The sequence below is a fragment of the Gastrolobium bilobum genome, unplaced genomic scaffold (assembly GCF_033153095.1).
Source record: "Gastrolobium bilobum isolate Gb01-03AN ecotype WA unplaced genomic scaffold, APGP_CSIRO_Gbil_v1 utg1951, whole genome shotgun sequence".
NCBI classification, from domain to species: domain Eukaryota; kingdom Viridiplantae; phylum Streptophyta; class Magnoliopsida; order Fabales; family Fabaceae; genus Gastrolobium; species Gastrolobium bilobum.
In genome coordinates, this window is record NW_026898281.1 from 44,046 (window position 1) to 187,222 (window position 143,177).

Below are 143,177 nucleotides of genomic sequence, written 5' to 3' on the forward strand. Positions count from 1 at the left end.
TTATTATTTAATTATTAATTCACAATAAATAATAACCATTGATTGACAGAAATCAATGGTTAAGATATAGTTGTGAAATATTGTAAACGAGCATACAAAATAAATAAATAAATAAAATTGTAAACGAAAATAGATTGTAACTATAATCTTCCTCTTATATATTTTTGTTGACTGCTTGAAAAGTTTATATTCAATCACTACTATTTTGCTGCTAAGATATCCGTTGCATTTAATAGAATTTCCTAAGGACGAGAACCAATATAAATCAGAGATAAAAGGTAATTGCATTCTTTTAAGGGAAATATAAGGGCTTTTTGACCACTGTAGCCTTAATATAAAATACCCGGGTAGACAGGAGATACCGGATATAATTTGAAAATTTTACCTTATCTGGGTAGTCAAGGGGATACATGGATATTGTTTATAATCTGAAAAAATGCTTGAATTATTTACTCGGCTAGGGAGGGGGATACCCAGGTAAATGTCGCGAATAGGGTTTTTAAAAAATCCAGCAGCCCCCATTTGGAAAATCCACAAAGGAGTACCCGGGTAGAGACTTTTTTTGTTTGTTCTCCCTCTGGATTCTTTAGGTTTGAGACATCCAACCAAAGGTTCGAAAGAAAATCGGAATTTATTCATTCTTGTCTCATCTAAAATCAACCTTTGCTTTGTTGGTCAAATTTATTTCATAATTTGGATATATAGTATGCCATGTCTTTGTTTTTCTTTTAATTTTCTAGATATATTTCTGTTTTGTTGAAATCGTAGTATTGATACTTTATAGATTTGTACATGTAAAGTAACTCTTGTTTGGACTTTTGTTTTTGAAAAGAAAGGTGAATGCGCAGAACATAATCTCCTGTCGAACCTTCTAAATTGTTAGCATGCTTGCAAATGAGGTAATAGTTTCTAGTGGCATAAGTTGATTAATTTATGGTGTGTTCGATGCAGGTTTAATCAAAACTTGTGGAACTCCAACACAAAACTCTGATAAAATCCTCAAATGGGTAATGAGAGTCATCTTCTTGTTTTTATTTTGCTCTCTCACAATAAGATGCGAGTCATCGTGGGGTTGGTTTTCATCATCTAAAGAGACCCCTTCTAGTGATAGATCTTATGCCAATGAGGGTACTTTTAGAGGTTCTAGTGTTGAATTCTCCATTGAGGGCTTCAACAACCAAAGGGGAATGAAGTTAGTAGAGAATGCAAAACAGAAAATGGTTGGCTCAAACACATGTTTGGCAACTCGCTTATCAACATCTTTTTGCAGGGTGTTATGAGATATTGGCTGCTGATGACAAAAGGTCTAGACTAACTTGGCATCTAAGTGATTGCTTTCAGAGGGATTCTAGAAGGCTTTCCTTTCCCAATTGTGACCCCAAATCTTCAATGGCTACATGTCTTACAACCTTAGATGACCTTGCCCTTACTTACCTGGGTATATCCCCCTTACTTACCCGGGTAAATATTCAACATGTGTAAATAATGGTGTGAAAAAATAGAAAATATAAAAAAGAATAAAAGATAATTAGTGTCAAATATAGTAAAATATAAAATGTCAATTTTGAATTAAATAATACATTATTAATTATGAATCAAATAATATATTAGTTAATGTATTGATTGGCATTTGGCACTATCAACTTGTCAATTTATACTTACTTTTTTTTTTTTTTTTGTAAATATATACTTACTTTTTTAAGATAAAATCAACTCTTACAAAAAAAAGGATAAAGTCAACTCTATATTATCATATTTGATTATTCTAAAATTGTCAATACAAATATAAAAATTCAAAATTTGAATTTGAATTTAAATATAAAAAATTAATTCAATCTACAATTAAAGTAGAGATAGTAAATATAATTTAAAATTAAATTTTATTTGATTAAATTGGAGATGAAGTTGTCAGTTTTTAAAATATTTTATTTCTAATTTTATCTTTTATTGGATACATATTTTTCTAAATAGGATATTCAACTTAGGTCCATTAAACACTATGCCCAATAACTAAGGAAAAAGTTCTAATCGTAAGTCATCATTGACTCAAAATAGAAAGATTTTGAATATGAGGGTAAAAGGGATTTGATGGCAGAGATGCAAAGAGAAATAAAAGAGAGAGTGAGAGAGAGATTTGATTTTGATATAGTGTTTGATATTGTGATAAGATTAGAGAAAATATGAGAAAGAATTGGGAATTTGCTAAAGAGAGAAACTGGAGCTTAAATTTTTTGGGGAAAAGAGCGTAATTGATTGTGAAAAGTTAGAAAGGAGGGAACAAAAATAAAAAAATCCCAAAAATTTCTTATAAAAATCTCCCTAAATGCAATAATACTTCGATTATAAAGGATTGAAAAGAGAAAAATAATAATTTAAAAATAATTTGAATCGTATTACTATAAATGCTTTATCCATTTTAAATTGATATTAACCAAAAAAGGAAATAAATTATCCTAATAAAATAAAATAAATTAGCTTAAGATTCTGCCTGAAATAAAAAATCAATTTTTAAAATATTTATACAATAATTATCTTATCTTATAAAGATTTTCACTCAAGCTATCTCTTTCACAAGTTCATATCTTAGAGAAAGTGCGGATTTTTGACCCTTATAACCCTTTATTAATAATTAATTATCAAATTGACCTTCATTATAAATTATTTCAAAAATTTAACCCCCTCAAAAAACATAACACCAATCTGCCCCTGTTTGACCGTTGACCAGCAAGCCTACCCGGGTATTCAAAAAATACCCGGGTAGGGAAGGGTGTACCCGAGTATTGTTCTTGGTACCTGAAAAATTGTTTGAATTATTTACCCGGGTATGTAAGGGTGTACCCGGGTAAATCTCCAGTACACCCCACAGCTGGAAAATTGTTCTTGGCCCCTGTTTTTGCCCACCCCACTTTGGCACATTCTACTCTTCTTAGTCTTCCATCCACTTTGGTCGTCTCTTCACTTTCTTTGACCAGAAACAGCTGTACACCAACATTTCTCCTCTTGCAGCTTTGATTGGTCAAGCTTCTGAGCAGCAGAAGGAAAGATACGAGATAATGATTTACTATGACATGAACATGACACCGTAACTTCCGAAAGAAACTCAGTCACATAGGACAATGTTCCACCAGAAGCACATTACAGGTTAGCATGATATTACTACCAATGATGCAGTAGTAGCACCATCTCAACTGGCAATTCAAAAGCTTTATGTTTTTAGAAGGAAAACAATCTGCATCTAAATCCCTATTCTTAGTCTGGCCAAATTAAATCAGTGAACTTTTTATGACTATTGAGTCAAGTCAAATGTGGAGCAAGCATGTGAATTTATCTCTGCGAAGAAGAAAGTAGGAACAGCACCTATAGCCATATAAACAGCGCATATTTGAATGTGTTGGAGAATTACCCGGGTAGACCCTTACCTACCCGGGTAAATAATTCAAACAATTTTCCAGGTGCCAAGAACAATACTCGGGTACACCCCTCCCTACCCGGGTATTTCTTGAATACCCGGGTAAGGAGGGGTGTACCAGGATAGGCTTGCTGGTCAACAGTCAAACAGGGGCAGAATGGTGTTATGTTTTTTGAGGGGGTTAAATTTTTGAAATAATTTATAATGAAGGTCAACTTGATAATTAATTATTAATAAAGGGTTATAAGGGTCAAAAAGCCGAGAAAGTGCTTGTCAAGTTGTGGGAGTGATTTTATTAGAACAGTTTGATCGAAAAGTTAAACATCGGAGTAGATTATTGATAATGAGAGCAAGAAGGGCGAAGAATGTTCCTTGATTTGCATTTCTCACTCTTCCTTCACTGTATGATTAATTTTAAAAAATTAAAAGAATATAAGTAATATTATCACGTGTCACTCTTTAGAGAAAAATAAATTAAGAATTTTAATCACTCTCAAGAGAAAGTATTCTAATTTTATATTTAAAAACTTAACCAATCTCAAAAAAGTTATATGACATGAGGTAACAGTGGATATAGTTATGATAGTGAGTAATGCCCTTTATGAAGATGGAAAAAGAAGCTCTAGAAAATGAAAGGAGAAAGAGGTATCTGGATGAACCTTTACACTATGAATTTCTTAATATCAATGTCGACAGAGGCGGACCCACATAGGGGGCTAGGGTTGGCCCCCGCCCCCCTCTCAAAGTCTGAAAAAAAAATCTTATACACCCAGAAACCTTACTTATTATTACAGGAAAACCATCATCCCCTATCCAGAGAAACCTAAACCTCCTCCCCTTGAGAAGTAATAAGTCTTGGCTTCTACCAGTTTAAACACGTCTCTTCTTGCACCCCTATCACATTCTTAAAGAAATCTTTGTCTCTACAATTTTTGTATATAGTCTTGTTCACCTCCGGCACATTGTACATGTGCCTATCATATCCAAAGTCTTGCAAGCAAAAAAAATATAAGTTTTATTAGGTTCTTTCTAATAGACATTTTTAAATCCATATTATGATCATTCTAACCACAATTGGCATTATTTTTTCATAACAATAATATAAATTTTTGCCCCCTATGTATAAATTTCTGGGTCCGCCATTGAATTGTCGAGGTACTCAAATAAATATTTGCAACTTGTGATGAATGTCGATGAACCTCTAGATAAACTAAGATTATTATTAGACTAACGATAGATAAAGTTGTCTATTTTAAAATTATAATTATCCTCAAGTAGGGGTGTAAATAGATTAGGTAGCCTATCAATGGCATACAATCGTGACCTTTTCTTTAATTCTCAAAACTTCTTTCGCTCCATCCCCGCGTCTTGCTTTTAGTGCTATATCGGGAGTTACTCCACGCATTGCTTGACGTAAAACAGATAGTGAATTTGTTTATGTCTTTTGTTGAATCTTTTTCATAGCTCGACAAATAATTTGATAAGCCAGTGATTCTTTTTTCGTGTTTCAGAATATGGTTTGGATATTGATCGAATTCGTCTAATTCTTTTTTATTTGTCATTTAGTTTAGTTTTAATTTTGATTTATAATATTTTTGTTTTTAATAGGAGACTTGACCTATTATATAGAGCAAAAAAGAGCTGACTCAAGTTTTAAAAAAAGCCTTTTAGAAAACACTTTTAATCACAATTTCTCCCACATAAATCATGTAATGTTACTTTTTTTTAACATAAACAACCAATCTAGATAATTCAACAAAAAATCCATGTTTTATAATTTTATAAATAATAACATTTAAATACAAAATTAAGTTCGTAAATCTGTCCCCCAATTAGGGACAGATTATTTTCTGTCCCTAATAGGGAAAGATTATTTTTCGTCCCTGAATCTGTCTATATTAGGGACAAATTTTTTCTGTCTCTATTAGGGATGGAAAAATTACGTCCCTAATAGAGACGAATTACTTTCCATCCCTATTAGAGACAGATTTAGCGAAGAATTTTATAAATCATATTCTAATTTTATCCCAAGTTGGGACGAACAATATTTCGTCCCTATTAGAGACGGAATTAAGAAAATTGAACATATTTCGTCCCTAAGTCCGTCCCAAATAAGGACGGAATATTTTTCCATCTCAAAATCTGTCCCTACTATAGACATATTTTATTTCGTTGCTAATTCTGTTCCAAATAGGGACGAATTGTTTTTTCGTCTCTAAATTCGTTCCAATTAGGGACAAAGTACTTTTCGTCTCTAAAATCCGTCCCTAATTCATATTTTTTTAGTAGTGTTATCCCCCTTACTTACCCGGGTAAATATTCAACATGTGTAAGAACAGATTTATTTCGCGAAATATACCCGAGTAGAGAGGGAGATATCCGAGTATCTTAATGGTCAACGGTCAAACGGGAAAATTAGTGTTATGTTTGTTGAAAAGATTAAATTTTTGCAATAGTTTATAAGCAAGGTCAATTTAGTAATTAATTATTAATTAAGGGTTAGAGTGGTCAAAAAGCCGAAATATAAGTATTATGTTGTAGGAATGAGTTTTTGATCCTGTGACCATTTTTTAATTATGTACTTCCATAGTTAAAATATTAAAATTATTAATGTGAAAGAGAGAAAAAACAATTTAATATTTTAACTATGTATTTCGAGAGTATATAGTTAAAAATCGTTGCAGCTCTAAGTTTTAATATAACTTATATGTAGCAGAAATACAATCTCAACATCAACCTGTAAATGAATAAACGTTGGTGGACGCATGATAATACATATAATTCTTGGCATTCAAAACGAAACACGCTCCCTTGCATCTCATTGTAATTAGCAATTATGAATTTGAGAGAAGGTTGCACAAAAGCTAGGCGCACATTAAACATATATAGATGACACAGTTACATCGTTTGATGCAATATTGTTTAGTTTGAAGACGTGGAACATTGAACCGAATAGTGTAAGCAGCTAAATACCAATTAAGCAATTATAAGTTTTTATTTATTTATTTTTATATGAAAGCGAGAACAGAAACAGGAGAAAAATAAATTACCGCGAAAATAAAAACATTCATTTAATTAAATCAAGGGCATCCACAGACCATGATGGCTTATAATGGAAAACAAAGTAAACAACCTATATGATATGTGACTCCCCTAAAAATATGGGAAGCACATCCCAATTAAAGCCACACTCGTTTATTCAGAAGACCCAAAAAAGAAAATGCAAATAACGTCTAGAGTAAATATAAGCAAGCATATTAGGCAGCGGATGGAGCTGGCACAAACTTAACGCCACCAGCTTCCAAAAGCGCCCCCTTGAAACGTTCCACATTGACAGTGTTATTATAGTCAAGTGTCTCATCGTCATATATCTCCCACCACATGTCCACCAATTTCTTGATATCCTCTCTGTCCATGTTCTCCTCCTTCCCAGTGAACCTCCATGGCTTAGACCCCTAAATGAAACAATAACCATATATATATTTATCAACAATTCATCAAATCTCAAAATGAAACGTAAATTAAATTAATGAATTTCTTGAGAAGCATAATAATTAGAAATATATAGCACACTCACAAAAGCACAGTAGTGAGCCACTTGAATTTTTTCAAATTCAACATTCTCAGGATGACGCCACAACATGGCAAAGACAAGGTTGTAAACATTAGGTATGGGCTTGTATTTGTCCCTGAAGTACATATTCAGAAAGTCCTATGAAAACAAATTTACGGTTACCCTCTGTGGTTGAATAATTCGATTTATTTATTTATTTTTATTTTATAAAAAAAAACATGCATGAGCTTTCAAGTGGGTAAACCTGCTCAGCAAAGGAAGTAGGCTCAGTGACTTGAAGTGATCTCAGGAGATCATTGCACGTGTTCATATTTGGCTCGTAAATGAACATGCCAGCGTTGAAATATAGAGAAGGTTTGGGACCAAATTCAGAGGGCCATTGAACCTTATCAGGGCATTGTTGGCAGTAACCGATCTTATACTGAGGGGTGTGGCACCAAGACTTCTCGCAAAAACAATCCATCACCGCATAAAAATAATTATCAGGCAGATCAAACAGGTGATCAATATTTCCAAAAACCTGAATGTCAGCGTCTAGATATATCATCTTGCTGTACTCCACAAACTGCAAGAATGTTTAAATCACAATAAAGAAACCCATATCAGATTATGCCACACATATAAAACAGAACAATTCTTGTTTATTGCTAAAGTACAAACAAATTTATTCTTTCAAAGTAAAAGATAAAGTTTAAAACATGCAACAATAAAAAAAAAACAGAAACATATACCTCCCAAATACGTAGCTTGGAGTAATTAATGACATAATAGGCATGAGCAAACACTGTCTGATTCTCGGGAGGGTGCACCGGGGTAATCTCCCTCACGACGCAACCTTGGGAGTGAAGAATCTTACGGTGTTCTTCAGGAACATCAGGCAAGACCGCAACCACAAGATTATAGATGGACTTGACCTTCCTTAGTCCTTTAGCCAAACCAACAACACCCTTCACGTAGTCACCATCCCCTGCCAAAAAAGTGACAAAGGCACGGGCACGAGCACAGCCACTCTCACCAGCAGTAGCATTGGTAGCAAATTTGGTGGTATGAGTTGACATGATTTCACTGTGGAAAGGGAGGAAAAAAAAAAGAAATTAGGCTTAAGGGGATAAGTAGCTAAAGAGAGAGTGCTTCACTAAGCTAAGAAGAGATTTTGAATTGCAATGTGAGAAATGAGTTGGGGTGGAAGGTTGCTTTTATAGAACTTGAGAGGATGGTTTGACCTTTTATTTTGGATAAGGTTATATCTCTCTAATTTAATACACAAGATTGTCTTCAAATCACAACGTACCAAATTTCTTTAAATAATTCATTATTTAATTTGCTTCATTTATATTATTAATTTAATCCACCTTTCACCTTCTAATTTCATCCTGTTTAATACTGAAATTAGAATTTGCCTTATATATATTTGCCTTATATATATATATATATATATATATATATATATATATATATATATATATATATATATATATAGGGATAGGATATTGTGACACACAAATAATGTTACGCACAATGTTATGACCACATCTTAACCGTTGATTTCCGTCAATTAACGGTTATCATTTTTCAAATCAAACTCATTAATTAATTATTAATTCGCAATAATTGATAATCGTTGATTGGCGGAAATCAACGGTTAAGATGTGGTCGTAACATTGTGCGTAACATTATTTGTGTGTCACAATATCCTATCCCATATATATAAGCAAAATAATTTGTAATGTAACTGCATATAAGCATTAGTGCGGTCACCTAAAAATTAGGTCGTTTTGGTTGGGATAAATTATGCACTTTTATTGTAATCATCATTATTTTAATTTATTCCATTCCTTATATTATATCTTTTCTTTGTAATTATCATTATTACACCCAATTAGTCAATTCTTGTATATTCATAGCATTGCATGATATATATCAATCGTTTACTTAAATTATGCTCTTTTATTCTAATCATCATCATTTTAAGTAAACAAAGAGTTTTTGAATTTCAATGTGAGAAATTAATTGGGGTAGAAGTTGCTTATATAGAACTAGAAAGGGTTTGATCTTTCTAGAATTTGATCCGAGAGATTGTCTTGAAATAAAAAAGTATCCAATTTCATTAAATAATTTAATATTTTCTTAATTTATATTATTAATTTAGTCCACCTTTCACCTTAAAATATCGTCCGTTTAATACTGAAATTAGTCTTTGCCTTATAATAGTAATATATATATATATATAATTTTTAAAATAATATATATCTTATTTTCCCCTTCTTCAATTTTTTTAATAATTTTTAAAATTAAATTTAAAAAAATTTCTACTTTATAATATAATTTTTTATTAATATTTTATTTGATACCTCCATGTGCTATTTTTTAATGAAATAACACATCTCAATCACCTGCTTAAATTATGTCTTTTCATTTTAATCATCATCATTTTATGTTGTAATTATCGTTATTACACCGAATCAATTAAGTCTTGTAAATATCATCGTTTTATCTCAATCCGGATTGTATGACATATATTAATCGTTTACTTAAAATATTCTCTTTTATTTTGATCGTCATTGTTATTTTAATTTAGTTATTACATTCCTTATGATATATCTTTTTGTTGTAATTATTATTATTACACCCAATTAATCAAATCTTCTATATTCATAGGATTGCATTTATATATCAAGAAGTGTAGAGAAAATAGCAGTGAAATATTTTATTAATTTTTTTCCTTTTCAACCTTTATCTTTCTCTTTCTTCTTGAGATTCTGATCTAACGGTGTTTTAGAGTGGTAGGCAAAGGTAGGCAGAAAAAATGGTAGGTAGAATAACCTATCCCGAATAATATAAAGTTGTGCAACTTTTGTGCAGTATTGTACAACTTCATTAACTATTCTAGAAAGTTTTTTTTTTTGACAAATTAACATTAAATTGGAATTATTATTTTGCATTAAATAAGAAAATCATAACAAATAATTTTCATTTAGATGGGTATTTTTGAAAAAATTTACAAATTTAAAAATATTAAATTTATTATTAATTTGATAACTAATTTTTATAATAATTTAACAATAAAAGAATAATAGTATGTAAATAATTATTTTAATAATTTAATCAAATTGATGTGGAATTGAAAATTGATAAAATTTTATTGTATCAAATAACATTTAACATCATATATAATTTTGATTTGTCTGATACAATTTTTAAAAATTCAAAAACCTCAAATTGTTATATTATAATTTTTTTTATTTTCATGAATAAATTCAATCCCCTCTAGAGAATTTTTTAGCAAATAAAGAAATAAAAAAACTTCAACCGACAAATTATTATTACACCCAATTAATCAAATGTTCTATATTCATAGGATTGCATTTATATATCAAGAAGTGCAGAGCAAATAGCAGTGAAATATTTTATTAATTGTTTTCCTTTTCAACCTTTGAATAATATAAAGTTGTGCAACTTTTGTGCAGTATTGTACAAATTCATTAACTATTCTAGAAAGTTTTTTTTTTTGACAAATTAACATTAAATTGGAATTATTATTTTGCATTAAATAAGAAAATCATAACAAATAATTTTCATTTAGATGGGTATTTTTGAAAAAATTTACAAATTCAAAAATATTAAATTTATTATTAATTTGATAACTAATTTTTATAATAATTTAACAATAAAAGAATAATAGTATGTAAATAATTATTTTAATAATTTAATCAAATTGATGTGGAATTGAAAATTGATAAAATTTTATTGTATCAAATAACATTTAACATCATATATAATTTTGATTTGTCTGATACAATTTTTAAAAATTCAAAAACCTCAAATTGTTATATTATAATTTTTTTTATTTTCATGAATAAATTCAATCCCCTCTAGAGAATTTTTTAGCAAATAAAGAAATAAAAAAACTTCAACCGACAAATTATTATTACACCCAATTAATCAAATGTTCTATATTCATAGGATTGCATTTATATATCAAGAAGTGCAGAGCAAATAGCAGTGAAATATTTTATTAATTGTTTTCCTTTTCAACCTTTGAATAATATAAAGTTGTGCAACTTTGTGCAGAGAAAATAGCAGTGAAATATTTAATTAATTTCTTTCCTTTTCAACCTTTGAATAATATAAAGATGTGCTACTTATGTGCCGTATTGTACAACTTCATTAACTATTCTAGATTTGTTTTTTGAGAAATTAACATTAAATTAGAATTATTATTTTGCATTAAATAAGAAAATTATAAAAAATAATTTTCATTAAGATGGAGATTTTTGAAATTTTTTACAAATTCAAAAACATTAAATTTTTTATTAACTTCATAATTAATTTTGATAATATTTTAACAATAAAAGAATAATAGTATGTAAATAATTATTTTAATAATTTAATCAAATTGATGTGGAATTGAAAATTGATAAAAATTTATTGTATCAAATAACATTTAATATCATATATAATTTTGATTTGTCTGATACAATTTTTTAAAAAAATTTAAAATTCAAAAACCTCAAATTGTTATATTATAATTTAATTTTTTTAGTTTCATAAATAAATTCAATCCCTTCTAGAGATTTTTTTAGCAAATAAAGAAATAAAAAAATTCAATTGACAAATTATTATTACTAAACATAAATGCGGTGTTGAAATTACATGGATTTTGAAAATATTTCCACATAAATAAGAATCACTTATTATTAACTATTATTTAATTAAATTAAATTAATATTAATTTTTAATTTATATAACAAAATATTAACATCAATTTAATGATATTTATGTGAAAGGAGATAAAAAAATGAGGAAGGAATAGAATTTAAGATGAAATACAATATTTTGACAAGCGGCAAAAACCTAGTAAATCTCACTAGTAAGGTATGTGAGATTTTAAGTGGGATATATGGAGAATAAATTTTCATCCGTTATATTTGAATAAATAAATAATTTTTAAAAAATGTGAGGCAGTATTCATAGATGGTCAATAATAAATTAGACCAAATTAATAATAATTTGAATCCTATTCCTAATATATAGTATCGTACGTTTAACATTGCAATATCATCCAAAAATAATAGTTACCGGGATAAAAATAATAATAATTGCAGAAGCAAAATTATGGTCAATTAGAGAAGATTGAATAAGGCTTATACAGTATACAAGTTTATTACCCGTAACGCATGGAGAAAAAAAAATTCAGTTTGTTTGTTTTGTAAAAATTAAAGCAAACTTTAAATAAAATTTTATAAATATAATTTTCTAGGACATAATTATTAAAAAATAATTAAAAGATAAAATAGATAAGGCATTTGTAACTTAATATTGAATGGTATATATAATAGACTCTAAAAATGTTATATTAGTGACTTCAAAAATGTGCAATAATAAATCCATTGAAAAAAATTTCAGGGCATTTGTCTCTGTTTCTTAATCACTTCCCGCTATGCGGAAGATAAAGAATCAGCCCTTGAAAGAAAGTTCAGCCAACCGAAAAGAAAAGCAATATCAGAATGTTTCATAAAATAATTAGGATTAAGAGACTAACATGTAGTTTACAACAAATTAAAAAATAAACTTCGTGATACATAGTGGTGACAAAACGGGCCGACCTGCACTCAACCCGTAAAAATGAGGCTGGGCGGGTTGACCCGCCATTTGATGGTGGGTTAGAAATATCAACTCACCTAAAAAATAAAAATAAATTATATTTTGTTAATTTTATAATATTACTTATTTTCATTTCACACTTCCCTTAATTTTTTTCAATCTAAAGCCTAAATATAAGCTAATATTCAGTCAAATATTTTTGTCTCCATATATAGATAACCTTTGTCATAAATAAAGTTTTTCTTCTTTATTTTTTTAGGGGAGTACTAAGATAAAAAAAACATATTATGTCACAAAAGCTTAGTAACAAATAAAATACTACCTAATAGTAAAATAAAAAACTCGCGGGCCAACCCACCAACCCGTTTTGACCCACAACTAAGTGGGGCAAGTTGAGGAGGGTTGGTGGGTTGAGATGTATAACACAACCCGCCATTTTTGGCAGGTTGATTCGTCAGGTTCAAGTCATATTGTCACCTCTACTGATACATATAAATTATAAGAAATCGGTTGAAGTGTAAACAAATGAATAATAAAAAGTTTAATAAAAAACATAGAGAATGGACAATAAAAGAAGCCAATTTATTTATCTCGTAAAAGTTAACGCAAATTTTAAATAAATTTTATAATTTATTTTCTAGGACACAATTATTAAAGAAATAATTAAAAGATAAAATAGATAAGAGATTTGCAACTTAATATTAAATGGTGTCTACAATTAATAGACTCTAAGAATGTCACATTTGTGACTCCAAAAATCTGCAATAATAATCCCCTTGGAAGAAATTTTAGAGGCATCTGTTTCTATTTCTCAATCTCTCCCTGCTTTGCAGAAGATGAAGAATCAGCCATTGAAAGAAAGTTCAAGGAAAAAAAAGGAATATCATAAGGTTTCAAAAAATAATCAGGATTAAGAGGCTAACATGTAGTTTACAAAATATAATAAAATAAAAATTTCCTGACAAGTATAAATTAAAAGAAGTTGGTTGAAATGTAGACACATGAATAACATGTTTATAATAAACTTCCTGATACACGAAGAAAAAAAGAAATCGATTTGTTTGTCTCGTAAAAATTAACCTAAATTTATAAATAAATTTATAAATAAAATTTTATAGGATAGAATTATTAAAAAATAATTAAAAGATAAAATAAATAAGAGATTTGCAACTTAATATTGAATTTTTTCTATAGTAGACTCTAAGAATGTTACATTAGAGACTCCAAAAATTTGCAACAATAAATCTCTTGGAAGAGATTTCACGGGCATCTATCTCTGTTTCTCAATCACTCCCCGCTTTGCAAAAGATGAAAAATCAGCCATTGAAAGAAGGTTTAGAAAAAAAAAATATCAGAAAAATTCAGAAAATAATCAGGATTAAGAGGCATGTAGTTTATAGAAGATCTTAAAGTCATTGTATAACCGTGCCGGTAGCGTGAAACTCGTGCTAGAAGCTCTAGGATTGCGAAAACACATGCGCCAATTGTGCGGTGGTGGCGCTACCAGCGCAAAAGCCAAGAATCTAGTCTTATATCTGTAATATCCCAAGGGCTTGGAAGGGCAGAGAGTGATCGATAGTGCGAAAGGGTACGGACAATGAGTGACTCATGCCAAATCTTGCAGCCGGGGGTACAAGAATGATATTACAAATCATTGGCTACCAAATTCGCTACCAATCGTAGCAAACTTACACGTGGCAGTCAGTTTTTCCTATGAAAGTATGTCATATGTTAAGAAATTATTGGCTACCAAGTTCACTGCCAATAGTAGAGAACTTCTACACGTGACAATTTGGTAAATTTAGTTTTTCCCGTGGCAGTTTGGTATATAAATGCCAAAAAAATGGCAGTCTGGGCATTGTTCCTCAATTATCAGAACGAAGAAAAAGGTGGGCAAATCACCGACATAACAAAAATGCATCTGAATAGTGAGTACCAGTGGCGTTGACGAAGAGAATGAAGACCAAGCTTGTCCGTGATTTCTGCAGCATTCATGGCATTTGGGAGATCCTGTTTGTTGTCAAATACAAAGGAGCAATGCATCTCTCAACTCAAAGGAGCAAATACAAGACTAAAAATTAAAACAAAATATAAAGCTTCTAAATGCAACAGTTTTACCATCATTGCTCATAAGTTGGCAGTCAGGAAAGGCTATTACTGGAAGTAGAACAATAATAATCAATGGTTATAAAATAATATAGCTGATCATTAATTCTTCGCTCTAAGCAATTTCAGAAACAAACTACTTTTTCAGATGAGAAATTCCTTTTCAATCTTCTTTCAATCAGTTACGTTGTGACGTATTTTGGATTCATGAGACACACACAGAGTGAACACCTTATTTTGTCATCACCAAGTGTCTTCTATTTACCTCATTCAACATCCGATGGAGCTCATCTCTAGCCTCAACAACACGGTCACGATCATTGCTATCCACAACAAAGATAAGCCCATGTGTGTTCTGGAAGACACCTCTATAAAGGATATATATGTGATTGCACCATTCTAAAAATCATTGATGGAGAAATGTTAAATCAATTTAGCATGCAAGAATCAACATGGTTGGCAAAATAAGATTAATATCAACCCATAGACCTTACATATACTGGGTGTAAAAGCCAGAGAATCTAAAAGGAATTGCAAAGTAGATGATAATTACAACAAATTGTTTAGCTAGCTCGTGAATTTTAAAAATGGTCGCATGGATCGAGACTACTCAATACAGGACTGTCGATAAGCAATGGCAACTCCAAAGAGCAACACAAAAATCTTATGAAGGAATCTTCATGAATACATTTATATATATGTCCATAGGCATTCTTCGTTTAACATGTAAATGTAAGCCACAACAGGATAGTGTTCCCTCACCTTGTCATAGGCAAGAAAGCAACCACAGGAGGGTAGATAGTCTTGACTGATAGCTCCCAAAAGTGTAGAGCTATCTTGTATGTTTTCATGTCAAATTCCCCTTATTTTGCTGTTATTTTCACCATTCATATCCACTTTTGTAGTCAGGAGCACTTTTTGCACATTTTGGGCGGAGCAACTTGCTGTAGCGGAATGACTGGGAGCAACTCATTTTAGCGGAACGACTTGAAGCAACCTAGAGCAAAACTACCAAATTTCATTAATTTCGGGCTTAACTTGTTGTTTTGCATTTCAAGTGACCCAAGTCCACTCCAGAAAGGCCCAATATAAATTTGATACAAATGAAAACAGCAAAGAAGAACATGAGGGAAAATGATGAAACCCATATCAGAGAAGAAGAAGAGACCAGAAGATGAATAACATGCAATGCTTTCTTAGAATGAATACCCTCTCGATTACACAGTACACAAGGTATATATACAAGGGTAGTTAACCGACTAACTAACTTGACTAATACAAATGTTGACACATCATCTAAGTAATGACACATCATCTAACTTCATTATCTCTCTGATTACACCCTCCCGCAAGCTGGACGATGGATGTCCAAAAGACCAAGCTTGGAGACAAGTAATTGAAAGGGCCCTGGATGAAGTGGCTTTGTAAAAAGGTCAGCTAGTTGATCCTTTGTGGAAACAGGAAGCAACTTAAGAAGACCAGCTTGTAGCTTCTCTCTGATAATGTGACAATCAAGCTCAATGTGTTTGGATCTTTCATGGAAGGCTGGATTGTTAGCCAGATATATGGCAGACTTGTTATCACAATAAAGTGTAGCAGGAACTGATGTGTCGACTTGGAGATTAGTAAGAAGAAATGATAGCCATTGTATTTCACAAGTTATAGAGGCCAAAGCTCTATACTCAGCTTCAGTGGATGACCTGGAGATGGTATTTTGCTTCTTGGCACGCCAGGGAATAAGAGCAGGTCCAAGAAATAAACATTGGCCAGTAATGGATCTTCTAGTGTCAAGACAAGACCCCCAATCAGCATCTGCAAATCCAGATAAATTAAGATTATTGACTCTTGGAAAGAACAGTCCCTGAGCAGGTGAAGATTTGAGATATCGCAGCACTCTTGTGGCTGCCTGAAAATGGAGTGTCATAGGATTTGCAACAAATTGAGAGAGTTGTTGAACAGACAAGGTGATATCCGGGCGAGTTGTTGTAAGATAAAGCAATCGACCAATGAGACGCCTATAGGATGCAGGATCAGAATAAGCTTCTCCTTGCACACGTTGAAGTTTCAAAGAGGGGTCCATTGGTGTACGGACAGCCTTAGAAGCTAAAAGACCAGCATCTTGTAATAGTTCTAAAGTGTATTTCCTTTGATTAAGAACCAATCCTTCAGGGGAAGTGCTGACCTCAAGTCCCAAGAAGAATTTCAAAGTACCCAAGTCTTTTATCCTGAATTCAGTATCAAGAGAGTGTTTAACATTGACAATCTCTTGAGAGTTGTTGCCAGTAATGACTATGTCATCAACATAGACTAGGATTGCTGTAAAAGATTATCCATTGTGTCTTGTAAACAATGAATAATCGGCATGAGATTGCTTATAACCAAGAGAACCAAGAAAAGAGGACAATCTGGCATACCATTGCCGACTAGCCTGTTTCAAGCCATATATGGATTTGTGAAGTTTACAAATCTTTCCAGAAGCAACAGCAGGTGAACCTGGAGGTGGTAACATATAGACATCTTCATGTAACTCTCCATGAAGGAAAGCATTATTTACGTCTAATTGTATAAGATTCCAACCTCGAGCTGCAGCAATGGAAAGAAGCACTCTCACTGTAGTCATCTTTGCTACTGGTGAAAAAGTATCAAAGAAATCGATTTCTTCCATTTGATTGTATCCTTTAGCAACCAACCTTGCCTTGTATCTTTCTATTGATCCATCAGCTTTGAGTTTTATTTTGTATACCCATTTACATCCAATGGGTTTAATACCAACAGGAACATCCACTAAAGACCAAGTGTGATTAAAATCCAAAGCATTGAGTTCCTTTTCCATAGCATCAATCCAACACTGATGTTGTGCAGCCTGTTTATAATTTGTAGGTTCTACTAGAGAACTTAAGGTAAGGCAATAATGTTTATAATGAGAGGAGCAGTTATCAAAAGTATACACCTTGGAAAGAGGATGCATGACAGATGACTTACCTGGAAAAGAAGATTCAGCTTTGGCAGTAGAGAGACTCCAATGATAATCATCCAAATATTTAGGTGGTTGTGTATGTCTAGAAGATCTTCTAGGATAATGAGGAAGGTCTGATGGAAGTTGGATGTCACTGTTTTCTGTTTGGTTTGGTGATGCTGAAGCAGTATCGGATGTAGGAATAGGTGTCTGATTGAGGTTTGGTGTGATGGTTTGTATTGGTTCAGGTGTGGGAATAGAAGGTGGATGTGATGTGGGATTCTGTTTTTGGTTATCAAAGTCATAATTGACAATTATATCATGTGATGGATAGGGTCTAACATAATTGGTGTCTGGTAATGAAGAATGAAGGAGAGAAAAACAGTCTTCAAAAAATTGTACATGTCTAGAAACAAATATAGACCCTGCAATAAGGTCATACAGAATGTATCCTTCCATCCCAGGTTTATGACCAAGAAAGATGCATTTTCTTGCCCTTTTTGAAAATTTTGATCTATGAGACATAAGTGTAGAAGCATAAGAAAGACAGCCAAACACTCTTAGATCATTTAAATCAAGTGTTGTTCCAAAAAGTTTTTCAAATGGTGAGAGAAATTGAAGTAAAGGAGTGGGAATTCGATTGATTATGTGGACAGAATGAGATATAGCATAGGACCATAATTTGGGATGAATGTTTGCCTGAAAAGCAAGAGATCTAACAACATTTAGGATATGCTTGTGTTTTCTTTCTACAATCCCATTCTGTTGGGGTGTTTCCACACAAGATTTTTGATGAAGAATTCCCTTTTTATGGAAGAAAGAAGGCATGTTGAACTCAGGACCATTGTCAGTCCGAAGGATTTTTAGAAAAGCTTGAAATTGGTTTTCCATATAAGAAATGAAACCTGCCAAATGATGAGCAATCTCTGATTTATGTTTCATGAGTATAACCCAAGTATATCGTGTGTAATCATCAACAAGAGTAAGAAAATATTGATGACCATGTACTGATTTTATAGCATAGGGACCCCAAATATCAGCATGTAACAACTCAAGAAATTTGCTAGATTTAGATATGCTAATTGGAAAGGGCAATTTGTGTTGCTTAGAAAACTGACAAACATCACATGGAACAACATGCTTATTTGGAATGAAACTATATTGAGAAGACAAAGTTTTTAAAACTGTATGAGAAATATGCCCAAGCCTATAATGCCAAAGTACCTTGTCATTAGATTTGTCATTTTGCAATGAGTGCAATATTTCCCTCTGCCTCTGCCATTGGTATTGCCTCTGTTATCAATTGGTTTTCCTCTTCCCATGTTAGGAATATTCTTGAATGCAGAAGCATGAGTGAAAACATGAGATGTGTCTGTTACATCATTATGAACTATGGAACTCAACTTCCTTTCTTGTTGGATGATAATGGAAAAAGCTTTGTTAACAGTAGGAAGAGGATCATTAAGCATGACCTGTGAACTGATATGTTCATATTGACTGTTTAATCCCTTGAGAAATCTAATGACTCTATCTCTATCTCTGATTTTTCGCATGCTAGTGTAACCACCACAAGAACATTGTACCTGACACATGCATTTTGGTAGAGGAATCAGGTTGTCAACTTCATCCCAAAGAATCTTCAACTCAGTGTAATATGCAGCCACTGTTCTATCTCCTTGCTCTAATTTGCAAATATCATCTTGCAAATCTGAGATACGAAACACATCAGCCTGAGAAAAACGATCCTTAAGATCATTCCAAGCATCTTCAGCATAATCAATCCATAAAATCAATTGTGCAATAGATTTATCAACTGATCTCTGGATCCAGCCTATAACAGTGTGGTTGCATCTTTCCCAATCTGAGAAAGTTTCATCAGATCTTGAAGGAATTCGCATAGATCCATCTATAAAGCACAATTTATTCTTGGAACCGAGATCCATTCGCATAGCTCGTGACCAGGAGTGATAGTTCGATCCATGCAAAGATGGTGAAACAAGTATGGTGGATGGATTTTCACTAGGATGAAGGTAGAGAGGATTTCTTGGATTATTGAAAAAATCAGAAAATTGAATATGATCCTTTTTTGGATTGTTTACCTCATTGAGGTTCTGGTTTGGATCTTGGTTATTGAGGTTTTGGTTTGGGTTTTGGTTATTGAGGTTTTGGTTTGGGTTTTGGTTTTCTGTTTGGTTTAAATTCTCCATGGTTAGATGCGATGCAGCCATGGGAGAAGAACTTGAATCAAAAGTAGCGGAAGATGATGGATACCAGAGCTTCAAGCTCTGATACCATGAAAACAGCAAAGAAGAACATGAGGGAAAATGATGAAACCCATATCAGAGAAGAAGAAGAGACCAGAAGATGAATAACATGCAATGCTTTCTTAGAATGAATACCCTCTCGATTACACAGTACACAAAGGTATATATACAAGGGTAGTTAACCGACTAACTAACTTGACTAATACAAATGTTGACACATCATCTAAGTAATGACACATCATCTAACTTCATTATCTCTCTGATTACAACAAATCTAGAGGGAAAAAGAAGAGAAAATGACGGGGAAAAAAGACAAAGAGCATACAAAAGCTGAAAAAGTAGAAGGAGAGAGAAAAAGCATTGTAGCATTGTTGTCCTTTGTCTGAAAAAGCAACAATACAGCCAAAAAAGCAACGGACAAACATAAAATGAGAACAAAATATGGGAGACAAGTATGGATGGCCTCTTGCACGATTTTTACAGCTCCTTAATAGCACACACTTTAGCAAAATGGAGAAGAAAAAGAAAAATAACCCATATAACCAAAGCTGAGCTGGCAGAAGCGACGTCCCCATCAGGAGCAGAACGTGATCCTAATCGTTGGATCAAATCAATGACCAAGACAACACCTTTGAAGAACTTGTGGCTTATAAATACGAGAGAAGACACAATTGTAGGGGTCTTTGGGTAGTTTCACCGTCTTCTTCTTTGTGCTGCTCCAGACCATTTCGTTTTTAGTTTAATTTTCTGTTTTATGTTGTTCTTTGTTTTTCTATTGTATTGCTCCTTAGTATAACTGAGTCTTTTTAGTAGGCAAGGGTGAAGTAGATGCATCTCTCTTTGTCTTAGGTTGAACTTATTATATAAATCTATTTTCTGTAATGGAATGTGTGATGCTTCTGCACTAATGCTCCTGGTAGTGTAAAACATCCATGCTAGTGAAAATCATTGACAAAACGAGGAATCTCTAGAACGAGGAGCATCTATTGTGTGTAGAGTTATTCCGTAGCAACTTCTTCATGTTGCCTTAGGAATAAGAGGCAAGCACAATCTTCCTTGGGTCTTAATACAATAGAACTCCTAAGGTTGTTTAGGGCATAGGGATATACAATAACCACATTAGATAGTAAAACTTGGTGTTAGAGGAATCTGTGTCCAAGGCAATGAAGAATACCCGAAGCAAAAAATACATTTTTAGGAGTAGATGGAGTTTTAGGAATGACCAAGGGGCGAAAATACCAACCTTAGCCTACGATTTTTTTTATCTTGAGCCAAATTGTTTTTGTGTGTCTATTTTATTTGTTACCATCAAGGAAGCACGGACACTCCAAAAAACAGAGAGTGCCGTGTCTGACACACACCGACACGCCGACACGCTCAGACATGTTCCGACACGGTGTCCGACACGCGGTCAACATTCCCGACATGTTGACCATTTCGACACGCGAATTTGATTGTGTTTGACACGTTCCGACATGCTCAAATGACATTTTCGTAAAAAAGTATTTTTGAAAAAAAAAATATTTTAAAAAAAATAAAATATATTAATAAATCTTTCACCTGATCATATCAATTTATTTATTTTTTGCCTTTTTTCCCCCTTAAGTAGATAAGAGATCATCTCAGCATCATTGTTGTCAATTTCTATTACGTTCTTGCTGTATCTCCTTCTCTCTGATCTCTCTCTAATCTGGTATGATCTCTCTATCTGATATTATCTCTCTCTCTCTCATCCCAGTTCCTGATTTTTTTATTAAAGCTTCCACCTTTATAACTAAGGTTAGCAAAAACGAGTCAACCCGTCCTAAATGAGTCGGGTTGGGCTGGCTTAAATGAGCTGCCAACTTGATTCAACCCGACCTGATCCAACCCTAACTCAAACGAGCCAGCTCGCGGGTCAAACAGCCAGCTCGCAGGTTGGCTTTTTTTTTTAAATTAATAATTCGAACGGGTCACTTTCTTTCTCGTTCTTTTTTTCCAACCCTAAATTAGCTAATCTCTGGCTCTGCCCCCTTTTCCCAACCGAACGGTTGAACCCTGCGACTGCCCTTTGCCTGCGACCATCACCATCCTCGGACAACCGAACGGAAGAACTGTGCGACCATCACCATCACTAGTTCACGGTAAGGTCTTGTCACTTTGTTTTCTAAATTATTTTCGAAACTATCTGGATGCTTTCCGACTTCCGTTATTTTCAAGTTGGAGGTATTCGATCATAAAGCTCGTGAAAGAGCTGGACTTATAACATCTACTCTTGGTTCACCAATTCCTGTACAATTGTGGCTTGATACTGCTATTTAGGTAAAAAATTATAGTGTCTTTACATCTTCAAAATCCATCTTTCAAATCCGTTTTTTTCCTATGTTGCAAACTATAATAGCCCTAACCTAATTAATTAGTAAATTAAATATGATTGAATAATTAAACATGTATTAGTGAGTAAAAATTAAGTATAGGGCTTAATTAAGTGAATTGGGGTCACTTTTCGGGTAAAAAGTGTACTCTGTGAAAATTAAGGGGTATAAATGAGTGTAGGCAAAAGTACCCAAAATATAAAAATATAAGTGAAAATATTCCTAGAAAAATATTCCAGACTTTAGGGTAAAGTTTGGTGTTTAATGGAGTTAAATAGATAGACGAGCTAATACCCGCTCAAAGCAACTTAACTTAACTTAAGTGGCTATAGAATAAAAAGAAAAGACCCAATTCCCTCCCATTCCCGTCGACTAGCAGAGAAGAAAAGAAAGAAAGGAAGAGAGGGAGAAGAGGGAAGAAGAAGGGGGAAACCCTAGAGTGAGCAAACCTTAGCCAAATTCATCCATTCCAAAGCCTAAATCACTCCAAATCTTCCCCTCTTCCATAATCATACCTCCAAAAATCCGACCCTTAGGAGAAGTGAGGGATTTGTTGGCTTCTACCTCCTTGGAAGCTTGAGGAACCATCACTCCTTGATTGTGCAACCATTGGTGGTAAGATTCTACTCCTTGAACCTTATTTTCTTGGAGATTGCATGATTGGGGAAGATGATGAATAGTGCTTAGGGTTTTAATGAAAAGTTGAGTAAATTGCTATGTTCTTGTAGAATTGAGGCTTAGTGTAGGTTGTGGAAAATGCTAGGAAAGATAATGAATAGGTGAAAATGAGCTTAGATAGTTGTATGACTATACTTTGAAAATTGCAAGAATATGATACTTGATTGTGGGTTTTCTTGCAATTATGATCAATGGTTTGGTTGAATAATAATTATGTCCATGTGATGTCTAGGATTGAGGCATTTGGACCAACCGTGAGTGATCAACCATTGGAGCAAGCTATGGAGCTTGATTAGCTCCTTGGAATAGGTAAGTTCATATCTCGTTGTAGTATGAATTGGATAGCTTGGTTGATGATTATGTGATAATCTTGAATGCAATATGTTGATTTCATTACATGTTGTGTAGGTGGTTGTTTATAAAAGTGAGAATTGTAATTGGTGAAGAACAGAGGTTGAACGGAAGCTTTAAGGTAAGCCTTCGGACCTTTAGTGTAATTCTCTTTATTGTTCCACCAATCCCGGAATGGGTAGTGGTTGTGATAGTGTATATAAATGCAATGAAATAGTTTAATGCCTTGTTATACATATGTGTATGCTTTGGTATGGCATAGGATGGTGTTTCCCTATGTTGGTATGTTGCATGACGATGCGTAAATCATACTTGGTAGTTTAGCTGGCTAGTATGACTATTTGCATCTGAGTATCCTTAGGACAGCTTGAGAGCTCGAGGGATTTCTCCTGGAGATGTTGTTTACACACTGCATGGATATGTATTTATTGCATTATTATTGTTATTGCTATTACACTGTGATTGAACTATGGGGTGGAGAGATGCTCCAAGGACCCCTGGTTTACTATGATATATTCGTATATCTCACCCCGTATTATGGGGACCCCCTTTCAGGTAAAGATGCTGCAGGAGCCTCTGGTGGCAAGTGGCCTTATTTGGATTAGTAGTGATACATGACGATGCTGTCTTTTGAGATTATACATGTTATTTTGTAGTTCACATGTATAGGATTGTTCAAGAAGGAGTAAAAGTTGCAAATGATGCCTTGTCTCAGATTAGAGAGAGTGTTCAATATATAAAAGGCTCAGAATCAAGAATGATCAAATTTAAGGAGTGCATTGAACAAGTTGGTGGTGCGAAAACTGTAACTGCATTGATAGCAGATGTACCCACTAGATGGAATTCCACTTATGAAATGCTTAATCGTGCTCTCAAATTCAGGCGTGAGTTGGAAATTCTCCAATTGAGTGATAGAAATTACAAGTATTATCCTTTAGAAGAAGAGTGGAATAGGTTGGAAATTCTTTGTCGGTTCTTACAACCATTTTGTGATATCACTAATTTGATGTCTGGCACTTCTTATCTTACTTCTAACTTGTACTTTCTACAAGTTTGGAAAATTCAGCGTGTTCTCATTCATATGAGTAATGATGAAGATGTGGTTGTAAGCAACATGGCTAATAAGATGATGGATAAGTTTCAAAAATATTGGGAAGAGTATAGTGATGTGCTTTCAGTAAGAGCTGTTCTTGATCCTCGGATTAAGTTTACTACATTATCTTTTTGTCATAAAAAGATTGATGCTTACACACATGATGACAAGATGGAAAATATAAAGGCAAACGTGTATAAGCTCTTTGAGAATTATGTAAACATTAATTCATCAACTACCATTGATCAAAGTCAAGATAACACTCACTCTTAAAGTCAAGGGTCAATGGAAACGAGAGGATGGAATGATGAGATCTTTGATGTAAGTTCATGTTTAGCAAAAAGCTTCAATTATGTTATATCATATTTATTTTCACGCCTTTATTTATATGCATGTGCTTACTTACTTCAATTATTATGTTTTTGCACTTCTCAAATATGATAGGAATTGTTCTTGCATAATCAACAACTTGCAATAAATGCTGGAAAATCTGAACTTGATGTTTATTTAGAGGAGCCTATATTGGTTATTGACAACTGGAATAGTTTTGATGCATTGCAATGGTGGAAGGATAATAGTTGTCTGTTTTCTGAATCTATCATTAATGGCTCGTGACTTGTTAAGCATTCCTATTACCACTGTGGCATCTGAATCTGCTTTTAGCATTGGATCACGTGTGCTTAACAAATATAGAAATAAGTTGTTGTCAAAGAATGTTGAAGCTTTGGTATGTACCCGCAATTGGTTGGCTGGTTTTGATGCCAATGGTAATTTATTTATTTTCAATGCAATTAAAATTTCATTTTCATTTGTCATTGTAACCTTAATTGACTATTTACATTTTATGGTTTGTGTTTTGTAGATGATGATGATGATGATGAAGATGGTATTTCCCATATATTAACTTCTTCACGGGGATCTAATGGTCATGAAACTTTGTAGATGATCTAATGATGATGGTGTACTTTTGGATGTTTAGATTTTGATATTGTTCTGTATTGGCCATGGGAACTCATAGGACAATTTTTATTTTGTAATGTGTTTGTCTACTACTATGTTGGGATTTCTTAATTTATTGGTTATGTTTTATTAGTTACTGTATTTACACCATTATCCATTAGACAATCAATAGTTTTGGCAGTGTTGATAATTTTATGCAGTGTTGGAGAACAAATAAGACTAGTTCCACAAAAATCAATTTTTGAGCCAACCCACTGGCATCATTTCGAGCCAACCCACTGGCATCATTTCGAGCCAACCCGTGAGCTTTTTTTGTGAGCCAACCCGCGAGTTTTTTTCCGAGCCAACCCACGAGCTGATTATCGAGCCAACCCTAACCCAACTCGGGTTGGGCTGGGTTGGGTTTTCTGGCTCGTTTATTTTTTCGAGCCAACCCTAACCCGACCCGATTTTACGGGTCGAGCGGGGTTGGCCGTTTTGCCAACCCTATTTATAACGTGTTGATGGGTATTATTAATTTAGTTTCATTTTTTTGTTAAATTATTGAATATTAAATTAAATATACGCTATATAAATTAAAAATATTATTTAATATTAAAACGTGTCCCAACGTGTCAAAATCCATATATTTTTAGGATTGACGTGTCGGAGTGTCGTGTCACGTGTCGCGTCGGTGCTACATAGGTTACCATTCCTCATTCGACTATTTGATCTTTACTTTCTGCTTTGCTCCCAACTAACTCGTGCATCTCATTTGTAATTAATTTTTATTTTAAAAAGCTTGTTTTACAATTTATCCCTAAGGACGATAATATGGGGCTCATGAAAACTAGGGGTGTTCGCGGTCTGGATTGGATCGATTTTCAGTTTTTTGAAAATCCTAAAATTTGTTTTATGATTATTGTGCAAATAACATATTTTGTATATATTGACTTTGTAAATTTATTTATTTTGAAATACAAAAGCATCAGTAAATAATAATATGGTTTTTTTTTAGCGATAAGATATGAAGCCCTACACAGATGAAATTTTGTTGATAAGATGTGATTAAGTTTTTTCTAGGGTGTAGTTGATGGGTTAACATGTCTTGGGTTTAAAAAATTTTGGGCTATGATTGGGGAAAAACCCAAATAGGTAGAGAAAAATTAATATATTGGATCGGTTTGGATTGGATCGGTTTTCATCAACCCATCCGAAAATCGATCCAATCCAATTAAAATTTGCGGATTTTTTTTCGATTTTCAGTTTATTCGGTTATCGATTTTTCGGTTCGGTCACCGCAGTTTGAATCGGTTGATGAACACCCCTAATGAAAACCCCATATTGCTTGACATGTGTGCTGTTGCGAACTCGACAAGTGCACTTATCGTAAAAATAATAGTGTTTATACAGTATATTCAAAGATGGCCCAGATATTTGTTGGACGATATATTAATATTGTTTTGGGAAAAAAAGTGATATTATATATCTGTTGGCTGCTTGAAAAGTTTATATTCAATCACTACTATTTTGCTGCTAAGATATCCATTGCATTTAATATAATTTCCTAACGACGTGCACCAGTATAAATAAGAGATAAAAGATAACTACATTTTTTTTAAGAGTTTTATTAATTTTATGTTAAAAAAGATAAGTTGTCTCATGTTATAGAGATAAATTTGTGAGCTCCACCACTTAAAAAAAGAAAAAGAAAAGAAAAAGATGACACAATTGTCGAAAGGTGTGTAGGAAAAAAAACTTATTTATAGCATGAGAATAATTTATCCCTTCTTTTAATGCATATAACATTTGGAATTCAAAAAGAAACAAGCGGCCTTTCATCTCATTGTAATTAGCAATTATGAAATTGAGAGAAGTTTGCACAAAAGCTAGGCGCACATTAAACATATATATATGAGATGACACAGTTACATATCGTTCGATGCAATGTTGTTTAGTTTAAAGAGGTAGAACATTTCCTTACAAAAAAAAAAAAGACGTAGAACATTGGACCCAATAGTGTAAGCAACTAAATGCCAATTAAGGAATGATGTTAGAAATACCAAATCAGCAATTATAAGTTTATTATCATTATTTTATTTATATCAAAGCGAGAACAGAAATAAGGCAGAAAGATATCAATTAACAGGAGAAAAATTACCGCGAAAATAAAAACATTCATTTTATTAAATCAAAAGGTATCCACGGCCGGCCCATGATGGCTTATAATGGAAAACAAAGTAAACAGACTCTTTAAAAGTAAACAACGACAACCTATATATGATATGTGACTCCCCTATATACGGGAAGCACATCCAAATTAAAGCCATACTCGTTTATTTAGAAGATCCAAAAACAAAAAAGTAAATGATGAATATTCTCGGTCCAACTTAATTACTGTACTTTAGCTTCCGAACGCTGCCCGTTGACGGTGTTGTTATGGTACAATCTCCCATCCTCGTATATCTCCCACCACTTCTTCGTTAGTTTCCTGATATCTTCTCTCTAGTCATGTTATCTTTCTTTTCGGTATAACTTCTATGGCATAGACTCCTAAATGAAACAATAACTCGTTGAGAGTACAAGTAGTCTGCACCGTTGGATTTGTGTTTGTTGGAGAGTACCTAGGCTGGCTGCAACGGTTGGCTTTTGTGTGCCGTTGGATTTGGGTTAGAATCACGAGGCAGGCTGGTAGCAATTGTTACTGACGTTGACGAAGAGAATGAAGACCAAATAATGAATTTAACAGAAACCGCACCGATCGATCAATTCCGATTTGAATCCTCTCCTTTATACGGTGTTTTTCCCATAAAGTAATTAAAACCAAAGAATTTTGTAACTGAACCAAATTAACGTGGGATTTATAGATGGGTGTAAAGATGGGAATTGTCTTTTTGTTTGAGGAGAAATTCATGAATATTTGCAATTGACTGCAAATTTTCTATGATAAATGTTATCAAAAAAAAAAAAACAGACTCGGCAGAAAAACGTCTATGCTTGTTTGAGCTTTAAAGTTCATAAACTAAGCTTCCAAGTTGTACCTTCCATCTCGACTTATATTAAGCCCAATACCCCTTCGGTGTTAGCCGTCTTTTCCAGTAAGTTTTGGCTCAAATTTAAATGTTACGAACATGGATTGGATGAAGGTGACATGAATATGATCAAATCATCGACTCGAGAGGACATAAACTCAACTAAACGGCTCGACGTAACTTTAACATTTTTTTTCCAAAAACTCTCACCATGGATAATAGATCAAGGAATTGAAATTATCTTAACTCAACAAAGTGTTCTTTTCAAGGATTATACAGTGAAAGGGACATAAATGTGGTGAATGTTTCCTATATGTAGAATAAATAGTATGTCAATATAATAAGGATATTTCATTCATAGATACTTTAGAGAAGATATTAGATTCAAGATTAACATATCCACTCATTAGACTAAATATCTCTGTCATATAGTAAAATTCGAGTCCGTATCTTGACTGTATGTGTAGCAGGTACGAAAAAAAAAATTATCATATTATATTTGGGATATTCATAAGCGGCTAAGTCCCATGGAGAGGGTATATGTTTGTTGGTTGGGGCTTGGAGAATTTATTAGTAAATCATAACTGTTTAGGTAGAAAGGCTTGCTACCAGGATAGAATAGGTCTGAGCTAAAAGACACAGGCAATTTTTACTTTTATTTTTTTTTACACAGAGAGACAATTTTTTTATATATAATTTATATGTACAGAAATGCAGTCTATACATCAACCTATAGAAGTAGATGAGCTTAGGGTAACATGATAATGTATATGATGATTCGGGGCTCAACCAGACACGCGTCCCGATGCTCATGGTAATTAGCGATTACGTTGTTTAGATTGAAGATGTATAACATTGGATTTGGACCGAATAGTGTAAGCAACTAACGGTGTTGACTTTTACCAAAATAAAAATAAAATAAAAGTAACGTGTTGATACGATTAATCGGCGTGCAAAAACTCCAATACTAACCGGTCATGCACAGCCAGGGCGCAATTATAGCCTTTTTCTTCTAATGTAAATCAAAACGAGAGCGGAAATAACGATGAAAGATATTATAGTAATGAACAGAGGGAAAAAAATACAGCTAAAATAAAAATTTCCATTTAATCCATTTAACACTATTAGGGATGATATCCACAGCCCATAACGGGTTATCAAGGAAAACAAAGTAAACCGGACTCTCACAAAAAAAAAAAAAAAAAAGGTCCTCTAAATCCTAATAATCAAAAGCTATGTGATATGTGACTCCCTACACGGGAAGGTCATCCAAATTACAGCCATACTCGTTTCTTTAGAAGACCCAAAAAGGAAAGTGTAAATAACGACAATGTACTTGTCTAACTTAATTGCTGTATATAAGCAAAGCATAATTAGGCAGCGGATGGAGCGGGCACAAACTTAACGCCACCAGCTTCCAAAAGCGCCCCCTTGAAATGTTCCACATTGACAGTGTTATTATAGTCAAGTGTCTCATCGTCATATATCTCCCACCACATGTCCACCAATTTCTTGATATCCTCTCTGTCCATGTTCTCCTCCTTCCCAGTGAACCTCCATGGCTTAGACCCCTAAATGAAACAAACAACCATTTATCAACATTAATTCAAATCTCAAAAAGAAACAGAAATTAAGTTAAATGAATGTATAGAGAAGCATAGTAAGAAATAGCACACTCACAAAAGCACAATAGTGAGCCACTTGAACTTTTTCAAATTCAACATTCTCAGGGTGACGCCACAACATGGCCAGCACAAGGTTGTACACATTAGGTATGGGCTTGTACTTGTCCCTGAAGTACATATTCAGAAAGTCCTGCAACACATGAAAACAAATTTAAGCTTACCCTTTGAGGTTCAACACTTCAATTTATTTATTTTTATTTCATAAAACAAAAGGCATGTTTTCGATCGATTGAACAAACCTGCTCAGCAAAGGAAGTAGGCTCAGTGACTTGAACTTTTTTCAGGAGATCATTGCACGTGTCCAGACTAGGCTCATAGACAAACATGCCAGCGTTGAAATATAGAGAAGGCTTGGGACCAAATTCAGAGGGCCATTGAACCTTATCAGGGCACTGTTGGCAGTACCCAATCTTAAACTGAGGGGTGTGACTCCAAGACTTCTCACAAAAACAATCCATCACCGCATAAAAATAATTATCAGGCAGATCAAACAGATGATCAATATTTCCGAAAACCTGAATGTCACCATCTAGATATACCATCTTGCTGTACTCCACAAACTGCAACAATTAATGTTTAAATCACAACAAAGAAACACATCAGAATCTGCCATACAGTTAAAACAGAACACTACTTTGTTTACAATTGCTAAAGCACAAAAAAGAATAAAAAATTCGGTTAAAGCAAAAGATACGAATACAACATGTAACACATGCAACAACAAAAAAACAAGAACATGTACCTCCCAAATACGTAATTTGGAGTAATTAATAACATAATAGGCATGTGCAAACACGGTCTGGTTCTCCGGCGGGTAAACCGGCACGATGTCTTTGACAATACAACCTTGTGAGTGAAGAATCTGACGGTGTTCTTCAGGAACATCGGGCAAGACCGCAACCACAAGAGGATACATGGACTTGACCTTCCTCAGTCCTTTAGCCAAACCCACAACACCCTTGACGTAGTCACCGTTCCCTGCCAAGAAAGTGACAAAGGCACGGTCACTCCTGCTAGCAGTCTTGGATTGTTCAGTGGTGGCATTTGCAGCAGCTGGGGTGATAATAGGAGCCATGATCTCAGTGAGCTAGGAAAAGGGGAAAGAAAAAAGAAATGTTTAAGGAAACAAGTAAGAAATGAGAGTGTTTTTCAAAGCAAAGAAGTGATTTGGTATTGCAGTGTGTGAAATGATCGAGGGTAGAGGGTGTCTTATATAGAACTTGAGCCTATCAGAGGGTATGCTTGTTAACCTTTAAATTTAATTCAAGATAGCATCTTCGGATACGGTCGGTGCCAGATAATCTCACATTAAATAATTTACTTAATGTATATTATCGTTTTGGTCCACCTTTGTTGGAAATTTTCATCCTATTCAATCTGGTGGTTTAACCTCTTTCAAAACTGTCATAATTTGACTATAAAAGTTAGCATTTCAACAAATAATATAAGGATAATGTTATCAGTAATGGTACGGACTTCTCATCATAACTACCCCTTTTGTTTTGTGTTGATTTGTTTTTTCTTTTCTTTCTCCTCGTTAGTATTTAACTTTATAGCAAATTCAATTTGTCGTGTGAATGTAAAAAAAATATTATAACAGTACCAATAATATGATGAAAAATATTAGCTTGATGCTATTATTTATCAACAAATTATTCTTAACAAATGGTATAATATTCTTAATAGAGAAATAATAATTAACAAGTAAAACTTACAAATGATCAAAACTTAAAACTCAAATCGTGAAATACGTTTTATACACGCTTTTCAGTACTAACTCGAATCTTTTTATTTTTTGGTAGTTTAAAAGGGCAGGAGCCCCAAACTGAAATTGTCGAATCTTTAGCTAATGTTAAAATATGTAGTTATAATATGATTTAACTACAAGAAAAACTACTCTTATAATACATGTGATAATTTTCTCTCTTACACACTTTTCGATAATTGTGTCACCTTTTTCTTTTTTTTTATTTTTATTTTTCAGATGGTGGAACCCACAAATTTATCTCTATGATATAAGATAACTTATCTCCTTTAACATTAGATTAATCAAACCCATTTTTAACTACATTAGGAATTTGCGAATTGTTTAAGCAAGTATTAAAATATTAATTTTGTGGTTAACTGCCACCGCCCCAGCAGGAAGATTTATCATCACCGACTGGCCCTACTACCCCTAGCTAATTACGGATCAATTTTTCCGTTATGAACCAATTTTCCACGAAAGTTACCTGAGTGAGAGGCACGTCGACAGAATACTGGACACGTGGCTTTACATATAATCGCTATTACTTTTAACGTAAATAGCAATGTCGTACGTGAAGTGGGTCCATTATTATGTGGGTCCGACCCTTCTGAGTCGCCACGTCAACATTTATTCCACGTGGCTTCTAAATCACTACACTTTAGTTTTCTTTTTAATAATTTAATCATAATTAAAATATACTTTTTTTTGGTGGGGTCCATAAAATCCATTGCGTGTCTAACACCCAGCATCTCCGTATATGGTGGAACATGTGTCGGCATGATTTGAAGAGAGGCCTTGGTATCGCCACGTGGCGATTAGTGTACCTTCGTTGGACCAACGGTGGCTCGGCGCATGGACGTTTTTTCCGGTATGGTTAGTTGGTCCAAAAGCAAGACCAGCTCAAATTTAATGAAGGTCGTCATCGTGCACTTAACTGGAGCAGTTTGGGATAATGAAAGTGAAATATAACATTACTCTACTCTTTGGAGGATAATGTTGGTGAGACTTCCGACTTAACCGACCATGAAAAATATGAATGTGTAGATGGTATGGTTTATGTGCCAAAATTGAATATATATATTTTTGCCTTAAAGAGTGAGATTGCAAGGTTAAGTTGGACCAACAGAATAGGTAAAATTGACCCTCATAAAGACAGCTTCAATTAAAAGAAATTGACAGGCTGCACAGGGAATCAGGCATGACATATTCCTTTGGGAATATTCCATTGTCTTTAATCTTTTGAATTAATGTCCTCCTATTTTATTACTATTTCTTATTCATTTGCTTCTACTAAAAGAAATTGACGGTATGAAATATTCCTTTGAGAATATTCCATTGTCTTTAAACGGTCAGTATTTCTTATTCATTTGAACGGGATGTATTCCATGACAAATAAAGCACTGAATAATATATTCGGATAACTTAATTGAGGGAATTTTCTTCTTTTATTCCATTGTCTTTAATCTTTTTAATTAATGTCCTCCTATTTTCACTACTATTCCATATTCACGTGAACAGGATATATTCCATGACAAATAAAGCAGTCAATAATATATTCTTATAACTTCGAGGGAATTTTTTTTCTTTTATTTCCTATGATATAGGAGTGATTGAGGGAAATTAAAGCTAGATTTTCTTTTTTATTTATTTATAATATGATAACTTTGTTTGGATCAAAATCTGTAATATAATGACTAAAATAAATTTTACAAGATAAAAGATAGGATATTCTTACTATCAAATAATATTATTATCAGTATCACTATCATATCTTAACTGTTGATTTTTGTCAATCAATGATTATTATTTTTACAAATTAAATTAATTAATTAATTATTAATTCATAATAAATGATAGCCGTTGATTGACGGAAATCAATAATTTAAGATATGATAATAACATTATTTGATAGTAATAATATCTTATCCCAAAGAAAAGGGGAAACGCAATAAATCTGTAAGATACTCAACTAAAAGTTGAAACATGAAATAAATGAATGGGAAAATTGTGTATCATTTTAAAGATGTAGAGTTATGTCATTTTAAGTGAGAGAAAGAGATAGACAAAGAAAGAGAGAATGAACAAAAAATATAAAGATATGAGTCTCGTCTCATTGTGAGAGTGAAATAATACATAATATCTTAAATTTTGTTTCACACCATCGATGCAGTTAAGATTACATAAGTAATAAAACTCCACCTACTAAAATTTTAACACGTGTATCAAATATTTGAACACGAGAACACGGATTAAATTGAATCAACTAGTTTGGATCTATTAATTTATGGAAAGAGTGTTTATCCTTTTAAATGACACAACTTATATCCTTTCACTCTCATAAAGAAGTGGGACCCACACCTTTATTTTTTTTTGTCAATTCTCTCTCATTCTTTATCTATCTCTTTTTCTCTCTTAAAATGACACAAATTTACATCCTTTTAAATGACACACAATTTTCCCTTAATTTATTACATCTTAATCAGTTTAATTAACCCTTTTTTTTTGTAATAAATTAACCCGTTTATTTATATTAATTAGTTGATTCGAAGGATTTGATAAAATTGGACCAGTTTTAATTGATAAACGGTTAATGCATGGAGAAATGTTAGTAACGGGGAAAAATCTTACGGGTATGATTTTGAATGACGTTTTATTTTGTACAATTAACATTTGAGGAAGGTTATACTTACAACTTTTTTTTTACAACCTCTTACAACCATATATCATAACCGTTGATTTCCGCCAATCAACGGTCATTTATTATGAATTAATAATTGATTAATGATTTTAATTTGCGAAAATCATAACCGTTGATTGGCGAAAACCAACGGTTATGATATATGGTTGTAAGAGAGTGTGAAAAAAAAAAAGTTGTAACTATAACATCTCCCTTAACATTTTTCAAAATATTTATTGCATTGCCAATTATTCGTGTGGCTTATAGGAAATGTATTTGGACAGGATCGAGTTTAGATAAATTAGTTGAAATAAATGCAAAGGTGGAGATAAAATATATTCGCACGTCAGAATATATTTATTTTATGAATCTCAATTAATTTGCCAAAGAAAGAAAAAATTAGTTTTTTATAGTATAATTTTTTTTTTAGAATTTTATAAAATATGATTTTAAATGGACAAGTTTAGACATGAAAAATAGATAAATTGAATAGGTTCTGTTCGCGAGACTATAAATGGATAGGAAATTCGTTTGATAAATCAGTTTATTTTATTTTTCTGAAATAAACCGGTTTAATTTTTATGTTGGGAAACAGAAAAAAGAATAAAAAAAATTCTATTTTTTTTTGTTCTCGGAAACAAAATGAGAAACACTTTGTCATTCTCAATCACTCTTCATTTCTACCATCATCACCACCGCCACCATTATCGCGCCGCCATCGTACCACCAGTGCCGTCACCATCACCACCACTATCACCATGATGTCACTGTCACCATCACCATCGCCTCCATCCATCTATACCACCATGCCACCATCACCACCTACATCACCACCTCTATCATCATCGTCACCACCATGCCTTCACCATCACATGCCACCGCTGCAGTTACTGTCATCACCACAACTACCATGCCACCACTATCACGCCACCAGCATTGTCGGAGCCACTGCCGTTACCACCTCCATCATTGCCACCACCATTTCCACCACCACTGCCGCGGCTACTGCCGTCACCACCAACACCAACATCGCAGCTAATGTCGTCACCACCACCACGTCATCACCGTGGCAACCACCACCACCATATAAAAGGAAAAGTGATAATCCAAATTTTTTTATGTTTAATAGAAATTATTTTCAAACACAATTCTCATTTTCAGATTAAAATAGAATATGTTATCAAACACATCTTTTTCTCAGACACTGTTCCAAGGCATAAAAATATAAAAGAATTATTTTTTTAGAATAGTTGTCATGCACATCCTAAGAAATCAAATTCATTTTCCTAATCAAACTTATATATATCATAAATATTAAAATCATTAAATCAGTTATTTAATAAATATTTAGAAAAAATAGAATAAAAATGTAATAGAACACATTTAAACATATATATGAATAAAATGAATTATTTTATTCAGAAAACAGAAAATTACACACACAAAACATAAAAGCTATATAGTAAGATTATTTGTATAGTAGCTCACCAAAAAAAAAGATTATTTGTATAGTAAGATTTTCACATTATTTTTTAAAAGATCCTGTATATAACTATTCTACAATTTCAAAGCCTACATCGATCTAATGTGTACATGCCATGAAATGTGGTCACACACCAAACAGAAAAGTGCATCATGATATAAAAATGCATGCAGATATCATTATCATCATTTCATGTTCTTACCGTTGCCATATCATCATCACCGGTGTGTACAGCGGGGACGCTGTATTCCCAGTGGGGGAGGATGTAATGTCCCACATCGGTTGGAGAGGGGAACGAAGCATGCCTTATATAAGGGTGTTGATACCTTTTCTTGTAGGAGGCCTTTTGGGGTAACCCGAAACGTAAAACCGTGAGCTCGACGGTGCTTGTGCGCGGGGCAAAGCGGACAATATCCTGCTACAGGGTTTGGGGCTGTTACATTTTGGTATCAGAGCAGGGCCTCTCTTCCAGTACGGTGTGGTTCGAGGACGAACCAGGCGGAAGCTGGTGGGCATGTAACATCCCAAGAGCTGGCAAAGGCAGGGAGTGATCGCCGGTGCGAAAGGGCACGGACAATGAGCGACTTATGCCAAATCTTGCAGCTTGGGGGTTCATGAATGAATCGAATCAACACCCGAAAGAGAAGGATTCCAGAGACTGTGCTGGTATGGGACGGTACAGTTAGGAATGGCTTATAAGAATTAATTGGTACTACCTATACTAACAAGATGCATCTACTTTTTGGTAGCCCGGATCGGAAGAACTCCACAGTTAAGCGTGCTTGACTTGGAGCAATTCTGGGATGGGTGACCTCCTGGGAAGTTTTCCCGGGAAGTGTGCGAGTGAGGACAAAGCATACTGAAAAGTCTCGTGTTAGTGTGTGGGGACAAAAAAAATTGAATCACTTGATCATTAAATTAAGGGTTCGTTTTTCTGCAGTTATCTGCAGTAAACCCAATACGACGTTGTTTTGGGACAAAAATCATGTTATTTTTGTAATTTTAATTTATTTCATGTTATTATAGTCTTTATAATTATAATTTTTTGATATTTTAATCTCAAAATGACATCATTTTAAAAGTAAATGCATATAACTTATCTGCATTAACCGTAGAAATATTTTTCTCTTAAATTAATAATTTATTGACGGTTAGCAACAATTAATTAATTAATTTCCGAAGGGATAATTAAGCACAGGGGCATGACGTATTATTTGTTTCCCTTTTGTTTTGCTTTTTATTTGCCAATTTTTGAATGAGAAAAAAGAAGAAGCAAAACTATTGATTTATTTGAATTTTGAAATTTATTTCTTATAGTTGATACATTTACGTAGATTCCGAGTGTGTGTAAGAAATATTTGAAATATTTAGAAACAATTTTTATATGTTCTTTCAAGGCTCTATGGTAAAGGATTTTTCTAGTCAATGGAGATAAATTATTTTCAGTGAGCTCAAAATGATGTCATTTTGGAACGAAAATCAAAATATTTTTATAATTATAATATATTGCAGAGTTATATTAGTCTTTATCATTATATTTTTTTAATCTTATAACCCAAAACGACATCTCACTGGAGATAAGTGACTGAAGAAATATTTTTCTTTTAATATTTCTACAGTGAATACAAACAAATTATATATATTTACTACCAAAATAATATTGTTTTAGATAGAAAGATTAAAAAATTACGATTTATCACCATATCATTCGATGATAACGTAAAAAGAATTTGAATACGTTATATAAAAAATTCACACACAATCAATCAACAATTTTTACAGTTCGCGCATTGAACTTGTTCTTAGAGAAATCTACTACGCGTGCAAGTTTGAACCCATTTTCCATCAGAAAGAATTAAATTGAAGGCAAAACCATTATTTATTTAAAAAAGAATCACTGCATGAAAAACTGAGGAACATTACACAACTTTATCTGATGACATTATAGCATAGCAGAACAGCTCTTTTAATTTATATGGGAAATACTGATAACTGAAAGAAGAATAATCATGCACTAACAGTAAGAAGACTCTTGCCAAGAATTATGTCATCTGTTGAAAAATCGGCCTCTTTCCGGAAAGTCCCTCTGCCAAAGTCCAGGTTATACGAGTCCGCAAGACCTTCTACAAGGCCAAATTCAGGTTCCCACCCAAGCACGCTCTTTGCCTTCTCAATTGATGCAAAGAAATGCTACACAATAAAGAATATGGCATATCAATATTATTCACCATAAAGAATATATGCGGTGAAAGAGGTGTCCCAAAGAAAATCAACCGTATTCTATACTAAAAACATAAAAATAAAAAATCAACGGTATTTCATTATATCGTTAGGCTATATATTGATGTCATTTTTTTAATTTTTTTTTTTAAATAAAGAAGCATAGTTACAACCACTTGCACCCGCCCCTTTTCTTATAGAATCATATATTTGTGTGGTCGTTTCACCTGGTCACGAAATGGAAATGACTTCTTTTTCCCAAAATCAAAATCTTTAGGATTGTAGTGAATGATCTCTGGCTCCGGGAACCCACCAGCCTGAAAAATGACAAAACAAACGAATACTAGGATAGTAAAATACTTGGCTCAAAGTCAATATACATGACATTATCGAACAATTTTTCCATTTTTCTCTGTTTGGAGCCTTAAATATTATATGAGATGAATTGCTTACCTTAGCACATGCTCTTGCTAATCCATCAAACGTAACATACTTATCTCCTGAGATATTGAACACTTGCTTGCTGGCCTTATCATTACCAAGAACCTGAATAAAAGCTCTTGCCAAATCCTGTCATAATTGAACCATACTTTAGCCAAAATCACAAAATGCCATGAGTTTACATATTGTCATATTAATTTCATTCATAGGAGAGCATTTATTATTCTTCAAAATCATCTTAGAAGGCAAGCATTTAAAATTTCTTTCTGATAAAGAAGCATCAGCGAGAAGAAAGGTAGCTTAAATAAAATATTTATGCTTCCAAGTCTTCAAATTACAAAAAATGGAACATAGTAGGCATGATACATAACTCTGGAAGCAAAATGAATATGATCAGCTAAAGAACAGTAAAAATGCAAGTTTCATACCTTAACATGACCAAGTTGTGTCATCTGTATTCCTGAGCTGGGAATAGGAATTGGGCGACCAGCTTTCAATCTGTGGAAGAACCACTCTTCAACAGGGTTGTAGTTCAAGGGTCCGTAGATGTAGACTGGCCTTACAGAAGTCCAATTAACACCCTTTGATTGCAGCAAGCTCTCTGTCTCAAGCTTTCCCTTGTGCCTGCTCTTAGGATCAACTGCATCAGTCTATCACCAGGAACCAGAGAGTTAAAAGATAAATGAAATTAATTATATTGGAGAGTGAGAAAAGTTTTAAAAAGAGCATCTGTATGTGTATAAAATAAGTTTGAACAGTGAATCTTTCGGTGCAAGTAACTAAAGGCTTAAATAAGACTCTCCTATCATAATATAATGTGTAATGAGTAATGACTTTTGTTGTTTTTTTTTGGGGGGTGGGGGGTGGGGTTTGCAGTGTAAAGTAGGTCATGCTATTACGACATAATTTGATATCCTATAATCAACTAAGATCTTGCCACAAAAGAACTAGAAAGAAAAATCTTTTGCAAACACTACATTAGTAATTTGTGAAAAAAATTAAAAAAATGGCATAACTCCTACGTAAAACATAATGATATGAAATGATTACAGGCCCCAACAACTGCATCATCACAATAGATATCTGAAATCAGGGGAAGAAAGGTGTAATAAAACGTAAACTGACCTCAGCGTGAGGTAATAAATCAGATTTGAGATAGACACCAGCAGAAGAGCAGTAAATGAACCTGACATTTGGAACCCGCATTTGATTATAAAAAATTGGAATTTGGAGGCATACTACAAAATATTACCATAGAGACTTTTTCTTTATATGTAATTAGAATTTTATAATTTATGCATTTGTCAAAACTATGAAGTATCACATTTGAACTTATAGAAGTCTTGGCTTTTCAAATGAAAGAATTCAATATAGTCTTTTTATTAAATCATCAATTGTTATACAGATTCTGACTAATCTTATCCTTGTTACTATAAACTTTTATTCCTCTTTGACTTATTTTGTTAAAAAAAAAGAAGTCATTTTTATATTGATATTAATCTATATGACTGAAGTCTGAGCCATCTAATTAGTAGCAAGTTCCAATTTCTATATGTCAAAGGAAATGAAGGGCATGACAGAAGAGTTGATAGTTTTATCTAGATTTCAAACATAATCTTGATGAGGCAAGAATTGGAGAACTTTATGTATTATCCCTGTCCCAATTGATTTTCTACATTGAATGTTAAGTATAATGAATATGACAATTGTGTGAAATTTTTTGTTTTTTTGAAGTGTCATCAAACTCATTCTTAAATATAATTAACTAGATAACTCATTGATGAATAGATCAATGACAATTTGCATTTATAGTCTGATTAAACTTCTAGAATACATCAAATACTACTAAAGCTTACTGTTCCAGGTTAGGCAGAGCATCCAGTATGGGCTCAACTTCATTTGCCTCTCGTCCTGAAACATATGCCAAAATCATGATTTGATTCTGAAGAGAGAGATATCATGAAAAATCATGATTTGAACCAGAAGCGAAAGATATATTATGAAATGGTATTAAGTAAGGAAAACAATAAGCACAGAAGGTGTGAACTAGTAGGAATCTGCACACCATTTATGTCATAAACAACATCAAACCCTTGTGCTGAGAGACTGGACTTTACGAATTCAAAGTCCATCCTGTCTCCTTTCAAATGCAATATCTGGGAAACAAAAAATATTACAAAGAATAAAAGCTCCAGGGATGAGAGTAACAAGGATGAAAAGTATCTCATCATGCCTTACTGGCAGGTTAGTCCAATGTTTACATTTAGAATTACAATACCTTGGAAGAAAAATCAGCATAATCACTGTCTGATTCAGCTGGCAATTGTTGAGTGACGGGTGCTTTTCCTCTTGTGAATAAAGTCACCTGCCAAAATTCATAAGGTTTTTTTTTATTTAAGGCTTCCAAAATGTCCAGTTAACTCAGAATGAATTAAGTCATACCTGGTGACCCTCTTTGACAAGGAGCCTAGCCAAAAATACACCAATAAACCTAGTGCCTCCCATTATGAGGATTTTCTTGGTGCTTGATGCTGATACATAAAAAGATCCTTTTGGCTGCCATGATTTTCTTTTCAACTGTAACCAAAATAAGCATGTTGGGAGTTAGGGACGAATACCTGCTTTATTTGTCACTGCGATACATAAATTCTTGAACTTCTTAACCCCAAGTTTGTAGGAAGTATACAATTCATTCAACTCAACAGGACAAATACAAGAATTGTTGAAGTGACATTATTTAGTATTAGTAATACAGAATACAATGTTGTTCAAGACCTGCTCCTTAATCCACACATGTTAAGGGGGTTAACTCTACAGACATCCACATAGGATTGAAATAGAAATTAAGTGAGAGACAGTTACTCCAAGAAATCATAGTCCTGATAAGTGAAAGACAGTTATTCCACATAGAAGAAAGAGTGAAGTGAAGGACCTGAATTTGAGTTTGAAGTCTGGTTCCACTAAAATCAGAAAGAGAGGAAGCTAAGGGAGAGAAAGATAACTGGTTCTGTTGGAGTGCCACCAGCCTTGCCATGCTTCTTTGTGAGGAGTGAGTCCACACAGTCTTGGTGTGTAGTTCAGTAAGTATGGGGCTAAAATTTGAAGTGTTTCCATCACCCAACTAACTGCCACCTCTTCTTTGGTTGGGATAAGACAACTATCCACCTCCACCTCACTTGATTTCCATTCATAGCCTCTCATTTCCCTCCCCTTTTAACATTCATTTTTTTAATCTTAAAAAATCCATCTTATACTACTGCTCACCTCATATGTGTGTGCCTAAGATAGACTTGTGCTGCAAAAAAAAAACTCCTGCTTCAGATGCCAAAACTAACATCTGATTTGTGAAACTATAAGCCAGAACCTGTAATAAAAAAATGTATTTGGTTTGATTGTTAAATTAATATAAGTATTGAAAAATAATAATTAAAAAAAAACATAAATCCTTAAATCTCATTATATTAAACTAAAAAAATTTGTCCATATTACAAAAGGAGACAAAGATCACTAACCCTTATTCCTTCATTATCCTAATTTTATTACACTTAAAATAATTCTCAACATAAATGATATTATAATAAATTTTTATTATTTTATTTTATAAATATTACAAATTTTTTAATTCTATGCATTGATCGTAAATCAACTAATAACACACAAAAAATTATCCTCTAACTCAACCAGTGTATTATCCCTTGTTATGCATAACACGCAAACTAAAATAACGAACAAGTCACACAAACACAATACAATGGACCAATCATCACAAATTAGAGCAATAGCATCACGTATTAGGCTTCAGGAGTTGAGAAGTGAAAAACAAAAGAAACAGTTATGGAGCTTCGACTGTCAAAATGGGCCAGGCCTGATTATAATTACCCCAAAATGAATAAAAATCGGGCTAGGCATTCATAGCCCAATAATTTGATAGCCGTAGCCCCAACTGTCAGGGAAGAAGAGAAAGATGCAAGATGCAAGATGTGTTCGTTATGGCTCCCTTCCCTCTCTTTCTGTATAGTAACTAGTTTGTTGCTATTATGCTAACAGTATTTCCCAAGATCTCACAGTCACAGCTATATGGGTCTCGGCCAGGTATGTGAACTATCTATCAGTTTTGTAGGTTCTCTGCATTCTATTCTTCCATTGTGATAAATGTACATACGTGCCTGCAACTATTTTTCATCCGTCATTTGGATAATTATTAGATCTGGTTTCCTTGTTTCAATTTCTTATTTATGAGATTAATTTTATTTTTTCATTGATGTTGAAGAAAAAATAAAATTAAAGCGAACCCGAGCCTAATGAAATTATGTGGGAGACAGACATGTTTCTGTGAATTCCATCTAGTATGCGCATAGCTGCACCTAAATTAACATATGATTTAGATTTTTGTTCACTGAAAATGTGATGGAACAGCTAAGAAAACGGATTTCTTATATTATTTTTTTTCCACATATTTTTGTCTCCGAATAAAATTCAAGTTCTATATCAGGCCTTTAATTTTGTTTTAGATAATTAATTCATCAAATTCTACTCTATGTGCAGCCTGTAGGTGAAAACTACGCCAATCCAAACACTTGCTTCTTTCATGTTCTCTTCAAGGTTCAGTTTATTTCATTGCACTGTTCGGATATCTTTCTAATTCTATGTACGCCATATCTTTTTCCTTGTTAAAAGTAATATTTCTGTGTCTGGCAGGCTGCAGCTTTGGCATTTTACGTTCTCTCCGCCCTCTTTATTGATAACTTTGTCATCATTTTTGTGGTGACTGTCCTTCTTGCTGCTCTTGACTTTTGGGTAGTCAAGAATGTGAGTGGGAGAATTTTAGTTGGTTTGAGGTGGTGGAATGAAATAAATGATCTGGATGAGAGTGTTTGGAAATTTGAATGTCTTGATCAAGAGGTTGGAGTTGCATGTTTTGATCAATTTCAACTTGCTTCTTGTGATCTTATTTTTGAAATAATATCTCTATCGTGTATGCTGAGTTGCATAAGATTGCACTCCAAATGCTATAAAGATACTTGCATCTTACATATGTTGTTTGTTTTTCCTCCAGTCATTGGCCCGGTTGAACAAGAAAGATTCATGGCTTTTCTGGTGGACGCTCTACCTTACAGTAAGAAAATGATTGGTTAAAGCATGTGATGACATTCCAGTTTTTTCTTGTCCTTTGGTAATATGTGGTAATTTGAATACGGGGGATAGTACATTGAATATTCTGTCCAGATCAGGCTTATTTAGTTGGTTTATGTGTTGCTTTGATGTAAATACTAAATAGGGATTAGTGTTCAACATAGATTAAATTTTGGATCTGGATAGCAAATAGTTCTTTGTGAATTAGCAATTAGCATGTTGTGTTTTGCATCTGCTTACAGTTTAGGTGTATGAGTAGCTCCCCCCAACCCCATAAAAAAAAAAGCATAATTATGTTCTCTGCTAAATTGTGTGTGTGTATTCTTCTCTAGGCAATTGCATGGATTCTGCTGACAATATTCTCGCTCATAAGGCTTCAAGCTGATTACCTCCTTGTTGTAGGAATTTGTTTGACCCTCAGTATTGCAAATATTGTTGGTTTTACCAAATGCCAAAAAGGTATGCTAGTTTTGTGGTGTTCTTCTAAGTTCTGACTTGTGTATCTTCTAATGTTGTAAAGGATATTGGTTTAAGGTGGGGCCAATTGCTGGAAATAATGAGATACTGAAAATTTTAATTACAAGTGAAGACTTGCTCACTGTAGTCTGTCATCATTGTCCCAACATAAATTAATTCATTATATTATTAGCATACAAGTAATATGTCATCTTGAAGAGTTGAAGTCATGGCAACTTATCAAATAACACCTGTTTCTCTTATGGGGATACTAAGTAACTCGTGTCAGAGTTCATTGCTGAAATGTGAAATGGAAATTTTATAATTTTTCTTTTCAGTTTCTGGGTAGTGCGCTGGGCGCTATTAGGCCTCAACATGACTTTATTTAATCACTCAGTCATAAATGGTTGGATCATGATATGTAATTCAAAGGTAATGTGGTCATGTGGATGCCACTATAACTAACTAGGAAAAATTATTATGGCATGACTATGCAAATGGTTTATGGGGAGTGGTTTATTTATGTGCTAGTGGTTTGTGAAATGGAATAACACTTGTAATAATTCTTCACATTTTTTTGTTTTTGTGGGAATGGGAACTTTGGGTTTTGTTGTTAATTTTATGTGTTGCATTTGCATCAATATTTTCTGAATTGCATCCCATGAATACATATTTCATTTCAAATGCTGTGGATATGCATGAAACATACATGTCTTAGGAGTTCCTCTGCGCCTAGTTTCACCTCACATCTAGAGACTGATAGTTCTATGTCAGCTCTGTCTGTGTCTCCCTCCCTGCCCCATCAGGAAGGTTTCCTTTGCGTTCTACATAAATGTTCTGTCTCATCTGGCAGTGCTTTACATGTTATTCAATGGAAAAACTTGCAATGGATAACACAGCTTAGTTGTATTTCAGATGCTAAGAAGCAGATTCAACAATTTGCCACTTGGACAATTGCCTCGCGGTTCTCTTCTACCTTACAGTCAGCATTCAGTGTTGTCTGAGTTGTTCACTATCAAACATGTAAATGAAATCAGGACTGTGAATGATTGAAAGTAATGACGTGGTGGCGATTTGTACATGACGATTCTTTTAGCCAGCGTCCGGTTGATTTCTGACTTCCTATTGAACTTGGCAACTGGCATAGAGTTACGAGAGAGCAAACGCAAAATTTTGTACCTTTTGATTTAACGGCTTTAGTAAGACTATGATTGCCAAATTACATAGTAAAACTCGTTTTCAAGTGTAAATCATGTTTTTTCTTTCTTATTCTTATTTGCATTGGAGGTTTAAGAATTTACATTATTATTCTGTAACAACTCCACATATGCATACTGTTCTATTCATCTCATATTGATTCGTGGAAATTTGGGGGCGATGTGAATGATGGCGTTGTATCATAATAATTAACCCATTGACCATGCAAAACCAAAATCAAACGCTTGTGATAGAATCGTTTGACCAGAAGAGAAGACAATCCTGGGATTCCTCTTGCTGCCCTGAGGTCTAGGGGACGTTATAAACATTGCTTATGTTTGTTTTTCTCCATTCAACCCTTTTCAAAATAATGGCTCGTGTGCAGAAAACCGCATATATTTTGAAATTGACCGATACAATTTTTTTTTTTTTTTCTTTTAACATCACCGATACAATTTATTGAATCAACTAAAATGTGTAAGTTAAAAAGCATATTGACCCACCTGTGCATATTAAAAAGCTTACTAGTGCATATTAATTCTCTTGTATGTGTATGTCTGGAAAACTGTCCAACAAAAAATTAATACACACTGAATAGTATATTTAGGAAGCAGAGTCAAATTAGAGAATTTTAAAGCATATAAATATTCTGCACATGACTCATAATTAAAGGAGATTTCTTTTTTTCCGAAGAAAAATGTATGATATTTTTCTATTGTGCTTAGAATTTTAGAACAGGCAGTTGAAATTTGGTCTGTTGTAAATACATTTCCGGAGATTGGATTGTGAAGATCAATCACATTTCAAGTCGCAACCCAACCCAAACATTAGGTATAAAGAGACTTTAATTGCTTGGCAATTTCCGGAGGTTGACTGGATGAAAATTAATACGGATGGTGCTGCTAAAGAGAACCCAGGTCTCGCAGCATGTGGAGGGCTGATCAGAGATTGCTCTGATCAATGGTTAAAGGGATTTTCTTGTCGTGTTGTTTATTGTAATGCTATTGTGGCTGAGCTATGGGAGATATTAAAGAGCATCTAGATGGCTTGGGAAGGAGGATGGAGTAGAGTGATTATTAAAAGGGACTGAAAGACTACGGTCACATGGCTCACCACTGGTAGTGAGCCAGCCTGTGAGTCTCATATTGTGACTTGTATACGGACTTGGATGAATAGAGATTGGATTGTGAAGATCAATCACATTTATAGAGAAGAAAATTTCTGTGCAGATTGGTTATCAAATTTCCCCCTAGTTAATCAAGATGAAGAAGACTTAAGTGACTTTTCGTTCCCCCTTATGGTATTTATTTGCTGTATTTAGCTGATTTTTTTTTTTTTTGATAACAGTATTTAGCTGATTTAGGTAGTGTTAATAGGCCACATTTTATTTCTTCTATTTATTTATTTTTTGTAATATTTATTTCTTCTATTTAGCCTGTGTGGGAGTTTGTCTCAGTCAGGATACCAAAAAAAAAATATTTCTTTTTAATTTTTAACTCTCGTGGGCCTTTTTTTTTTCTTTTTTTTTTTTGTGTTGGAAAGTTCAAAAGTTTCTTTTTTTTCTCTCCCTTCTTTTTATATGAGTTCACATGGATCCTACACATTTTTTTACATGTATTTTGGTGAGCATAACTTTAAAAATTTTAAATCCTTCATATAATCAAGTCATTTGAAAGGTTTTTAATTCTTGATAAATAAATCAACGGTGATAAGAGATGAAAGAAAAAAATATTAAAATACAAGACGTGAAAAAAAAGCTTAAAATTTGTCCATCAACGATTAAGAACCCTTCACATAATCTAATAATGTGAAATCATATTTGAGAGGATCAATTTCCTTTTAAACTATATAAATTTCTCATTTTATTACATTTTATCTATCTAATTATCTTTTGAAAAATAATAGAATAATAAAAGATAAAATTATCTCCAGTAACTTTACGTTATTTTGATATTTGAGAAAAAAAATATAAAAATAAAAAAATTATTTCTCTCTTATAATATTTATAATATTAATTTTTCTAAAATACTTATTTTTATTATTATTTCAAATTTCAGAATGACTTCCCTTTGAGTTAGACAAGATAACTTGGGCTTTTTGACCCTTTTGCCCCTTATTAATTAATTAATAATCATTTTGCTCCTTATTAAAAATTATCTACCAATCTACCCTTCTTTATCGATTAATTTGAATATTTAATCGATTAAATGGTCAAAACTGACAAAAATCATTGACTTGAAGATTTAATCGATTAAATCTTCAAATATAATCGATTAAATCTTCAAAAAACAAATCTCCCAAATTAGTGTTTTCAGACACCTTTGGTTCCTCTGATTCAGATACACCAACAGAAAGTTTGTCCCCGGTCTCATCCATTAGTTGTGTCCATACCAGTAGCTTTCCACTTGCTGAGCCCAAAACATCATTTGAGGAAGATGGATCTTCGCCACCAGATGCTCTATATTCTTGTTCAACTCATGATGAGTAACCATTCGTAGTACATCTTAAATCCTAATCCATTTCATTTTCTTGATTACAATATCATCATAAAAATAGTTTTAAGAAAATGATATATGATTTTGTATTCTAATTTTTGTTACCTAAATGTCTAGAAACTCGAACTTTTCCACAAAGGTGTTTCTACCAAAGACGATGCAGCGGAAGAATCATCTGGTCGTACTCTCAAATTGTTTGGAACAACTCTGTTGAAGATTTAATCATCATTAGGATTTAAGATGTACTACGAATGGTTGCTCATCATGAGTTGAACCAGAATATAGAGCATCTGGTGGTGGAGATCTATCTTCCTCAAATGATGTTTTGGGCTCAGCAAGTGGAAAGCTACTAGTATGGACACTACTGATGGATGAGACCGGGGACAAATTTTCTGTTGGTGTATCTGAATCAGAGGAACCAAGGGTGTCTGAAAACACTGATTTGGGAGATTTGTTTTTTTGAAGATTTAATCGATTAAATTGAAAATTTAATCGATTAAATCTTCAAGTCAATGATTTTTGTCAGTTTTGACCATTTAATCGATTAACTCTTCAACTTAATCGTATAAAGAGGAGCAGATTGGTAGATAGTTTTCAATAAGGGGCAAAATAATTATTAATTAATTAATGAGAGACAAAATGGTCAAAAAGCCAGAGAACTTGCTAAACCCTTTTCAAAAACAAATAAATATATAATGCAAAAAATATTTGTCCTTTTAAAGGATATAATTTTGTGTCATTTTAGATTCTAAACGTTGATCTTCATCAATTAACAATTATTAATTAATTAATAATTCATAATAAATTATAATCATTGATTGACGAAAATTAATTATTAAAATCTAAAATTACACAAAATTATATACTTTAAAAATACAAATATTTTTTCCTTAATTTTAGTAATGAAATGGTTATGTTTGGTCCTTGATGTCTCAAAGAAACACAAAGTGTAGAAACTAGCGTACCTTGTATTGTATCTACCGTTGTGAAATGATGGACACTCCTTCGTGACAAACATGCCCAATTCTATTCAATTATTCTTATTATTATAATCTGCCTGGGTTTTTCATCTCCCTTGTTTCTGAGCTTCGATTTAGAGAGAGAGAGAGAGAGAAATGTTGCAGTGCATATTTCTTCTGTCCGATTCCGGGTAAGATTCACGCATACTCTTATCTTTGATTGTTGAAACGAAAATCATGCCAATTTACTTAACTTGCTGGAGCCATCAACTCACGATTCAATTTCCGATTTCGAATTTTCATTTGAATTTAATGAATGGTTATCGATCTTGAACTCTGAAATTTTGATTCCCTAGAGAGGTAATGCTAGAGAAACAGCTCACTGGGCACCGCGTAGATCGCTCCATTTGTGCCTGGTTCTGGGACCACGCCATTTCTCAACCTGATTCCATCAAGGTATTCTCTTCCATCATATTCTTCTCTAACCTTAATATTTTTCACATTTGTCTTCAAATCTTGAATTCATTTTTGTCTAGCTTAGCTCCTGCTTATAGGGCTTATTTTAGTTTGTTCTCTTCTATGTGTATAGCAACAACCAGTGATTGCTTCTCCTACACATTATCTATTCCAAGTTTTTCGTGAGGGAATCACTTTTTTGGCCTGCTCTCAAGTTGAAATGCCACCATTGATGGCCATTGAGGTATATTTCCAGTTATACATGCGATTTGCAACTCATATTGTGATGGCACACCAACGCTACTGTGTTAGTTCTTTTAACCATCTGATTTTTAGTTCCTTTCTAGGGTAGCCGATGTCCTCAATGATTATCTTGGGGGATTGAATGAAGACTTGATAAAGGACAACTTTATCATCGTGTATGAGGTATTTCTCTGAACTACTTTCCCATCTGCAATCATAACTTCCAAGGGATAGTGGTAGACTTTTATCATGAAATGAGATGTTATTAGGCTTTGTTATTTTTTCCCCCATTGATTTGTTGTTTAGATGCAAAAATAATCAGTTTGTTTGTTATTGTAGCTGCTGGATGAGATGATAGACAATGGCTTCCCTCTAACCACAGAACCTAATATCCTGCAAGAGATGATAGCTCCACCAAATATTGTTAGCAAAGTCTTGAGCGTTGTGACTGGCAGCAGCTCCAATGTGAGTGACACGCTTCCAGGTGCTACAGCATCTATTGTTCCCTGGAGAACAGCAGATCCAAAGTATGCCAGCAATGAAGTTTATGTAGATCTTGTTGAAGAAATGGATGCGACAATAAACAGGTCTTTATGCTCATTCTCGTCTTTCACTTCTTTACTAGGGCAATTCATTTATTTATTTTTTTAATTATGGTCTTATTGATTACTTATTTTGGCAAGCTTGGAAAGTTAGAATATAAAAAATTTGAATCTAAGACTACACGCAAAAGAAAGAAATTATGTGTTACACTTGTTTGCCTTTTCCGGATGAAGAAAGGATTACTATAATTCATTAAGATTGAAAAGCTGTTTGTAGTTTGTACATAGGTTACTGTATAACTTAGTAGTGTGCGCTTCATTTTCATCCCTAATCTGGATTGGCACTAATTCAATCTTCTTTTACTGGATTAAAGGTACTTGTTTCACTCCTTAACTTGCAAACAGAATATTCCTTGAAATAGTTCAATGATTAATCAATTGGGGATGTAGCTCTGTGAAGCTTGAAGTTTATAATACACACTCTACGTTTCCAATTAAGCATCTTAGGCAAAGCTGTAGCTAGATGAAATCATTTGTACATGGGCCATTTTGCGTTTAATAAATGGTTAGATTTCCGGCCGAGATATAACAATCAAAGGGTAGTGGACAACTCAAATTGACATGGATTTTATATTTAATACCTTTTTCTTTTTGTTAATTAATACAACTGTATTTTGAACTAAGAAAAGAGTTGAATTTCTTTTTCCATTTTCCCTCCTAAGCCTTTTGCAAGCTTAATGAACAGGATATCACTGATTCTTGAAAGTTTGAACTTGTGGAACTTGATATGGCTGGACTTTATTGAAGATCATCTGGAGACTCCTCCTTAGTAGTTATTTTTTGCTCACTACTGAAAAATTCTGTTGATGCAGGGACGGAGTTCTGGTGAAATGTGAGATCTATGGTGAGGTTCAAGTAAATTCCCATATCACAGGCCTTCCTGATTTGACTCTTTTATTTGCAAATCCTTCAATCCTAGATGACGTGAGGTTCCATCCCTGTGTTAGATTTCGGCCTTGGGAATCCCATCAAATTCTTTCATTTGTGCCTCCTGATGGACAATTTAAACTTATGAGTTACAGGTATGGGGTCCAGCTTTATGTATTGTTGATGTCTAAATTAGGATTTGAAACCTTCATTCGAGAAGTCAGTTTGGATAAAAATATATAACTGTGATGTTGAATTTCATTCCACGGTATTCCCAATTTTCTTTCTCTAAAAAATTCTGGCATTTCACTTTTTCAGAGTTAGAAAATTGAAGAACACCCCAATATATGTAAAGCCACAGTTGACTTCAGATGGTGGGACATGCCGTGTTAGTATATTGGTTGGCATAAGAAATGATCCTGGAAAGACAGTTGATTCAGTTACTGTTCAGTTTCAGCTTCCTTCTTGCATCTTATCAGCTGATCTGAATTCAAATCATGGAACAGTAAACATCCTTTCTAACAAGGTACCTAATAAGCCGCACTATATCTGCTTATTTTTTTTATCTATTTTAGAAACCAGGAGTTAAAATGGTCAGATATGAACTATTTTTGCAATGTAATTTGAAGCTTTCATTGCATCTTGTTCTATCAGACATGCACTTGGTCCATTGGTCGGATCCCAAAGGATAAAGCCCCTTCAATGTCTGGGACATTGGTGCTTGAGACTGGATTGGAGCGCCTTCATGTCTTTCCCACATTTCAAGTGGGTTTTAGGATTATGGGAGTCGCCCTCTCTGGTCTGCTAATAGATAAACTGGATCTGAAGACCGTACCCTACCGTTTCTACAAAGGTTTTCGAGCTCTTACTCGGGCAGGTGAATTTGAAGTCAGGTCATAATTTTGTATTTAACATCAAGTCTGAGACTTGTCATGACTCTGGACATGAAATTTTGTTGCATGTACATGGCTGGTTTCGTTTGTAAAGTAACTAGGTAGTGTTTTCTTCTGGTTTCAAAGTATTATATTTTTTTCGGTATTAGGTTTCAAAGCATTTTTAGTAGTGAATCATATCCCGGTTATCTGAATTATCGTGGTTTTATGAATCATGCCACTTGTGTTTAATTTTTTTTTCTTTTAAAGATTGGCATTAGTGAGAATGAATTGTGTTTAATGATTTTTAGATGGATGAAGGATCTTATGTACTTTATTTTATCCAACAATCAACTTTGAATGCAGTCTGAATTTTACTTATGGATTTCACTTCTTTTTTTACTTATCCATTACATGAGATAATTAAATTTTCTACACACACAAAAGATGGATGAGTTCCACTTCTTCTTTTTCTCTCTCCTCTTATCTGTGGGTTCCACTTGCAATCTTAATTCTACAACATAAGATAACTATTTTCTTACAACATAAAAAAATTATTTCTCTTTACTTATTAAACACTATCAGTTGAGTATCTGTCACAAAATGGAATTTATATTACAAAGAACATTCAATTGTTTCTGGTGGTAAAAATCAGATGAATAATGATTAAACACACAATGTCAATATTTGGTACACTTGATTAGGAATTTTTTAATATAATCCAAGACTATTGTGGTCCTTTCATTAAATGAATGACATATGAAGAAATATTCTTTTTTCTTCTTTCTTCTCTTCTCAATCTCTTCCATCTCTCTCTTTTCTCCCAGAATCCAAAATGCTCCAAGAACACTAAATATAATCTCACTCGATTAAGGGAAAAAATAGATAATCTAATGAAAAATTAAACTTCTAACATTATCATCATATCTCAATCTTATAAATCAGGCTGATGTCAATTAAACTTTAAGGTATATGCCAGTAGTTATATATTTATTTTTCTTTTACTTAAGTATATTTTGGTTTTTCTAGTTTCAATTTAGGGATTTATTTTTCTTATTTTGTGTAAGATAAGAGCAATTTTCCTACACTCAAAAAGAAAAAAGAGGAGAGATAATAGGAAAAAGAAAAAAAATTAAAATAAGTTCCACGTAAGATTTGTTTGTGGAGAAGAATTGTTGAATCCCCTTCAATTTATACTATTCATAGATTTTATAGTGATGTAATAATTAAGTGTCTTCCAGTATAATACTGGTGTAACAATTCTTATTTTAGATTTGGCTCGACTTCTATGATATAAAACGTGTCACAATAGCTCATAAGAACTGTTCAGTGTCATGTCAAACATTAATTCAACCAGCAGACTTGCATAAATACGAAAAACAAGACAACAATTTTACAATTAAAATCAGAAGGCCAAAATTTTAATTTAAAAAAGGGACAAAAATGAAATTAATCCAAAACAGGTCATAAAAATAAAGAAGAAATAAAGAAAAAAAGATTAAATTACAAGACCACAGAACATCTTCATATATCCAACGTTCTAGTTCTAACCGGCAATCTTGTCCACACGAAACGAATCCATGACTCGACGAAGATCATTTTCCTCCTCTGCAAACACATTTTCTGGCGCCTGCAATCTCAACTCATACAGTTGGTTGTTTTCAACCCCCAGAACAGATAGGTACCTCCTATCCCATTCCAGACGCACCACCCGGTCTTGTGGCATAACAGCAAGCTCATTGTTACTAGCATATGACTTTATGTTTACCTAGCAACATAGAAAACACATTCCATTAATCAATTGATGTAATTTCGCAACAAGGAATGAGAAGGTACAACTGTTCCTGAACAAAGGAACTCCGACGAAAGATGATGATGATGCTTGAGAATGATTTCGTTAGCATTTTTATTTTCTGTTATTCGCTTTCCATTGTATCAATTTATGCTAATCTAACCAAATAGTTCCATCTGACAATACATGTTAGACTCATCAATGCTAAAGATGTTTCGAATGTGATTGTTAACCAACCTCAACTTGATAGTATAACTTGCCATCATCAGCAACTCTTGAAGATGTGGAAAGAATATTTGATTCACGTCGAACGCCAAGTCTTGTAGACATAAACTCAGTCAGATACTGCTTGAGCACTTTCTTTCCAGCTTCTTGGGGAGGACCCAAGTCTTCAACACTCTTGTATTTGGAAGATGAAGGTGAAGAAACTTCAACAGATAGATTTTCATCAAGAACATAAGGGTCCCTGAAGAATATGTCAGCCCCAGCACCTCGAACTTGAATCCAATTCCCTGGGTACTTGAATGAATAACCATCAAATGTGTCCACATATTCGCGGAACACAGGAGACTGCAGAGCCAATGCTAAACCAACCTCTGAGAGAATGTAACTTGATAAGATCAAGGACATTGCTTTCCTCCTTGGAACTGCAAAAGCTTTAGTCTGATTATATATTAGCGGAGATAGAATCAAAGGCCATTTGCAGATGGCCCATGTCAAAATAGTAGAAAATAAAAGGTTAATACAGAGTGGACTAAGATTCTATGGAACATATAGACCACTCCCATTAAACCCCTTGATGGCAATTCTATGGAACAATATAAGCACACAAAATTATTACTCGCAGTTACTTATCTTATGCCACTTCTGGGTTATACTCATTACTCCCTCTTCCATTTGCAGAAAATATCAGACTCAAGAAACTTTGCTTCTCTTTCTATTGCAAGCGGTACTAAACACAAATCGGTTTGAATGTCACGTAATACAATCCTGTGCTCACGGAAAAGTGCAACAAATGCTTACCCTTGTAGGAGAAAGCTTAAAAAAAATATCCGAATTCCCAAGGTTTTATATTTTTATTTTTGTGTGTGCGTTGCACATTCAAATTCCACACCATATCATTATGAGAAGCTGCAATGAATTATGCTCACACTATATAATACAATACAAGCCATCGTCTATTAAGATAAGAAGGAAAAAAAACACAAAGAGCATAATAATCTTAAAAGTGTGAAATTTGATTACCGATTGGGATGTGGGAGAAACGGAGCAGCGAGCGGAGTAACTGCGATTGGGAAACTGAAACGGCGTCATATTGGCAATGGGTCGGGGCAGAAAACCCATTATTACAATTGCGTTAGCCATTTCCAAAAGATCACTCACACTTTCACATTCACACCAAATGGATAGAATAGATAGAGGCAGGCACAAGCACCACAGCACCAACCCCACACACCACTGTAAGCTCCTATTATTCTATGTCAAATTCTCTCTCTCTCTCTCTCTCCTCTTATTATTTATATTTTAAAGACGTATAATTCGATAATTTACTATAGAAAATAAGTTTGATCAATTTAATCTTGAATACATAATAAATAATTATTGTGTAAATATTATACAAATTAATATGAAATTGATAAAATAATAAATAAGTTTGAAAACATATGATTAATATTTTTGTTTATTTTGAAAAATATGTTTTGCGGTGATTTTAAGACATTAAAATGGAATATAAAATAATATTGGATTGATGTACAAATTTATGAATAATAATAAGATGTGTATAACACAAATTTTCAATTAAAAAAAATATTATGTATTTTTTACCATATAGTATATTATTTTTTTTCACATAAAATATTATTTTTCTTTAAATAAATTTATTCAAATTTTCTGTTATCTACTGGAATTAAAAAGGCATTCACTTTTCCCACAGATAACTCAAGCAAAGACACAAAAAAATTGAAAAATAGCTCATCTCATCTCAAGTAGTAACCGTTTTTGTTCATTTACGAAGCAGTTTTATATATGAGTAATATGACTATATGAGTAGTAGAATAAGCTCAAGGATTAATACTTAAGAGTCTCATTGGCGAACTTTTTTTAAAGTTAAAAAATAATTTAAAATTATAGTATCTTCATTTCCAACTAAAAGTATCTAATTAAAATAAGTTTTAAAGGAATTAAGTTAAAATAAATAAATAAATAAAGTTAAAATTATTTGGTGTTTGAATGCTTACCCGAACATTACTGAAATTCCCAAATATAGCAAAATGCAAAACTTTTCTGTGATTACGGAATAAAGTTACAAAGTACTGCAAACTACAAACTTCATCGTTCAGGTTACAAATAGAGAGTAACCTAATTTTTTGTTGGCAATTAACATATCCACACATGGATAATTTACCTTAGAAATCTAAAATAAATTGTTGGCCAAAAGGGGTAAAAAAAAAGCAATCTGACCAGGGGGTTTCTGTGGTGAAAAATCAGAATCTTGGTTCCAAAGGTAGCAGTTTCTGTTCCTATACATATACATCATACATAATAAAAGGCCATTGACTTTCTATTCTACCCACTTGACTTTTGGCCATTCTTGTTTTTTGAGACACCCTGTACCCAAAAAAAAATAAAAATTGAGACACCCTTTCTTGAACCTCTCAGATTCTCATTACCATTACATTGATAGAACTTTCAAAATCTATATCAACCACTTGCACATATTTCGTTTATGTCATTGATGTTCTTTTGCTATGATCGCTATCAGCCTTATTAGCATTTGCACCATGAAACCATCCTCTAGGATTCTCATTAGTTGCAAAAATTCATCGTTTCTTGCAAGACGTCACCATACTCTTACGATGCCTATGTCTATCTCTAACCCTTTTGGTCACAACAGCATGCATTTCCCTTTTCGCATGTTAGAGTTTGGACGCATAATGAATGGTACCCAGAAAGTTTTTGGTTTACCTTCCTCTTCGAGTTTCGTCCATTCAAGGTCCCTTCGTTTAAGAGGAACAAGAACAACGGGTGATGTCTCTGCCGTTCCTGGAGTTGCCTTCGACTTCAAGGCTCGAGACTTCTCAGGCTCCATTGAGACACGTGTCAATGAGAACAATGGTGAGAAGGTATACGTGAAGGGTGGCGTGCATGTGAAGCCATTCGTGGTGGAAAGAATTGATAACGATGAGAAGAATGTTGGAGAAGAGGAAGAGTCCCGGTTAGAAGTTGGTGAGAAAGATGTGAACACAGAGAATTCATGTGGTTCGAAGAATGTATCTGAGCCCTTGAACAATGGTGAAGAGACAGAGGTGGAAAAGGAGGCATGGAAGTTATTGCAGGATGCGCTTGTGACATATTGTGACACCCCTGTGGGAACTGTTGCAGCAAATGATTCAGGTGACGAGCAACCCTTGAATTATGATCAGGTTTTTATTCGTGATTTTATCCCTTCGGCTCTTGCTTTCTTGCTCAGGGGAGAAAAAGAGATTGTTAAGAACTTTCTCCTTCACACCTTGCAACTCCAGGTAATTTACTACTCTTTAGGGTCTTTTTTTATTTTTTATTTTGGGGGGTGCATTGTAAGAAGTTGTTTTTTTGCTTCTTAATCGTCATGGATTTATATCATAAAATCTCTTGACTCGTGTTAAACCATAATTAAATGTGACCGTTTGACTATTATACTATCACTTGTTTGTCATCATGCCATGTATATGAGGATAATGTGTCACTTTTCTCTTTATTGATGCTTAATATTTTTCATCCATCTCCCTATTCAATTGCAACAGAGTTGGGAGAAAACAGTGGACTGCTATAGCCCAGGGCAGGGTTTAATGCCTGCTAGTTTCAAAGTTAAAACTACGCAAATTAATGAAGAAAAGAAAGAAGAAGTTCTAGATCCTGATTTTGGGGAATCAGCTATTGGTCGTGTTGCTCCTGTAGATTCAGGTTAGTATTCTGCTGTTCTTTATAATGTGCATGTAAAATAATAGTATATTTGAAGATTGCTTGTGCGCTGTAAACATTAGTCATTCCCAGAATGTTGTTATAATTTGAGTAACGTTACAAAATGAGTTGTTTCTATGTTTTCCGTGATAGGATTGTGGTGGATCATCCTGCTGCGGGCTTATGGGAAGCTCACTGGTGACTACACCTTACAAGAAAGGTTGGATTTTCAAACAGGCTTACGAATGATCCTTAACCTGTGTTTAACGGATGGCTTCGATATGTTTCCTTCTCTGTTAGTAACTGATGGATCTTGCATGATAGACAGGAGGATGGGTATTCATGGTCACCCCCTTGAGATTCAAGTGAGTCTAATATAACTAAGCTATGTTTGCATCCTTGTGTTTTGTATTAGGTGATATATGGATTTGGAAATTATGCTATTCTTGTGAACTTGTTTTAAACTCTGATATGAAACGAAACTCTGGATTCAGAATTCTAACCTCTATTGCTTCACTTAAAATCTAACCTTTTGGTTGACCTTATACGCGGTATGTTTTACTTTGCAGGCGTTATTTTACTCAGCTCTTCGCTCTGCCCGTGAGATGGTTGTAGTAGATGATGGATCCAAGAATCTGGTTGGAGAAATTAATAACAGACTCAGTGCACTGTCATTCCACATTAGAGAAAATTATTGGTTGGATATGAAAAAGATGAATGAGATATACAGGTATAAAACAGAAGAGTACTCCTTGGAAGCCACAAATAAGTTCAACATCTATCCAGAACAAATTCCAATGTGGCTAATGGATTGGATTCCAGAGGAAGGTGGATTTCTGATGGGGAATCTTCAGCCAGCTCACATGGATTTCAGGTTTTTCATGCTTGGAAATCTTTGGTCTGTTGTTTCGTCTTTGGGTACCCCAAGACAGAATAAGGCTATTTTGAATCTGATAGAAGCAAAATGGGATGATCTCGTGGGGAACATGCCTCTTAAGATATGTTATCCTGCCTTGGAGAATGATGAATGGCGCATAATTACTGGCAGCGACCCAAAGAATACGTAAAAATTCTTTCTGTGGTTTTTCTTTCGGTTGTTTGCATGTCTCTGAGTTCTTTTTTATTTATTTATTTAGATTTGTATTCATAATTTTGCTTCTATGGTGTACATCATAACTGAGACTCCACGCTTAAATTGTGCAGCCCTTGGTCATATCACAATGGTGGATCTTGGCCAACCCTTCTGTGGCAGGTAAATTTATCCTGATGGAAATATTGTTGATCTTATTGTGAAAGACTCATCTTCACAGCTAAACTTTGCTTTAATATCTGATGTGTTTGCTCATGCATGATCTTTAGTTCACGTTGGCATGCATCAAAATGGGAAGAAATGAACTAGCTCAGAAAGCAGTTGCTTTGGCTGAGAAAAGGCTACCAGTTGATTCTTGGCCTGAATATTATGACACCCGAACGGGAAGATTTATTGGAAAACAAGCTAGGCGTTATCAAACATGGACATTAGCTGGGTTCCTTGCTTCTAAGATCCTTTTGAAGAATCCTGAAAAAGCATCCTTGTTGTGCTGGGATGAGGATTTTGAGATTCTTGAGACATGTGTTTGTGTCCTTAGTAAGAGTGGCAGGGCAAAATGCTCCCGTGATGCCGCAAAGTCTCATGTTCTCGTCTGATGAGGCTTCTACTGTACATTCAAAAGTTTAGGGTATTGTATGAGTTTGATAGGATACAGTAAAAATTACAATGGAAAAACAGTATCTTCCACATTTCTGTGCCTATGACAAATAAGGCTTTCTTTTTTAGGGGAAAGGGGGATTCTTACTCATTAGTTTGTAAATTTGCAAATATGTACATAATGATTTTTCTCATTATAGAATTCTCCTCTGGAGCATTTTTTTATGAGTTTCTTTGCAGGCCCACCTAAATTATTTTACCCCATCCTTCTTTGTAGATGTTGAGATCTTTGCTTCTTGTTAATTCTTACAGCCAACAGCTGAAATCGATCTTTCAAAATAAATATATCATACCATCAAACCTTTTAGCAGCTAATTATGTTTTGAAGAAATAATGTATATCCCAACCACCAAAACACAGATAAACAAGCATAGAATAGAAGAGGTAAAGGATGAAAATTTTGGAAACATGCCGAGTAACCAAAGGAAAGGTATCTTCCTTCTCTTTCAAGAAAGCAAGTTATGTTAATGAAATTAATAAAATGAATCACCACTTATTCTCTGCGTTATTCAGCTGAAGATATTACCTTAATACCTTAACTTAGGAAAGTGATATGGATAGTGGATGCTGTGTTAAAAATATGTATAGAAGACATATTTGGCTGAATTTTCAAACTTCACAGAAGCCCTCTTCTTCTCTTGTAGTCACTGATAGTTAATGTAAGGGCATGCCTACTCCCGTCATTCTCAGGAACCCGGCACCCAACTGTTGCTTCTATTTTTTGTTTCCTTGCCAGAAACCCATTTTTAAGTCCTTGTGTTCCTCCAAAATTCTTGAGTTCAGCAAGTGAAATTGGCAATTCAAAATCATGCAGCATATTTGATTCTGTTCCACGATCCACGGGAGCAAAGGTATCAATCAACTTCCCAGCAACAGCAGCAGCTTGCAATGCAGCTTCTGTTGCTTTAACCCCTACCTTTATAGTGACAGGTTCTTGTCCTTCCCTTCTACTAACTTCACCCGCAGTTACATCCTTTTCTCCTTTATCTTCTTCATTCTCCTGAGCTTCTTTACTATCTTTATTGTAGTAATTCCTCGACCTTGTCCACCTCCTTGAAAAGGGATCATACCCCTCCTCTCCAGCTTTTGCTTTCAACTGTTTATGCTCAGATAAGTTTTTGAAGTTCTCAAACCTGTTCTTTCTGTTCATCTCAGCAAGCCTTATAGCCTTGGCATCATTCTCCTGAGCTTGACGGGATGCTTCCAATTCTGTCAGCTTTGTGTATATCCTATCCATCTCTGCCTCATCATTCTTACTTTTTGCTATTTCCAACTGTCTCTTTAAACGATCTTTCTCTACTGCAATGTTCAGTGGCCTAGATGTTGCAGATTTTTTCTCCTCTAGCATCTGCTTCACAGTGGCTGCTGAGTAAATATATGTGTTGGTTCTTCTTATTGCCTCCTTCTTTTCCAACACATTCAGCTTACTAGGCATCTGGCTGCAAGTTCTCTCAACTTCTCTAACCCACTGTTTGAACTCTTTCTCCAGTGGTGCAGAATCTGAAACTACAGCCACTTGAAACCTGGCAGCAGAGTTTTCACTTCCCCATACACAAACCAGATACTTATAAGTGACTCTATTCTCTACCTTGTAATGTCTATCAGGGTCACTTCCATCAACTCTTTGGACCATGCAGAGCCTGTAGACAGGTCCACTGTCTGACCTTCCTATGCCAATTCTTACAAAACAACCAACAATTAACTCCTCAAAAAATGGTTCATTCAACCATTTCACTAGCTTTGACCTCCTAATGGTAATTTCCTTTATATCCTGAAATGTTGGCATCTCTGATTCATGCATGTTCTTATCATCATCACTGTCAGCCAATCCCTCAGAGGATTCTCTTTCACTGTCAGACCTCATATGACTCTCACTCTGACTAGAGCTACTTGGACTTGCTGTTGCTCCAGATTTTTGCTTCAATCCCTTGCTACTTGAGCCTGTTCCTGATGCATTTCCCAACTTACCATGACTGTCTGGGATCTGCTGCTTCATCCTTTTTGCACGCAATTCACTTAGAACATCTCCTTTAGCAGCTGTCCTCTCAGCATGTCTTGCTGATGTACGAACCTTGGCAGATGAAGGAAGAGGTGATTGACTAGTCTTTGAAATTGCATTGTTGTTGTCCCTCTTCATTCTCAATTGCTCTTTGAATTCCTTTTCACCTTTCTTTGCTGCTCTATCAGATAAAATCATCTCTCTTTCAAGTTCAGTCATCTTTGCAAGCCTCTCCTTGTCATCTTCATTCTTGTAAAGATCACTGCCAACATCAGATTCCTCACTGCTTCCACCTTCCCTAACACGACCTCCATCTTCCAATTCACCTCCTCCTCCTCCTCCTCCTCCCTGGCTTCCATGCTCATTACTAATACCAACTCTTTTGCTGAGGTCCAACCTCTTCTTCAATGGAACATTGGATGCACATCTTGTTGGCCTCTTGCTTGCACCACCAGAAACCTCATCAGAGTTTTCTCCTCTGGAATTACTTCCCCCATCAGAAAATGCAGCACCCTCACGTTTCATTTTTGAGTTCCGAAGCTTGTGCCTCTTTCTCACTGGAGAACTTGTTCTTCCAGCTGCCTCAAGAAGCATGTTTTCCAAGTCTGCCATCCTCTCTTCTGTGTTGGTGTGCAGTTCAAGTTATATTAATACTCCAACTGAGTAAGATGCAAACAGCCAATCAGTTTTTGGTTTGAACAATTATTGAAACGTGGCATCTTTTTGTTTGTTGATAATAATATATGCCACAAAGTTTGAGAGAATCTCATTGACGTGCTTCTCTCCTTAATTGGTAAGCAAAGGCAATAACAATTTTAGCTACATTAGCGTCTACATAAACAGAAGATTTTATTAGAAGATCACATGCATGAATTAACAGCATCATTAGTGTCTGCATAAATATAAACTTGCGGTTTATGACATCTTTAACGGTCACAAGATGCACACATGCAACTCAGTCAAAAAAAAAAAAAATGAAAATAAATAAATAAAGGAACCTGAGCCAGGGACAATGTGTAAGGGAACACCAAGATCAGGAAGGCAACAGTCACCAAATTCAGCACTAAAAATAAAAATTGTTCTTGGTTGTAGAAACTATAAAATTCAGCAAGAGTTTGAGATGTTCTCCTTAGATCAGTGGATGTCTTTGTGTTCTCGACTGAGATAGGATATTCATGTAATTAAAACTCATGTAAATTAGAACTCCCTATTTACAGAAACTAACTCCTATAAAAACGTATAAATTGCGCAGATGATGTTTGACTGGTTCAATCAGAACAATGTAGGTTATATACTGCTGTTATTATCATATAATATATAATCATAGCCATTGGCGGACCTAGTCATGCGCAATTGTCCGCACTTGCCGACATAAACTTTTTTTTTTTTTTTTTTTAAGTTTTTGATGGTTGATTCTGGTGACCGAAGTCCGCAAGTCACGAATGTGATGTGTGAGGGGTTGGTTCTGTGGTGGCTGATTCTGGTGCTCGAGGTGATGGCTTAGATGCAAAGCATGAGACTATGGTGTGCCAGTGTGTTTCGTGCATGATGTCCCTCGCTTCAAATCAAGGTAAGCAAGAAGCACCCCTTGCGTCAACCAGAAGTCTCGCCATTTATTTTCAAAACGAATTTCAATGATATTCTAAGGTTATGGATGTGGTGGTGGCCTTCTCTTTATTATAATAGGTTAGTTGATTTTTCATTACTATCCTTTTATATTAAGTTTGAAGTTTTTTTTTTGTTTATATTGTTTTATTTCTTAATGCATTTAAAATTAAAATAAAAAATAACAAATCGGGGGTTCTGCCCCGAACCCCATTGTTAGACATAAATAAATTTTTCTCCGCCAGTTATCATAGCATATTGATTTAACTGGTTCTAAAGAGTCTATCTACATATTTTCCCGTCTGGATAGATTTTATTTTATCATATATAATGCTGCATTTGCGAACTTAAAACAGTTTTGTACTGTGGCCGATATAACTTCATGGTGGAATTAATATTCATAGAAGGCTAAAAAGAACTTGCCATTATCCAGTTCTCTCATTGATAAACATAACGGATTAATATAAGAATTTTATTTGGGTAATACTACAGAGTGCGGGAGCTAGAGCCTTCATTGAATAATTGCAGTTGATTACATCCTTCCAATTTTGAATGTTGTTCTTCAACTCATCAATAATAGAAGTGTACTCTAACACCCTGTTCTAGAACCGGTTTGTTAACATCGCATTATGATATTAAGCGCAGTTACAATCACGTTAGTTCAATTATAAATTCGGATAAATTTTTCTTTTTGACCAAAGCCGAATTTAAAATAACCATATTACGTTGCGGAACAAAATAAATTAAGCTTAACATCATATTATCATTCGGTTCGAGTTCACTACAAAACTTTCTTCACCTTTTCTTAAATTGGAACTCCTTTACTTACTATATAGTTCTCATCTCACACTAGGTTATAAATCTCTTTGTTAGCTACGCGTGGGTTCAAACCGCGTCTAATTTGGAGCTCCGTAGCTCAAGTTATGCCAATTTTACTAAATCGTGTGTATGCTGAGAGCGCTTAAACGTCCTCCACGACCCAGTTTTTCGCACGACAGGGAGCTTAAGCGCCCAAAGGCAGATGAAGATGGGATTTTTAGGCTACCAATGACGCTTAAGCGCGCTCCAGGGCGCTAAAGCGCCCACCGACAGAGGGTTTTTGGCCTTCACAGGTGCATCAGGGCGCTTAAGCCCCCTGAGCGAGCTTAAGCCTCCATTTTCAGGCTTAAGCCCCCTCCACAGTACAATTTGACCTCATTTGGTATTTCATCCGTAACTTTAGTTATACTACTCCTATTTGCACAATCTTGGTCTCATTGGAAAGTTAAGAAGAAGATCTACAACTTCCATTAAGACACAAGGGTCCAAATCTATCATATAGGATATGAGAATGGACAACAAAACATGATATCTTTACTTTTACTTGGATTTTCCAACTACAAGTCTTCTTTCACCTAATTGACATCATATAATCCTTTTAATAAATTATTCTTAAATCCTTCAAGGTACTCCTACACTAAAGGAAACATGCATACCCTTTCATCATATATATATATATATATCCAATAATTACAACATTACATCATTGCAACATGTCTTAATTACAAAATCATGTGACTTAGCTACAAAACACTATGATCAAATCTTTAGTTCCCATCAACAAAAGAGATACCAAAGAAGATAAGCATAGGCTAAGTCCATCAAAATAGAAGATGACATACATATAGCAATTGGCTTTCAAATGTAAATCCTATACATGGTACTACTACATGTCATGTATAATCCAAAAGAATGCAACATCTTCATGCATCTACTAATCCAAATATGGCCACTTGCCACCGGAGGCTCCTGCAACATCTTTACCTGAAAGGCGGTCCCCACCACACGGGGTGAGATATACGAATATCACAGTAAACCAAGGGTCCTTGGAGCATCTCTCCACCTCATAGTTCAATCACAGTGTAATAGCAATAACAATAAATAATGCAATAAACACATATCCATGCAGTGTGTAACAAACATCTCCAGGAGAAATCCCTCGAGCTCTCAAGCTATCCTAAGGATACTCAGATGCAAATAGTCCTATTGGCCAGCTAAACTACCAAGTATGAATTACGCATCGTCATGCAACATACCAACATAGGGAAACACCATCCTATGCCACACCAAATGCATACACATACGTATAACAAAGCATTAAACTACCTTATTGCATTTACAGACACTATCAACAACCACTACCCCTTTCGGGCTTGGTGGAACAAATAAGGGATCAACACCCAAGGTCTGAAGGCTTACCTCAAAGCTTCAGTTCAACCTTTGTTCACCAACAAGTTTTGCCACCAATTACAATAATCAACTTCACACACAACCACCTACACAATGTGTAATGCAATCAAAACATTGGATTCAAGAGTATCTTATAATCATCAACCAAACTATCCAATTCATGCCACAACAAAAGCATGGACTTACCTATTCCAATGAGCTAATCAAGCTCCATAGCTCCCTCCAATGGTTGGTCACTCAAGGGTGGTCCAATTGCCTCAATCCTAGCCATCACATGAAACACAATCAATATCCCACCAAACCAACCCGTTGTTTACCAATGCAAGCAAATTCACAATCAAGTATATAATCTTGCAATTTTCAAAGCATAATCATATGACCATCTAAACTCATTTTCACCGATTAAATATCATTCCTAGCATTTTTCACAACATACACCAAGCTTCATTGCTCTTAGAATATAGCCAATCTACTCACGTTATCATAAAACCCTAACAACACTATTCACCATAACCTAAACTCATGAAAATCTTAAGGAATCATGTGAAAGAGAGTGAAAACGTATCACAGATGATCACACAACAATAGGATGGGTGTTCCTCAAGCTCCCATGGAGGTAAAAGCTACCAAACTCCTCCACTTTTCATATGGGTTGAAATTTTGGAGAGTGAAATCTCTCTCCACAAAGCCTCCCACTCAAAACTAAGCTTGGATTATGAAAGAGGAGAAGATTTAGAGTGATTTAGGCTTCGGAATCAAGAAAAACGATTGAGAATCAAGGAAATTATGATTTTTCTCCTATGGCTTCCAAACCCTCACTCTTTTCTTTCCCTGTCTCGACGGGAATGGGGGAAAAAATGAGTTGGTTCCTTGTCTTGTAGTCACTTAACACATGTTAAGTGAAATCAAGCGCGTATTATCTTATCTATCTATTCAACTTCATTCACCACCAAACTCTACCCAAAGGTCTGGAATATTTTTCTGGAAATAATTTCACTTTCATTTTTATATTTTGGATAATTTTACCTATACCCCTTAATTTTCACTGAGTACATTTTTTATCTCAAAAGTGACCCCAATTCACTTAATTAAGTCCTACACTTAATTTTACTCATGATGCACGCTTAATTATTTAATCACATAATTTATTAATTAATTAGGCTAGGACTATTATATGTACTATAATTATCTAATAGAGAGCTCAAGTACAGTATTACTCATTTCTTGGAATTACAGTTGGTTTTGACAACTTAAGGTATATATACTTCACGAAATGGAATTTCACCACACCCAGATCCAGTTAAGGCTACATCAGGCCATGGCAACACTATGCAGGGAGGACCATTCTTGTTCATAGCAAAAGGAATTTTTTTTCTTTTCTATCTGTCTCTCCTTTTTTCAGAAACTACTATTGGTTTGTTATCATGTGTGATGTTTTTATTACATTAATCGAATATTCTCATAATATATAATATATGGATATTTTAAAATAAAATCTACGGTTTCCCATGGAAAAAAATTCACCTTTATAATATCATATTGGAATGATAATTATCAACCTATAAGTCAATTAATAAAAATTATCAGGGTGGATTTACATGTTTGGCAACTTGTGTTTATGGTCTAGAATTTTTGTCGCTACCAAATTTAATATGCCTCAACGACTTTTAGCTTTAGGTCTGCGTCCTCGTCTTTGTTTGGAGAAATTTATAGGTAGGTATTGTCTGCTATTTATGTTAGCTGCATTAAAAATGTACCTATTTCTACGGAATGCCTTTACATGTAAATTGTCTTTCCTTTGAAACTAACGATGGATGCTGAGATAATGGTTTCAAATACAAAAGGGGTGACTATTTTTCGGTTATTCGTTAATGCTGTTATTGGTAGACTTTGTAGATTAAATGTTTGATTTTAACATTTTTGTCTTTTTCATAGATATGGTTGATAAAATCAATGAGTGCTAGCATTTTGGTCGGAATTAAATAAGTATAGCACGAAGGAAAGTATCCGTCAAATTCACTAAACCATGTAGCATTGTGCATTCAAAATATTTCTTGTTTTGAAGATCTTGACTTTGCAATGCTATGGTTGAAACTTTTTCCTGGCATGGAAGTTGTGAACGCTGGAGGGAGCTATAAATCGATTTATTAATAATAATAAACACACACACACACACACAGAGAGAGTTTTGTCAAAGGGTTCCTTTAACATGTCAAAGGTTCCTTTAAGTGCTAACTCTTAATCTTGAGGTCACCACTCTAAAAGCTAGTTCAAAGGGTGAGAGTGCCCAAGACCTTATAAACTCTACATTAGTTGCACATACAACGGGACTATATATCTCAACACGCCTCCTCACACGAGAGCTCATTGGGGTTGAAGAGTGGACAATGCAACAGGCTCAGCCTACCTGTGCTAAGAAACGCCACAAGAGAAAGTGAGAGACGACGAGACTCTAATACCATCTTGAGAATGAGAGAAAGGAGAGAGAACGAAATGGAAAACATATGATGAGAACGAAATTTCACTCCCGATCATGAGAATAGTGGTAGTAAAATTTGTTAGAGCACTTGCTAGTCCATTTGAATCAAACTTGAACTCATCTTGCCAGATGATGCTTTGATTTAAATCATTATATTGGACATATGCTAGGGGAGCCGAAAGAGGTTGCCCTTGTGATAAAAAAAAATTGGGTTTGTGAATGCCTTTTAAATTAGTATACCCACTACAATTAAATGATGCTGTTAGGAAATCCTATGAGGTTTCCAGTACATGCTTTCTGAATCGTGTTCGTTTGGCAGCCTTTCCTTTACCCGCAATGTCCGGCTTGTTTTATCTCCCTACATTACAAACTTTCATAATTCTGGAATGTTGTTCATGTTCTTTATGTGACTTCTACTTGTTACGCTTTCTTTTGGCCAAAAACGGAACTTTACATCACCATATTCTTTTCATGTCCAGTGAATACAGTTCGAGTGGTAATGTATATACTAACAAAATTTATCTATGGTTTGGGTAGATGACAATTGATAGGTTAATTTTATATAAAGATTATAGGTTGAAAATACTAATTGTTTAAATTGATAGAATTCTGGAATCTTGAGTGTTAATTTTTTTTTCAATTAAAAGACAATGTTTCACCTCAACACCAAATGTTGTACCAATTCGAAATTCCGTTTACTTTCACTCGCATAAAAGATTAGGGGAAATTTTCCATTAGACAAGCTGAAACGCAAGCGATGGAAGAAAAAGAGGAGAGAGAGAAACAACAATCAATCTATTGCTCGCACCTGCGTTCATGTTCTTTCATGTTATTATTTTGAATTGGTCGGAAAACTTAATGCATATATAAAAGGCTGTGGATCCTCTAATGTCAAAAAAAAATAATATGAAATGGTCACGTGAGAGGATCACAATCATACAAAAATAAATCAACGGTTATGATTTTATAACTACTTATTTTAATATATTTTTTCTCTTCTCCTTTATTATCATTGATTTACCTTTGTATGGTTATAATTTCTCACATGACATGATCATGTGATTTTTCACATTAGAGGATCGAGATCGGTTAAACTTTGAAGTACCTTGTTTTTTTTTTTGGTAGACAAAGTTAGGCCTTGTTTGAATACTATTCTTAAAAAGAATTTTTTGGTTTTTAAAATAAAAAAATAAAACTTTTGATAAGATCTATTTTATAAAAATAATTTTATAAATTATAACTATTTTTTTAAGGGAAAAACTATTCTTATAGTACGTGTGATAACTGTGCCACTTTTTTTTTTTAGATAGTGAAGCCCACAAATTTATCTTCTATGACATGAGATTAGTAAAACCTTTTTTTAAATCAAATTTAGAGAACAATTATATTATTTTTCATGTTTTGATTTTTATTTTTTAAAATAAAAAAAGAAAAATAATTATCTCATAACATGAGATAATTATCTCATGCAACAGAGACAAAATAGTGAGATCCATTGTTTGTAAAAAAACAAAAATAAATAAATAATGTGGACCCCGCTATCTTATCTCATGAGATAATTAACTATGAGATTTTTAATAGATCCCTAAGGTGGTGTTTGGTTGGGAGCTTTTCAGCGGATATTTATCTTTCTCAAGTATGGCTTTTAAAAACACCATGTTTGTTTCAACGTTTTTCACCAAAAACCCATCTATCCAATTTGTCTAGATTTATGAGAAACATAGATATATCCGCACCGTTTAGAAACCCAATTTGAAGGTGAGATTTTTCGGAAAACCGGTTATCTGGCTTTTAATGCACTGTTGATTTCATAAAGTTACCTAATTTTCCCAATAAAGTTTTTCCCCACCAAACAACTTTTTTTTACATTTTTTTACCTATCTCACTTTATCTATATTTCCAATCGTTTCTCTATCTATCTCATTTCTCTATTATTCTAAAAAAAATTCTAAACCAAACGCCCCCTAAAAGAAATCCCCGAAACAAAACACGTATTTCCATAATTATTCTAAAAAAAAATCAAAACAGAATCAATCAGACGCTTAACTTCCTTTACATTTGCACGCGTGAAATTAACGCTAAATATTTACTTGTTAAATAAATACGGATTTAAATTCAACATCAATCTTCCGTAAACTGCGAACAGCCCATGGATCTCAGAAATCTAAATTGCCCTTCTATCCAAAGATGCGTTGAAAAAAAAAAAAGGAATAATGGATATTGTAAATTCATTTCTTTTTAATTCGGAAACATAAGTAACATTCAATACTAATTAAATGTAGCACTGAATCTGATTAAGAGTAACATTAACTTATAAATCACCATTAAGTACTAACCGCCACCGCCACGGCCACCGCTTCTTGGTAATTGAGAGACACAGACAGAATCAGATCTCTTTGACTTGCACAGCACCAGCTGCATCATTGATTTGCTTATTGTCCTTGAAGTCGATGGGTTTCTCTTCAATTTCAAAAGCAGAAACTGGGAATGTCCTAAAAAGGCCTGAAGGGGTTTTGAAAGTGATCTTGCCAGTGGGTGGATTATCCACAAAGATATCACAGAGTGTGATCCAAAGCAAAAGCTCCTTGGTCTTCACACCAGTGAGCTTCTTGATCTTGCCATGTTCAACATATGCAGTGACTTCAGGGGCATAAGAGACCAGCTTCCCAATCTTTTCAAACTTGTGGGTTGAACTCTTCTTCTGCTTAAGCCACACAAACCCAGCTTCCCTGTCATAACCACACTCTTCTATGTCTTTCAAAGGTAAAAGACCATTGGGTAGAGCTATTTCCTTGAGCAGTTCCTTTGACTTCACTTGGCAGAGTTCATCTCCATGGTACACCTCTGCTCTGGCTTTGACATCCTCTGTGATTAGAGACATCTTCTTTTCTGAGATCTGCTTTTGCTTTTTCTTTTTCTTTTTCTTGATTTGTTGTGAGATTTCAAGAGAGATAGGTGGGGTTCATATATAGTTCTCAATTTATCAAATTGACCTTCTTTGTCCCATAAACTTCAACAAATGCCACTGAGGTTTGCTAATATAATAAGTCACTCAATTCTTCTCTTAATTGATTTATTGTAATTAATTACTTGCAGTAAAAAAAAAAAATATTAAATAATTTTCGAGATTTCAGTGCATTAAATGTTTTTATTTTAATAATTATCTAATAAATATTCTTTCAATTCCCTAAAAAGTTAATAAAAAGTTCCGGAACTAAATAAATAATTTTATTATTTCATATAATATTTTGTTTTGCATAATTAATACTATTTTAAACTTATTTTAGGAAAAAATTTAACACTATTATAAATCCATAATAAATTAAATTATATCATAATACTAAAGCTCATTTGGTGATTAGGATAGAGACGATGTGATAAAATACACTATCATATTCCATTCTTATCCATAGTTTTGTGAACCAGCAGAATGTGTATATTCCGATGACTCTTATCTTTGTAATAAGATAAGTTATCGTAATGGTAACTTGGATTAAGAATTAATATGATAAGATAAAACCCTTTCATCAAAAATATAGTTATTTTTTATTATCCTTTAAATTTTGCCAATACATGTGAAAGTCAGCTCTTGCCACCGATCAATTGACGTCGGTTATTAAATACCCATTACTATCATTACCATTGTCGTTGTTACTTTTTTTTAATAACTTAAAATATAAATTAATATATAAATAAGTTAAAAAAAGTAATTTAAAAAATCTTTAAATATTACAAAAAAATTTGTTATAAAATGATATGTTTATCTATTTATTTCATTTCATAATATTATAATCTTCGTTTCAAATACTAAGATAAAATTATCTTATTATTTATCTAGTACACATCAAACATGTGATAAGATATAATCTTACCAATATTATATATATCATTTCCTATTCTTATTCACGAAAAAGTGGTTAAATTTTGTTGGTTTATGAATACACTATTAAATTAAAGAACAATTATAATTCTTCTTAATTACTCAATAAAGAAGTATTAGATAATTTTAATACTTTACGGTATTAAATATTGTTCCTTAATGATTAAGTGAATTTCAAGCATATCTTAATAAGATTTGGTATTTCGGTAAATTAAATCATGGTCACTAGCCCATTGCGGTTCATAAACATATTGCTAAATTAAAGAGAAAGTCTAAATCTTCTTAACTAATTAACCTAATTATAGTTCTTTTATTTATTTCAATTAAATGATTCATAAATATATTTAATACTTCAGTTTTTATTTATTACTTTTATTTTAAGTATTTGAAAAAATAAATCATGATCAGTAACTCACACTAGCTTACAAATAGATCATTGAGTTAGAGAAAAAACTCAAACATACTCAATGTGTAAGAAATATTGAATAAATTTTAATAAATATGGATGAACTATAAGGATATTGGACCGTTAATGAATAAGAAAAAAAATTGAATAACTCTGAGTCGTTGCAGCAGCCCTCCTCCAGAAGAGATTGATTAAAAAGATTATGCAATACCTAATAAATATAGATGAAGTATAAGGGTATTGGACCGTTAATATGTTTCCTTCAATGTTCTCTCTCTTTTTTTATATTTTTAAATACAAGAATAATTTTTGCTTGAAAAACTGTTATTGCTATTTTGAAACATCTTTTTTCACAAACTGAAATATCTATCATTAGAAAATCTTAACAATTACTGATTTTGAATTAACAATTAATTAATATTACATGACTCTTTCTCTATTTTTTCAGAATTTTTTTCTCTCACTTTCTTATCATAATTATAGATCTAGTCAGATTAATAACTCGAGTGTAAGATTTTTATTCTTACACTAATATTAATATAAAATGATGTCCTTATTTAATTTATCTCTTATAAATTCCGAACCTGTTTATTTGTTCTATTTATTTTTAAGTAGTTTTGTTTAATACATACTTTGAATTTCCTCGAATATCCTCATTCACCTTGATTGAATTAATGATTGGTACAGTTGAAAAATTAATGGCATAATAAAGGGGAAGCGTTGAGTTGGAGACAGGTAGCAATGAGAATGCTCTACAAGAAAATGTAGTTGGGAGGGAGGGACAGGGTTACCAATTAAGTAATAAATAGGGGCTATCCATCCATACGCAACCTCACTCTGTCACACTCCCCACCTACATCACTGTACATCATCATCTTTACCTAACTTTGTTTTTTCTTTTTTCTTTTTTCTTTTTGTTGGTACCGATAACTGAATTAAGTTTTTTTAGTTTGGTTTCCTATGTTATATGGATTTAATTTTCATTCATTTGCAGTCTAATTTTTTTCTTTATTAAATAATCTTGATTGTGTCAATTAAAATATATTTTTTAATTATATATCGACATACCCATTTGAGGATTATATAAATAGAAAATCAGTTATAAAAATATCCGCTTCAAAAGTTACCATTTTAGACAATGAGTTTTGTTTTGTTTTGTTTTATTCGTTGTTTTAAGAAATCAAAAAGATATAAATTTTGAGAAAATATCTGTCATTTTAAATGATACAACTTGTGTCATTTCACTCTCACAAAAAAGTGGTATCCAAGTTTTTTTTTTTCACTCTCTCTCCCCCATGATCCATCTCTTTCTCTTACTTCAAAGTTCGAATGACACAACTTTATATCCTATAAAATGGGACACACTTTTTTCATAAACTTTTATATAATTTTTTTTTATTATTTTTTAATATATTTTCATTGAATATCTACAAAAATAAGTAAATATTTTCATTGAATAAAATTAGCTGAAAATGATAAAATTTCGAGTATTTCACTATGTGGTAATTAAAAAAATAATTATACTTTGTATTAAATTTATTTAATAATTTTCTTAATTTTATATAAAATTTTAAACAATATATATTTTGATACTAATTCTGTTAACTAATACCTTAAAACAGTGATGTAGGAGTATTTAATACTACCATTAGCTGATTTTTATTACCAGAAATAAATAACAAGTATTTTTGTGATTTTTTTTTATTTTTTTTTTGTAATACAAAGAGGAAATAAGACTAGACTAAAACTAAATGAGGAAAAGCTACTCCCCTAAAATCTTGAAGAGATTATTCGTTATAAATAAGACTAGACTAAAACTAAACACATTTTTCCTTGTAGTTAGAAGATCTATCGCCAACTAATTACAAGGAGATTATTCGTGTTGTGATGCAGACGATATCAGTTTATGAAGGGACTTTACACACAAAGAGGTCGCTCATAGATCTATGCTCAAAGAGGTATGCTCTACGTGTTTGTGAGACGACGATAATTCGATAAACATATAGATATACTAGGTCCTTAAATTGCTTTCGCGTAAATCCAATAATTCCTATAGAATATTTTATAATAAATTTCAAACTTTAAAGGAATTCTTTTGAAATAATTATTTAAAAAATATTTACTATAAATTTAATTTAAATATTTTTTAGATCTTAATCTATTAAAATTCAAAGATAAATATATATTATTTATTTTATAAATAAATTTATGGAGAATGATCAATATATCATAGTTTTAAAGGATGATAAAAATAATATGATTTGAAAATTAATAACTAAAGTGATATAATTTGATTACTTTTGATTATAGAATCAATCATGTAAGTGACACGCGTTATATTTATATGCTTACATATTTAAAAGTAATTAAATTATATTACATTGATAAAAAAATTACAATATATTATTGTAGTAATTATTTTTAAACTATACTATAATAGTCAATTAGTCAGAAATTTGATTAAAAAAAAAAATAGTCAGAAATTTAAGAATCCTTTTCTTTATTAGAAATAAATGGAGGAGCAGGAATAAGCATGCTCACGGTTTGAATTCATCTAACAACAACCTCCTACCTTATTTATATATTGGGTCCTATATTATATTCCTTGCTTTACCGTTTTCTCATTTTTATACTTTGCCTGAAAATTATGCAGCACTATTTTTATCCATGAAGTGTACATGCCCGAATCGCGCGGAACTCAAGGGAAGCCGCACGAGTCCCTTTCATGGTTAAGGGATAAATTGCGATGAATGTACGTGTCTTTTTTTTTTAATCACCATCTCCAAACACTCATTAGTCAAAAAAAATTCTAATATCACTTGTTAATAGTGGGTTTGAACTCATGTCTATAGACAATGAGTTTTTTGATTTTTTATTTGAGAAAAATATTTGTCATTTTAAAGAATATAGAATTGTGTCATTTTAAATAAGAAAAAAACATAAAACAAAATGTTTGTCTTTTTAAAAAAGAGTAAATGATTTCTCCCGTCAACGGAGATATGTTATCTCTGGTGAGCCCAAAATGACGTCGTTTGGAGACAAGGTATTTTTGGAATTTTAATATATTATAAGATTATATTAGTCTTTTCATTATAAATTTTTAATCTTATAACTCAAAACGACCTCGTTTTGAGCTCACTGGAGAAATAATTTTTCCTTAAAAGAATATAGATTGTGTCATTTTAAGTGAAAAAAATATAAATTAATATTTCTTTATTTAAAATTTAAATTAAAAAATATCCATTTTCTATCTCCATAATTTTTATTGCTTGTGTTTTTTTTTTCATTTAAAATGACACAACTCTATATTATTTGAAAGGACAAACACTATATACTTTTTATTTATATAGTTATTATGGGATTTCAATATTTTGCGCTTAAATTTTAACACTTTATATGTCTTTTTTCTAATTTTAGCGTTCTCTAATAGTAAAATTGGTTATGGAATAAGTTTTAAATTTATAAAATTATTATTATTTATTAAGAAAAATATATAGAATTATCCTCAATTTCATGCTTTTTGCAAATATATATACGTCGACTTTAATTTTGTTTCAATTATTTTTATAGTAAGTCTTTCTGTTAATTCAATAATGATGAGTAAATATTGACTGTTAATCGCCATTAAAAATTAATCATTGATTAATACTTAAAAAAAGAAATATAATATTTTTAAATTGTGGTGTATTTCAACTTTCATGAATAAGTGTTGTCCGTGGGCTTTTTGACTTTTTTTATCCTTCATTAATTAATTAATAATAATTTTGTCTCTTATTCAAAATTATCTATCAATATGTCCTTCTTTAATCGATTAACTTGAAGATTTAATCGATTAAATAGTTAAAATTGGCAAAAATAGTTGACTTGAATATTTAATCGATTAAATCTTCAAGTTAATCGATTAAATCTCCCAACAGGCAACAAAGGTCAAATCTCCTCCATAAACAAAAGCAGATTCCATGCATATGAAGCAAATCAACAAGCATAGATAACCAAACAAACAAAGAAACCAACAAAAGAAAAATGATTCTTGGAAATTGAGAATTTTTATTTTTATTTATTTTTTAAATATGAAATACTTTCAATTCTTTAAGAGAATTTGAGTTCCAGTGTATTGGTTGATGGTTAAAATCTATTTGTAGTAGTTACGGTGTTTTTTTGTCTTTTTGCATAGATAAGCAAATGCAAACACTCATAATGGTTTGATTTAGCAATAGCACGAAAAGAAAAACGATTCTTGGAAACAGGATTGATTTACATGAACAGGCCTTGCTCCATTTCTACCTCTCACATGAAAACATTGCTTATTACATGAAAAACGGCGCGAAGTGATCCTATTGTCAACCTCGGAATGATGACAGCGATCAAGGCAAACAACGAACCCTTCCCATCTAATTATTCATCAGTAACTCCTTTAGTAAAGAATATATGTTTCCCTTTTTATTAAGAGTCCAGTTAATGTATTGTTCGCGTTGTTATGTTTTCCTTTTTTTATTAAGAGCCCAATTAATGTACTGTCCAAGTTGTGACTGATATGAGCCACGAGGAATGAATGAACGAGGCAAGTTTTATGTGAAATCTCTCTCTCTCACCTTCTTTCTTCTCTCTCTACTCTATCTCTCTCTCAATTCAGATTCCCCTAGGTTACACTGGTGCTTTCATTGATCTTTAATGGCAAAAAATACACGTCTACGTGAGGTTGCGCAACAGATCCATGAACTACTCCAATCCCGCCAAGCAGTGCAAGACCAAATCTCCAACCTGGAACTCGCTCAGGATCGTCGTTTCTCCACCATGGAGTTGTCACACAACCAAAGGATGGACGTTCAGGGCCAACGTATGGATACTCCTAACTAACAGTTGCAGGAGATCCTTACTATCCTACATTCTTCACCGTCCTTTACAGATCCACACGCAGAAGTATTAGGCTCTGGCCCCTCTCACTCATCCTCTAACCACACATATGAGCCTCACCGTCAACGACAAATGAAGTTAGATTTTCCTCGATTTGCTAGTGGTGAACCCACTGATTGGTTATTTGCGGTGGAACGCTACTTCCGTTTCTACAACGTCCCTAACCATGAACGCCTTCTGGTGGTTTCGTTCAACCTGGATCCACCTGCGTCATCGTGGTTTCAGTCGCTAGACCAGGATGGATTAGTCCCTGATTGGAACTCCTTCATCACGACCTTACATCGTCGCTTTGGTCCAACAGAATTTGAGGACCCTTCTGTCGCCATTGCTAAGCTCCAACAAACAGGTAGTGTCACTGAGTATTATACCGCTTTTGAGCAATTATCCAGGAAGATTACTGGATTATCTGTCACTGTTAGGAAGGGACTCTTCTTAGCAGGCTTAAAATCTACAATTCGCTGCTCAGTCCTTGTCCACAGACCTAATGATATTCATGATGCTCTGGCTTATGCCAAAGTCTACGAGGAAAAGCTCTCCAACGAGAAATCGTTCAAACCGTGGGTCCAACGCACCACACCACTTAACCACCAAAATTCCCAACCGACTCCACCTTCCACCTCCTTGACGCCTGCTAAACCACCTATCCACATGTCCTCCTTACCTACCCGCCATCTATCACTAGCTGAATGGCAAGCTAGGCGTGAGAAAAATCTCTGTTATAACTGTGACGAAAAATTTACTGCTGGACATCGGTGTAAAGGGAGAGCCTCCCTTCTTTATATGGATGGTTCTGAGGATGATGATGGAACTATACCACCAGATGAGGACCCCCCTCCTGAACAGGACTCAGTTCCCGAAATAAGCTTAAATGCTTTATTTGGCCATCGAACCTCTAATTCTTTCAGACTTCCGGGAACAATTTCTGGTACCGTTGTTCAAATTTTAATTGATGGAGGTAGTACTCACAACTTCATCACACCACGCATGGCCTCTTACCTCTACCTTGTTATGCATGCCATTTCTCCTTTTAATGTGCATACGGGTAACAGTCATACACTTACATGTTCAGCATCTTGCTCAGCCATTGTTTTAAATATGCAGTTACATTCTTTTGTAGTTGACCTGTTTGTTTTAGACCTTAAGGGTGCAATGTTGTTTTGGGCGTCCAGTGGTTGGCTACACTTAGGCCCATTATTACTGAATATGCTGCGTTAACCATGGCTTTCACACACTCTGGCAATCAAATTTTATTGCAGGGGAACCAGCATATTGGACCCACTTCTATTACTTCTGCCCAGTTACACAAGCTGATCACCCATGATTCTATATCGTCCTGCATTATGTGCTTCTCATCCACACCTACCCTATCCCTTCCAACTTCCACTAACTCCACCCAGACAGTTCCCTCATCTCCCTTATCCACCATCTTACACGAATTCTCTGACGTTTTTGCTATCCCTACCACTTTACCACCAGATCGCAGTCTCAACCACCACATTTCCCTTGTTCCTGCTACTAAACCCATACAGGTCAAACCATACCACTACCCACACTACCAGAAAAACGAAATTGAAAAACTGATTTCTGAAATGCTCACAGCGGGGTTAATCCGCCACAGCCAGCCTGAGTATAGTTCTCCTGTTATCCTAGTGAAGAAAAAGGACGGTACATGGCGATTTTGTGTTGACTACCGTGCCTTAGATGCCATTACTATTAAGGAAAAAATTCTTATACCTACCATTGATGAATTAATCGATGAGCTACATGGGGCAACTATCTTCTCCAGACTTGATCTCAGGTCCAGATTTCACCAGATACGCATGCATTCTCCTGACATCCATAAAACAGCTTTTCGCACGCATCATGGTCACAATGAGTTCTTAGTGATGTCTTTTGGTTTGAGCAATGCGCCCTCCACCTTCCAGGCTACTATGAATCGGATTTTTGCGACTTATTTGCGCAAGTTCGTTGTGGTGTTCTTTGATGATATCCTAATCTACAGCCCATCAGCTTCTGCCCATTGGGATCACTTGACAACAGTTCTAGCAACCTTCAGGGCCCATTCCTTATATGCTAAACTCTCTAAGTTCTTGTTTGCTCAGCCCTCTATCCACTTTTTGGGCCATATCATTTCAGGCTCCGGAGTCCAACCAGACCCCAGCAAACTTCAGGCGATTTTAGATTGGCCCACCCCTTCCACGGTTACTCAGCTACGTGCTTTTTTGGGCTTATCAGGCTACTATCGAAAGTTCATCAAACATTACGCCTCTATTGTTGCTCCTCTAACTGATCTACTTTCTAAATTTGGCTTTCATTGGAATCTCAGGGCTGCTCAGGCTTTTAGTGCCTTAAAAGCACTATTGACATCTGCCCCCATCTTAGGCTTCCCAAATTTTACCAAGCCTTTTGCTGTCGAGACAGACACCTCTAGTGTGGGCATAGGGGCAATTTTACTTCAAAATGATAAGCCTATTGCTTTTTATAGCCACAAGCTAGCCCCCATGATGCAGGGCAAGTCAACGTATGTTCGTGAAATGTTTGCAATTACTGCGGCTGTTTCTAAATGGGATCAATATTTGTTAGGTTCGCCCTTTGTGATTCGCACAGACCACAAGAGCCTTAACAATTTGATGAAACAGGTTATTCAGACCCCGGAGCAACAACAATTCCTCTCTAAACTGTTGGGGTACAACTACACGATTGTCTATAAATTTGGCAAGACTAACATTGTTGCCGACGGATTGTCTAGACAGTCTGAGGGAGTTGGTGACCCTCTGGTTCCTCAGTTTGCCGCCATTATTGGTCCCACCTTGAATTTTACTACACTGTTACAGCCCGAATTACTTACAGATCCCTATACTACCAAAATTATACAAGATATCCAAACAGATCCTAGTCTATGGCCTGATTGGCATTACAGAAACAATTTGTTATTCCACCGCCAGCGCATTTTTTTGCCCTCTGCATCCACTTTGATTCCTTATCTCCTTCACGAGGTCCATGACGCCAAACAAGGTGGCCACTCTGGGGTGAATGCCACTGTCCATCGCCTTAACCGCAACTTTACCTGGAAAGGAATGCACAAAACTATCAAGGATTACATATCCCAGTGTGAACTATGTCAGAAACTCAAACCACCTACCCATGCCCCTTTTGGACTTCTCCAACCCTTACCTACCCTGGATTCCCTATGGACAGATATCACCATGGACTTCATCACTCACTTACCTGTGTCAGCTGGCTATAGCTCTATCTTGGTAGTTATTGACCGCTTTTCGAAGGCAGATCACTTCATTCCCCTGCCTGCCCATTTCTCTGCTACCAAGGTTGCCTCAGTCTTCTGGGACTTTGTTGGTAAGTTGCATGGCCTGCCACAATCGGTAGTTTCAGATAGAGATCCCATCTTCCTCAGTGATTTCTGGAAGAACCTCTTCAAGCTGCAGGGCACAACGTTAAAATTTAGCTCTTCGTACCATCCACAGACGGACGGACAAACCGAACGAGTCAACCGATGCTTAGAGTCTTACCTCAGAGCCTTCGCCAATGCACAGCCCAAAACTTGGTCTACTTTCCTCAGTTAGGCCGAGTACCACTATAACACAAGCTTTCACCATTCGACTGGCTTGTCCCCTTACGAGCTCATGTATGGTAGACCACCACCGGATCTCGTGGCCTATTGTCTGGGATCTTCAACAAACGAAGTCGTGGACTCCACCCTAGCCTCTCGACAAGCCATTTTGCACACGTTAAAGGAAAATCTCAACAGACTATGAATACACAAGTCGACAAGAAAAGAAAAGCATGGAACTTTATCGTCGGGGACCTCGTTTTGCTCCGTCTGCAACCTTATCGTCAGGTTTCTGTCCAACGTCGCTCGTCCCAAAAGCTGAGCCTTCGTTATTACGGTCCTTTTGAGGTCTTGAGCAAGATCGAAGAAGTTTCATATCGCCTCAAGCTCCCACCTTCGGCAAAGATCCATTATGTCTTTCATGTCTCCATGCTCCGCCCCTTCAAGACGGGCCATCGTTACCAGATCCACAACCTTCCGGACACGCCGACGGCTTCTCCTCTGGTTCTGACACCATGTGGGATCATAGCAACTCGGTCCATTTGGCGTAGGGGAACCCTGGTCCCATAAGTCCTTGTCCAATGGCTTGGACTACCTCCGGAGGACTCCACCTGGGAGGACCAGTCGGACTTGCTTCATGGAAATCCTCGTTGGGCACATGATGTTCAAGCACTCAGCCACGATCGCCAGACTTATGCTCGTGGCCATGTTACTTCAGCGGATAAGGGAACACAACTGATTTCTGTGACTAGGGGGCTAACTGAGGAAGAAGAAAGACTTTTACCTGAAGCTGTCCAACGAACCAGTCTTAGGGGCTCTAACCAGCCACTTACCTCAATTAATGTCTGCCAGACCACTCCCACTTCCCCAATACATCCAACGACCAATAACTCCTTGCTTATTCCAACACCTTCTCATCCGTTCGATCCTGTCGCCCATCAATTATTAAGGCCAACCATTTTTCCAGGTGTTTCTCACGGATTGGACCACATAGAAAACTCTCACCCCAGCCTCGAGGACGAGTTTGCTCTTGAAGATGAGGGACTTGTTACGAGCCCAAACGTTGCAACAAGCATTAGGCTAAGAGACAGGAAGACCTTGCTGCAGCCCAAGAAGCTTTCCGGTTACCTAGTGGGCTAGTGGAACCATAAGCCCAATAACTCTTTCGTAAAGAATATATGTTTCCCTTTTTATTAAGAGTCCAGTTAATGTACTATCCATGTTGTTATGTTTTCCTTTTTTTATTAAGAGCCCAATTAATGTACTGTCCAAGTTGTGACTGATATGAGCCACGAGGAATGAATGAACGAGGCAAGTTTTATGTGAAATCTCTCTCTCTCTCACCTTCTTTCTTCTCTCTCTACTCTATCTCTCTCTCAATTCAAATTCCCCTAGGTTACATTTGAATTTTGAATTTAATGTAATAGGAGTTGATTGTGATAATAGGAGCTGATTGCGTTTTGTATTTAATAGGACGCAATCAGCTTCTATTAAATACAAATCGCAACCAGCTCCTATTACATTAAATTCAAAATTCAAATAACTTCCAATATCGTGTTTGTCTCATTCAATCAATGCTTTTAAACTCATTTTGGATATTTAATCGATTAAATATAAGTTTTAATCGATTAAATCAATTAAGAGGGATATTTAATCGATTAAGAGGGATATTTAATTGATTAAATCTTAAAGTCAACCATTTTTGTCAATTTTGACCATTTAATCGATTAAAGGTGGGCAGATTGGTAGATAATTTTAGATAAGAGACAAAATAGTTATTAATTAATTAATGAACGATAAAAGGATCAAAAAGCCTTTTTCCGTGTGTTTGTCTTTATTATTCACAATCTTCTTGTGCTATATCTAAGGCTTGTTGGAATTTTATTTTCAATTTTTAGAACAAAAAATAAAAATACGTATTTGATAAGGGGGTGGTTATATATTTACCACCATGTTGGATTTAAAATTATGAGAAAAATTATACTCACTATCTTTTTTCTTACTATCTCTTATTATTAAATCTTAACCGTTAATTTTCATCAACGGTTATAATTTATTGAAATTTAATAATTAATTAATAAGTATGTTCCAATAAATTTTAACCGTTAGATTGACGGAAATCAACGGTTAAGATTTGATAGTAAAAAATAATAAGAAAAAAAGATAGTAAGTATAAGCTCCCTCTAAAACTCTTACTACTTATTAAGTTATTGTAAAATCAACTGTTAAAAAAGATATATAATTAACTAACTCTGATTTCTTATGGCATGTTTTGTAAGAATAAATTTAAAAATCATAACTATTTTTTAAAATCAAATTTAAAAAACATATTTAAGTTATTTTTATTTTATGTTTTGAGTTTTAACTTTCAAAATAAAAAAAGTACAGAAAACAACTATTTTATTGACTCTTCTATAAAACAGCTTTAAAAACAAAAAAGTACAATATAATCAAACAGATAATAAATCATAAAAAAGCGAAGCAGCAGAAATTCTCATACTATTTTAAACAGAACGTCTCAGCAAATTTGGAAAAAGATAAAATTATTAGGTAAAATGAAATAAAACAAATTCCATTATATTTCGATTTATTTCACCCAATTTTAAAGAATTCAAACAATCACAATTACTATCATTTTACTCTTATTTCATTTTACCATATTTCATCCTTTTCAGTAAGTTCAAATGTAAATATAAGGAAAATGACAGAGCACAGATTCCCCACTTTTATTTCCCACCAAAATTCTGAAAGTGCTGTCCAACTTGTATTTAATATGCTGGAATGGAAGTGCATATTAAGGGTTCTTTATCCGAGTCGTCGCTCTTAAAACTAGGACGTTGCTATGCACCTTAAAATTCTTGAATCCGTTTTGTTGGTCAATGTCCGTCAAATAAAGACTTGCACACCGTATATTTTCCCTTTTTCCTCTATTAACTGTACACCGTATCAATTATACATTTAATATTTTATACAGCGTCCTCCGAAAAAACGGGTATACCTCACTTCTCTTAAAAGAAATTTCGTTGTACATTTACGCTTAAAAATGTTAATGTGACCCTACACAAGTCCAAAAATAAATCTAGGGTGTGACACTTGGCGTGTTGCCTTTCTGACTTGACTAGTAAATCATTATAAGCCACTTAGGCCCATCAAAACTTTTCATGAAGCTCTGATTGATTGTTCACACCAGTTCGCATCAGAGTGCAACCATCATTACTCCGTGACAGGTAAGTAATTAAATACTCAGATTGATTGCATGATCTAGAGTGCAGTTCCAATTAGACACATTGGGCAAGACATTCAAATACAAGCACTCTTTTAAAACCCGGTTCCATTTCGGGGAATAAATATTTGGTACTATACTTAGATTCAGTGCATCTCATCAATGAGAGCATTACATATCAGAGGAGAAAAAAAAAAATTTGACAGAAAAAATAGAATTTTAGCTAACATGTAATATTTTCATTGGTGAGATTTACTGAAATTTACTACAGCAGTAGTACCAAAGATTTATTCCATTTCGGGATCGACTCTCCCGGTTACTGATTCTTTTTTCCTGAGGATTCAGGTTAGTAGTTAGACTCTACTTGCACGTTGACCCCTCTAATCCCCGAAATCTCTCAGTTAAACCCTTGACTCCCACTCCCGGGTCAGAGGAGTCCAATGGTTCACTGCTTTTTTTATTTTTTTAAATTATACACAAAATGACGTTACTTGATGTGTAAAACAAAAAAAAAAATCTCGTTGTCCCCTAGATTTAGAACTAAATCTGAAATCCGAATCCTTCGTCTTCTTCTCTTTCGATCTTCTTTCCCTAACTCAGACTCAGTCTTCCTGTTCCAGAGATCTCCTCCACCGTGCTGGTTCTTCTTTCTCCACAGTTAATTTGTCGTGTCGTCGCCTTTCCTCCGCTATTATCTATTAGGTAATGGATCTCCTTTCACATACTATTGTAGGTGCATGAGAATAACAAGAAGGGCCTGATTTTGATGATATAACTTTTCATTAACTCCATTAGAATATGTGTTTTATATTTTGAAAATTCGATTAGCTTGTGAATATTGATTTGTAGTTGTAATTGGTTGAATTATGTTAAATATATTGTGAATTTATAATAATTGGTGGTTTGATTTTTTTGAATTTTTCATATAGAATATATATTTATAATTTTTTAATATATAAAATCGGGTCAGCAAAGTGACTCTATGATCCCCCAATTAAACCTGTGACTCCGGATCTCGGACGAATCAATGGCCGGGCCGGATTTTTAAATACTGAATACAAGTCTTTTATTTTCTCTTTTTAGTGTAGAGAAATAATTAAATCTAGCTGAGAAGTACATCACATGACTGTGTTTTTGTTTGAACAGTTTTAATATCACAATATTTGGGCCGTTGGGAAGATATTATTTCTGGCCCGTATGTATTTGGTTCCATATAGGTGTCCCAAAATGGAGGCCCGCCCACCATTGTTTTAGGCCTTTGTCTTGTACAATCACAACTTGGAAAACTCGACTTCAACGTTCAATTCAAAAGATTTTGAGTAATGATATATAATCAGAATAAATTTAACAAAATTTCAACAGGAATTAGTCAAACATTTAAGGATGATTTTTAGAGAAATTGAAGTAGGTGAAAACATTTATTTATCTAAAAGTGAATAAAAATGCTAACTTACTGTACCAATAATTATGGCAAAAAATAAAAAAATTCTAGTATATAGTGTTTTTCAAAGATTTAATGTTTTAAAATTCAACTTTCTCAATTTAAATCATTATTGGATTATAATTTTCAATTTAATGTCTAGTGCTATCACCGAAAAGAAAAAGTCCAGTGTGAAAGACATATAAAGTTCTAAAAATTAAAAATTTAAGAAACTGAGCAAGTAAGGATAAGAGTATGTGTTCGATCCTCTATGGTACCGTCTTTAGGAGGGATTTAAAATTTTAATCCCGGAATCCATATCGAATCGAACTGGTCACGAAGCGTTAAATCGATTGAAATGTCTTAAAAAAAAATAAAAATTTATACCTATATTTAGTGCATGTTTGCTTGATTTCTATGGAAAATATCTGTATCAATAAAATTTTAGTTATATATCATTTTAAATTAAAAAAAAAACTTAATGTAAGAACATATATATAAACTCGCGATTTGATAATGCTTTATTATTCATTTATAAATAACTTTATTAACTAGGGTAATTAATACCTTCGTGCACTATATAATGCTTGATGTAAATATTTCGAGTGCCCGTGCATAGTGAAAGGGTTCAAATTAAAACTAGTTTTATTATTATTATTTTTTTTTTTATGTACAAGAAGTTCAATATATAACATGTATTAAGTTTATTTATTTATATTTATTACTCAAGTTAAACTTATTAGATTTCAATTATTTAATAATCCATTTATCAACAAACGGTTTGTTAAAATGAGTAGTAGTATGGGCCAGTCTCTCAAACCTTATATCTGATTTTAATCCACTAAATTCACTTTTTGTAGGGTTTTTTCTAATCATAATCTTCAAAGTCTTATAATTTAACAAGTTAGGCCAAGACTTACTTGTGGATAGGGATGTAAATAGACTGAGCTTTGGCTTAAATATGTTAGATTTGTGTAAAATATTTTAGGCCTGACATGGTCTGTTAGCCTGTATAGGCCCAAATTATAAGTATGACATTACCTATATTTTAAAAACAAAAGCATTTGCCTAGGCCTGTTAACATGTTTAAGCCTATTAACATTCAATAATCAAAAAAATAATTAAAATAGGGATAAATTATTTATCTATCTTTTTTTTCGCCTACCATTGCCTACCACTCTCCAATGTAGGCGTTAGATCAGAATCTCAACTAACATTATCATTTCTTTCTTCTCTTGAGATTCTGATTTAACGATGTCAGAGAGTGGTAGAAAAATGTAGGCAAAAAAAGGGATAGGTACCTATCTCATTAAAATAATATTATTTTATTACTCAAAATCTTTAAATAATAATTTTATTTATTTTATTTAAAACAAATAATATGATATAGGCCTACCTGTAGGCCCGACATATAAAAGAAAGCATATGGCCTGCTTTTTAAATAAGCTTTTTTAAAAGTCAGATCCTGTTCTATTTGACTATATATAATAGGCTGAGTCTGACCTAATGTAGACTGGCCCGTAGCCCCTGTTAGGTCGCTTGGCCCATTTATGGCCCTACCCGTGGACCAAATTTTTTTCTATATCAAGATTTTTATAATTTAAAAAAATAATATATATATATATAGGGGCAGGATATTCTTACACCAGTGTAAGAGTTAGAAGTCTTACACTCAATCTTGACCATTGATCCACTTGTATCCAATGACTTACATTACTAAAAAATGTGAACCATTAGATATAAGTGGGATCAGCGGATAAGATTAAGAGTGTAACTTACACCGGTGTAAAATGATCCTAAGCCATATATATATATATATATATATATATATATATATATATATATATATGGGAAAATGGTGTATCATTTTTTTTTTTTTTTGATAACAAAATGGTGTATCATTTTAAAGGATGTAAAATTGTGTCATTTTAAGTGAGAAAAAAAGATAGATAAAGGGGGAGAGAGAGTGGACAAAAAAATAAAGGTGTGGATCCCACCTTTTTGTGAGAGTGAAATGACACCAGTTGTGTCATTTAAAATGACAAACATTTTCTCTATATATATATATATATCAGAAAAATGTTTCTGCAGTTACTGCATATAAATTATCTGCATTTACTCCCAAAACGACGTGGTTTTGGTGTTGAAATATTAAAAAATTATAATTACAAAGACTATTCTAACCCAGAAATAAATTAAAATTACAAAACACCTTGATTTCCACCCCAAAACGACGTCGTTTTGGACTCAATACAGATAACTTATCTGCATTTATTGCAGAAAAAATGAACCCTATATATATATGGGTTTGGTGTTTGTCATTTTAAATGACATAAGCTATGTCATTTTAGGAGAGAGATAGATACAGAAAAATGGAAATCATGGGAGAGAGAAAGTGGATGGTTTTTTTTAATTTAAAATTTAAATTTTCTGTGTCTGTATCTCTCTTAAAATGACATAACTTTCTGTCATTTAAAATGACAAACAATTTTTCCTATATATATATATACAGGGGAGGGATCATTTGACTCCAGAGTAAGATTTAAAAGTCTTACTCTTCATCCCAGCCCTTGATTTCCGTTCATCCAACGGTTATCATTTAGTAATTTAATGCATTAATTAATTATTAATTTCAAATAAATGATAACCGTTGGATGAACGGAAATCAATGGCTGAGATGAGGAGTAAGACTTTTAAATCTTACTCTGGAGTCAAATGATCCCTCCCCATATATATATATGGCTTTGCATTTCTTATGCAATAGGAGAGGAGGAGTGATTCCTGCAGATACAACTCAAGTGGGCCCCACCAATTTTAAAAACATAAAAAAACAAAAAATATAGTTATGTTTTTTGATGTAAGAGTGACATGAAGATAGTATTTTCCTTGCAACATGTTGCAGAAGTCATTTTTTCATATATATATATATATATATATATATATATATATATATATATATATATATATATAGGGGAGGGATCATTTGACTCCAGAGTAAGATTTAAAAGTCTTACTCCTCATCCCAGCTCTTGATTTCCGTTCATCCAACGGTTAACATTTAATAAGTAACAACAATTAATTAATTATTAATTTTAAATAAATGCTAACCGTTGGATGAACGGAAATCAAGAGCTGGGATGAGGAGTAAGACTTTTAAATCTTACTCTGGAGTCAAATGATCCCTATATATATATATATATATATATATATATATATATATATATATATATATATAAATATAAGACTTGTTATTCTTATTCTTACACTATTATAAGAATAAAAAATTATTAATTTACTTGTATCTAATAATATCCAAAATGTAACTTATCTGCTAAGATAATATGAATCTGTATGTAATTCAGCACTAAGTTACCAAAATCATAGATTCATGAGAGAAATTAATGGAGTTCGATCCCTGTTTCCATAGGGACGTAAAGTAAACCCACTCTTGAAAAGCTATCAAGGAAACCCGATTTCACATGGTGCGAAAGAACTACATATCTATATTTTAAAGGTCCAGTCTCTTTTTAAGAAGAAGGTGCATATCTATTTGAAAGAACAACCCCGAAACGAAATCTGCTCACTCTGTCTATTAAAATGCGAGGACACCTGCCATGAAGTCTCTACTTTTCTATTGCTACAAGTCTACAACGAAATAGCTGTTGATATGCGTCATGGTTATAAAGGTCACAATTATTGCCGTAGAACAAAAATAAAAAAAATAAAAAAGGATATAGTTCATAGTATAGTCAAGACAAAATCTTTAAATATTATTCCTAGCGGTAGATTCCATAAATTTAGCTCATATCATGGTTTTGCATTGGTAAACGCATATAAATATTCTTTTACGTAACATTCATAAACATGAAATGAGTGATTAACAGAGCTCGAATTAAGTGTAAAGGAATACAAGATGCTGTTATTAACCACGACGGGAGCAGCAAACAAAATGACAATGGCATAATATCTGATTGTGAAGCTGTCATATATAGAAGGCACCAAAGTAAGATGCACTTCACTTTGGGTGTGATTAGTTGATTGCCGATTTTGATTATTGTCTGTGAAGTACGACGCAAAGTCAATTTGGATAAATAATTGGTCGGGAATTTGCTTCGAGTGGAATGTACATTGAATGAATGTGGATAATTATTTATTTATTGGAATTGTGATCTAAACGTAGGAGACTTTTCATTTTATTTGTAACCGAAAGTTTGATGCATGCATCTACGTTTTGTAAGTAAGAAGACGAGACATTGAAAGGCCAAAGTAGCGGTCCAGGTTCAGTGCAATCCCCATTGGAGAGGGACAAGAGAGCGGCATTTGCTTCTTCTTTTTTTTCCTTTTTAAAATCTGGTACATACGGAGGCTGGAGCCTAATCAGTTAAATCCCTACAATTTTATGGGTTTCAAATCAAGCTTGTTTGCAATTTAACTTCGGCGCACAAAGGGTCATGGTAATTATATAAGTTGGTAACTTTTAAGCATTACAAATTGCCAAGAAAAGTGGATGACTTCAATTAGACTTTGAAAGACTAAAAATGTTATTAAAGCGAAGGAATAGTAAAACAATGCCTTTTTTTCCCGCTTAAAAGGCTTTTCGTTTTATTTTGGTAATAAACCTTCAAAAATAATTTTGGAAGAATTACAGTTCTAAAACTCATCAAAATATTAGCTTCTTTTTTAATAATAAAGCTATAAGCCTATAACAATAGTTTAAAGTTCAAATTTAGAAAAATCAAATTTGGTTTGGTGGTACAGGGCTACAGGCAACTCTGCAGGTCGTAACTGCTTCTCACAAATTTTAAAGACACCAGCCCTGGTACAGGTTTTTTTTTTTGAAATATAATAAAAAAATTTATCATGAAAAATAATAACTGCTTAGGATAGCTATTTATGAAAGGTACGATGTTTCTCTTTTTAGAAAAATTATAAAGTTATGTTATTTTATAAAAGAAAAAAATACAAGAGAAAATAAGTGATTTTTTAATTTAAATTTTAAATAAAAAATATTAATTTATGCATTTCTCTTTCTTAAAATAACATAATTCTATATCTTTTAAATAAATAAATATTTTTCCCTTTATGTAAATTATTAGATTCTGTATAATAATGTAGAGTTAATTTTTTTTTTCAATCAATGAAGATAAATTATCTATATTGATTTCAAAACGACATCATTTTAAGATGAAAATTAAAGTATTTTTGTAATTATAATTTATTTCAGAGTTATAATAATCTTTCTTATTATAATTTTTAAATCTTTAACCTCAAAACGATATCATTTTGAAAGTAAATATAAATAATTTATCTACCTTCACCGTATAACATATTTTACCGTCTATTGTAATTCCTTTATTTGAAAAAAAATAATGAAAAAAGAAGTGGGGAATGTGGAATTCAAACCTGAAAACTAATAAAAACAAATATTAAAGAAGGAAAAAAAAAAGGAGAATAAAAAAAGAAACACCTGACGCGATATTATACCATGAGGGATAAGGCTAAAAAACAACGCGGGTCAACTCGAAGTTTTCACGGTGGAGTCAAGCGGAGCCAAGCTGAGTAGGCGGCGGCGCACCACCGTCGAGAAGCTCGGTGAGAGCCGTCATCGCACGCACTTGCATCTCCAAGGCCGATATATAGTCAGTGACTTCTTCCAGAAGATTCGGCAACGACGCCTTCCGGCAACCGGGGACTAACCTGCTGAGAACGCGCGCTTTCTTCTGCACCGCCGGTAACCTTCTCCAAATATCCGGAGTCCTCTTCTTCATGAATCCGTTAGCGGCCTTCTTCACCTTCTTGTGCTGCCTCTGCAACTGGAGCGGACTCGCCAGAATCGCACGGCTCCACCGAGTTCGGCCCTTGGCCGTCGCGGCCAGAACTCGGTCGGCAGCTTCGCGAACTTCGCGGACGGCAATCGACTTGGACGGCGGCGGATGGCTCCGGCGGAGAGTGTCGACGAGCTTGGAGGAGTAGATCCTCTGTTCGGCTTCTGATCTCCATGGAATGAGACTGAGAGAATTGTGATCTATGATTTTCCGGCGCTTCATGCGATTGGATTCTTGCAATGTATCTGAATTACTGGAATCGACGTTTGGTTGCAAAGACGCCATCTATCTATGTATTTAGACTTGTAGTATTGGCATATACAATACTGACGACAATGGAATACAGATGGAAAAGGAAGGGAAATGATTGGATTGTTGTGAAAAGAGAGAAGATGAAAGCGATGATTGATTGCAAATATTCTTAATTGGAATGAAGAATCAGCAAAGAAGAAGAAGAAGATGGTATTGATGTGTGTTAGAGAGAGAGAGAGAGATTATGAAAGATATTCACGAGGGACCACGCGGCCTTGCCTTACTCACATTTATCTCTTTGGTTTTATTCTTACCCCGTTTTCGTGTGCACGGGTTCTCTTCCTTGTGCTATTTTAGTTAGTTTTTTTTTTTTTTTTTTAAATATCAAACGCGTTTCAATTATAAATTTAATTTTGTTTTACTTGTAAAATTTAATAATATACCATATAGGACCGAATCATATTGTAAAAGAAGTTTTATGGATTAAACTTTTCAAATATTAACTTACACTCCATGATTTTAATTGATTTTTTACTTTCTTAATTTGATTACTTTAATTGTGAAATTAAACTTAATTATAAGAATAATTGAGTGTGATTGTATTATTATAAATGTGAATATTTTATAAGTAATTATATAGGGTAATATTTCTCTCAAGTTACATAAAAGAGAAATATTTTTTTACACTCACATATAATTGTGGAGCCCATCAAGAGAGAAAAAATAAAATAATAGCTCAATTATCAATGTGACTATGTGAGTGTAGGAAAATATTTCTCTCAAATCATCCTCCATATCTTGTTTGTATGTTAAGAGAACTAATATGAATAAGAAAAACACTGTACAATATGTAGCATAATTACAGGATGAATATTAACAAATAACACTGTACTTATAATATGATAAAAAAAATTGAGATAAAGATAGTGATCTCACATGCCATTGCCCCCTCCAATGAGGAAAATTTAGGTTTATTTGATTGGACAAAGTGGGCTAGCGGACAACTTGTCTCATTAAATTATCATATTCTCTTGTCGTCGTAACCAATTTGTGATCTTTTCTTCAATTCAGTCCCCTCACCCTCTCTTCGTCAATTCCAAATTTTGGTTCAACAAACATGAAAATTCATTGTCACGGGAAGGAGGCACTATCTACTCTTAATTAATTAATTGAAAACCTAGAGGTTAATTTCATTTTCAAAGCTAGTATCCAATCACTATTAATCTATTATTTGGTACCTCTTACGGATAAGATCTCCCATGTTCGGTCAATCATCTTAACTTAATTGTCAAGTTAGGACCCAAAGAAAGAGGAAAGAAAAAAATTAAGAAAAGAAAAAAGATTAAAGCATTATTAGGTTAACAAGAGACTCTTCTTTATTAGAAGAAAGGTTAGCAATAGTCTCTAACTTTCATTTACAGCAACAAAATAGAATAATAGAAGTCTATTTGTTCACCAAGCGTCCGATTGGATGAAAATTTATACATTGCGTTTTTAAAAAAATTGTTTAGATGTGAGGGGAAGGATGTACTTAAGGCTGTTTGGTGTGACGTATAAAGCCTGATAGTATAAGTTCATATTATATGTTATGACATTTTTAGTTGTTTGATATCGTATGCTTATACAACATGATCCCTTTATACATCAAAATGATGTATAACTTAATCAAGCCTAAGGGGTAGGATTAGGCCTGATAAGAGGTTAATGTATTAATGTTGCTTAAAAGTACAATTTCCAAGAACTAATATATCATTTCAATATTAATATATTAAAATAATTTTTTTTAATATATTAATTTTTAAAATATTGGAGGATATTATCTTATACAATACCATACCAAACGCAGGCTAATATTAAAATTTAATCAGGTCTTATACAATCAGGTCTTATACTATCAGATCTTATACTATCAGGCCTTATACTATACTATATACCAAACATGCCCTACTACCATAAAAGTTTACCGCAAATTTTAATTGGATTGGATCAGATTTTTGAATTGATTGATGAAAGCCGATCCAATCTGAACCGATCCAATATATTAATTCTTCTCTATCTACTTGGATTTTTCCCCAATCATAACCCAAAAATTTCTAAACCCAATACGTATTAATCTATCAACTAAACTAAAGAAAAAACCTAGTCACATTTCATCAACAAAATTCCATGTGTGTAAAGCTTCATATATCATTGGCAAAAAAAAAAAATTTATATTATCGTTTAATGATGCTTTTGTATTTCAATTTTTTTTTTTTTACAAAACCAATATATACAATTATACAAAAGATGTTATTTGCACAATAATCATAAACAAATTTTAGGATTTTTAAAAAATCGAAAATCAATTCAATCCAAACCGAAAAATTTTGGATTGGATCAGATTGAATTTGAAAAAAAAATCCAAACCGAATAGATGATTATATGATCAAACTGAAGCGATTGGATCAGATGATTTTTGCTTCCAAAACCGATCCAATCCAGACCGCGAACACCTCTAGTAATCTTTGATTTTCCTGTTTAATCACCAAGAGTTGCCAATTCCAAATCTTAAAGGGGTGTTTGATAGAGATTTTTATTGTAGATACCCGGACAACTTCCATTGGTATTTCAGCTTGACCATGTTTGATACAAAAGTCAAAAATATAACCAGGAAAATCCTTTGCCCAGCATTTTGGTTTGTTTGCAAAATTTCAAGAAAATTACTGTTCCAGAAAATCACTTGTGAAATGGTATTTTGAGATTTGCCGAGAAAACAAATTGTTCCAGAAAATTACTGTTCCAAAATTTCAACTCCGTCCTGCGAAAGTTTTCCAACATGAACCTTGGGGGCGTTTGGTTGAAGATAAATTTTAAGAATACTAGAGAAATATAATTACTGTAATCCAAAAAAAAGAAAAAAAAATGTAATTACTAGGTATCCATAGGGAAAGTTGAATAGATGGGGAAGTTAAAAAAAAAGTAGTTTGGTTTGACAAAATTTTACCAGGGAAATATATGACAAAAAGTGTGTCAACAATGTTTTACCCGGGTTTTCTCAAAAAACCATCCTCAAATCGAGTTTCTATACAGTGCAAATTACTATCTTTCTCAAAAAGCCAGACATTTTACATAGATGAATTTTGGTCAAAACCTGTTGAACCAAACATTGGTTTTCTAAAAACCAAACTTCATTTACTTAGAAAAATCTCAAAAAGCCTTCAACCAAACGCCCCTGAATTTATCTTGGGGACATACAGCGTAAAGAACAAATAACAAATCCTTCAAACCAGAAAAAAAAAAAAGTATTACGAGAATCCTCAATTCAAGCAAATAGGCAAATGTCAAACTTCTTCATAAATCCATGTGAAAAAATAAAATTAAAGCAGCAAGTGATTTTAACCCAACAGAGATGTCGGGTTACTTGTATTGATATTCAAAAATTAAAGGAGTAATTTTCATAATTTGAACCTATTTTTTCACTAATATTTTACGTTAAACCAAATATAGACTTAAAAAACTTTAATGAATTTTTTCAATAATATTTCGTCCTATCAAATATCTTTTTTTCAACTTTCCTACCAAATTTATTTTTCATCATATTTTTAGTAATTGTATTTTCATAATAAAAAAAAATTTCTCCTCCCTAAAGATAATCTCAATGCCAAGACGTGACTCATCATACTTAACCTGATATTTTGACGGAAAGCTCCTGTTCCTAGTTAAAAATAAATTTGACTAATCCGATATTCACACACCCTTCCAGCTGACGATGCCAATTTACGTCTTACTTCCTTCTAGAATATTATGATATTGATTGCAAATTTAGCTCAAACAAAAATACAAGTATAATAATACAAAAGATTAGTTAATCCATGTGACCGCATAAGACAAATAACATTCATTATTGGTTCCCCTACGCTTCCCAACATGGAAACATGGTTTTCTTGCATTAAATTAAAATAAAATATTTATCAGCTTCTTATATTTATATTTACATCTCTTTCATCAGTAAGGGTTTATGATTACACAAAAACTTTCATTTTGATCCCTCACTAATGTGCTCAATTTCAATAAAGTTCCTCACAAATTTATTTCTGCAATCTGGTGGTTCAATAATCAAAATATACATCAATTTAATCCTATTATAATTAAAACTCACCTCAATTTCACGTCACAAGGTACTTCTTAAATCATATTCTGACCAATGAAGGATTTTAAATTGCAAAAGTTAACTTACCAGGGATAAATATGAAAATGAACACGTTATGATTGGGTTTTTTCGCATGATTGTGATGGTTGACCATGATAATGGCGCAAAAATTCATTTGCCGCCACCAACTCTTCTTAGAATACCGAAACAAGAGAGAGCATATCTTTTTCCCCCTTTTCTTGAACGTTGAAACAGAGGAGCATGCTTGGATCCAAAGGTTCTTCTGCATCTTATCTGGATTAGATAACAAAAAGGTTTCCCACCTGAATCAGAATTACTTCCCGATTGATTAGATTTAGAGTAAATAACTTTTCGGGTCTCTAATAAAAAATACGGTCCCCACTTTAGTTCCTTAAAAAAAAAAAGTCTCGAAATTCCTAAGAAATTCAAAATGGACCCATTTAGTTGAAATCGTGGTCCCTCATAAATTCAAAAAAGACCCACATTAGTCCTTCAAAAGGACTAAAATTGGTTCACTTTGAATTTCATAAGAATCAGACGACTAATTGTTTTTGTAAGGGATTAAAGTGGAGACCATATTTTTTGTTAGGGACCCAAATGATATTTACTCTTAAATTTATATTCACAATAATGGATAAGATCCATAAACAAATGCTAAGTACTATGTAAAGATGACGTATTTGATTATTTTTTCTATGCTCAAGTTCTTGACCTAACAAGAAACTTTCTCATGGTGTAAGATTTGAAAATTATAACGTCAATTATTAATATAATAAATGATACAATAGCAGCAGCCCAAGAAATAGAAGAGGAGGAATTTGAAGGTGCAAACCAATCAAGAGAACAAAGTATTGCAGAAAGGAAAGGGGTGCGTGAAAAGAAGATACCAATAAGGTTTAGAGATGATGTGTAGAAATTATGGGAGTAGTCACTTGGGTTAAAGGTGAGGTGTAAAAAGGGGAGAAAATAGTAAAAGTGAGTGGAGAGGAGTTGTTAGGAGGGGATTGGTAACAAAAGAAGAGGAACGAAATGTTTGAGACAGCTAGCAGAATTGTAATAACAAAATATTCTTTTTCTCGTCTCTCTATTCTCTTTCCATTCTCTTCTCTTCTCTGTTAATTCTTTCTATCAGTAGGGGACTGCCTCTACCAATAAATGATGCAGTATATAAAAGTAATTTCTGACCACTGAACAATACAAATTTAATATAATCATATTACACGCCAAAAGTAAGCAACCATGTGATCAAACGAGAAATACTTTTAAATGTTCAAAATTATGTTACAGTGGTAGAGTATAAAATAATTATAAATAATGAGATTTTATAATAATGATATGAGTAATGCAAATTTCCAATTCAACAATAAAGTTCGTAGAATGTTCATCTTATATAAAAAAATTTAAATAATATTGTATATACTATATTTATAAGGAGGGCAAACCTTGAAGTAGTGATAAAGTTGCTCTTTGTGATTGGAAAGTCACAAATTTGAAAACAATTTCTCAGCAAAAATATAAATGTAAGATTGCATATAATCAATCCTCATTCCTATCCTCACAAGTGGGGAAACTTATATACCGAGAGTTTACCCTATCCAAGGCTTGTGATAAGTTATAAAAGTATCAGACATGTAAAAAGAACGGGGTGGTGAATGGGATATTCTATATATGTAATTATTTGATATTATGATGGATTATAATCTGAATACACATACCATTTCCCAACAAAAATGTGTTCTCATGGGATTTTTCCGTCAATATAGATGATGATCAAGCCTTGGTATCAACCCAACAACATTGTGCTTTGCAGTTGCACCAAACTACTAGACATTTGTTAGCCAGAGGCTTAATTTGGGATTTGGCGGAACTGACGGGTTTGACTGTTTCATCTTAATGGTAGAGTTTATAGTGAAATTAGTCCTCAAAAATATTGGGTCGATATTATTACTATCTGAAAGACGAAAATTACTCCGGAGGTCGTTAAATATGCAATCCATTGGTCAAATTAGTCTCCGTGAACTAGCATCCGTCAATGATAACAAAAAAGCATACATGGCATGTCAAGTACCATATTGCTTGCCCACGTGTCAAGCAAATTTCTTCCTCCTACCACTGGAGGCCATTTTGGCTTCATAAACTCAAATCAGTTTCCTTCCTCCCATATTTTTTTAGGATCTCTCCTACTTTGCATCAAGATATGACGACGACTCATGTCCCTCCAGATAAAGCCAACGGGAGTCCCATGAATAACTTCTCCTTGTAAAGGCCTCATACTCTTGGATGACTTCATAAATTCTTTTTGTTTAGTAGTTTGGCCTTGCCTATAAATAACTGCTTGCGATTAAGGGTTTTTTAAACCTATTTATATTCTCTTATAACTGAGTGTTGAGAAGAGAATATAGTGATCACACTTGCTAGACATAACCCTACATTGGAGTGAACCAGAGCAAATTGTGCCTCCTGATTTTCTACCCTTATTTTTTCTATTTGCAATTATGGTTTTTTTTATGATTGGGGTTTCGTCGAATTAGGGTTTCTTGGTCAAAAGGAACCTGCAAAATTAATTTATGAAGGATGTCGACTGGTCAATCACAAATTGAAGGAGAAAACTTTGGGGGAAAGGGTTTCAAGTTATGGAAATTGAAGATGGAGGCTTTGCTCATTAACTGAGATGTGTGGTACGTGATCGAAGAAGACAAACCGTCTGTACCTGAAAAACTTGCCAAAAAATGGAGCGTCAGAGGCCGCCGTGTCTTACAAGATGAAGAAGTGGACCAAAGACGATCAAAAGGCTTGAAGTTTGATTTGCTTTGTCTTGAAGATAATGTTTTGGTAAACATGACCTTTGAAGAGTAAGTCTTCTACATCGACTTTGAAGGATAAGACTCTATTTGAAGCTCTACTTGGGAAAAGGCTAGACATATCTCATATCAGGGTATTCGGCTACTAGGCATATGTGCATGTACCCAAGGAAAAAAGAAGAAGCTTGATAACAAGTCAAAGAAATGTATTTGTATTGGGTACAAGGATAGCATCAAGGGGTATAAGTTGTGGAATTCATACAATAAAAATGTAACTTATAGCAAAAGCCTTGTGTTTAGAGAATCTAACCTGAATTAGATTTTTCCAGAAGCTCTAGAAAAGCCACAGAGAGTAGAGTTAGATATGGATTTGGAAAAAGATGTAGTCAATACACAGGTTGAAGCGAAAAGTTCAAATTCTGAAGTTGTCCGACATGACAGGGTATAAGATGTAGATTTTGAAATTGAGGTTGAAGTTGAACCACCGATTGGTCCAATTTTAAGGAGATCCACAAGGGAAAGAAAAACGTTTAAGAGGTATACACCTGATAATTATATCCTTGCTAATGATGACAGTTATGCCCTGAGTATTACAGGTGATGATTCAAGCATTGTAAAACAAGCGAAAAGCTCAGACGATGCCAAACAGTGGGAGGAAGCCATGGAAAATAAGATGAACTCTTTAATTCAAAACACAAGTTGGAGTTTGGTGACTACCTGCAAACCGAAAGGCAACTGTTGTAAGTGGGTGTTCAAGAAAAATGTTACTACTAATGGGGAAATAAAGCGTTATAAGGCTCAATTGGTTGCAAATGGATATTCTCAGATAGAAGGGGTTGATTATTGTGAGGTATTTTCACTTGTTGCAAACTTAAATTCCATAAGACTCGTTTTATCTGCAGCAACTGCATTTGAGCTTGAGTTGAAGCAATTGGGTGTGAAGACTGCAATCCTTCATGGTGATTCGGAGGAGGTTATCTACATAAAACAACCAGAGGTGTTCGTGGTAAGAGGCAAAGAAAACATAGTCTGCAAGTTGAACAAGTCTCTGTATGGTCTAAAACAGTCCCACATAATATGTTACCAAAAGTTCAATACATTTGTTGAAGCTTGGGTTAATCATCGTGATGCTGATCATTGTGTTTATGTGAAAAGGGTAGAAGGTAACTTAGTTATCCTAACCATATATGTTAATAATATGTTACTTGTCGTGAACAATTTGTAGATGATCAATACTATAAAAAGACTGTTGGCAAGGCAGTTTTTAATAAAAGATGTAGGCCCAACAAATCTATTCTTGGGCATGCAAATCAAGAGGCATCGTGATAAAGGAAAGTAATGGTTGAGTCAAAACAAATACATAGAAAATGTTTTGAAGAAATTCAATATGTCAGATTGCAAGCCAATAATAACTCTCATTTCTACAAGTTCCAAGTTATCAGCTCTTCAGTTCCCCAAGACTGAAGATGAGAAAAAAAAGATGGCATCAATTCCCTATACAAGCACAATTGGGAGTTTGATATATGTCATGATTTGTACTTGTCCAAATATTGCTCAAGCAATGGGACTATTGAGCAGATATATGTCCAAGCCAGGATAAAAACATTGGATGGCAGTGAAGCGTGTGTTCCGTTATCCTAATGGTATATCTGAGCTTGAGTTATGCTATGAAAGGTATGAAGAGCTCAAGGGACAGTCAGCATTATAGCTATAGTGCTTTATGGATGCTGATTTAAGAAAGGGGCGACATTGATAGTAGAAGGTCTGTGAATGTTGTTTTCTTATTTGGCGGACCTGTCAGTTGGATGAGTAAGTGGTAAAGCATGATTGCTTTATTGACTATTGTTGCATAGTACACGACCTTTGACATATGCAATCTATGTTGCACCGACACCAACACGGGACACGGGATACGACACGACACGACACTCCGACACGTTAATTCTAAAAAATGTTAAATTTCGACACGTTAGGACACGTTTTGATATTATATAATATTTTTAATTTATGTAGTGTATATTATATTTAATATTCAATAATTTAACAAAAAAATAAAGCTAAACTTATAATACCCATCAATTTTGCAAAGAAACATAAGATATCACAAATATTGTATTAAACTCAATAAAATAGTAATCGTAATCCAACGAATCTAATAGTTGGAACTCAAAATGCAACGTAACGTAACCTTTGAACCTTTTTTGAGTCTTTGCAACAAGTATTGGAAGTGTCGGAGTGTTGGGAAGTGTCGGATACGACACGTCAGAGATTTTGAAGTGTCGATGCTTCATAGTATGCAATCAAGGAAATTTTTTGGTTGCGCAAGTTGTTTAAAGAACTTGGCTTTATATGAGGAGTGACAGTTGAATGTGATAATCAGAGTGCTATATTATTGGCTAAGCACTCAAGCTTCCATGCAAAGACCAGACATTGGTATATAGTATCACTTTACTAGAGAGAGAAGAAAGATGAAAAGATTGTAAAGCTCAAGAAAGTTGGCACAAAGGTGAACAATACTGACTTTTTGACCAAGGCAGTGACTTCAGAGAAGTTTAAATGGTGTACAGCTGCATTGGGTTTGAAGAAGCTTGCAAAGTACTCACCAAGTGGGAGAATGTTGAGTATGGCTCTTACTTTGCATCAAGACAACGACTAATGTCCCCCCAATGCAAATAAATCGAACGAAGGTCTCATGAATAGTTACTTCTCTTAAAGGCCTGGTACTGTTGTGGGCCTTAAGTTACTTTATAATTTTATTCTGTTTAGTAGTTTGGACTTGAGTCCGTGAATAGTTGTTATAGATTAGGATTTTTCAACCCTATTTATATTTTCTTGTAACTGAGTGCATTGTAACAAGCGTTATGAGCAGAATATATGATCAAACTTGTTGGATATAGACCTACATTGGGGTGAATCAGGATAAACCGTATCTAATGCTTTTCTTCCCTTCTTTTTTCTATTTGCGATTGTGTGGGTGATTGGTAGAAGGATTTTGATCATATAAAACCGTATCCTAACATTTTCCCCTTAAACGAAAACCTTAAGGGGGAGTTTGGTAGAAGGATTTTTTTTGGATTCCTGGGAAACTGATATTGAGAATCTTATTTACCCACGTTTGGTATAAGGATTGTAAATTTTTTCCCGAGATTTGAAATTATGAAGCAGAATAGCATTCCAAAATACCGTCGGGTGGGTGGTATTCTTGAAATCCCACCCAATGGGAAAATGCACCAAATTTTTCGGGACAAAAATACCCTTCGCTTCTCTTTCTTCTTCTTCTTCTTTGTATTGTTTTCATTCGTTACTCTTTTCATTCTATCTCCTCTCCACTGCAGCCGTGGGTCACAAAATTTGGGCAGAACCTCACACACCTTTTGACTCCATTATTGCTAGGCTTCTTCCTTTTTGCTGAAGATGGCGTTTTACTCATGCAAGACCTCCTAGAAAATGAAGATGCTGATGAAGAAAAACATAGGGACTTGGATTTGTGCTCAACGGTTACATCTAGCACAGCTTCACTTTCTGATTCAACTCACCATATATCTTAAATGCCCTCAACTTTGTCCTCGCAACTCGCCATAATAATTCTTCTTATTCCTCTCGGATTTGGGTCTTGCTCTTGGTTTGTGGGTTACATATGTTTCTAAGGATGAAAACACTGCTCCAGAACTTGACTCTGAGGAGCATGAAGTTGAGTGTGCTTTGCTTCTCCATTCAATCTTCTATCATCACGGCTCAACGAAGATTCATCCTTTCTTTGTTCTCGCTTTTAATTTCTATTTAGGCACCATGACTGTGGTTGTAGTTCAAATTGCTCTGTATGTGGGTGGTTTTGTTGAAGAGACCCAGTTGTTGATCTTTGTCAAGATTGGATTTTGATTCGTCAATTGAACGATAAATGGCGTCGAGGAGACTAGAGGGTTGATTAAGAATTATAAAGGGTAATTTTGTAAAATATTCCATATTCCCAGCTATATTTAACAATCAACTAAACATAGAATCAGAAAACTTGAACCAACATTCCTGATAGTATTTTGGCCTTCCAAACAACTTTTTGGTAACATTCCCGGGAAATTCACTTTTTCAGTATATTCCTGAGAATCCATGGGCTATGTTTGATTACTGTTTTTAAAAACAGTTTTTTAGTTTTCAAAACAAAAAAACTCGTTTGGTAAAGCCTGTTTTGTAAAAAAAGTTTTGAAAATTGTAACTATTTTTTTGTTTTTAGAATCAAATTTAGAGAACATATGTGAGTTGTTTTTGTTTTCTGTTTTGGTTTTTAACTTTCAAAACACAAAAAACACAGAAAACAACTGTTTCCATAATTATTCTACAAAACAGTTTTAAGAACAAAAAAACAAAACACAATCAAACAGACCCATATGATTCTCAAGAATAAAAAAATTTCTCCTCTACCAAAAGTCCCAAAGTCCTATGCTGGAAAATGCTAGAAAAGTCCCCCAATAGGCCAGACACTGGTTTATAGGGGAGGGGAAAGGGGATTTGGCTTTACCCGCAAATAGGTGACAATAGAGGCTAGGCATAGTGGTTTCAACGGTGCACGACAATCTAATGATGACAAGCGAAGTAACATTGGGTCGCATGGAGCAAGCATTATAATAATGATATGTACATATATATTACATTAACATTAACAACATATTTATCTCAAACCAGTCGAGGTCAGTGGTTGATAAACCTAAATAAAAAGTAATAAAAGTTTGAGGATAAAAAGAAAATAATAATAAAATAATAAATAAATATTAAAGTAAGATGAAAAAAGAAATATGAGAAAAAATACTAAATAAGAAAAAAGTAGATTAGAGAAAAAGATAAATGAAAAATTAAATAAATAAATATAAGTGACAAGGACTAAAAAGAATCATCTAAGGGTCTTTGAACAATATGCACAAACTATCTCAATATATACTCTCAACTTTTCAGCCACCGGTACAACACCCACCTCTCGTCAAATATCTTTATATCTTGTTTATCCATCCTAATATGATATATATATATATATATATATATATAAAATATTGTAATAAAAAGAAATTATTTAACATGATTATACACCCAAGATGCCATCTTAATAGCAGTGAGAACGGCCAGACAAAAATTTGATTTTTGTTAATTATGATGGAGTATATTGTAAGAAAGATCATGACCCTCAAGCCTTTGAATATTACTATATATTGCAAACAAAAGATGAGCAGGAGATGAAAAGAGTGCTAAAAGAACCTGGTTTAAAGTGTCACGGAGCAACTGGCTTCAGTATGCTGCTGGTTGAAGTTTTGGGCTCCACAAAATGTGCAAGAGTGACGGCTGCTTTGCTAGAGTTAGGGACTCCCTCTCGGAAAGGGACCTCAAACAGCAAGGATTGGTACAAACAAACCTCATCTTCCTTGCAATAGTATATCTGCAAACAGCGAATATAATTTTTTCGTTCAGTGATGCTCGTGGGGCATGTCCACCACCACCAGAGTCTAAATGAGATGGATTTATAACTTTAGCAGTAGAATACACAAACAAGCTGACCAAAATTAAGTTGAGAGTCGTCTACTTTAGGATTAAGCCCCCCAACATTAGAATCAACAACTGCTAAATCTTGGCAAAAAAAATAAAATATTGTTGTTTAAAAAAAAATTACGAATATATAGCTGTTTTGAAATTATTAATGAATCTATTGCACGCATTCAAGCCTAATTTAGGCGTGACCATTCACGCCTAAGTTAGGCGTGACTCATCTGTTGTTGACACGCGGCACAAAAAAGTCAACAATTTAACCGTAAACCTTCGAAAGGCCATAACTTTTGACTAGGGTGTCCAAATCAGATAATTTTTTTTTTATTCCATATAACTTTTCGAGATCTACGCAATGACACTTCATTTGCCAATTGCCATATTTTATCTCACTCACACAGTTCGAATTTGCATATAAGAGCGTTTAAACCCAGAAGCATTCGAGTTTTTTCTGAACCAAAATGAGTCATAGAATTCTTTATTTAATGATCTAAAATCAAAGGAAATTACGCTCTAAATTTTATTTTCACATTTTGTAAGGCCATTTTTAAGAAATCAAAGTATCTCACTTCAGATAAAATTAAAAGTTTTTCTGTTGTGCAATCAATATGTCAAGTTAAACCTGGGATCAGAAATTGGATTGGATACCCATGAAAAGCCTGCAATTGGATGTCACGGTTGTAGTCATGAAGTTACATAATGTTAGAAATTAAGAGAAACAGAACATGGAGAGAAACTTTTATATATTTTTAATGCAAAACATCAATAGTTTTGCATTTTTAATGCAACTTAAAGAACATAGAATTCATGTATAAAAAAAAAGAACATAGAATTCTCACCAATCTCTCTCTCACTTTTATATTGTGGCACTTTCTTTTCTCACAATATTATACACTATTTTTTTTTCCAAACACTTGGTAGAAATTATATATTTTACTATCACATTAATAAGTATCCTTATTTATAGATGGACTAATCAACTTTGGTGCCATCTTTAATTTCAGACCATGACTTACAAGTTAAGGTTTCAATTCACAGTGATAAGAGTACAACCCATAGGATAGGGATAAGGAGATTCTAGTAGGCAGAAGACTCTGTTTGGTGTTGATTCGGAAAAAACTCGGAGGCTTCTAAGTTTAAACGCTTCTATAGTACCATTGTTGCAAATTCGAAATGTGTTTGTGAAAAATAATGAGGTGTCATTGCATAGATCTCAAAAAGTTATATGGAATTAAAAAGAAAATTATCTGATTCGGACACCCGAGTCAAAAGTTATGGCCTTCCAAAGTTTTACAGTTAAATTGTTGACTTTTTTGTGTCACGTGTCAACATCAGATGAGTCACGCCTAACTTACCCGTGAATGGTCACGCCCAAATTGGACGTGAATAAGTACAATGGATTCGTAAATAGTTTCGAAACAGCTATATATTAGTAATTATTTATTAAAAAAACAATATTTTAATATTTTTGCCGCTAAATCTTCTATCAATAGTTCTGGTATTAATTAACATTTTCTTGCTCGTTTTGTCACTTGATGCCATTAATTCAAGATTTGACACTTAAGAGAAGGTTTGAAGGCTCAAAGCAAACTATTTTATTTCCGAAACCAAGTAAGTCTTGAGTTCTATAATGAGGCATACCTTGCAATTAATTCTTCCCATTGAAGCAGAGTTGGAGGATCTCTTAAAGTGAAGGGTTGCAGATCCTTCTGGACTAAAGAGTCCATCATGGGGATCAATATTCACAGCATCTTCAGGTTCAATATCAACACTGAATCTACTGCTTGCTTCCTGCAATGGAATTTTAGGGGCAGTAGTCAAGGAAATACATAATCTCGTGTGTAACCAAAGAATTTTCGGTGTTTGAAAGAGAGGATGAAGATGAGGACCTTTGAGAAATGATACTCATTTGGTAATGATATTTCAATAGACAATTTTCCCTCATTTGATGAAATGGCATCAATGGTAATTGGCACCGTGTCGACTGATGGTCGTCTCCTCAGACGTTTAAAAGATCTCGATTTTGGTTTAGGAGGCTGAAATCCTTTAAGCTCCAAGGTACGGAGTTCAAATTCACCGGTGTTCAAATCTAGATAACGGATTAAGCTGTTGTTTGTATCGGCTATGAATAGTTTACCTGGAAACAAAAAAAAAAAAAAAGAACAAGAAGAACAAAAAATATTTCTAAGATTAAGCTCATTTTATATTTATTCATTTGACAAAAGAATTGGATCAAACGATCAACACCCCCAAATTCCATGAACAAGATATGTACTTGTACAACAAAAAGATGGTTTATGAATTTTATGGTCAAGCATAATCAGATGACAATTATGCCAATATTAGTTGACGTACTTATAATTACAGGATTGTAATTGGGTAATAGGATTTAATTATGAGTAATTTAATTTACGATCTAGTTCCTGGATCTTAGAATTCCTAGTTAGATTAGTCTACTATCGATTATATTTACTTGAGTATGAATTTCTCTGTGTTATTTGCTTGAGAAGAATAGGGTTGCTTGAGTTGCTTTGATAAGAATAAGGTATGTTATCTTGGGGTTTTCAGTCTTGCAATTAATTTGATAAAAAAGATTTTGAGTATTTCTGGATACTGTTATGTGGTTCTGGTTCCCACTCTACATCAAGTAGCTCAAAAGGGATAATTATGCATAGGCTTAAACTTAGCAACTAATATCCCATCTTACAAGAGTTTTAAAAGTGCAGCAACCTGGCAACAGCTAAGCTAGCAGAAATGAGAAGAGGAGAGCCTAAACAGCATGACATATGTAGAAAGATTTACGGTCACTAACAAAGGAAAATACTCAAAATTGATGTTTCAAAGAAGTCCTGTTACGATTCAATTGCAAGGTATTAAATTTGGAGTCCTATATCAGAAACATAAGGTACTAGTATGGGACTTATATAAACTTTGGGCTCTCCTACCTTACAAGCTAACTTTTGGGGTGAGGTTCTCCCAAGGTTCGTATCATCCTCATTTTGTATTTCCAGCTTAATCAAACGAAGTTTGTGACAAGCATTGGATTGAGTTAAAGGACAGGCCAGAAAATCTGGTAGAACAGAACATGTTCTGTTTTGTACCAATCTTTGACCCCCACCTTGTTCTGTTTTATTTTTAAAATACACCAAATATTAAATAGGACCCATATGCTATGTTCTATCCCGCTCTAACACATCTACCAAATGCTACCTAAATTTGCAAGGCAGGAATATTTAGTATCAGTTTCTAGTTCGATAATGACTGACCTATCAGCACTTCAAAAGCAAGATTAGAGACAGATGTTGCATAAAGTGATAAAGATGTGGAGGAAGCAGCTATACAGAGACAAATAATCTAGAATCTAATAATGCTCACTCTTTGTAAAAGTTCAAGATTGTTTTGTGGTTGAAGAGTTGAAGATTTTAATAATGCTAATTTAACATTTCAGTCATGCAAATAACTCATTCTGCCTGTAACAATGGTCAGGCAGGTACCCTGTCTCAGCAATTCAACAACAGGTCATGCAATTTTCTAAGTGGTAAGGTAACGAATATATAAGGGGTGTATCAAGGAAGAGCATTGTCTTATTGTGAGAGGTGAGAGGAGCAAATCTTGACCATTCAATCTCACATAGATTATCAGGATTAGAAGTTACTTTAAAGGTCAAATGACTACTTGAAAAATTCACATGACTTTAAATTCTAATCTTGATCACATGAATGATCAAATGATTAGTATTTACTCCACTCACTTGATATGCTCCCTAAATATATAAATGTATACTTAGAAAAAGAGAAGTTTTGATCCTCCCTTAGATTCATCAAGATTAACATATGCGAACATTAAAAATAATGAATTAGATTGCAGTAAAAAGAGCAGTACCATTGTTCCCTTCAACAATTCCTGATGGTTCAGAAAGCTGCAAGAAATTTGATAAATATATTTAACATATATCTGTGGCTATTATTAGATAGGCAAGAGTTCATTTGTTTTACTTGGTTGTGCTGATACTTGTTTGCATGGCCATTTAAATTGAAAACATAACAAACACCTTGTTTTATCTTCAAATGACCATGTGTACAAAATACAAGAACATGAAATAAGACTAGGTTAGATTTACAATCTTAAATAGCATAGCTTTCACCATGTTTTTATGTTGAGATATATAGTCCCACATTGGTTGTATGAGCAACTAATGTGGAGTTTATAAGGCCTTGGGCACTCCCACCCTTTGAGCTAGCTTTTGGGGTGATGTATCCCAAGGTTCTTTACATGGTATCAGAGCCTCGTGTCCGGGTTCAAATCTCGCCGCCCCCCACTTTCTCTTGTGGAAATTCCTAGCACAGATAGGCTGGGCCTGTTGCATCATCTACCCTTCAACCCCAATGGGCTCTTGTGTGAGGGGGCGTGTTGAGATATATAGTATCACATTGGTTGTATGAGCAACTAATGTGGAGTTTATAAGGCCTTGAGCACTCCCACCCTTTGAGCTAGCTTTTGGGGTGGTGTATCCCAAGGTTCTTTACACGGAGAAAAGAAGAAGTGGAAGAAGTGTTTTGTCTGAATAATACTTTCTTGATTCATTAAGAGACCCAATGGGTCCTTTTTATATTGAGTACATCCAACTACCTCAACTACTTTAATAAATATACAACCACCAACTACATCAATAAATATACAACTACCAACTAAATATACAACTACTAACTACATCAATAAATACTATCTAGAATATTCTACACTCCCCCTTAAGTTGGAAGATATATATTGCTCATTCCCAACTTGCTGATCAAATTCTCAAAGGTCGGCTTAAGTAATCCTTTGGTGAGGATATCTGCCGTCTGTTCCTTGGTAGGTATATATGTCAAGCATACACTACCGTCTTCTAATTTCTCTTTGATAAAGTGACGATCAACTTCCACATGTTTTGTTCTGTCATGATGAACAAGATTTTGAGCAATGCTGACAGCAACCTTATTATCACAATATAATCTGATAGGTAGGGAATAAGAGATCTTCAACTCCTCCAGAAGCCTTCATAACCAAATTCCTTCACAAATACCATGGGCTAGAGCCCGAAATTCCGCTTCTGCACTACTTCTTGCAACAACAGTTTGTTTCTTACTTCTCCAGGTCACAAGGTTTCCCCAGACATAAGTACAATATCCTGAAGTAGATCTTCGGTCCATTGCAGAGCCAGCCCAGTCTGCATCTGTATAGATTTCAATCATCCTTTTGTGCCCTTTTTTAAAGAAAATTCCTCGACCAGGGGTATTTTTGAGGTATTTGAGAATTCTATAAACAGCACTAAGGTGTTTTTCCTTAGGAGAATGCATGAATTGGCTAACCATGCTCACAACAAAAGCAATATCAAGACGAGTGTGAGACAAATAGATTAATTTCCTCACTAGTCTCTAGTACTGCTCCCTATCAACATCTTCCCCGTCCTCAACTCCCATCTTGATATTAGCTTCAATTGGAGTCTCTGCCGGCTTGCACCCAAGCATACCTGTTTCTTGCGACAGGTCTAGAATGTATTTTTTCTGAGGTAAAGAAATTCCTTCCTTACTCCGAGCAATTTCCATGCCAAGGAAATATTTAAGAGATCCAAGATCTTTTAGTTCAAACTGGTCAGCTAAACATTTTTTTAAAGAGGTTATCTCCTCGCTATCATTACCAGTGACAATTATGTCATCAACATAAACGATCAGAATAACAATTCTTCCTTTGTCGGAGTATTTAAAAAATAAAGTGTGATTAGTCTGAGCCTGGGTGAACCCTCTTCCCTTAACAACTTGAGTAAATTTCCCAAACCATTCTCTGGGAGATTGTTTAAGTCCATAGAGAGACTTCTGCAACTTGCACACAGAACCATCCCCTTTTTCAAAACCAGGAGGTGGATCCACGTAAACTTCCTTATGTAGATCACCATTCAAGAAGGCATTCTTAACATCTAACTGTTGCAATGGCCAATCTAGGTTGGCGGCAAGAGATAGCAGAACGCGGATAGTGTTAAGTTTGGCAACAGGAGCAAATGTCTCCTGATAAACTATCCCATGAGTCTGAGTAAATCCATTAGCAACTAATCTGGCCTTATACCTATTGATGCTATTGTCTGCATTGAATTTTATTGTGAACACCCACTTGCAACCAACAGTTTTCTTTCCTTTAGGTAATGTCACAAACTCCCATGTTCCATTTTTTGTAAGTGCATCCATTTCTTCTAATACCGCATTCTTCCATTTTAGGTTAAGTGCTTCTTGGATATTTTTGGGTATCTTGGTACTATCTAACATAGTGTTGAAAGCACGAAAACCTGGAGACAACTTTTCATATGAGATATGATGAGAAATAGGATGAGCAGTGCAAGATCTAGTACCTTTTCGAAGAGCAATAGGCATATCAATGTTGGCTGTACTAGTACATTCAAGTGGGTTGCTGGAACAAGGACTCGAGTCAGGATCCTGGCAGTCTAGAGTATCTTCATGTGTTTTGCGCCTGCTGTAAAAATTTTCCCATTTACCAGGAGGATCACACGGAGGATCATTAGATTCAGGTATAGTTGCTCCCCCTGTTTCCTTCCCAATAACTCCCCCTGTTTCCAAAGGCCAAGGTAAGACAACAACATTATTTGGTTTCCCAGGCTTATCTTCATCCATACCAAGACCAATAGACTCCCCCTGAAGAGAAGTCGGGGAAAAAAAGAATTGTGTCTCATAAAAGGTAACATCCATGGAAACAAAAACCTTACGAAGAGAAGGTGAGTAACACTTATAATCTTTTTGATTAGGGGAATAACCTATGAAGACACATCTGATGGATTTAGGGTCAAGTTTGGACCTTTGATATGGAGGAATATGCACAAAAACCAGACAGCCAAATATTTTGGGAGGAAGAGAAGAAAGAGCATTGAAAGAAGGAAAAGATTTAGTAAGGCAGGATAAAGGAGAATGAAAATGTAGTACCCGAGAAGGCATCCGATTAATAAGATAAGAGGCTGTCAAGATGGCTTCCCCCCACAAATATTTAGGGACATGAATTGTGAATAAGAGAGCTCGAGCAACTTCAATTAGATGTCTATTTTTCCTTTCAGCCACCCCATTTTGTTGAGGGGTGTTAGGACAAGAACTTTGATGAATAATTCCATGCTGGTTTAGGTAATCTCCAAGAACAGAATTAAAATATTCAGTACCATTGTCTGTTCGCAGAATTTTGATAGAGGTCTGGAATTGAGTTTGAATCATAGCATGAAAGTTTTTAAAGGTGGATGCTGTATCAGACTTATCTTTCAAGAGGTATACCCAACATACCCTAGAATGATCATCAATGAAAGTAATAAACCAACGAGCACCCGAGCCATTTTTTTCACGAGCAAGTCCCCAAATATCACTATGAATCAATGTAAAGGGAGAAGATTCATGATATTTTTTAGGAGAATAAGTGGCACGAGAATGCTTTACAAGCTGACAAATATCACAAAGAAGGAAACTTGGCTTTTTATTGATGAACAAGTTCGGGAATAACTTCTGAAGATAGACAAAATTTGGGTGTCCTAACCTACGATGCCATAACAAAACATCATTACAGTCATTTGATAAACATAGAGAGTGGTTCGAAAAAATCTCCTTTCACAAGGATCCTCTTTAAATAGTAGAGCCCTTCTTCCTCTCTAGCACTGCCAATCATCGTCCCCGAGTCTTGTTCCTGAAAGGTACAAGCATTTGCAGAGAACTTAGCAACACAATGCAACTCAGCAATAAGTTTGCTAATTGAGATGAGGTTACAGGTAAGAGAGGGAACATGAAGGACTGAATTCAAAATATATGCTCAGAAAGTTTAATGGATCCCTTCCCCGCAATAATGGAGAAATTCCCAACAGCTGTTCTTAATCGTGACCGGTGATAGTAAGGAGTATAGGAGAAAAATAAGGTTGCATTACCTGTCATGTGATCAGAGGCCCTTGAATCAATAATCCAACGATTACTACGTTCAACATGGAATGCCATACCTTTTTGAACAACATGACTAGTTGCCTCGGCAGGTTGAGATATCAGTTTCTGAAATTGCTCATACTGGGCCTTAGAGAGGAAAACACCATCAAGGTTTGAAGGGACATGAGACACCTCCCCTTTATCTTCGGAAGATACTTGATTAGCACGATTCTTGTTCTGTCCTTTTGGTTTCCAGTTTGGTGGTTTTCCATGAATTTCCCAACATTTTTCACGGGTGTGACCACCCTTATTGCAATGAGAACACCAACGGTCAGATCGTTTTGAGTCCCCAGAAGGACGAACAGTATTCTTTGCTATAAGGGCAGACCCATCAGAGGACTTAGAGTCCTTATCACTCAACATTACTTTTCGGCGAAGCTCCTCCCTTCGTACTTCAGAAAAAGCAGTAGCAAGGGAAGGTAATGGGTTTTGCCCCAATATTCTTCCACGAACATCATCCAGATCAGAATTAAGGCCAACAAGAAAATCATAGAGACGCCTTTTCTCTATATAATTTTTGAACCTTGCATTAGCTTCTAAACCTTGAAGGTCTGCTTTATCATAAAGATCCAACTCTTGCCACAGTGTTTTTAGAGCAAGGAAGTATTCAGTAACAGTCATCCCTCCTTTGCGTAATTCTTTCACCTTGGTGTTGAGATCAAAAGCCTGAGATGCATTGCCCAGGTCAGAGTAATATTCTTTAACAGCTTCCCAAATTTCTTGAGCTGTATCAAGAAATAAATAAGTTTGACTGATATCTGGTTCCATAGAATTAGTCAGCCATGTCATGACTAAAGCATTTTCAGTCACCCAAGCATCATAACCAGGTTCACGTTCTGCTGGTTTTACCTTTTTTCCGTCAAGATACCCCATCTTCCCTTTAGCCTGGATAAACAACTTAACAGATTGACACCATTGCATATAGTTCCTACCGTTTAAACGGTGATTGGTGATTTGCATTGCTGGGTTGTCTCCAAAAGACGAAGAGTTGGGAAGGGGTGAGGTTCCAGACGAAATTTCAGAATTTTCAGCATCCATGGCTTTCTGACAGGTACCCAGAAAAAAGGTCCTCCAAATACGATTTTGACCCTCAAAACAGGAAGAGGGTTGCTCGCCAAAGTCAATGAATGAGAGCAATCTTGGCCACAGTGAAACAGTAATTGCTACAGTAATGAACAGTACTGCTACAGTAATGAACAGTACTGCTACCGGTCTTCTGTGGGCTGGCTCGGAATTTTGTTTTGAACCTAATGGTGGCCTTGGTTTCGTGGTTGGAGGTGTCTAGGTAAGGATTCTGGCTTGGGCAGTGGCTAAAACGAAAAAAAGGAATAGGAAAATGACTTAAAAATAAATCAGAACGGGGAAGAGACTGGAATATAACCAGCTCTTGATACCATGGAGAAAAGAAGAAATGGAAGAAGTGTTTTGTCTGAATAATACTTTCTTGATTCATTGAGATACCCAATGGGTCCTTTTTATATTGAGTACATCCAACTACCTCAACTACTTTAATAAATATACAACCACCTACTACATCAATAAATATACAACTACCAACTAAATATACAACTACTAACTACATCAATAAATACTATCTAGATATATTCTACATATTCTACATTTTATCCTTTTTTAAGGGGAAAAAACAGAAAATAAGAAATCATTCTAGAAGAAACTACATCAAAAGGAAAAAAAACTTAACAAAAAGTAAGTAAACCACATCATAAAAATACATTGACAAAACCAGCTGCATATTTGAAGATAGCATAACAATCATTAAAAAACATCGATACATTTGTGGTGATTCCTCTTTAACATCCCAATGGTCATTAAACAATTTGCAGAAGAACATGAAGAAGAGTGCATCTGATCCAAATCCTAGAAAAATTGATTGCCATGTTTCACAAAATTGTCATTTATAGTGCTTCATCAGCTTGTGCTCATGCAAACCCATTCACTATATGCTAAATCACCAAAATTATTTCAATAAAATCATTCTACCTTTGAAATAATTGATAGTTCCACACTTGCATTGACTAATGTGAAAGAGAAAAGGAATTAACGGTAAAAAGTCTGGTATAGATGATTCAACTTTTTAAACGAGGATATAAAAGGAATTTGTATGTTTACAACTTGGAGATAATTTTGGTAGATGAAGACACAGGATATTTCACCAACCTGAGCTGTTACAGCTGTTCCATCCCTGAAACCAGCTTTTCCTGTCCCTGCAATTGTGTTAACTCTTTTTCTAGTTGGATCTAACTTCTTGATCTGAAATATTGAAACATAACAGAGGGATGGAAAATAAGAACTTCGGTCTGAGGGTACTGGAGCTAAAGCCTGGCCAACCAATTAATTGACTTGTGTTCTCATAAGTGAGTTGTATCATGTATGATTGCAAACCCCCAAGTGATAAGTTTAATGACAAAACTGTGACTTTGTGCAAGAATTTTCAGAATTGAATAAATCATAGGTCCTAACCAGGTTTACAGGAAAAGAATTGGCTACCTTTGCAAGATTTCACTTAAAAAGGTTATTGTCGGTATCTGATATTTAAGTTTAAACCTGCATGGACATGAAATACCAATTCCTAATAGAAACTGGCAGGTTGACCACTCAATCCTTGTGTTATGAGATCGATACATCATTAAGAATGAGGAGAAAATTGTTGGAAACTTCATCAAAGACAAAATTGGAAAATGTATGTAAAGACAAAAGTAACATGTAAAATATTCTAACAAATAATTCCCTTAATAAGCATTTTATATTAAAAAATCAATTGATATTCTATCTAAGATATAATGCATGCCATAGCCATAACAATTTCAAAAGTAACTTGGTCTGAATTGTCTACCTTGTGATTATAGCTATCTGCAATATAAATTTCGCCATCCTTTGCACTTGTAAGCCCCAGTGGATGTTGAAGACGTGTGTCAGAGCCTATTCCATCTTGATCACCAAACTACAGAGGTTTGAGAAAATAAAGGTAGGTTACCAGGGGAAAGGAATTCTAAAGAGAAATGTTATAAATATATGACTAAATGTTAAAACTTTGTGTAGCTCTGTGCATGAAGATTGAACAGCACTAGTATCATGAAACACCTAAGCCAATCAACTGCAATGTTATTTCCAACTTAAAAGGAAATGTAATTATAGAAGAAAAAGTAGTGTAGCAAAATGAAGCAGGAAATCATGTAATTGCCTATTGAAGTCATATTAAAACTACCTTAAACAAATTGTCAGGGAAGATTGGGTCACCACCAGCTAGCAACCGAGATCCTCCTGTTTTCAGATCAACAGCTCGAATTGAACTACTCTCACTATCAGCGATGTAGATCTCCATCAGATCTTATCATGCAAAATCATGTCAAACATTTATCATTATGAATGACAGTTGATGCAAATCAAGGTTCAAGAGAATTGTCAGCATATGTTACCTTGGGACAACGAAAGACCAGAAGGTTGTGCAAATGAGGTGCTTGTAGAACTATCTCAGATAAAAATAATAAATATTAATCAGAAAATTTACAAGTTTCTTGCTGAAAAATCACCAAATAGAACACATGGAATAAACTGGAGAAATAATTCCAAAACCATGGTCCAACCAAGCACAAATACATACATCTGTCTTAGAAAAACTAATAATAAAGTCATCATTGTCATTAGAATCAGTTTGGTATATCCCCTTAAAAAAGGGTAATGAAAAATTCAGGGATGAGTTTTTCATCCAATTTTTCTTTCAAAGATCATTCCTGAATCTTTCACCAGTTTTGTATCCCCTTAAATTGGCCAAATTTAGGGTGAAATTTTTAGGGATGACCTTTTCATACAATTCTTTGTATAAAGCTTATCCCCAAAGTTTTCACCTCAATTTTTAAGGCCACACCAAACTAACCCTTCAGACATAAATTCAAATAAAAAAAAAAAAAACTGAATTAGAACAATTTAGTTTGCATCACTCACTGTCATATTTAAGATTGGCAACAACCATTTCTTAGAACGATAGTTTCAACTCCCAAGTGATTGAAAGTGCTTCAAGGAAATGACATCAACATCCCCATAGATTAATTTGACGACAAAAAAAAAATGAATATCTAGAGCAAATAAATTATGCCATTGTCAGCATAGATAACCATGACACAATCTCAGTTGATTCATTCCAAACATTATTGAACTGATCGGAGAATGAAGGTATGGATCTGTTTCCCATAAGGGTTAAGTACATTGATCTGATGGAGACAAGAGAGGCAATGACATAGACCAAAGTTTTTAGGAGTCATCGTACTGACCTCAGGCTAGCTGAGGGTGAAGGGGGGGAGATGAATTTGAGCTACAGTTATGGCTTAGGGAGTGATTTCAGCAAAGTAACAGCAAAGGTGAGTAATGGAGAAGATCCCTCAATGAGATGACAAAGGTCCCTTTAAAGGCATTGGAAACTCCCTGCAAATGCGCAAAGAGTGATGCCATAACCATTTCCAGCCATGTGAGCCCCACTAGGCGTGAGGCTGCGTGACCCTTGACTTGTAAAAGGTCATGTGTGCGTGGGAGGTATGAGGGGACACGTGTATAATAGAGTTATGTGCTCCATGTCCTAAGTGACGGTGGCCTTGCCGGGCAGCCATATGGGCTGGCTTGGCACGGCCATCCGGCCAGTGCAAAACAATTATAAAATAATGAATAATGATAGGAAAGATCAAATAATCACATAGAAAAGCATCAAATCAATGTTTGCGGGTAAGTATAGAAGCACCAAGATACGATGGGATGAGGAAAGATCGATTTTGAATATTACAATTTTGATATCAAATCATATTAGTATTAATATAGCACAGAGATTTGCATAATGACTGTAAAATAGTATCATATATTTTGAACATCATGGTAATCAAAGGTTATTAGAATAGAATCCACAGAAGAACAACTGAAATGTAAATACAATTTGACATCAGGTGGGGGTATCTTCATTTGATATGATACCTTGATCCATTTAAATTTCTCTCATAGCCATCACCACTAAATGCTCTTGTAACTGCATCCAATAAATTGTGCTCCCAAATTTGATGTTGGCCAGCCATGGCAATATAAATTTTTTCTTTTAATGGATGAAAGCAGACATCCCAAGGGGAATTGAGCAGCTGGGAAAAGGGTGAAATTGAGGAATCTAACTTTGTGGTCCATTAAGGAGCCTAACAGAATCATATATAATAATTAAAAGACGATAATTTAAAATCTTGAGTCTAACTTTGCAGTCCATCACAGATTCTTAGCTATATATCATTGCAAATGCCACTCATCTTCAAAATTTCCTAACAACTTTGTTACCTGAGCGTCTCCATTTCCTCCTCCAATATAATCAGAGCCCTTGGTCCCATTTCCAGCAAGAGTACGCACTCTTTCATTAACAAAATCAATTTCCCTATTAAAGCAGTGTTACACCCAACAGTAAGAAATTGTTTCATTCAAGATATCGAACAGCAAGTTGTAACTGTTATCTAAATTAATAAATTGATCCATTGCTCATATGTAGAACAGCTTGACTCATATTCAATATGGGTACTGCACCAAAGTTCTGTTTGTATCAAATCGAATAAGAAAATATTCTTAAACTTTCTAAAAATCAAATTATGTGCTGATCAGAAATTTTGATATTTTGAAGCAGATATGGATTATAGTTCACAAAGCAAGAGTCTCTCAACTGTTTTCTATGATTAAATTTACCATTAAAATATTTATTAAGCACAGAAGCTATCACAAAGATATAAAAATTAAAATTAGGCTACTGATATTCTGAAGTTATCATGTACCTCAAAGCATGGTTTTCGGTGTCTGCAACATATAGGATATTTTTCTTTGCATTATAAGCAAGGCCCTAGAGAAACATGAACAACAAAAAAATATGACATGTATTAAAGTCATTGCAATTCTCATATTGATGAAATGCCAGAATTAAGCAAGAACTAAGTACACTAGAAGCTCAAACATGATCTACTTTATTTTGTACCTGAGGGCGGTTAAAGGTGGCATCATCAAAGGAACCATCCTGCAAACCTTCCTCCCCACTGCTACCAATTTGTACAATAAAATTCCCATCAAGGTCGGTAACCACCTAAATACCAAACATGGCCAGATGGCTTACTGATAATTTTAGTAAACAAATGCAACTTACTTGCAAAATCAAAAGGAAAGGAAATTTTAGAGCTACATGCATGTCAGAAGGAAGTGAGGGGATTTGGGATTTAAAACTATAATGTATGGTAATTTAGGGTTTAGAGTTTAATTTGTGTTATTTGGGATTTCAGGGTTTCATTATCAGTAATTTTGGAATTTTGGGGGTAGTTGTTTGGTCATTGGAATATCGTATATATAATTCAATTAGGATATTATTTCATATTTTGGATTAGGATTTATGAAGTCATAATTTATTTTAGGGACTCATCTTTATGATTGAATTTGGATAAGAATATTTTGTGTATTAAATAATTGTTCCTGGGTTCCTGTTCCATTATACATTAGTGGAAAACTGGAAAGTCTTTTTTCACAATTCTAAAGCAATTACATGTGGTGCCTTCAAATGATATTCATGATTCATCTTATATATGAGTAAAATTTAAGTAGTAACTGTCTCAAAAATATTTTGCATAACTGCTCAAGGGAACTTGGGGAAATGACCACAGCAGGGTACTTCTAGAAACCTGACAACTATCATCCATAATAAGTGGTGTTAAATATTGTTCCAGATAGTTCATATGAGATGCAAACCGAGTGAGTTCATAGCATAATTACTTCATTTTCATACCAGGTAAAACTTGTACACATATGCACCATGTGGTCATGGAGAGAGACAGAGACAGCACTCACTATGCGGTTGTGGTTGCTGTCAGAAATAAAAAGCCTGTTATTGAGGACATCAATTGCTAGCTTTCCAGGAAACTTCAATGGAGATGTCAATAGGCGAGGATCATTATCTTTTTCCAAAGTCAATGTAATTGGTGTATTGTCCAACATGCTCTGCTTTCCATAAAACAGAAGTGCTGCCTCCACAAAATCTTCAAGATCCTTTCCAAAACACGAACAATGAAAGACTTGTTTTAATCACTACATTGTAAGAAAATCAATAGCTATAACAACAATGGCTACAAGTATCAATAGACGTAATTGGACACTACTCAAAAATCAAATTTTAAGATCAATGGCTATAAAAATTGTAAAGAACCAATTCAACTCAAAAGCTTAAGTTAGTAGATGAGGGCTTCTTTAATGGTTTATATTATACTCTAACACGCTCCCTCACAAGAAAACTCATTGAACTTGAAAGGTGGATGATGCATCAGACCCAACTTACCTGTGCTAAGAAATTCCACACAGAAAATGGGGGGCGGCGAGGATCGAACCCGGGACACGAGGCTCTGATACACCAATTCAACCCAAAAGCTTAAGCTGTTGGGTGAGGCTACATTAATAGTTTTTATATATCTCTAACACGCCCCCTCACACGAGAGCTCACTAGGCTTGAAGGATGGACAATGCATAGGCCAACCTACCTGTGCTAAGAAAGAAATTCCACTAAAAAAAAAGTGGAGGGCAATGAGGATCATCTGATTCCTCTTGTGACATGCCTCCAATTGATCGACAGAAAGTACACAAAGCTGAGACACCTGAACTATTTTACCAAAGGAAGAAACAACCCACACTGCCCCGCCAGCAACTACAATCGTCTGAACCGCTGGTAAGTACTGAATACACTACTTCTTTTATTCCTGAGCTGATATTAATTCTGTTGACATTGGGCTTAGCCCAAATACTAACTATTACAAAATAATAATAAAATAATTCTAATATTTACAATAAAAATACCAAAAAAAAAAAGTGTAAACATGTTTATTACTATCTATTCATAATACATCCTAAGAAGAATAAAAAAAATTTAATTTGATAGATCAAATTTGTATACCATAAAGCACATAAATATGGTTTAATCCTGTTATCTTCATGACCTAAGAATGAAAGTGGGAAGGAATACGCAGCAAAAGAAAGATGCACTGCTTCGTCAAACTTTATTTAAAACATTAGGCCGACATTCCAATCCATTAAGCTATTTGGTAAGGCAGGCATGTTGGAATAGAAATTCTAGGCCCAAAGGCAAGAGCTACATTATAGGACGGCTTTTTCACGCTGTTGAATAAATTTTGAATTTAATTACTAAAATGGGGTGGGTTTCAAAATATTTTCCAAAGCGTATCTTTTATGCCATGTAGGAAGCTTTGAACGCAATTTTTTCTTATTTCTGTTGTAAAGAACCTTGGGATACACCATTCCAAAAGCTAGCTCAAGGGGTGGGAATGCCCAAAGCCTTATAAACTCTACATTAGTTGCTCATACAACCAATATGGGACTATATATCTCAACACGCCCCCTCACACAAGAGCCCTTTGGGCTTGAAGCGTGGATTATGCACAGGCCCAATTTTTGGTTTACCTTTTTGTGCTTTTTGTTTTAATTCCACTTTAAAGTGGGGGACGGTGAGGCTCTGATACCATTTACACCCAATGAGCTTTTCGTGCAGGAGGCTATTGGAGCTGAATATGGGCAAGGCTTTGAGACTTTTAGGGCAGATGGACCATTGAAAGTTGATGTGGACTATTTGAATGATAAATTGCAAGATGGTTTTCTTCAGCGCATACGCTATGCTATGAAGCCAGATGAAGCTTATGGTCTTATATTCTCTTGGGACAATGTGGGACTATATATCTCAACATCTGTATTGACTGTTGACTGCAAATCGCACCGAAAATACTGTATAGCCAGAATTTTCTTGCTAAAATTTTCATCAAAATGAGTTCACATTGTTATCGACTCTTGGATGAAAGGGTGGTCCCAACCACATTGACTTATCAAGTAAAACCACCGTTGAATCTTGACAAATTCTGGCTGAATTTTTCTGACTCTGTAGAATTACTCAACTGCAATAACCATATGTGGCTGTGCAATAGATAGTTACAGGCACCTAAACAAGACCCTCTGTTCAACAGGTGGTATTTCCGTCTGTCGATGAGACGGTTTCTTGTGCCCAAAATCATCAGTCACAAAAGGGGTTTTGTAGGCCCTACACAGCTCATTTCTAGGACAAATAAAATTATTTTTCATATGCTTATGTTGCAATTTTCCTTTCATTTACACTAAATCACTAATACCCACACCCACAGTCACCTAATAAAGGCAATGTAAATGCCAGAGTTTGCATAACATGTGATGCATATAATCCTATAATTATCTTGCATTATTTAAAAATATAACTCCAAAATTTAAAATAAAATACATGCAGAAGAGACTAGAGGTTGTCATCAGTACCTTCTTGCGACCTTCTCCTGCAAGTTGTGCAAGGAGCTTACCATTGGGGCCAATGATAGCAAATGTTGGCCATGAATTTATGCCCAACTTATGCCAAAGGTACATGTCTCCATCATTGACAACCTACAAAGGAGGCAAAAGAAAGATCTGACGAAGCAGGCTTTATTAAGCAAGTGTTCAATAGCCCTAAATCATTTAGAAAAATTAAACATCAAAGCAAAGAACTCAATAAGACAAATAAAATGCCAGCAGTATAAACCATCGGACCAAAAAAGTAAAGGTTCTTCGTAAACTGAACAGGTGAAAGTTGACAATATATTACCAATGTTAAATATTCCAGAAAAAGAAAAAATCACTAAATATTATTTGAATTCCAACTCCAGCTTACCGGGTGAGTGATGCCATAGCGTAGAACTGCATTGCGAATGGCTTCAGAATCTTTCTCATTATCAAATTTTGCAGAATGAACACCCACAACTATAAACTGGACAAACAAAGCATACATCAAATAATACCCATTAACCCTTTTTATTTTTATTTTTTATTTTATTATTATTATTTTATTTTATTTTATTTTGGAGGGGGGGGGGGGAGGGGGATGAGGGTTACAAACCCCTTTTTTTATGTCAAACGTTAATGGGACCACTAAATTACTTTTCATACAAGAAAAATGTAGAAAAATTGAAGCTCATATCATAAAGTACTTTTTAATTGGTATGACAATTTTATATAGCAGAGCCATACACCAAGCTAAATTTGATATCCAAAATATTTAGGCATGTGAAATTGATGATAAGAAATTACCGGCATATCTTTGTATTTTTTCTCCAAAGCATCTAGGTCCGGCAACACATGCATACAGTTTATACAACAATAAGTCCAGAAATCCAGCAGAACAACTTTTCCTTTCAGATCCTGCCAAAGATAGATTCAGAACCTAATTAGTTATCGCAGATCTTTTCATCAGATTATAATTCAAACTGAATAAAAGTACCCTGTGAAACTGAAGAGGAGCTGTATTCAGCCAATCAAGTTTAGACGGAAATTCTGGAACAATTTGAGCATTTCCCCTTGAACAATGAAAAGAAATTATAATATATTAATAACAATTTGACATTTAATGATTCATGTGCTCTCATCCAACAATTTAAACTTTTGGGATTGGTTGTAAATGACATGGTATCTGAGGCTCTACAACCACGAGGATTAGAACTCGATCTTTGTTATCTTCATTCTTTAAATAAAAGTTAAATTTCAGCACAAAGTAGAGCGGGTCAGAAAATTGTCTACACTTAAAGTTAAAAGGGCTCTTGTATTAGGTTAGATATAAGAGGCTAAAGTGCTCTTACACCCAACAGCTTAAGCTTTTGGAATAATTGGTTCATTAAAACAACAATTACAACTTGTTTACAAGCTTCAGTTGCTCATGGATATACCAACATTCAACGTTCAATCTATGCTTCTTTTTCTAAAGGAGGAGGTAATACTTACAATTCTACACACACAAAATAACGAACATACATGCTTTATATTGGATAATATTGATAGAACAATTAAATATTATAAAATATGCGTATTGGGCTAAAATCATGAGAAAATGGTTATAAAGAAATCTATATAGCACTAATACCTGCTTTCCAGATCAGATATGTAATTCACAAATTGCTGGACCCTATCATATCTTGAGTTACCTGAGGAAAAAAAAGCAACAACTCTGACTCTTCATCTTGTGGTTTGTCTCAAAACAAATGGAGAAAAAATACTAAAAAGGTGAATACCAGTATAGTTGACCAGATTTAACTTATGCACACTAATTATAACATGAAAGGTTTCACCTGTCCTACCTAGAAGCTTAAGTTCTCAGGCTGAATGTGTCTTTGACATGACCATAAAGCTTCTTTCACTTTATGGTCCAAAGTTAAAATTTGGGAACTAGTGGAGAGATGAGATCTTTAACCTTATCTAACATAGCGCCATCAATGGCCATAAGATAGGAAACTAGATGAAATGGCAAAAATACATAAAAGACTTCATGGCAAATCAATAGTTCATTACCTTCTTTCTGTTCCAAAGGTGGCTGGGTAACACCAAACAACAGATTCCAAACTGCTTTAGGGGAAGCATATTGCATTGCCTAGTATAGCAGTTAGCCAGTTACACATGATTGACTTCTAAATTAATTGTCCCTCAAGAAAGATTAAAAACTTATGATTTAAGATTCAACATGAATATGTATAATATATACTTAGCATCATATTTTTGTCAATATCATTGTACCTTCCAGTTACTTAAGGTGAAGACAAGGCAAGACATAGCAATGCCCAGACTTCCAAATCTCAGTATATCTCGCCGAGAACCCTGCAACCTGCTCATAAATCATTTCTGCATCCTCATAATAGTAAAACTTGAAAAAAAAAGTGAATATTATTGCTATAGTAAAGAACACAAACAAAAGGTTACAATATATAGAGACTAATGGGCTTAAAGAAATAAACCAAAATACTAAAAACATGAGGAAACAAATAATTACAATATTAACTAGAGATAATTTAAAGAGTTGGGGAAATATTAAACCATTAATGTAGCCTCACCCATCAGCTTAAACTTTTAGGTTGAATTGGTTCTTTCCATGGTATCAGAGCCTCCATGACCAAGTGGTCACGAGTTCAATCCTCAACGCTCCTATTCTCTTAATAAAAATAATTAATTATTGTGGACTTTCCTAGCACAGGTAAGCTGAGCCTGATGCATCATCCACCCTTCAAGCTCAATGGGCTCTCATGTGAGGGGGCGTGTTAGAGAAATATTAAACCACTAATGTAGCCTTACCCATCAAATTAAGCTTTTGGGTTGAATTGGTTCTTTACAAAAGATAATTCCAATATTTACAACACTCCCCCTCAAGACATTAGGTTGACGACCAGAAAGAATATATGGAGTAGTGATCAGTTAACTATCTAGTTTCTCTTTGATGAAGTGACGGTCAATCCCAACATGTTTGGTTTGATCGTGTTGGACCGTATTGTCGGCTATACAGATGGTTGACTTATTATCACATATTAACTTTATAGATCTTTCACATCTCACATTGAGATCATCCAGAATGATTTCCAATTATAATAATTCACAAATACATTGGGACATGACTCGAAATTCTGCTTCTACACTTGATCTAGCAACCATATTTTGCTTTTTACTTCTCCATGTTACTAGGTTTCCACAGAGAAGCATACAAAAGCCCGAGATAGACCGTCGATCAGTCACTGACCCAACATAATTGGCATCTGCATAAACTTCTAAGGATAGGCTTCCCCCTCTCCAAAATAATAGCCTTTTGCCTGGTGTGGCTTTTAGATACTAGAGAATCTTGTCCATGGCTTGCAGGTGTTTTTCCCTTGTGTCATGCATGAACTGGCTAACAATGTTAACTGCGTAAGCTAGATCAGGTCAAGTATAAGCCAAATATATCAATCTTCCCATCATTCGTTGATAATATCCTCTGTCAATTGGAGGGTTCTCATTTGCACTTCCTAGTTTATGATTCTGCTCAATCGGAGTACTGGAAGGTTTACACCTAAGTTTTCCTGCTTCTTTTAGGAGATCAAGAACACACTTTCATTGACAAATAGTGTTCCCCTGCTTCGAATGAACAACCTCTATGCCAAGAAAATATCTCAGTTTCCCTAGATCTTTAACTTTAAATTCAGCAGTCAATCTCTCTTGCAAAGTACGTTTCTCAACTATCTAATTCCCTGTTACAATAATGTCATCAACATAGACTATAACAATTGTGAGCTTACCTGCCTAGGAATGTTTAAAGAAAAGTTTGTGATCTCCTTAACTTTGCTTATGTCCCAATGAAACCATAACCTTGGTAAACATTCCAAACCAAGCATGTGTACATTGCTTCAAGCAATACAACGCCTTTTTTAATCTACAAACTTTATAATCTCCATTTGTAGAGTCAAATCCCAGTGGGATTTTCGTATAAACTTCCTCTTCTAATTCGTCATTGAGAAAGGCATTTTTCACATCAAATTGTTTTAAATCCAAATTAAAGTGAGTAGCAAGGGCAATAGGACTTTTACAATATTCATTTTGGCCACTGGAGCAAATGTTCCTTTGTAATTAATGCCATAGGTCTGTGTGTACCCCTTGACTACAAATCGAGCCTTTTACCTCTCGAGAGTCCCGACATAATTATATTTCAGGGCTTTTTATTGTTTGAAAAAATAAAATAAAATGATAACAAAAAATTAGTAAATAAAAGAAGGGGAATGAAATTTCTAATTGTGCATCAAATGTGGCCACATTATTGACGATGCTTTCCCATTATGGTTAACAAGTTTTAACATAACAATCTAAAAGAATTGAGGACCACAAAAAATACAAACCCTCAAAAAAGTAAGTAGAATTAGTATTGAAACTATACAATCTAAGCCTGGATATTAAAGTAATAGTTATCTATGCATCATCTAAACCACAATAGTTGGTCAAAAGCAATGCCAATGATGCTAAGACTTCTTATCTAACAAACCTTTTTTTAGAAGGAAATATTTAGATTTCAGAAGATAGATTAAAAAATGAAGTATACAACATAAAACAGTCTTACCCGCCAATTGAGAAAATTCCCTCATCCGTACCACTTGTAATCTTTCCAACTCCATCATCTGTTTTTCCAGAAAGCACAGCAGATGAAGATTGCACAGAGTTATTTAGAGTTTCAGAGCCCTGCATCCTCTTATCTGCAATGGCATGTTTAGATAAGACCTCATGCAACATAATATCTACACTCTTGAGCATTATCCAAGAACAATTGTCAGAAAAATAACTATCCCGACTAAAAGCTATGCTTTAATAAAAGAAACAACTTTATAATATACAATAATCCATGCAGTACGAAAGTGTGCATTTCACAATAGAGGAGAAGGATTTGTAATACATGGAGCACCCATTTCTCAGAGTTCTTAAATTATAGAACAAATGTAGCTTTACCATTCTACATCAAAGACAATAAAAAATTAAAGGAAAACGATAGATTTACAACTAACTCCCAAGGCTACATACTATATCCAACAGAGCCACCACTGAGAATATCATCCAGTGAAACACTTCCTATGTCATCTCGGATAAGCATTGGGCCAGCAGACTCTAAAACCTCATCTGCTAATGTGGTCCTTACAGCTATGCATCTGTAAACAATGAAAATGACAACGTAAATATTTTTCACGTCTATATTCAAAAGTACATAAACAAATCGTGATTTTGTAGTCTAAGAATAGGCTGGTTCAAGCAACCATTATAAATCCCTCTTTTTTAACATGGAAAATACAGAATACTTACCTCATTTGTGCAGCTTTGGCAGCTTGCACTCCAGCTAATGCGTCTTCTATAACAATACACTGGGAAAACGTACAAGGAGATTACTTTTTGGTGTTTAAGAGAAAATACAACTATCCTTTTACATAAGGATATCAAACTTGATATATATTGATCTAAGCTTTGCGTCAAAATTTAATGGATGCAAATATTCACTACTTAAGAGAAAATAAACTCACAAAATTTAATGGATGCAAATATTCATTACTTTAGAGAAAATAAACTCACAATCTATCCACTAAGTAACTCCTCAAGCATTTTCATAGTCCCATTTAGAATCGCAGAAATGATTTTAGGCCAAGGGCGGAGCCAGGGGAGGGCTAGTGTGGGCGGCCGCCCCCCAAAAAGTGGATCTCCTCATTCTCTAGCAATGGACAAAGCTGAGATTGCAATGACGGAGGAGGCATCTTTTTGGGGCTGAAATATGGGAGCAGAGGCTCCTTTTTTTATTGGGTCATATGTGAAAGCGATTGTTGGGGTTTCTTTGGGTGCAGAAAACTGCTCAACACAAGAAAAGGCGTTAGCTTTGAACGATGAAAGGTTTTCCTGATATGGGTCAGTTTCAGAACAGAGGAAAACACAAAGAGATGCATGTGGGAAGGGAAACAGAGAGAACAGAGAAAAAAAATTCCTGATATGATGCTCCTCAGCCCCAAATAAAACCCCAATCCTGGCTCCGCCACTGTTTTAGGTTGTCATCCATGAAAGAAATTCAAGACAACTTAGCAAACATTCAAGAAGTTTATTACCTAAAATTGAAGTACCAAACCAGTATTCTTCTAGGTTCATGCTTGTCAATTATTATTTACATATTCTTGTCATCCTAATAACTAACAACAATTAAACACCGCCACTCTAAAAAGTCAATCACCCAAAAAAAATACAACTTAGGCCTCTAATGACAAGCTCAATCTAGTAGGATATACCTCACTGGGGGGCACATTCAATATTCTCGATGCAGCTAAGAAAATATCAGGAGCAGGTTTCAAATTCTCAAAAGCATCGGCAGACACAATCGCATCGAACCTGATAGAACAAATACAATAACAATCTTGATACCGTGCAGTTTACAATTGAAATCAAGCTGATGAAGTCAGACATGAAATGTAAGAGAGAATGTTTGCTGTTTGTATTTCATTTAAATTAAACATACTACAGCTTAGCATAAAATATGCAGTTCATCTAGGATTATTATGGTTTAATGCGTCAGTGTGGTTATAACTAATTGAAGAGATTAAGTAAAAATTTCAAATAAAAAATATCAACAACGTATACTGCATATTATCAGAAATATTAAAATGTCAATATCTCCATGCACATTCAACAAATCACTCAATGTTAGCTTACATTGACAATGGCAAACCAGCAGCAGCTAGATTTGCATCAACCTTTATACGATCAGCACTAGATGCAACAGCCACTTTAAGCCCTTTGCTTTTACACTGTTATATGGTGGCATGTCCTTTCTTAGTCTCTTGATGAATCAGCAAGGAAATCAAATCATGTTAAACATGATCAGTGTTACATACCTGAGAAATGAGTTCGATGGCACCTGGAAATCCTATTCCTGAATCTGGTTTTGCATACTGAGATAAGTGACAACACTTTAGGCAATATAGAGTTAAAGAAACAAAAAGTAGCATCAAGTGAAGTAAAAATCATTTACCTTATCCAAATATATTTCAAAGAACCTCTTTTTTGCAGCTTCAGGGTCAAATCCTTTAACTCCCTTAACAGAAGCAACACCTCCCAAAAAGTTTGCTTCTCCTTTCATGTTTAAAAGGAAACAACGAATAATATAAAAGCTTAATAATCAAGTAAGCAACAGAATAAAACAAATGGTGTCTGCCAAATAATATAACTAGATCAAAGCAAACAAAGAATGAAGTTAGACAAGATTAGTACAAAGACAAGTGGACACATTCTTTACTTCATGTTACACTACACCCACTGCACAGGTTTGGAAGTAAAATAGAAAAAGAGATTTGAGGAATTACTTTCTTTTTATCTGGTTTAAGAAAGGAAATAATGCTACCACATTCAATTGTTTGGTATAACAAACATTCTAACCCTAAAGCTAAATTGAAACAAAAGATTTTGCTTCAGAGATGTGGTGCTCAAAGCCCATTGTTATCCTGCCATTCAAACCTTTGGCTGTGACAGATTAATACCTGGATTTAGTTTTGATCGACGTGTGATTATGCACTACCATTGTTGCCACATCATTATGATAACCATTAGGTTTACAAACGACTTTAAAGAGTAGAGTTTATTTAGACTCAAAATTAAGCTCATGTTTTAATTCCAGCAAAAGCGTAGCTCAACATGTATGAAGTTTCGAATAATCAAACAGAAATCCAAATGAGAAAATAGAGGAGCAGTTATGGCAACTATTCTTACTCAGAGAGCACAAATGTTAGCGGAAAACACAAAAGCATATTCATAAATCACGGTAGAGATTGAACAAAGGAGTTTAAAAAAACCACAGAAAACAAAAATCAGAGACGTAGATAAGTACCGGTTCCCATGAATGGCACGAAATCGTCGACGGTGACTTGGACGCCCATCTCGGCGAACACATCAACGGCAGCTCTTCTAGAAGGCTCTTCGCTGTTGCAGAGAACACCATCCATGTCAAACAACACTGCAGAAACCTTCCCCCACTCTCCTCCACCTTCTCGTGATTTTGAGGACACATTGTTCTCTTCAACCTTCACCGCGCAAGCTTTCACCACAAATCTCGGCGTCAAAACGAGGCGTTTCGATCGGCAATGGAAGAATCTGGATGGAAGCGAAATAGGTTTCAGTGATTTGATATTGGAGGATAAGAAGAAGTGGGTTGTGGTAGTTGCGCGGGATAGACAAGAGTGACTTGTTTCAAAGGCCATCATGCCGTGCTGCTATTACTTCACTCAACTGATTCCGTTTGCGAATGGCGGGGAGATTTTATTCATATATATTATTTTCGAGGATACCTTATCCACTTCGTGACCAAACATCTTTTTTTTTTTTTTTTAAATATTTTTTAATATTCCTTGGTGCTTCTGCAGTTGATCCTGTAGCTGCTTAATGCAAATGCAGTTTGACAAGGACACGAGCCTAAATATAATGGATAAATATATCACTTTGTAGCTTAATACATTAAGTCTAGCGCATTTTCTAATTTTCGTCTCACCAGATTCACTCTAATACTCTATGATATAAATATATCACTTTGTAGGATGGACTGTGGAGTGCTTGGTAGTTGTTATTAGACAAAGAAGTGTAACGCTTAATCAGAGGTAACTTTTTTTATTTAAATTGTGGTAATATACAATCACCCGTCTAAAAACGTGTGTTAGATAGATTTGATGGCTAGACGCATTAATAAGAATTTTTTAGAAGATTATAAAAAAAGATAAAAATTAAAAAGTTATTTATTTTCAAAATAAATGTGTTTTTCACTTTATATATGTATTTGGATATAAATTATAAAAAAAATGTCTAAAAATTAGTTAAAATAATATTTTTTTGAAGTTTTGTGAAAAAAATACGTAAAAGTGATTTTTAAATAATGATATAACTCTGACTTAAAAAAAACATTTTACAAAAAGTAAATACATAAACTCAGTTGACAAGTACATTTGATGCGCGTCTATGTGCCTAACATGTTAAAATGTCAACATCACAATATATCTTCATTCAAATAAACATTAAATAACGGTAAGTTCTCACTGAGACTTATGTCACGCCTTAAAACCAATACACTCCCGTATATATGATGAGTCACCATAGATTTAATGACTGGCAGAAGTATTTCAAAACATAATAAATTCATCAATACCAAGCCAAAAGTTAAATAGGATAATCCACGTAGTCTTAATTCTATTTGGAACATTGACCTACAACATTTTGGAAGCATAACAAAGATATTATTAGGTGACATAAACCAGAATTTCTATTAACAAAATGTGTGTATGTAAAAAGGGAATTAGTTATGTACTAAAAAAATTAGTTTTTTTATTTTATATGAGATTTTTCTTTCTTTCTCCACGTACAATTTCAAGGTGGGTTCCATCTTCTTCTTCTTTTTTTATCTTCTCACCTTTTTGTAGATTCCATTCATCTACTGGATCAATTGGAAAAAATAATTTTTTCTTGTAAAATAAAATAAATATTTTTCATGCAAAAGTATACGGAATTGTTTATATATATATACCGAATGGACCAATGGCGGAGCCAAGATTTCATTTCAGCTGGAACCAAAAAATTTGACACATCAAATTATCAAAACTTTTAGAAAAAAAAATTATCATGAATTCTAATATATTTATCTAAATTATTTACTAAATAATATCACATAATATTAAAAATTTAAATAAACAATAGACAACTATTATATATCAAAGCAAATAGCCTAATACATCTAACGTATTCTTTTAAAAATTCTCACTATTTAACGTTATATATCAAAAATTCTCATTATATATCACATTTAACGTTACAAATAGCCTAAACATATATCAAAACAATAGGCTATTAAATGAATAATAATTTTTAAAAAATTCAGCAGGGCCCAAGCCCCATTTATGCACTACGTGGCTACGCCACTTGAATGGACCAATAATTGTTAGTTTATCGACCGCTTAACAAAATCTCAGGATTTAACCTATTTAAAAGATGGATAAAGAATTTCTCTGATCAATAGAAATAAATTAACTCTGGTGAGTTTAAAAAGACGTCATTTTAGAATGAAAATTAAGGTATTTTTGTAATTCTAATATATTGCAAGATTATATTAATTTTTATCATTATAATTTTTTAATTTTATAATTTAAAATAATGTTATTTTCAGCTCATTGAAATTAACTTTGTCTATAGTGACTATGAGTGAAAGAATACTTTTCTCATAAAAGATATATTGGATAGAAAAATGCAAATTTAAAATTAAATTAATTACGTCTATTAGAATTTTGAATACCGATTAAAAGTACTTTAAAAAATCAGATGCGCTTTGTTTTTCAATTTTTTCCTCTGTCAAACGACCCTGATAGTAGAAAAATGTAATCGTTTTTTGCATTGACGAAAATGGCGGGTTGGGAAGGTTAGCTCAACTTACTAAAATAAGACTGAGTCACGTTACCTGTATCAAGTACCAATGCTGTCTCAGCCTCCCTAGGGTTGCCACTACTAGCTGCCTACCGCCATTCTCAACGGAAAACGCTCCCGTGTTTGTCGCGTCGCGTGTATTCTACGTCTGTCTCTGCAACTCTTTCTTCATAGGATTTTGGTTAACAACTCCAGGCAATTTCAATCATAAAATTACTCATAAGTCATAATTTTATCATAAATCTAAATTTTTTTATTAATTTCATGCAATAAGAAATAAGTCATCTTATGTTATAGACATAATCATATGTGAAACTCACTTATAACAAAAGAAAAAAAAAAGCAACACACAAATTGATATATGTGTAAGAAAGAAAAACATTCTACAATAACAACATGAGAATATATTTTTCCAAATATAAATACCATAACTGAGATTTTCATGAAAATTGTCAGATGCAAAAACTGTACTTTATGGAGTTATTTTCTGATTGCAGCCGATCCCTATACCTTCTTTTGTCTTCTCCTCCATATCTAACTAAGGAATTAGTTTTTTTTATATAGAATTGTGTCTAGTTAAAATTATTGTATTTTATTGTTAGAGAAATAATTACTTGATAAAAATTATAATTAAAAAATAAATTATTTTTTAATTTAAATTTTAAATAAAATAATAATTTTAACTAAAATAAGTATTATGAAATCTGACCCGATCCGGCCGGGTCGATCCAAAATTCGACGAATTGGTCATTTGACCGATTCGAATCAAACATCGGACCGGTCATGCATCGGACTCGGTCAAATCTAACCAAACTCGATCAAAATCGGTGACCCGATTCGGTCATGCAATTTTATAAAAAAAATTAAAATTATTTCATCTTGTCAGAAAAAGTATAGAACTCATTTTAAAAAATAAAATTAAGAGAATGTGACATATGTCATTTCAATGTAGATGAATTTGAAAAGTATAAATTCATAACATCTGGCCTTTTGAATGTCATTGAAAGATATGCTTATGGGATTCTGAGTTGCAATTTAAATCGATATACTAATAGCGTGCATTTTCATTTATTTGCACTTTATGAACTTGTAAAAATGTGATTAGATAATTTTTGAGCTTATTTAGTGAACCTTGTTTAATTAACTCATTTTAGATATGAAAAATATAATTAAATATATATGTTTATATTTATATATTTATATATATTCGAGTCAATCGGGGTCCGACTAGTGACCCACCGGTCCGATCAGTGACCTAGTACCTCGACTGTGTCGATGCCCGAGTTCAATTTTTTTTGAAAATATTCCAATCGGTTCATCGCTTCGCGACTAATCTGATTCGGGACGAATTTAGGATTTAGAATTTAAATCCCTCCTAAAAATTATTCTTTACAAGGACAAATATTTTTCCAATTCACTGGTTATATAATTAAACCAACCACTTTTTATGTAATTTCTCTCGGTCTATTTGTTTTCTCTCTTTTACTTTGATTATTGATAACTGTCACGTAATAATCATAATACTTATCCTATGTATTTATGCAAAGTTGCAAACAAATTACATTTTTACACAACATGCAATCCGAAAAGGATGAGTTTATTTATGTAATGCGGAAATTTTAAATTGAAAAAAAAACACTAAACCTTATTTGAAGTTAAAATAAAGCATCTCGTATTTATTCTAAAGAAATTCCCAATTCACAAAATTATAAGGGATTCCCGCGAAACAAAGCACCCCACTGTCTACTGCTGCCATCATTTATCAAGTGTCAAAGGACCTCAAACCCAAAACATCTTCCTCATGAATCATTCCCCCCTAACTACATCTGTTTTGGTTAGACAAAGTCTGAAAAGCAAGAAAAAAACACATTTTAGAAGAAGCTGATTTAAAATATTTTTATTAAAAGTACATTTAAAATATCAGTTAAGAAACTAAAATTATGAATTAAATAAAAATATTTAATATCTTTAAGAAATATATATCATATTTAAGTAATAAAAGACAGCATTAAATAATAACATTTAGTATTCCTTAATCAGTATCTTAAAAATACCCATTACCAAAACCTTTTAAAATATACTCTCTCTCCCTCTCCCTCTCCCTCTCCCTCTCCCGTAGAGTCACATTCCATGACTTTACACCTCACCAATAGTTAATGTTCATCAAGCTTATCCAGCGAAGCAGGGCAACACGTTTCTAATATGTCATCTGTTTCTACTATATTTATATTAGGAATTTATTATTTTTATGTTAAATAAAAAAAAATTTATCTCCTATACACACAAATTCAAGATGAGTCACATTTTAATTTTTTCTTTCTCTTCCCTTGAAAGTGAACCTCACTTATTATACAAAGAAGTCAGTAGGAACTTACAAAAAAAAAAAAAAGAGTCAGTAGGAGATAATTATTATCTCTTACTACATAAGAAAACTATTACTCTTTATATTATGGTACATGGGACGAATGTTTCTTATATTATATTTTTGAAAAAAAAATTTCTGCAGTTAATGCAGAAATATAAAGACTATTATCTGTATTTATTTCCAAAACGACGTCGTTTTGCTATTAAAATTTTAAAAAATTATAAATATAAAGACTATTATAACCTTGAAATAAATTAAAATTACAAAACACCATGATTTCCGTCTCAAAACGACGTTGTATTGGGCTTACTGCAGATAACTTATATGCAGTAACTACAGAAAAAGCGAACCCTATATTTTTATATGGGAAAAGTATTTCTCCGGTCACTGGAGATAAAATTATCTCCATTGAGCTCAAATGACGTCGTTTTGGGGTTATAAGATTAAAAAACTATGATGACAAAGACTAATGTAACTCTGCAATATATTATAATTGCAAAAATACTTTGATTTTCGTCTCAAAGCAACATCGTTTTGGGCTCACCAGAGATAACTTATTTCTATTGACCGGAGAAATCATTTACCCTTCTTATATACACATAAAAATATATAAAGCTTATGTGGAATAACATAAAGAGAAGAAAAAGAAAAAAAAATATAAGTCTCACACATTTTTTTGTATATATAAAAAATAATTTAATCACATGATAAATATTAATTTTTTATACAATATATGCTGTTTTAACGAAGGTCCTTGTTCGTTATTATTATTATTAGAGTACAAGGTAAGGCCTTTTTTTACGGATATACTTTTTTATTTTCCAAAATATATTTTTCATTATTTCTCAAAATGTTTCATTTGATATTTGTACTAGAAATTTGATTTGATAAGAAATTACTTTCTAATACAAAAATTAAATTGAACATTTTTTAAAAGAATTTTATAAGAGTTATGTTGTAGGGAAAATGATTGTGTTATATTATAGAGATTCGTTTTGCGTGCCGTAATTTTATTTTATTTTCAAAACATACAGGTTCCATAAAATATTGTGTGTGTATAAAACTTTTTATGATCATATGAAATGATCAATGCAAACCCCTCTTGAAAATCATGAAAAAAGAGGGATATTAAAAAAAAATTATATCCTTTTAAAAAGCCTACAATGTAACATTTATAAGAACTGATGGAGGGAGAGAAAAAAAAAAAAGTTCTTTTCATTAGAGCCATCAGTTGCCGTTGGTTGTCACTTGTCACAGTGATTTGGACATCTTTTCATGTCTATTGATATTGATCGTTGATACAAGGCTTGTCGATGTGCTATTTGAATTTCTCTTACCCATACGACTCTTCGTTCTGTACTGTTTCGTCATATTTGTCAATGTTTAAGACTTGAAGTCTTTTAAAGTTTAGACTCACCCACCTACTCTCACAGACAGAGAGAAAATACACACATCCACAGAGAGAGGGAGAGAGCATATTAGAATGATGAGTTCTTCAGTAGCTGAAGTTGAGAAGAAGAAAGCAATGTGGCTGTATCCAAAGGTTTTGGGTTTTAATCCTTCTGAAAGATGGGGACACTCTGCTTGCTTCTCCATGGGGCTTATGTATGTCTTTGGGGTATGAGTAAAATCCCTTCTATTGAAAAAGTAAAATAAAGCAAAAAGAAGTTTTTAGTTCCATATAATTAATTATTTTTAGTTACTTTCTTAATCACATCTAGATATTTTGTGAACCTACTTGTTATTGGGTTGTCATCATTAATGATGTCCGGACACTGCTCCCACAAGTTGTAATTCTTTGGAGCTGTGTTTCCTGAAATAGTTATGTTATGTCCTCATCTCTGAGAATTTGTGTTCTTGTAGTGTGCTTATTAATTTCGCAAGCGTACAGTACTTCTTTCTCAAGTTCCCTGCGTCATTGCTATCTATGGCTAAGAACCAAAGGACTTTCTTCTCTGAATTTTAGTTTTATCCTAATCTATTTGATCGAGTATTTTTCTTGGAGACAATTAAGTGAATTCATTTTTCTTAGTGTACTTATAAGTGGGACAAGATGTGTTTGGGTTACCATCATGTTTTTTATTTCTTAATATAGTAACATCTACATTTTCATTTTCATTTTTCTCCTCCGTTTTTGCTCACCCCTCCCTGCGTTACACAACTTGCACTTAAAAAGAAGATCTGCTTCCATGTCCTGGTAATTTGAGAACCTCGTAGTTAATTGCTTATTAACAGTTTCTTGCCGCTTGATAAATAGTTCATATTGCAAAAACCTTGTTAAGCAGAATTAATCATAAAAGGAATATATTTTATTTTTTTCCCCTGATTGTAGTATGTTACATGCTTTTGTCGTTTCCTCATGATGATTGAGTCGGATAGCTATTATGAAAACCGTTGTGTCTTTTATTGGAGTTAGTAACAGAATAATTTCACTCCATATTAGTTGTTTTAAATGATAAAAATATTTTGAGAAGGGAAAGGGTTTCTTGACATTTTTTGGTCCATAAGACCAGTGAACCTTGAATTTAATTGAAAAGAAAAACAGAGAGGTTGCAGTGAGGTGAGGGAGAGTTAAGAAAATGCAAGAACACAATTCTCATTTCCTTTCTTTTGATGGACTTGCAATTCTACATGTGAAAGTAAGACTCCTCCTGTCATTCATTACATCGCCTTGCAAACTTGTGGACAATTGCTTCACTGATTGTGATTCTTGGTTTGTGAAGCTTTGAATGTATCTTTAAGATAAAATATTGTGTTTACTATTTCAGGGCTGTTGTGGGGGACTGCATTTTAGCGATGTTCTCACTTTGGACCTTGACAAAATGATTTGGAGCAAGCTTGCTACCACGGGTGAAAAGCCAGGTCCTAGAGATAGCCATAGTGCTGTTCTTGTAGGGCATAAAATGATAGTGTTTGGTGGCACAAATGGCTTCAAGAAGGTGAATCATCTTCATATTCTGGATCTTGTTACCAAAGAGTGGGTTCGTCCTGAATGTAAAGGGACCCCTCCTTCTCCACGTGAAAGCCATACTGCCACACTGGTTGGTGATGAAAGATTAGTTATTTTTGGTGGTAGTGGAGAAGCTGATGCAAACTGCTTAAATGATTTGCATATTCTTGATCTTCGAACCATGAGATGGACTTCTCCTGAGGTGAAAGGTGATTTGCCTGTCCCTAGGGATAGTCACAGTACCATTGCAATTGGTAACAAGCTTATTGTGTATGGCGGAGACTCCGGTGATAAGTATCTTGGCAATGTTGATATGCTTGATATGGCAACAATGACTTGGTCTAGGGTATGGTCTTTTCTCCCTCTCTCTCAGATATTGCTAATAATTTCCCCGAAAGTTGAAGAGGGAAAATATCATATTTTCAACTAGAGAGTATTTAATAATGCCTTTCTTGGCATTTTAATAACAGTTGACAGTTCAAGGTTCTTCACCAGAAGTCAGGGCAGGACATGCTGCAGTGAATATTGGAACAAAGGCAAGTTCTATTATTCATATTCATTGTTATCGGGACTTGCTTATTATTAAATTTATATGGAACTCTTAAATTTATTTAATAGTTAAATTTGTCAGGTCATTCTTGAATTTGTAACTCATTACATAGATCCCCATCATTTTCTAATTAAGATGCTCAGATTCTTGTGTTTCATTTTTATTTAGTATATGAACTCGCCATGATGTGCAGGTCTATATCATAGGAGGGGTTGGAGATAAACGTTACTATAATGACATTTGGAGCTTTGATATCTGCACTTGTTCATGGACTCAACTTGATATATGTGGTCAACAGCCACAAGGGCGATTTTCTCATACAGCTGTTGTTGCAGACATGGATATTGCCATATTTGGCGGGTAGGTTCATATAAATCAATATAAGTATTTCTAACGAATTTTACAATGTTCATCTCTTTTTTATTTCTATGCGCTAATAAAATTTTCGGCCTGAATGTATAATTTGTCTGGTAGCAGGTGTGGAGAAGATGAAAGTCCTCTTAATGAATTGTTAGTGTTGCAGCTTGGAGCAGAGCATACAAATGAGCGTTACAACATTTCCATGTGCAAAGATTTTGGAACTTATTGGAATCAAGAAAAGAAGATAATCCCAGTAGGAGCACATACCAACTCGGTATAGAAATTCATGTAGCTGCCTATGCCATTATTTACCTATCGTTTTTTCAAAAGTAGAAGTAATAGTGTGTTTTGAAGCAGAAAACTATACTTCTGGGGAATAATATGAAATTATTCAGAAAAGGAGCTTATGAAGTTATGTCTGAAAAAGCGCCAGCTTATCAATTTGATTCAGGTGGGTTGAGACTTATCATATAATATTCCTTTGAGTGCAAATGGAGACTCAAAAAGGTTTGATTGACTGAAAATAATAACTATTTATAATAGGTACTTCCAGACAGAAGAGGAGAAGAATTGCTGCAGCAAAGGTGTGGAATATTGAATCAGAACAAGAACAACATTTTCTTTCACTGTCCCTGAATTCATCTCCGTATAAATCCGATAAACAAACAACCCCAGGTCAAAAAGCAAATGCTTCTGTTATGAATTCTCAGCAGTATGTTGAGTTCAAACAGATAAATCAAATTCCAACCAATTGCCAACATGACAATGGCTCGAGTAATAAAAGAGCTTTGAAGAATATCCCACAAAGAAATCCAAAATGTCTTCATTTCCTCGAATATCAACCTAAACGAGAACGGTGTCTTCATAGTCATGAGGATAGAAAAAGAGCTCAACACCAGGCTGCGGAGCGAGGACCCATTCAACACGTGGTGAATCCTTTGCCTTCTAATTTTAGAATTTAACTCTGCTCAATTTTTTCTTTATTGGTCATTGTTTTCACTCTGGATTTAAAATACAAGATTGGTGCTGAAGTTCGGGGGAGAGTTGATGGAGCCTTTGGCTCAGGTTTGCTCATGCCTGCAGCTGTGAATGGAAGGGTTTTCAGGCGAGTCTTATTTGCACCTGTAAGCTTCTGAACTTTGCTTCTATAATGTGTCACATTTTTATTATAATTTACGTGCTGTGACCAGTTTCAGTAACAAACAAAATGCAGCAGGGAGCAGGAGTTGTCTCGAGGGGGGGCAGTATGGAACCAAATCGTTGTCTAACAAGTAGTTCAATTCCCTCTCAATCATTTATGAGCTCAAATCATGGAGATTATTTAAGGGCTTCCCAACATGTGGATAATTTAACTCCACCATCTCCAATCATGCGGGGCACTCCCATTGTATCCGAGGAGAATAGAATCAGGAGTGACCTTCAAGGGTTGGTTTTAACACTTGGAGGACCTGATAGTGGAAACCCTCAGGCAAAATATTGAGGCGGCAAATAAAATAAGGTTTAAGTAAATTTCGGAGATAATCCCATGCACAAATTTCTCAGGTGAACCATTTTATCTGTGTTTGTATTTGACTTTTGCTTTCCAGCGTAGTCCCCTCTTCTTCCCATACAACAGGAAGATTTTTATTAGATGATACTTCTTAATGAGATAATTTCCTCATAATGGTTCTAAGTTAAGAGGATTCACAATATATTCAAATCAAGGATTCATTGAACATGATCCACTCGTCTCAGAAAGTAACATGAAAAGACCTTAGATATACTGTGTTAAACATTTTTTGGGCATAAAAGCATTAGATATAGAATTTGAATTTGGTTTTATTCGCAAAAAAGAAATATAGATTGATTTTTTGGTGTACGTAAAAGAAATTATATTGCTTGCACAAATTTGTGTAAAACTATTTATTAATTAAATTTCACGAAATTTCAAAATATTGGTACAGAAAATAATTTAGATTGTGCACAATTGCACATGCTCTCCTACTATACTCTGCCTTGGGAGGGCTTTCTTTAATTTATCTTCTCTTTAAAAGTAGAAGTTGGGCATAATAAAATTTTACAAAAGTTCTTATAATAAATTTTTTTTATAAAATATAGAAAAATAATCAAATGCTCCTATGAGAAACTTTTTAAAGTTGTATCATTGAAATGTGTTTTTTTTTTAATGAACAGCTTTTAAGTGACTTTTAAGTTATAAATTTTATATAATCATCAAATATTTTATGATTTTTTTTTTAACTTTAGTACAGGCTACCCTCAACATGGAAGGATTCACAACTAGTGAGTCATTAATTGAATTAATTACCCAACAACTGAGTATTCTGATAACTTAGTCGAGTTTAATAGCATTGTTAAATTTATGGAAAAGTTTACCAAGGTTTCTGTCGTTTGCTTCAGAATTACTTATGTTCTTGTGGATTTTTTTATCATATGTCCTTATGGTTTGTAAAATAGTATATTTTTTATCACATATGTCCCTGTGGTTTTTTATTTTTTACAAAGCATAGGGGCATATGTGATAAAAAAAAACACAGGAACATAGGTGATTCTGAAGCAAATTACATGAGTATTGGTGAACTTTTTCCTTAAATTTATTGAATCACAATAGGTATCTCGTTTTACCAGTTTTTTTGTATCTTATATTGTAAATTGTACTGAATTGTGAAATTCACAAATGTAATAAAAAATAATTTAAACATATATAATATTATATAAATCCAAATTTCAAAAAAAATTAAGGGTGTATTTGACTTTGCTCTGATTTTTTTACGGGTTCTATTTCTCTCATGTTGTTGGAGATAAGTATCTTCTATCATAGACACATGATATGGTGGGGCTCACCACCCATTAGAAAAAGAAAAAAAGAAAAAGTGGTGGCACAATTTTTTATGTGAAAGTAGCATAAGATAGTTACCTCATGTAAAATGAGACAATGATATCTCTTTTTTTATTCTTAAAATTGTTTTATAGGATAGTCAATAAAATATGAGTTTTCTATATTTTTTTAGGGTTCGTTGTTATGCAGTTACTACAGATATATCTGCAATAAGCCTAATACGATGTCATTTTGGAGGGGAAATCATTAGGGGTGGCAATACAGGTATTGACCCGCGGGTTGACCCGTGACCCGACCCGCCAAATCACGTGTCGTGTCAACCCGCGGGTCAGGGCGGGTCGTGTCAGGGTTGTGTAAATGTGACCCGTTTTTTTTCGTGTCGGGTCACGTGTCAACCCGCGGGTTCGCGTGTCAATCCGCATAGTGTCATTTTTTTATTAAATATTTTATTATATTATTATTTTTATTCATTTATATATTGATATATATAGTCATTGTTTAGTATAGAAAAGAATAGAAGTAACTAAAAATCTCAAAAAACACAAGCTAATCTTTTTTTTTATTATTATTTTTTATTGTTTTTAATTTATTTATTTTTCAAAAAATCCCACTTTTTTTTTAATTTTAAATTTTACGGGTCGTGTCGTGTCGACCTGTGACCCGCAACGGGTCATGTCAGGGTTTGTGTTTTACGACCCGTTTACAAAACGGGTCGTATCAGGGTCGTGTCAAATAGTGTACGGGTTAAAAACGTGTCGTGTCGTGTCGGGTTGACCCGTATTGCCACCCCTAGAAATCATGGTGTTTTTGTAATTTTAATTTATTTCATAATTATTATAGTTTTTATAATTATAATTATTTAATTTTTCAATCTCAAAACAACGTCGTTTTGAAAATAAATGCAGATAACTTATCTGCGGTAACTGCAGAAATATTATTCTATTTTTTTATTTTAAAAATTAAAAGTACAAACACAAGATAAAAACAACTCATGTACTCTCAAAATGTGATTCTAAAAACTTGACCCATATGTCCTCCTCCTCCTTGTATACGTCCACGTCTCCGTCTGCATCCTCTTCATGAATTCTGAGGATATCCAATCACCTGCCAACAAGCACTAGCCTAATAATTCGTCTTTCTGCAATGAGGACATAGTGCACAAGTCCGGTTGCCTTCGCTGGTTCCTCTTTCCTGATTCTTTTGTGGTTAAACATTCTTCTCAGATTGAGCAGCATACCCCACAGCGTCTACGCGTGCACTTTGTGCTCTAACAATGGATCGATGAGTCTCTTCTTGCATTATCATTCATACACCCTATTCATTGCGTACACCTTATTTAAAAAACAGTTATAATTTTTAGATTATTTTTTACCAAACAAATCTTATCAAATGAATTTTTTTTATTTTTTATTCTGAAAATATAAAAATTATTTTTTAAAACAGATTTCAAACAGACCCTAAATCTTTGTATTCTTTTCCTCATTAATAATGACTTTTCAATTTTTTTTTAATTTGTATCACAAATCATATTTTTACTTACTTTTCATTTTTTTTTATATTAAAATGACAAATTTTGATTTGATTTTTTATATTGTAAATTTTGATACAATACACAATTTGATATATTATCGTATTCAATACAAGACTCATTCCGATATAAATAACCGATATGTATCATTGAGATTCTGAATCCTATCGTATGATTCGTATCATCAATCGTGTATCGTATATACTAAAAATAATGTTATTAAGGTAAAATGATGAAATAGCATCGAATTTAATAACACTATTAACGTAAAATGATGAAAGAGCGCGCAATGTACGTGCCGAAAAGGAAAAGTGAGAGTGTCAACAAAAACAGTTAAAAAAGCACATAATAGCACTGACGTTAAGGTCAAAATTCAAAAACATATTACATAGTTTATCCAAAAAACAAAAAAAAGCATACTGAACATATGCTGGCCAGCGCAGCGTTGATTGAATCTCTGTCTTCTTGAATTGAGTCACTGACTCACTGCTACTATTACTAATTAAACTAATGAAAATATAAAGGATGTAATGATATCATGGGAAAAGGCTCGTGAATTTATTGTGGCCTTGCAGTTCACAAGGGAAAATTTCTCCCGTGCATTACGCGGGACGCTGTTGTTCTGTCTTCAACCGTTGATAGAGATGGGCCAGGCCAGGCACGGCATAGAATTGGGCCACGCTGGGAAAAGGGTTGATTGCTGTCAGCGGTCTCATCTGTCTGCCGAGCTCATTTTCTACGGTGTTAGAATACATATTTTTGGAAGAGTAACCATTTTGCTACGCCTGGCAAAAAAATTTACCGGATTGCTACGCCAACAGTAAATTTTGCTAAAATGTCACGCGGCATATTTCGCTACACTGTGTAGCGAAATATGTTTGCATATAATTCGCTACACAGTGTAGCGAAATATGCCATGTCAGGCTGCACAGTCAACAAAAATGGCACGTGTCAAGCAGGCAGAATTCAAGCATAATTCGCTACACAGTGTAGCGAATTTCTACCTGCTTGACACGTGTCATTTTTGCTGACTGTGCAGCCTAACATGGCATATTTCGCTATACTGTGTAGCGAATTATATGCAAACATATTTCGCTACACAGTGTAGCGAAATATGCCGCGTGACATTTTGAC

At 34.0% G+C, this 143,177-nt stretch overlaps 13 protein-coding genes and 1 long non-coding RNA gene across 19 annotated transcripts; 5 read left to right on the plus strand and 9 right to left on the minus strand.

Moving 5' to 3' along the window:
* Positions 1-6,666: 6,666 nt before the first annotated feature.
* Positions 6,667-8,041, minus strand: LOC133314462 (galactinol synthase 2-like). Its single transcript, XM_061515944.1, has 4 exons — positions 7,715-8,041; positions 7,228-7,548; positions 6,987-7,121; positions 6,667-6,864 (listed from the first exon to the last, which is right to left on the minus strand). Exons 1-4 carry the CDS (start codon positions 8,039-8,041, stop codon positions 6,667-6,669), a joined length of 981 nt encoding a protein of 326 aa, XP_061371928.1.
* Positions 8,042-23,957: 15,916 nt separating this feature from the next.
* LOC133314463 (zinc finger BED domain-containing protein RICESLEEPER 2-like) lies at positions 23,958-24,649 on the plus strand. The gene is made up of 2 exons (XM_061515945.1): positions 23,958-24,575; positions 24,641-24,649. The coding sequence occupies exons 1-2, from the start codon at positions 23,958-23,960 to the stop codon at positions 24,647-24,649; spliced, it is 627 nt and encodes a 208-aa protein (XP_061371929.1).
* Positions 24,650-29,450: 4,801 nt separating this feature from the next.
* On the minus strand, positions 29,451-31,232 carry LOC133314482 (galactinol synthase 2-like). The gene is made up of 4 exons (XM_061515965.1): positions 30,788-31,232; positions 30,285-30,605; positions 30,041-30,175; positions 29,451-29,931 (listed from the first exon to the last, which is right to left on the minus strand). Exons 1-4 carry the CDS (start codon positions 31,118-31,120, stop codon positions 29,734-29,736), a joined length of 987 nt encoding a protein of 328 aa, XP_061371949.1. The 5' UTR covers positions 31,121-31,232; the 3' UTR covers positions 29,451-29,733.
* A 6,580-nt stretch (positions 31,233-37,812) lies between these two features.
* Positions 37,813-41,737, minus strand: LOC133314449 (chloroplast stem-loop binding protein of 41 kDa b, chloroplastic). 2 transcript variants are annotated; one of them, XM_061515923.1, is made up of 11 exons: positions 41,546-41,737; positions 41,226-41,234; positions 41,056-41,190; positions 40,892-40,978; positions 40,679-40,769; positions 40,470-40,524; positions 39,739-39,799; positions 39,042-39,263; positions 38,626-38,742; positions 38,400-38,489; positions 37,813-38,142 (listed from the first exon to the last, which is right to left on the minus strand). In XM_061515923.1, exons 1-11 carry the CDS (start codon positions 41,645-41,647, stop codon positions 37,960-37,962), a joined length of 1,152 nt encoding a protein of 383 aa, XP_061371907.1. In that variant the 5' UTR covers positions 41,648-41,737; the 3' UTR covers positions 37,813-37,959. The 2 variants fall into 2 exon arrangements, with proteins under 2 accessions (XP_061371907.1, XP_061371906.1); XM_061515922.1 differs by lacking the exon at positions 41,226-41,234 and having other exon boundaries at positions 41,546-41,735.
* Positions 41,738-42,605: 868 nt separating this feature from the next.
* On the plus strand, positions 42,606-45,235 carry LOC133314496 (Golgi apparatus membrane protein-like protein ECHIDNA). Its single transcript, XM_061515985.1, has 6 exons — positions 42,606-42,705; positions 43,159-43,215; positions 43,312-43,515; positions 43,670-43,729; positions 44,079-44,205; positions 45,118-45,235. The coding sequence occupies exons 1-6, from the start codon at positions 42,691-42,693 to the stop codon at positions 45,204-45,206; spliced, it is 552 nt and encodes a 183-aa protein (XP_061371969.1). The 5' UTR covers positions 42,606-42,690; the 3' UTR covers positions 45,207-45,235.
* Positions 45,236-48,935: 3,700 nt separating this feature from the next.
* LOC133314455 (AP-3 complex subunit mu) lies at positions 48,936-52,198 on the plus strand. The gene is made up of 8 exons (XM_061515934.1): positions 48,936-49,044; positions 49,210-49,309; positions 49,443-49,553; positions 49,646-49,735; positions 49,892-50,139; positions 50,967-51,176; positions 51,340-51,547; positions 51,676-52,198. The coding sequence occupies exons 1-8, from the start codon at positions 49,010-49,012 to the stop codon at positions 51,919-51,921; spliced, it is 1,248 nt and encodes a 415-aa protein (XP_061371918.1). The 5' UTR covers positions 48,936-49,009; the 3' UTR covers positions 51,922-52,198.
* A 1,054-nt stretch (positions 52,199-53,252) lies between these two features.
* Positions 53,253-55,139, minus strand: LOC133314457 (psbP domain-containing protein 1, chloroplastic). Of its 2 annotated transcripts, none has more exons than XM_061515936.1 (3): positions 54,931-55,139; positions 53,923-54,332; positions 53,253-53,661 (listed from the first exon to the last, which is right to left on the minus strand). In XM_061515936.1, the coding sequence occupies exons 2-3, from the start codon at positions 54,313-54,315 to the stop codon at positions 53,440-53,442; spliced, it is 615 nt and encodes a 204-aa protein (XP_061371920.1). In that variant the 5' UTR covers positions 54,316-54,332; positions 54,931-55,139; the 3' UTR covers positions 53,253-53,439. The 2 variants fall into 2 exon arrangements, with proteins under 2 accessions (XP_061371920.1, XP_061371919.1); XM_061515935.1 differs by having other exon boundaries at positions 53,923-54,348.
* A 1,296-nt stretch (positions 55,140-56,435) lies between these two features.
* On the plus strand, positions 56,436-59,313 carry LOC133314460 (alkaline/neutral invertase A, mitochondrial). Its single transcript, XM_061515942.1, has 6 exons — positions 56,436-57,209; positions 57,471-57,630; positions 57,781-57,992; positions 58,197-58,690; positions 58,831-58,879; positions 58,987-59,313. The coding sequence occupies exons 1-6, from the start codon at positions 56,436-56,438 to the stop codon at positions 59,311-59,313; spliced, it is 2,016 nt and encodes a 671-aa protein (XP_061371926.1).
* A 677-nt stretch (positions 59,314-59,990) lies between these two features.
* On the minus strand, positions 59,991-61,985 carry LOC133314502 (protein RTF1 homolog). 2 transcript variants are annotated; one of them, XM_061515992.1, is made up of 2 exons: positions 60,335-61,985; positions 59,991-60,286 (listed from the first exon to the last, which is right to left on the minus strand). In XM_061515992.1, the coding sequence occupies exons 1-2, from the start codon at positions 61,983-61,985 to the stop codon at positions 59,991-59,993; spliced, it is 1,947 nt and encodes a 648-aa protein (XP_061371976.1). The 2 variants fall into 2 exon arrangements, with proteins under 2 accessions (XP_061371976.1, XP_061371975.1); XM_061515991.1 differs by having other exon boundaries at positions 59,991-61,985.
* Positions 61,986-64,486: 2,501 nt separating this feature from the next.
* On the minus strand, positions 64,487-66,052 carry LOC133314491 (uncharacterized). The gene is made up of 3 exons (XR_009751959.1): positions 65,394-66,052; positions 65,217-65,293; positions 64,487-64,781 (listed from the first exon to the last, which is right to left on the minus strand). It is a non-coding gene; the product is annotated as an uncharacterized LOC133314491 (long non-coding RNA).
* A 3,840-nt stretch (positions 66,053-69,892) lies between these two features.
* LOC133314479 (uncharacterized) lies at positions 69,893-70,630 on the minus strand. Its single transcript, XM_061515962.1, has one exon. The coding sequence runs from the start codon at positions 70,565-70,567 to the stop codon at positions 70,073-70,075; it is 495 nt and encodes a 164-aa protein (XP_061371946.1). The 5' UTR covers positions 70,568-70,630; the 3' UTR covers positions 69,893-70,072.
* A 19,854-nt stretch (positions 70,631-90,484) lies between these two features.
* On the minus strand, positions 90,485-91,487 carry LOC133314498 (transcription factor bHLH149-like). Its single transcript, XM_061515986.1, has one exon. It carries the CDS (start codon positions 91,205-91,207, stop codon positions 90,638-90,640), a length of 570 nt encoding a protein of 189 aa, XP_061371970.1. The 5' UTR covers positions 91,208-91,487; the 3' UTR covers positions 90,485-90,637.
* A 3,614-nt stretch (positions 91,488-95,101) lies between these two features.
* Positions 95,102-129,282, minus strand: LOC133314454 (protein SUPPRESSOR OF QUENCHING 1, chloroplastic). 3 transcript variants are annotated; one of them, XM_061515930.1, is made up of 29 exons: positions 128,885-129,282; positions 128,033-128,133; positions 127,896-127,952; positions 127,714-127,808; positions 127,293-127,392; positions 126,331-126,389; positions 126,055-126,179; positions 125,600-125,732; positions 123,265-123,352; positions 123,043-123,121; positions 122,618-122,678; positions 121,982-122,057; positions 121,792-121,902; positions 121,376-121,471; positions 120,988-121,110; positions 118,498-118,695; positions 117,641-117,745; positions 117,444-117,508; positions 116,962-117,055; positions 116,617-116,774; positions 115,077-115,126; positions 114,866-114,987; positions 114,494-114,601; positions 113,818-113,910; positions 107,531-107,567; positions 105,538-105,785; positions 105,290-105,439; positions 103,367-103,544; positions 95,102-95,597 (listed from the first exon to the last, which is right to left on the minus strand). In XM_061515930.1, the coding sequence occupies exons 1-28, from the start codon at positions 129,255-129,257 to the stop codon at positions 103,380-103,382; spliced, it is 3,270 nt and encodes a 1,089-aa protein (XP_061371914.1). In that variant the 5' UTR covers positions 129,258-129,282; the 3' UTR covers positions 95,102-95,597; positions 103,367-103,379. The 3 variants fall into 3 exon arrangements, with proteins under 3 accessions (XP_061371914.1, XP_061371915.1, XP_061371916.1); XM_061515931.1 differs by lacking the exons at positions 95,102-95,597; positions 103,367-103,544; positions 105,290-105,439; positions 107,531-107,567 and having other exon boundaries at positions 105,642-105,785; XM_061515932.1 differs by lacking the exons at positions 95,102-95,597; positions 103,367-103,544; positions 105,290-105,439; positions 107,531-107,567; positions 113,818-113,910 and having other exon boundaries at positions 105,642-105,785.
* Positions 129,283-135,305: 6,023 nt separating this feature from the next.
* LOC133314464 (uncharacterized) lies at positions 135,306-139,159 on the plus strand. The gene is made up of 9 exons (XM_061515946.1): positions 135,306-135,437; positions 136,588-137,115; positions 137,240-137,305; positions 137,513-137,679; positions 137,797-137,953; positions 138,037-138,130; positions 138,223-138,608; positions 138,699-138,803; positions 138,896-139,159. Exons 1-9 carry the CDS (start codon positions 135,306-135,308, stop codon positions 139,157-139,159), a joined length of 1,899 nt encoding a protein of 632 aa, XP_061371930.1.
* Positions 139,160-143,177: the final 4,018 nt, after the last annotated feature.

What these genes read in the sequence shown, in the direction of transcription:
- LOC133314462 (XM_061515944.1), bottom strand. Translation starts at nt 8,041, where the DNA reads ATGTCAACTCATACCACCAAATTTGCTACCAATGCTACTGCTGGTGAG. An exon ending in CCAAGCTACGTATTTGGGAG is followed by an intron (nt 7,549 to 7,714) that starts GTATATGTTTCT and finishes ACATTCTTGCAG; the next exon opens with TTTGTGGAGTACAGCAAGAT. An exon ending in TGGCTCACTACTGTGCTTTT is followed by an intron (nt 6,865 to 6,986) that starts GTGAGTGTGCTA and finishes TGTTTCATTTAG; the next exon opens with GGGTCTAAGCCATGGAGGTT.
- LOC133314457 (XM_061515935.1), bottom strand. Translation starts at nt 55,050, where the DNA reads ATGGCTAACGCAATTGTAATAATGGGTTTTCTGCCCCGACCCATTGCC. An exon ending in TTTCTCCCACATCCCAATCG is followed by an intron (nt 54,349 to 54,930) that starts GTAATCAAATTT and finishes ATATATAATCAG; the next exon opens with ACTAAAGCTTTTGCAGTTCC. An exon ending in AGTTATACTATCAAGTTGAG is followed by an intron (nt 53,662 to 53,922) that starts GTTGGTTAACAA and finishes CTATGTTGCTAG; the next exon opens with GTAAACATAAAGTCATATGC.
- LOC133314464 (XM_061515946.1), top strand. Translation starts at nt 135,306, where the DNA reads ATGAGTTCTTCAGTAGCTGAAGTTGAGAAGAAGAAAGCAATGTGGCTG. An exon ending in GATATTGCCATATTTGGCGG is followed by an intron (nt 137,680 to 137,796) that starts GTAGGTTCATAT and finishes GTCTGGTAGCAG; the next exon opens with GTGTGGAGAAGATGAAAGTC. An exon ending in TAGGAGCACATACCAACTCG is followed by an intron (nt 137,954 to 138,036) that starts GTATAGAAATTC and finishes GTTTTGAAGCAG; the next exon opens with AAAACTATACTTCTGGGGAA.
- LOC133314496 (XM_061515985.1), top strand. An exon ending in TCTTTCATGTTCTCTTCAAG is followed by an intron (nt 43,216 to 43,311) that starts GTTCAGTTTATT and finishes TGTGTCTGGCAG; the next exon opens with GCTGCAGCTTTGGCATTTTA. An exon ending in TTGAATGTCTTGATCAAGAG is followed by an intron (nt 43,516 to 43,669) that starts GTTGGAGTTGCA and finishes TTTTTCCTCCAG; the next exon opens with TCATTGGCCCGGTTGAACAA.
- LOC133314455 (XM_061515934.1), top strand. Translation starts at nt 49,010, where the DNA reads ATGTTGCAGTGCATATTTCTTCTGTCCGATTCCGG. An exon ending in TTTCTTCTGTCCGATTCCGG is followed by an intron (nt 49,045 to 49,209) that starts GTAAGATTCACG and finishes TTGATTCCCTAG; the next exon opens with AGAGGTAATGCTAGAGAAAC. An exon ending in CTCAACCTGATTCCATCAAG is followed by an intron (nt 49,310 to 49,442) that starts GTATTCTCTTCC and finishes CTATGTGTATAG; the next exon opens with CAACAACCAGTGATTGCTTC.
- LOC133314454 (XM_061515930.1), bottom strand. Translation starts at nt 129,257, where the DNA reads ATGATGGCCTTTGAAACAAGTCACTCTTGTCTATCCCGCGCAACTACC. An exon ending in TTGAAATATATTTGGATAAG is followed by an intron (nt 127,953 to 128,032) that starts GTAAATGATTTT and finishes CACTTATCTCAG; the next exon opens with TATGCAAAACCAGATTCAGG. An exon ending in ATATCTGATCTGGAAAGCAG is followed by an intron (nt 122,058 to 122,617) that starts GTATTAGTGCTA and finishes TCATTGTTCAAG; the next exon opens with GGGAAATGCTCAAATTGTTC.
- LOC133314479 (XM_061515962.1), bottom strand. Translation starts at nt 70,567, where the DNA reads ATGTCTCTAATCACAGAGGATGTCAAAGCCAGAGCAGAGGTGTACCAT.
- LOC133314449 (XM_061515923.1), bottom strand. Translation starts at nt 41,647, where the DNA reads ATGGCAAGGCTGGTGGCACTCCAACAGAACCAGTTATCTTTCTCTCCC. An exon ending in TAGCAAGAGCATGTGCTAAG is followed by an intron (nt 38,490 to 38,625) that starts GTAAGCAATTCA and finishes GTCATTTTTCAG; the next exon opens with GCTGGTGGGTTCCCGGAGCC. An exon ending in CATTTCCATTTCGTGACCAG is followed by an intron (nt 38,143 to 38,399) that starts GTGAAACGACCA and finishes TTTATTGTGTAG; the next exon opens with CATTTCTTTGCATCAATTGA.
- LOC133314482 (XM_061515965.1), bottom strand. Translation starts at nt 31,120, where the DNA reads ATGGCTCCTATTATCACCCCAGCTGCTGCAAATGCCACCACTGAACAA. An exon ending in CTACTTCCTTTGCTGAGCAG is followed by an intron (nt 30,176 to 30,284) that starts GTTTGTTCAATC and finishes CATGTGTTGCAG; the next exon opens with GACTTTCTGAATATGTACTT. An exon ending in TGGCTCACTATTGTGCTTTT is followed by an intron (nt 29,932 to 30,040) that starts GTGAGTGTGCTA and finishes TGTTTCATTTAG; the next exon opens with GGGTCTAAGCCATGGAGGTT.
- LOC133314460 (XM_061515942.1), top strand. Translation starts at nt 56,436, where the DNA reads ATGATCGCTATCAGCCTTATTAGCATTTGCACCATGAAACCATCCTCT. An exon ending in TTCACACCTTGCAACTCCAG is followed by an intron (nt 57,210 to 57,470) that starts GTAATTTACTAC and finishes CAATTGCAACAG; the next exon opens with AGTTGGGAGAAAACAGTGGA. An exon ending in GGCCAACCCTTCTGTGGCAG is followed by an intron (nt 58,880 to 58,986) that starts GTAAATTTATCC and finishes CATGATCTTTAG; the next exon opens with TTCACGTTGGCATGCATCAA.
- LOC133314502 (XM_061515991.1), bottom strand. Translation starts at nt 61,985, where the DNA reads ATGGCAGACTTGGAAAACATGCTTCTTGAGGCAGCTGGAAGAACAAGT.
- LOC133314498 (XM_061515986.1), bottom strand. Translation starts at nt 91,207, where the DNA reads ATGGCGTCTTTGCAACCAAACGTCGATTCCAGTAATTCAGATACATTG.
- LOC133314463 (XM_061515945.1), top strand. Translation starts at nt 23,958, where the DNA reads ATGTATAGGATTGTTCAAGAAGGAGTAAAAGTTGCAAATGATGCCTTG.